We start from the raw sequence: 109,283 nt of genomic DNA on the forward strand, positions 1-109,283 counted from the left end.
GCAATAACAAATCAGTCCTCAACATCTACGTACAATCCAGTATAGGTACCCTACATGTACATATGTATACTTATTTACCGTGCATGGCTTTGAGGCTACTGCGTAAGGTGTTGCGGGGATATGACTTATTAAAGTGGAAAAAAGGGGGGAGAATTAGAAAAAGGGAGGCATATTGTCATTTGACAAGCTTGATTTTAAAACTGTTGTTTCCTGTATTTTCGCAGGGTCTACACAACAATTCCTTGCGTAATAAAAGTTTATTTTCTTTTGTCACAATTGATTATTCAGTCTCCGAAAGGGGCGTGCGAATAGAGATCTAACCGATCTTTCTTTGGGATTAGACTGTTTATACGAAAATATTGGAACAGAAACGTCTAATGCTTCGTGTTGGAGGTACTTTCACTTAGTATCATTCTCAGTTCCGAAAATGCATGCATAAATAATTAGAATTCACTTTTCGGAAGCACTGTACCAATATATTCGGCACGTTAATTCACATCCAAGAGTCAAAAAGGGGTAGGAACAGTAATGTATTGGAGAAAGAACTCCGAACAAACAGCTTGCTGAATAATCGCACAAAAAGGGGGGGGGGAGTAATTGTACAGTTCAAACAGGGCAAGTCGGAAACAGGATCAAAGAAATCTACAAACGTCCACTTTACCTTGAAGCAATCCTTCTGATGGTCCTTATCACAATCGCAAGCACATGGCATGGATCACTCAACTGCATTCGTGCGGCTCTTCACGACTCTAGAAATCGTGGCTTCCAAAGTTGTATTCCAATCTCACCATGGCAAATGCGTGGGCGAAGGAATTGCGTACAAGCTAAGCGGCCCTGCTCCGCTGCTAGCTGACTGTATGTGTCTGTTTCGAAGACCGGATACGAACTGTGTTACTGACGATCGAGAATCATGCAAGAAAAAAAGGGGGAGGGGAGGAGAGTATAGTTTAGCGTATCTACGACAGATGGCAACACCATCTAAATGTCGTAGCGCTATCGTATTTTGCGGTGGAGATTATTTTCTCCGAAAATAAACTCTATAAACGTACAAAAGTACGAGTAATATTCCCAAATTAAATATATAATATTTGGAATGTTACAAATCCTTCCATGCTTTCTTTTTCTCTTTCACTTTCCTCTTTACTTCATCCGTCCACCAATTAGTTCTTTTCCTTTTTGTATTCACCCTAACTTTGCCACATACTTCAATTGCTGCATACATACCTCCGGGCCGGCTCTCTATATTTTAACCCCTAGAGAGAGGGTGGCCAAGTATTAAGTCCCCAGGCACTGGGCTCCCAGTTGGTCCACGGGTCCTTATTCTATATTCGGACCACCCCACCATATCTGGTGGGATCCCTCATCCGCCACCCGAGGGACGAGCCTGGTAGAGGTCAGGGTCCCCATGCCAGGTATAGGACAAATATTAAAAGCAAAACGTTAGTAATATGAAACAGAATGTATATTTATTTAATGTTGAGAAAATATAATGTAACTTAATTTCTGCATGAATATAGCTTGAACGTATCTGCACGAGGATGTAAAATTTTGGGTTATGCATAATCCAGATATTTTTCGTGTTAGGATTCTTACTAGAGCAAGAAATATGCCTCTAATATGGACTACACTGATTACATATGTTATTATTAAATCGGTATTGCGCGAAATGCTCCATCACCACATGAAAGACTTAGCTTACAAGACACCGGTAAACTCGCAAGAAGAGCTCAGGGAGAGGATCTTAACAACTTGTCAATACATCAAGGACACCATCACATCACGAGTTACGAGACCAAATGTCCGTAAAAACCTCCGTGCCTGCATTCGTAACGGAGGTGCCCACTTTGAGCAACACGTGTAATGTTCTTTAATTGTAATGTTCATTGATTCCATTCACATGAAAATGAATCAAGTGTTATTTCTTTTACACAAATGTGAATGTTAGCAACATTTGTACCTTGTTGGATAGCTGATGACTCAAGGAAGTTATTTAAGTAATTTGTACGCTTCGTGTCATACCATTTTTGTTAATAATACGTTGCCTATTAAACTAAGAGTGTATTTTTTTAACACCACTTGGAAGTTTAGACCCACCCGTTACTTACATGTGATTGTTATTTGGGAAAACTTTTTTTTTTCAACGAACCACTTATTTGTTAGCTATCAGAAAACGTTGAAATATGTGCCATACAATGAGCAGTTCTTTCTCAATTCATCTTTTTATGTGGAAAATTGTCATTTAAAAAAAAACACAATAGAAATTCGTTTATCTCGAAAACTACTAATTTTCGGACAGGGTATCATATAGTCAAATTTATTGCAAATTGCCTCTACTTTAACCCCTTTCAGGATATACATCTAATTACAAGTCACCCTGTATATATATATATATATATATATATATATATATATATATATATATACACACACTTACAAGGGAGGTTATCTAAGTGTCCCCTCCGATTTCCATGAAACTTGGCAGGTGCATAGAGGGGCCCTTATTTTGTTTCGGCTAAAAAAACTGTTTTAGGGGTCAGCTCCCCTCAAATGTCAAGATGAAGATAAATTGACGCGGAAATCTGACCCCTGTGTACCACTCCGATTTCCAAGAAATTTGGCAGGTGTATAGAGGGGCCGAAAGGATGAAGTACGTGTTTTGTGTTTCAGCTAAAAATCTGTTTTAGGGAGCAACCTCCCCGCTCAAATGTCAAGATGAGGAGAAATTGAAGTGGGAATCTGACCCCGAAACCACGTAAATATGGCATAGGAAGAAACAGGGGGCATAAGGCCCTTCTATACACCTGCCAAGTTTCATGAAAATCGATGGGGGGACACAGGGGTCAGATCTTCACTTCAATTTGTCTTCATCTTGACATTTGAGGGGGGATTTGCCCCCTAAAACAGTTTTTTAGCTGAAACAAAGGAACACGTATTTCTTCCTTTGGGCTCCTCTATACATCTGTCAAGTTTCATGGAAAGCGGAGGGGGACACAGGGGTCAGATCCCCACTTCAATTTGTTTTCATCTTGACATTTGAGGGGGGTTGCCCCCTAGAACAGTTTTTTAGATGAAACAAAAAAAACACCTATTTCTTCTTTTGGGCTCCTCTATACACCTGCCAAATTTCATGGAAATCGGAGAGGGACATTTTGATAACCTCCCTTGTTAGTCTTACACTTTATAATTATATAACGCTGCATATATTATAATGTTTTATTTTAATTTTTAAAACTTTAACTGTAGAACAATTGTATAATTTTTGTATAACATTTCTATCTTGTTAAATGTGTTAAAGGTTTCATCCTGGAATGGAATGTCTCACATTTATGTGTGTTTCCATTTCTAGTACATTCGAATGAATACATATTCGTTTCAATGGCATTTTCAAAATCACCTCTGACATTTTATGTTAAACAAGTAAGATTATTTTTCTGCACGAGAGTGTTAGCCGATACGTAGCAAAGTATTTTAGGAACAACACTTGAAAAAAAATCTTGAAGGACTAACTAATGAAAAATTTCTTTGTAATCGAAGATCATAATACCTTTTAAGTGTGTGTGTGGTAATACAGGGTGTCCCACGAACGGCGCAACTGGGAATTAAGAGTGACCTTACTTTGTAACCGAAACATGTAGTACATACATAAGTCATACACCAAATGTTAGGCCTGTCCAAGTAGATATTTTTAAACATAGAAACAACAAACGGGGTGCAGTGTTGCCAAATGTAAGTGAAAGTGTAAATTTATTTTTCCACGAAGCATGGAAAATTGCATGTCAAACATTCGTACGGAAATTTGGACGTGAAGTTCCACCTTGGGTAGGTGGACTATTTCGCCATCTATAGTTCAGAGAAGAAAACCGATCGTTTTCGCGTATAGCCAATCCTGAAATGCCTCGTAAAGGCGTACCGGTCAAAATGGGTGTTTTAAAAAAATTATGAGGTACAGTGGCAACACTGTTGATGTTTGAAGGCAACAAAAGGTGTGTTTAGTGATGGTCTATGACATGGAAATACTGGAAACAGGAAAAAAAGAAAATGAAAATTATGGTGAAAAAAGTGTTACTTACCTACTCCTGGCAACCATACAATGAGCGTAAGAGGCAGTGTAGCTTTACAAAAGATGTTGAAAATGACAACCATTTTCCCTGAGGCATTCATCAACACGTTTTATCATCTTGGAAGCAACTTTATGCAAGGTTGATTGGTTTATATTGTTAATGGCTGCGCAAATGTTTATTTTTAGATCATCAAGTGTTCTTGGGTTATTAATGCAAACTGTTTGTTTCAAATAACCCCACATAAAAAAATCTGGAGACGTCAGATCCGGGGAGCGACTGGGCCATAAGTTTTTGCTTATAATGTGATCGCCGAAAAACGCTGCTAACATGTCTAAAGATTCATTAGACTTGTGACATGTTGCGGAGTCTTGTTGAAACTACAGCGCCTAGAATAACGTAGTGTGGAAAACGGCATGCTTCTGCGCTCTCTGGATGGTTCCACTCGAAAATGATCCGCTAGAGGCGCTGGTGTTGACCCCGGTGCTTGGTGTTCGACTGCTTATAATGGAAGTAAATGGAGTTTTCGCTGCAACGTCTGATTCTTTTACATGAAGCATTTCTATGAATGTGATAATTGCTATGATATTTGGTACAGTGGTCGCGAAGATATTAACGAACATTCTAGACAGTCGACCACGTTCTGTTATCGTCATACTTTCGTTAATATACGGGAGAAAAAATACGCGAGGAATGCTCTTGGCAACTAAATTTTTTTGTATGAATTAGGTTCGTTATTATTATCATCATCATTTCTTTTAACCTTTTGAGTCCCAAGGCCTTTTTCACAAGTAAGCCTCTCGGTCCCGAGCCGATTTTGAGCAAAATGCAGAGTTTCAATTAAATGAGTGTAGATCGGAGACTAATTGCCCTAGAGAGATGAGTGATATACCGTTGTACGCGGAATGAACCAGAGATTCAGACTATATGAAATTTATGCAAATTCGGCGTATATATGGAGGGGGAAAGGGGGGAAATCCCCTGAAAATACTTTTTTTTTAAAAAATGGGGTTTCGCCCTCCCCCCCGCCCCCCCCCCCGAAAAAAAAGGATTTGAAAAGTTCAAAATGCACATAGAAATTATCGCTGGCATGTAAGGAACACAAAAATATTTGCATTATTATCATATGACTAATGTAACTTGAGTTGTACATCCCAAAATGGAATGGTCGGCACGCTACTGATTCAAGCTTCAAAATGCAGCGGTACCTTGAAATGACTTTAGCTCAGAGACTATTTTCCCTGGAGATATGAACTATATACCGTTGTACGCAGAATGAATCACAGATTCAGACGATATATAATTTATGCACCTGCGGCGTATATATGGAGGGCGAAAGGGGGAAATCCCCTGAAAATACTTTTTTTTAAAAAAAATGAGGTTTCGCCCCCCCCCCCGCACCCCCGAAAAAAGGATATGAAAAGTTCAAAATGCACATAGAAATTATCGCTGGCATGTAAGGAACACAAAAATATTTGCATCATTGTCGTATGACCAATGTAACTTGAGTTGTACCCCCCAAAAGGAATGGTGGGCACGCCACTGATTCAAGCTTCGAAATGCAGCGGTACCTTGAAACGACTATAGCTCAGAAACTAAATGCCCTAGAAATATGAAAGATATACCGTTGTACGCAGAATGAATCACAGATTCAGACGATATATAATTTATGCACATTCGGCGTACATATGGAGGGGGAAAGGGGGGAAATCCCCTCAAAAATACTTTTCTTAAAAAAATGGCGTTTCCCCCCGCCCCCCCAAATTTTTTTTTCAAAATGCACAAAATGCAAAATTTATGCAAATTTGACGTATATATGGAGGGGGAAGGGAGAAAACCCACAAAAAATTATTTTTAAAAATTGTTGAAATGTTTGAAATTTATATTTTCCCTTGAAAAGAGAAGTCCCTTTTCCCGCCTTTTCACCTCCATTTTCATGAAGAAAAAAAAAGGTGCAAGAAACATTTCTGTTAAATACATGTGTTAGGAACAATATAAAAGAAAAAAAATCGAAATTCTAGCAAAAAATAGAAAAGTTATAACGTAAAAACTACGACCTTGACACAGCGTCTCGATCGAGACGCTTGGGACCGTGAGGGTTACAGTTGGGTATCTCGTTCGAGACGCTTGGGATCCAAAAGGTTAAAGATATACACACTGAAGCATTTGTATTTTTGATATTTACTGTCTCTTTTCTTCTGCTTTAAACTAATCGCGGCGATGATGATAATGATGATTGCATGAAACGACAAGGGGAACCCCACAAAACTTTCTTAGTGCCATCGACATGGTTGTAAGGCAACTTTCAAACCAATGGGACAAGCGACACGGGATGTTCACACTGTCACACTAGTGACACACACTTCCAGACTGTAAAATAGCATTCATTGCACATGAGGGTCCAAACAGCAAACGACACGTTTATATGGCGTATTAGCGTGCTACTTGTTACTTCGGTCGGAAAGGGGTGCTGAGACCGAAGCGACGCGCTACAGGGGGAGTTCCCAACTAAGTGACAAGCGACATTTTGCCTTCAGTGTATTAGCAAGCGTTGCTTGCGAACAACAGATAGGCGACACGATGAACCGCACATTACAACTACAGATCTAGGCGACACGATAAGCCACACGTGTCGCTTTGTCGCTTCTGCGTCGCTCAAACTGGCCCATTTCTTCAATAGCTTGCAACATGTTGCCGTGGTTTGTTGTTCGCGCATACGCGATGCAATGAGTGTCTTGCTTTAGTGAGATTGCGCACCAAAGCGACAAGCGGCACGCGACACTTATCGCTTGAGGATTTCGCCAACCGAACGCTGGCCTGTGCTTCCCGTCATGCCGCTACGATGTGAAATGTTGCTCTTGATTGGCTCGTTTCCAAGCAACATGTGTCGCTTCGGTGTGAAAGTTGCCTTGGACCGAAGGACCCGTGTCGCTTTGGTGTGAAATCCTCGTATCGTTTGTTGCGTGTCGCTTTGGTGTAAAATCTCCTTGAGGAAACGGTGCAGTCAGAGCTTGTGTTCCTACGGTTCGAAAGGCTGCATTGATTTCCGACTGCTCGCTTTCATTTGTGGTTTGTCGCCTCGGTATGAAATATCTCTCAGGATACTATTTATATTCTAATAACATAGAAAAATAAACTCTAATACACAGTCCAAAACCTGACGTCCGGAATCACATTGCGATGTTTCTTCTTGTGTTACGCATGTTATTTATTTATTAATTTTATTTTACTTTTGTTTCCAAATTAATGCCAATTCGTGACTGCAAATCACTCCACAAATATAACTGTTTCCATCAATTCACTTACCGGCTTTCTAGAGAAACAAATCTACACAATATATTCCAAAAACTAACTAAGCCTCATTACTTTCATAACAAAATTAGCACCTGGGTCGATCGCACTGCCATCTACTTGTCATCGTCTCGGGGAACCAGTTTCTTGGGTCGTTTTCCACACTACGTTATTCAAGGCGCTGTAGTTGAAACCAACAATCACGTTCCAACAGAGAAATAAACTGTGTGATAAGTAGAGCTAGGAATTTTAGGTGCTGCACCTTAAATTTTTTTGTGTGAAAATGGGTAAAAAAGTGGCTCATCCCCAAAATAAGCACGTATTGAACTTTACTCATGGTATTTCGGTTGCACCTTTTTGCACCTTTTTCACAATCTCAGAACCTTTTGCACCTTCTCGCCCTTTTTGCATCTGTATCATTTTTTTTAATACAACTCGCGTGCTGTTTAACCCCACCCACATTTGAGGCACGGCTTCTTGGCACGCGATTCTTGTGTACCGCACAACAATGAATCGGCTTTCTTCAGTTCTTGGACGTTAATGTAGTAAGCGCGCGGACTTTAAACAGTGCCAACAATGACGCGTTACAATTGCTAGAAGTTGTGCTCTTTTTGTCCTATGCTGTATTGTTTACGACTTGTTGTAGGAAAGCTGTTTTGTTTTCGTTTCCTTCTCCCGTATCAGCGCGCAAGGTAACTGCAGTCTGTGATCGACTGATCGATGCATCGGATTTGCTTGTTCACCATGCCAGGACATTGTTAAACAGTTTAGCGGTGACGGCATTCAGAGTGATGGATCTGTTCTGAGGTGTGATGTGTGTGATATTTCTATTGCTCTTGATGACAAACACCAACGCACTCGGGTTGTGCAGCATATACAAAGTGGGAAGCACATCAGGAATAAAGAACTACGAGATGGTAAAGGTGGGAAGCGATAGCAATTCATTGGTGAGGCGCTTGCATATTCGAGTTCCAGAAATACAAATTAATTTTTCAGTTGGACAGCAGGGACATTTTTAGCGTGTGGAATGCCTCTTTCGAAACTTAACAATTATGTCATGAAATCATATTTGCAAAAATATACTGGGAAGTCAGTTCCAGATGAGAGCACCTTAAGGAAATCTTCAACCTCTTTATGAAGCTAAAACCTCGCAGATCAGGCAAGTAGTAGCTGACCATCCAGTCTATTTCATACTAGATGAAACCACAGATAGGCAAAACAGGTACGTTTTGAACATTTTAGTAGCACCTCTCAATGGACATCAAGTGAAACCCATGCTTTTAAAAACTTATTTTCTCGGCAAGACAGATAATGCAAGTGTAATGCAAAGTTTCAATGATGCATGTTTTGTATTGTGGCCGGAGGGTGTAAAATATGATAGAGTGTGGTTAGTTCTTACAGACCAAGCATCTTACATGTTAGCTGCATTTTCTAATCTGAAGAATATGTATCCTAACTTAAAACATGTGACCTGCTTTGTTCATGCTTTGCATCGAGTTTGTGAAGCTCTTAAAGATGAATATACATATGTGAACGAATTTGTTTCTAGCATTAAGAAAATACCGAAAAAGGCTCCTTCTAGAATACAGAAGTACGTAGAAATTACGAAACTTCCACTACCACCCTCTCCCATCCTCACTAGGTGGGGTACATGGTTAAAAGCTGTAGTGTTTATTTGCAATCATTTCTATACAATATCGAAATTTTTAGATGCTTTGACTAGTGATTCCTCAGCTGTAGAAAAAGCGAAAAAACTTGCACTTAAACAGGAATTGCAAGATGAACTCTATATTGTACATGGCTTCTCTTTCCTTACTACTGCAATCACAAAACTGGAGTAGCAGTGTCCTGAAAAGGAAGCACAGTGGGTTGTTTTGATGGATGTGCAACGAGAGCTGCAAGGGGTCGGGAAAGAGAAGTTAGAACAAAGTTTAGCCAAAAAGATGTTCAAGAAGTCGCAACCAACAAGGATGTGGATTACCGGTTGAAAACAAAATACGCACCACTTGTCTGTTGACGTTGAACGTTCTTTTTCAACTTACAAGTATATGCTTAGTGACCGCAGATGTAGCCTCACTCAGAAGAACATAGAAATTTTGAATGTAATCTATTTTAACAGTTTTCGAGATGACTGATTCTAAGCAAGTAAGAAGAAACATGTTTTCCTTTATGTTGCTTTCTAATGTATCAGAGAATTTTCTTTGCTTAGTTATATTAAACGATTTAAAACCGAGAATACTCTATGTGTTTATCCAGACAAGTTGAATCATATATGTATGGACTGCTCACAATAAATTCGAAATCGCGCACCACACACCGATCTTTTGTGGATGAAGTAATTGTTCATGTAACAAATGGGGATTGTTACTTGACCAGTGTCGAGAATTTGGACTGTTGACATATCCATTTAGCCATGCTTCATCCGTGAAAAAACCTTATCCAAAATATTCACACCATTGTCTCTAATAAAATTTCTAAACCACTGGCAGTATCTTGCACGTGCACCTTTGTCTGCTTCCTTCAGTTCTTGCACAGCCTGTACCTTATATGCACGTAGGTGCAATTGTTTTAACGCTCGGTGAGTTGTTGTTTTTGATACACCTGACTGTGCAGCAAGTTTAAGAACAGATTTCCTGGGAGATTGTGATATTCTCTGCTCCACATCCTGCAGCACACCTTGTGTCAAAACTGGTGGTTGTCTGTGGTAGGGTTTGTCATTAAGGCTCCTTCATACATTTGACGAAAGTCGAATCTGAGGAAGAAGAAGAAAAAAGGAGGGTCATATGGGTTGGTTTTTGCGTGGCTTACTCTGTACGTATCTCTGACGTAACAGAGTACGTCACGAGATTGGCAGTCTTCACAGTTCTCTTGGGTCTCAGCTTCTACTGCCTCGTAGAGCTCCGACGCAGTAAATAGTCCCTAACGAACCTACACAAGTTATGTTAAAGAAACAGCGAAATGATTTTAACACATTGACTGCCGTGTGTATGATATGTCATACACATGGCTTCTTGCTTCTGGGCCACGTGTATGCTACTCCATACACAAACAAGAACCTGATTCTTGGCCGCGTGTATGGAAACGCATACACAGTTCAAGCAAAACTATATGACTGTTAAATAGCCGTGGCGTACAGCTAAGATGGGGCAGTAATAATTTTAATTTCTGTAGTGTCTTACAAGAGTAAAAAAATCTTCAAAACTTTATTTACGCTTACGTATTCTTTTCACTGGTACAAATGTATTGACAACTAAAAAAGAAGGGTAAATGTGTAAATACATTTTTTTTCTGGTTGGAATTCACAGCAAACGATTATACATTATGGAATACATTGCTAGTACATCATAATTCTTACAAAACGATTCGTTATACAATATTTGTTTGTAAACTTATGTTCCTTGTAGATATATAGATAGATATAAGGATGACATATTTTATACCGAACACTTTGGAAGTTCAATGATTTTTGTTGAAACACTCCCGGAACATAAAATGATTTTTGGGACATTTGTCAAATACTGTCTTCACCCACCTGGCAAACTTCCTCCCTGTCGAGTCAGAATTTCCACTTCTGCCATAGATTTTGTAGCAATGTTCACAGCGTCCTTGCTTCTTTCTTCCTTTATCCCCTACTTTGTTTATCAAGTGATGAGTTTGAGTTTTTCTGCCTTGTTGCACAGGTAAAGTGAGATTGCTGTCCAGGAGGTAATTGTTCAGAAATAATATTTAGGATTACAAATTTCCTGAATTCATTTATGTGTATGTTACTGGACTGGATGCAGTCACTGTAGAGAATGTAGGCATTCACGAGAGCCGTTCCCCATATAAAATCAATAATAACTTTCTTGTACCATTTTGTAGTCTTTGGCAGAGCATTCCCATATGAAGCGAATTGATCACTTACGTCAATGAAGGACTTGCTAGTAGTGTAATCAATAATTGCGGTAGGCTTCATAATTTCTGAACCACGTCTTTCTGTTACAGTTACCTCTTCAGCAGAGTGAGCTGTAGATAGAACTAACACATCTCTCTTATCTTTCCACTTCAGAATAGTCACACCTTCCTGAGTTTCCATTCCTACAATATCACCTTTCCTCAATTTATCTTGAACAACATCTGCTGGCAAATATTTACGGTTAGACCTAATTGTACCGATCAGATGGGTATTATTGTCAATGGCAAGGTAAGCAAGAGGAACGCTGGTGTAATAATTATCTGTGTAAAGACGCCGGCCTTCACCGAGAAGATCTCTTACAAGCTGTAACACAACAGTTTCAGGAACTGACATGTTACCGGCGGTTTATATTTCCAACATAAAGAATAATGTTCCATGTATAGCCCCTGCTGGCACACAACCTGAAAACTTTCACTCCGTATTTTTTCTTTTTGGAAGGGATGTACTGCCGAAATGAAAGTCTTCCCAGCCATGGTATCATACTTTCGTCGACACAATTTTTTTCCCCTGGTGTGTATATTTCCTGGAATTGTGATATGAGTTTGTTGGTGATGTTCGTAATTTTATGTAATCTATCATTAGGGACAGCACGTGAATTGTCTGCAAAATGCCACATTCGTAGAAGCAGTTCAAATCTGTTTCTACTCATTATACTTCGGGGAAGAGGAAAATCAAACAAAGCACTAGTGCTCCAGTAGTCTGATAATTTTGGTACTTTGATCACCACAAAATTTTAAAACAGCGTGATATTCGGAAAGAACAAGACAAAATGTGGTAACACAAAGCGAATAATTACGTGTATGAAATCATATACACGTGGCATACAACGTCAAATTGAAAACCTACGCCGCGTGTATAGAAATGCATACACACCACAAAAACCTCAACAATGGGCTTAATTTCAATTGTATTGAGATATCATGCATACACATTTCATTCACAGTCGGTCAGTAACAAGAAAATCGGATTGGCCCAGAAGAGATACATTTTCAGTTACACGGTGGCAGTCAATGTGTTAAAAAAGTATAAAAGATTACCTACACATGGAAACAGATCTTCATATGAGATCGTTGAAGGTAGTCATTCGTTGTTTACTGTTCGCGGCTGACGGGAGAGCAGTTGGGGTGGGGTGGGGTACCTGAGGGGAAACTTACACAATCGCTTGCAAGGGTGGAAGGAGGAGAATTTGTTTGTTGTGAAGCAGTTGACAATCTGGCGGGCAGGCGAGCGAAGAAAGCACATGAATTATCGTTCTTTTAACACGTAACGAATTTTTCATGGATAGTAAAACCGTAATTTGATGACAAAAGATTCTTAAAACATTTATGAAATGGAAGATAGTAATCACAGCCGCGCTTTCATGTCTTGAATCTTGGCTATATCATTATGTGGCAGAGGCAGGAAGGGGAATATGCACTTTCTCTCTCTCTCTCTCTCTCTCTCTCTCTCTCTCTCTCTTTCTCTTTCTCTTTTTAATCTTCCATAAAGAGCAATGAAAGGAAAACCGAAAACTGTTCCTAAATAGAAATTACAATTTTTGTAACTATAATTGGCTTACGCAGAATTTTGTCGCGAGGTGTTTCAAGTTTGTTTAGATTTTAGTATTTATAGTAATAAAAACAATACATTGTTTTTTGATTGATTGATTGATTTGCTTCGCCTTTTGTTCCACTTTTGGCTAATTTGCGAAGATGGTGATGAGTGGTGATATGATGAAATTGATGAATGAACACTCACATACAACCATGCCCAGGCCAGGATTCCAACCCGGGACCCCTGGCGTCGTAGCGCGATGTGCTAACCACTCCGCCACGGGGACCGGCAATACATTATTTTTATTATAACATTTATTAACAATAGTAATCTAGTAATATGAACTGTTTATATTTTCGCTGGATGTGACACTAATTAGTTTAAAACAGAGCACGAATTAAACATTTCTTCAGCTTGCCCAGTCAGTGATCACAACAGGTTCATTGACCAGACCAGACCAAACATACTCTTTTTAAGAGTATTATACTCTTTTAGAGGTTCATATACTCTATACTCTTTTCAATTTGCAAAAATCCCCAAATATACTCTTTTCCTTGCTATTTAATTTCATTCGTTATTTTACGCGTAAAAATACCTTAAAATCCACAGAACGGAAAACGTCAAGATGTCAACAAACTGAAGTATTTACTCCTTGACTCAAGACTTTCCTATGAACAATTTCAAGAATCATTTTCATATTCCATCAACAAGCAAAACATATTTCAAATTCATTGGAATTTAATGATAATGATTAGGGCTGAGCCGATACCATTTTGAACCGATTCTCTTATCAATTCCCACCGATAGTGTAAAATAAAAAGGAAGTTTTAATTTTGCATAATTTTCAGGATAAGTAAGACTGTCAAGAAGTCGCACGGGATTTTTGCGGACCCCGTGAAAGACCAAAATGCCGGAAAGTATCGGCTGGTATCGGTAGCTGAATCCCAACCGATACTTTCCGATACCGATACATCGGCATCGGTATCGGCTCAGCCCTAATAATGATATTTTTGAAACTTACTGTGTAATTTCAAAAGCCGTTGAAAAACATCTTGAAGATTGGGGGGAAAGAAAAGAATCAATGATGTGGAGGTGGAGGTCAGTGTGCAAAGATTTAGTACAGGCTGGGTCAAATTTAAAAGTGATTGTGCCTCTTATAAAATTCTTGTTTACTCTGCCTGGTACAGATGTTGGTTGTGAAAGACTCTTCAGTGTTATTAAAACTTATTGGCGAGAGGAAAAAAGTACACTCCTGGTGTCAACACTCGAACAAGTAATGGAAGTGAAATTCAATGTGGACATGACCTGTGAAGAGTTTGGACTGGCAATAAAGGACGACTTAAACATACTCAAGAAAGCAAAATCATCCCAGAAGTATGAACGATGGTGTCATTGGTGAGAAAGTATTTGAAATTAGCTAATTACATTGGACCCATAAAATTTAAATCTGTAGAATGTAGGCCTATTTTATAGGGGCTATAATAGAAGCAATAACAAATAGCCACCCTTATTTTAGTTTTCTTTTTGTTTTGTGCATGCACACCTTCAACCTATAGACTATACTCTTTTTGGTCAACAAATATCTGGTCATCGAATGCTGTGATATTTCATCTGGGTGCGTTTGTTTGTGTAGTTTTATTTTCGCTCGCTGTGTTGTGTTCGTGATAGCTCTTACACCTCGTAATAAACCGTTTCGAAGTGGAACAAAGAAAATTCTGCATAATCAGTGGCATATCCAGAAATGTTTCGGGGGGGGTATGAACGAAATGTCTACAAATAATAATAATAATAATATTTTAATTGAATTAAAGTAATACTAATTTTAATGTATAAATTAATATATTATTATTACGTGACTAGGTAAAGAGGCAAACAGTGTATATTCATTCTGTAGTTTACCTGTAGTTAAAAGTAGAAACATTTACATAAGAACAAGTGCCTCGCAATTAAATTAATGTAAAATAGAAGAAGAATTGAATACTATTGCATAACGAAATAAATGTTAGATACAGTGAAGTTTCTGATTAATATTGTATACATATTGTTATGAGTTGCAGTATGCATAAACCTTCTTTCTAATATCATTCAAAGCCGTACGATCCCAATATAATCCTTGCCATCCAATAAATTCACTAATGCTAAACGAGTATTGTTATTATTTTATTACTTGGTAATCTTTTCGTTTGCCCTAAATAAATACTTTATGTCTTTCAAAGCCGTATGATGTCAATCCTAATCATTGCCTTCCAATATATTCAGAGTAAAAATAGTAGTACTTGATAAGTATTTCAGGTGCTATACTTCAAAGCCGTATTATATTTATAGCTATAATCCTTCCATTCCAATACGCGTTCAGAGGAAATTATCCATCGAATATGAAAAAATTGCTAAAGGAGTATATTTACATTATTTAATTTTAGTACTGCATAGTCCTTTCGCGGAGGGTCCGGACCCCCAGCAAACTTGTTCTACGTATTATAGCGTAATATTTGCCAAGGAGACAGATTTAATTGAATTACTCAAAATAACGTTACTGGTTTACGTACGTACAATGTAAACGTCTAATGGAAAGCGATAAATAAACGGATAGGTATTATTCATTCTGAACCCTTCCACAATACGTGAACGTCTGTGTAGTTATTTTGCCGGCGATTTTGTAGCGCTTGAAACTTCATTGTTGTTTCTGCAGCAGACGATTTTCTCGGAGCCCACTTCTTGCACCAAACCTCTTTGCTTGCTGCCGTCACCCATATTTTGCAATTGAACACGTCCAGTTGACGCATGCACACTTCCCTGCCACTTGCGATCGTGTTTTGTCTTCACGAGCTATTTTGTTGTATCCCTCCGCGTTCTACTGTGGGTGGGGTTTAGATCGCTTCTAACTATCTGCACGAGGTGTCGCCACAGTGCAGGGACACTTTTACGTATTGCAAGGGTTTCGTTTTCCTCAAACAGTCTCAAAATAGGAAAACTGACTTCTACAGTGATGATGTTAATGTCAAGTACAATGAACATTGCACAAACAAAACAGTTTTCCATAAGCTTGTGTGGTTAACGAGATAATTGCATGGGAAAATTACGGTTTTTCCCATTTTTATGCCCAATTTACTTATTAAGCAGGGTCATTTTTAAAATTTCTGCTTTGTAGGAATCACGCAGCCATATTTTCTGAAGGATAGAAAACAAACCCCGAGATCCTATCTTTGCTCGTAACTGAAAAATCTGTTTAAAACGGAACGTCTGCACTGCGCGTTTTCGTCAATGTATGAAGGAGCCTTAACTGATCCTGTTTCACGAAATCTGGAAACAAGTCGATATATCGTCGAATTTTCTGGAACACTGTTATTCGGATATTTCTCGCGAAACACAGTTTTTACACTAGCGTACGATTTTGAACAAAAATAATGTTCCACAATGAACACCCTCTCTTCCAAAGAGTACTTTATTTCACAGAACAATTCTAATCTTTCCCTACGAACAATGCGAAATGCACGGTTCAAACAGTTCTGAGTACACAACTCACTGATTCTTTTGTTCTCGTTCGGTGGGCGCTCTTATCGCATTGTATGGTTGCCAGGAGTAGGTAAGTAACACTTTTTTCACCATAATTTTCATTTTCTTTTTTTCCTGTTTCCAGTATTTCCATGTCATAGACCATCACTAAACACACCTTTTGTTGCCTTAAAACATCAACAGTGTTGCCACTGTACCTCATAATATTTTTAAAACACCCATTTTGACCGGTACGCCTTTACGAGGCATTTCAGGATTGGCTATACGCGAAAACGATCGGTTTTCTTCTCTGAACTATAGATGGCGAAATAGTCCACCTACCCAAGGTGGAACTTCACGTCCAAATTTCCGTACGAATGTTTGACATGCAATTTTCCATGCTTTGTGGAAAAATAAATTTACACTTTCACTTACATTTGGCAACACTGCACCCCGTTTGTTGTTTCTATGTTTAAAAATATCTACTTGGACAGGCCTAACATTTGGTGTATGACTTATGTATGTACTACATGTTTCGGTTACAAAGTAACGCCACTCTTAATTCCCAGTTGCGCCGTTCGTGGGACACCCTGTATTATAATGGGATTGAGATACGAAACTCTCGGAATCGGATCCGGATCCGAGAGTTTCGTATCTCAATCCCATTATAATGTTACCACATTGAATCGAAATCGAATATCTGCTTGGCAATACCGTTTAATTGTTAAAAACAATGCCACATAGAGTAAGCAACAATGTTGCGATGCATTGTTTTCAAATGTTCCGTTTCCTATACACCCATTAAGATGACACGTAATAATTGGCGGAACTGTTAGTCTAGTAGGCTACTGCAGGTGTTAAAAAGTCTCCTCAAATGGGTAAGTGATATACGAATACCATTTCAACAATCTGAAGAGATAGATCAACCAGCGAGTGAGGTCAGGAACAAAGGTAGATACGTAAAAAAGGTAAACTACACCGTTCTCATTCTATTGTAGCATACCCGATGGCGTAGTGGTATCGTTGTCACCTTCTAATCAAGGTGTCCCGGGAGAGATAACCGGTGGAAGCACACGGTAATTCGGATCACACATTAAACTATAGGTCCAGTCCCGATTAGTCTACCTGTGCACAAAGTGAACTTAAGACAAAAACTCAAAAACATCATTGCAGTATAATATCAAAGTCCACTTTATGCTCGGATGAACCCAGGTACGGTGCCAAAAATGAACGCCGGTTGGCAACCGTCCACCCCAAAATTTGTCTGCCCACACAAACATATTCGTAAAGAAATATACACGTAAGCTTCAATAAATGAATGGCTTATTGCAGAAAGGGACCTGAGTCACATTTTTGAGGTATCGGAGTTACAACCTTTTCATCTCCACTGTCGCTAGCAGCATACTGCAGGGGGGCGCATTGAGGGTTGCAAAATTAACTATTCATTATGCTGAAAATGTGAGCCAACAACGGCACATTTCTTTCTTACACTATCAATATTATACGATTTTTCTTGTTTTTTTTCTCAGAATTGTGCAAAAGTGACTCAGGTCCCTTTCTGCAATAAGCCATTCAAATGTATTATGACTGTTTGATTGATTGAGTTGGTATTTTAAGTCCACTTTATGCACAGTAAGGCTAATCGGGACTGGACCTACAGTTTAAAGTGGGATCCGAACTATTATGTGCCTCCACCGGGCCGGCTATCAAAACCGGGATCCCTTGATTACAATGCAACGACGCTACCACTGCGCCATCCTTGCTGCACCTATGCACTTGTGTATTGATTTTACGATCAAAGTTACCTTGTCAAGTGGCTTGATGACTGTCAATAGCTAAAATTAAGACCTGTTTCTTTTTGCACTAATTTTACAGATTTTAATTCCTTACAAAGTTTTCCGAGTACAGTTTCAGTACCCCAATGTAGTGCAATAAGTTCATGTGGTTATGACTCCTGTGAATAGGGAGAAAATGTAGACAAAATAAATGTTTTAGCTACTAAAAGTAAGTATTTTTGAACGGCAGCATCTCATGTTTATCAAATGATTTGAGGAGGGTACAAGGGGTAAAATTCCTATCAAAGGATTTTTAGCTCACTGCATCCCCTCCTAAAAAATTGCGGGTGTACAATGGACACTCCACCGAGGAGGTGGACTATGTGGAGGAGGGTCAAGAAATTCTCTTAGCAGCTAGATTGGTCTGGCCTGGCATTACAGTTGAAAGGACTCTTTGTTTTTTTTTAAGTCCACTCTATGTACAGAGAGGCTAATCAGGACTCACGGGATATCAGGGGGGACTTTGTAAACCAATTCCATTTTTCAAAAATTTAACAGTATTAAATGAAGGTTTGGCTTGGTTTGAGTTGCGTTTTAAGTCCACTTTATGCACAGTAAGGCTAATCGGGACTGGACCTACAGTTTAAAGTGGGATCCGAACCACTTGTGCCTCCACCGGGTATCGGACCCGGGACCCCTTGATTACAAGGCAATGACGCTATCACTGCGCCATGGGGGAGGCTTAAATGAAGGTAAATATGAAGGTAAATATGTGTGTGGGGGAGGGGTCATTACGTTACATAAAATTTATAAATATATATCACACAAATACTACATTTTTTTTACGTCTTTAAAAATATATCTTGAAGTGTTAATTGACTGGTACTGAAATCATCCCTTACACACTCCATACTGCTTTACATGATACAGATTTGCATGATGACAGTCAGATTTCTGTCTAAATGGAGGCCGCAACAGGGACAGTGAAGGTACAGATAAAGAAGCCCCCTATGAAAGAACTTATAAAGTCTAGCTTCAGATAATCTTCTAAATACTTGCAGCTACTTAGACTTCTGCTCATAAACAAGATGAGCGAATGTAATAGCTGCTGTTCATGTTCTGTGGATTTATCCTTAAAGTTGTGAGCTGTCTACATTTTCACTCTTCACTGCAAACAAATTATTCAAAATAGTTTTACCTAATGTCAAGGGGGGGGGGGGGCGGGAAGCTTGAAAGGACTGGTAAATCAGTTTCAATCATAAATGTGATGGACTTTACCTTACAGTAAGAAATCTTATCGCGTTTGATGTGCAGACGAGGCATTATGTAAGTCAACCAGTGATGCATTTTTTAATTTTTTTTTTTGCTTGGACGAAATTTCTGCAGGATGGACCCCATTATACACCTGTAAATATGCCACTGTGTATTCCAGAGTCCGAAATCTGAACAGCCTGAAGGAAAGAGCGTTTGGTTACGAGAGCATCCCAATGCAACAATGATAATGATGTTACAATTTGACATATTTATAAAATCGATTTTATATCAACCATAGCTTTGATTCACTGCACAGAAAAGTTCTTGCTACACATATGCACTTGTGTATTGATTTTACGATCAAAATTACAGTCCATACCTTGTCAAGTGGCTTGACTGTCAATAGCTAATAGGTATATGACTCTAATAAGTGCTGAAGGTCAGAGCGACTTTCTTAACAAAAAGGAATGACTGACAAGCGAATGACTAACGCTCGAGAACAGTTTGTTCTGTTACGGTTTTACACTGCATGTCTCCTCGCTGAGTACTGATTGAAAAAAAGGCAAGAGATAAGAACGCACTGTTCTTCACCGCAGTTTCAACTGATTAGCTTTTCTAATCCTTGAATCTGAATGATCTCCTTTTGCATTGTTTGATCTCTCGAGTACTCCAGGTGAATGTTGTTTGGTACAGGGTCAACGAATTTAGTAATACTTTGTCACTTATACAACGAAATGTTGACACTCTCATTTTCACCCTTAGTAAACTCATTAGAAAATTTGCCACTTTCACTTAAGGAGAATAAAAGACATCTTACATGAAATGAAAGAGAATTAAGCTTGAAAGCACATTGCTCTCATTTGGGCATTTGCGCGTGCCCCGTTTTGCGGCTGGAACTACTCCGCTTGCCTGCGAGATCGGATGTGTGTCCCCCCTCAGCTCAAGTGCATAGATTTATTATAATTAAAATATTTCACAATTACAAGTAATTCACAAGTACAAATAATACTACGAGTAATATCGACCGAATTTCATTCTTTACAAATGTGCTGTGTAAGGGAGAAATAACACATTATTAGGCGAGTGTGCCTTAAACGAAGGCTTCCGTGGCATAGTTGTGAACGTAACGTGTCATGACCAACCTTGGATAAGTCGTGGATATATCATTGTGTTAGCCCCATCATCCATGTTGTACGTTCATAATGAATCTTTGTCACGATTAACCCAAGTTGAAAAACGACATAACCGAAGTAGAAAGGGGGGGAAGAAAGCTTCTTTCCACTGTTCTATCCTCTATCTTCTACATATCCGTTGCAAATATCTTAATTGTAGATATAAGCGACGGTGTGGGCACATTGAATTTCAAAATGCCACATTAATTTTTAAGTCCAGCATCCTAATTAAACAATGTGTGCAGAAAGTGTAATTGAACAAAGCTCTATTTTGCATTACCTATGTATAGTAACTTCCAACCACATGTGCCGGTTCCCGTGGCGGAGTGGTTAACATATCGCGCTACGTCGCCAGGGGTCCCGGGTTCGAATCCCGGCTTGGGCATGGATGTTTGAGAGCGTGACTTCATCAATTTCATCATATCATTCCTCATCCCCCATCTTCGCAAATTAGCCAAAAGTGGCACCAAAAGCAAATTAATCAATCCAATCATATGTGCCCCGTGTTTCCTTGTAAGTGGCATGAATTACAAATTTGTTCAAATATCCATATACTGTGCACAGTTTCCTATTCATAGCTATACTATCTTCCTATCCAAGGTTCTGGGTTCGAATTTATTTATTTATTGAAATTTCCAGTACAGCAGAAGCCATTTTACACCGGAAAGAAACAACAGTAAAACAGTACACTATTTATTTATTTATTTATTTATTTATTTACTAGTGTTAAAATGAACACACGAAACAAGATAAAATAAAATAAACATAATATAAATATAAACATAAACAAGTTAAGATAGTTCCAAGGTAAACAGATGTGTTTCACAAAAGCATTACTTATATACAATTTTTTCTATGTTGGTGATAAAAAATGGATATCAACTGAATATATCGGTTTGGTTTGATATGACATTGAACTGATTTGGTAGCCTATGAAATCGTGAACGTTGAATGAGTGAGAGTCTTGGAGTGTCAGTGTGGAAAGTTTCCTTGATCCGTGTTTTGTGTCTGGGCACTCTGAGGGAGAGTTCGTGGAATGGGATGCTGAATTTCGAGAACTTTAAATAAAATCAAGACCATTATATACCTTTTATTGAAGTATCCATATTTTCGTAAATATTTATTTATTAAATTGTTCGTTATGGTATAGGAATTTTTGGGCGGGCCGTTGCCCACCCGCGTCCACCCTTGCCGATGTCCCTGACGTCATACCTGGCGAAAGAACCATACTGACTCAACACCAATTTGCCGATGCTGTGATCATTCCAGAAAGCAGACGACACACTCTGTGGTCAGGTCAGGTGCTCTGTGTCGTATTCTTATTCTCAAATTCGAATTCGGGAATTTTTGCTGTTAGCACAGAGTTGCTTGTGTGTATGTGATTCGAATCTTGAACTAAAGTGTGAAAGCAAGGCCTACTCTTTGGATTAAAACAAACAGAGGTAATTATTTCGTGTTAGCGCCATAGAAAAAAATGTATGCGTTGTAAGCTATTGCATTCTGCGTGGAGTGAACATCTTTAGATTATGTTCCGTTTTTATTTTATGACACATTCCTGTGAACGTATTTCTTACGTTTATCACGTCCTTCAAATGCTATGTTTAATTTTACTATGTAATTGTATGCGACATCGCCCACATATGTTACGCAATGTTATGATGCAGTCATCAGGGACAAATTTGAGTGCTAGAAATCCCATTTTCTTCGAACATATTTTTATTTCAACTTTCCAAACTTTTGATTATCATAATAGTGCACATAAGACATATGTGACTTATGAGTATTTGTCGAACATACCTAAATTGTTGCGGATCTTTGAAAATTTTCGGGCAACCATCCTCGGCGAAATAAAATTTTTAACAAAATAGTAAATAAAAATGAAACTTCCTATTTCGTATATTAAACTTAAGATTGCATGCCAGTTGTAGCCCAATTGCAACATCATAGACATAAAATGGGATAAAATTATTAAATAAAAGAATAACCAGCGACAGGGGTTTATCCAGGATTTTTCCCTTGGGGGGGGGTGTTGGAAAATTTTGGGGGGGTGTAAGTTTCGGGAAGTTAAGTGCATATTTTGGACAGTTTTAAAAATGTTCGCTCTAATTCAATTTGTTCATGGATGTTTCTAGAGATTAACCCTCCCCCCTCCCTTCCCTTCACGTAACATTTCAGAAGAAAAAAGATGTCAAATACAGGAAAAGATGGAAAATAGATGAATGTTAACATTTCAGTTTAACGTTTCGAGTATTGCTTTCCTTCCGATAATGTTCAGTACTTGATTTAATCAATCATTAGACAAAACACGAAATTTTAACATATTATTACCAGGAATCATTTCATGCAATTCTTAAGCTAATTATAAAGAAATTAGAAACACTTGCGCAATATTTTAACTGTATTTGTATCGTTCTTGCCGTAGGTGTAACTCGGAGTTCAACTTGGGGGTGTCCAATTGAAATATCAGTGAGAATGCATTGCATGGGTGTGCGCGCACTTGCCTGTCTGAAGTAGTAATAATAAATACAGATATGATATGACTTAAATAAATTATGACACTGCCAGCGAAGCGAGCAAAAAAAGTTTTAGAACAATTTCTTTGCAAACTGATTATGCATATTATTAGTTAAACATAGCGACAGTATCCCATGATGTTTATTTACTCTTTACAATCTTGCTTTGCTCGTTCGTTGCAGACTTCAATATGAAATTCCTTGACCGATTTCGTTAAAAAGCAATATCAGGTATCTATCAAACGTGCATCCAAACTTCCCACTATATTTTAAAGTCTTCATGGCCATGCTCTAAATATATCGAGTTTCATTACTTTATTTCAGTTTGTGAATCATCGTTTAAACAGAGATTAGAAAACACCAGCAACATTTGGAACTCACTCGCTACATAGAACTATTAAAATTATACATGCATATTTTCTAACTGTTAGAACAGGAGGGGGCAGGGGGCATGTGGTGAGGTAAAGAGGACGCCTAACGAGCAAGGCAAGATTGTAAAGAGTAAACATCATGGGATACTGTCGCCATGTTTAATTATTAATATGCATATGCATTATACCCTTACAAAACTTTGGAAAATACGCTTGGCGCTTTTGAGAGTTTATCTTTCAAACACTAAATGAGAGACTCCAGGGAATTAGGAATCACGTGCCTCTTTGCCTTAAAAGAAAACGAAATAACATGTGCAAATAAACGCATGGCATGTTAACTGCAAAATGAAGGCAAGGAATTTTCATTTCTAAATTGAGGCAATGCTTTATTTTCAATTATTTAAAAATTGAATAGCATTTATTTCACTATCCAACACAAAGAGCACAATGAACCAAACAAATTTTCTCTCTCCACGTTTTCCAGCAGGCAGTGGCAAGCGCCGTCGTGCCCTCACTGGTGCGCCTGTGGTCAAATATAAATTTGGGACTTAATGTAAATTAAATTTATTTTATGTTTAATTCCTTACACTCAGGCCCTTAGCCAGGAATTCTTTGTAGGGGGGACAAAGGCAATCCTAGAGGGGGCAAATTTTTAATATATTGTGTCGCACTGGCAGATATAGCAGGGCACTTGACACCTCCCCCAAAAGAGATAAGTAACAGAAAAGGGATGATATCTTGAAACGGCAACGGACCAAAGAAAAAAAATCGAGCAACATCAAATGACATTTTTTCGATAATGACCTTTCCAGATTTGCCAAAGAATATAAAGTTTAACATAAATAGGCTAATAGGGACTGTATCTACTTGATATTTACAGGTTTTATAATGTTAATAGACGATTAATGGGCCTCTCTGCAGAACTGATTAAGGGAGCCCTTTATAAATCATGCTTCAGGGCCTCCCCGATGGCGCAGTGGTAGCATCCTCGTCTTGTAACCAAGTGGTCCCGGGTTCGATACCCGGTGGAGCCACATAGTGGTTTGGATCCCACTTTAAACTGTAGGTCCAGTCCCGATTAGCCTAGTGTGCATAAAGTGGACTTAAAACACCAATTCAATCAATCAATCAATAAATCATGCTTCATAATGATTCTTTCTAGTTTCCAGTATGCAAGATTTTTCCGCACAAAGGAATCTAACGAGAATCCAACAACAGCAAGAAGTTATGCAAGAAAAATCGAATTAATGAAATAATAATGATTACATATTATCTACACTTTGATGAACTGTGTAAAAATTTGTAATACATTTTTTTTGTACTTGCTAAAACATGGGTCCCTTAGTCCACCACGGACTCTATTTCCTTCAAAGGGGAGACTCTTGCATCACTACACTTTAACCATTTTGCAAAATATTGTGTGAATTGTATTATATTATAGTTGAAATACATGTTTTGACACCTGACAAACAAATAGGAATACCTTGATTTATCAATGAATTCTTGGATTACAGTGTCATCATTAATATTTCATATTCAGTTTCATAGTAAGAAATTGTTTTAATAGAGCGCAAATAATTTTACGGAGCGCCATGGCATTCTCTTTACCATTTTTATTTTCTCATATAGATCGTTTGGCTCGCAGAGCCGACTCTCACCGCCCCATAACTATGGCTTTGAACTTGGACTGCGAGCGAAGCGAGCAAGAAAATTTTACGAAATTTATTTTTATTTGTATAAAATTTGAAATCGAGAGGGGGGCAATTGCTCCTTGGAAGTGCCCTTGGGCGTCTCGAAGAAAAATGCAAGGAACTCGTAAAAACTAATTCCATCAAGAGTATCCAATTGTCCTGCTATTCTTAGATTCTCTTTCAATGTTCGCTTCCCCTAGAATGGACTCCCGTCCAAGGTCGGGAGGGTGGTGGTGGAGGGGGAACAATTCCCCTGCCGCCCTGTGGTTGCGGCACTGTTTATGAGTCTCTCTTCATCAATTTCACGCCATCATTCATTGTTGCGATTAGCTATAAGTTGCAGAAAAGCAACGCTAAGTAACAAAAATCAAATATCCACTGCCTCTCTCTACCACATGAATCACTATTACCAAAAAGGGAATTTCACCCCCCCCCCAATCCTGATACGAAATTATACTGAATCCCACACACCTTCATAAATCACAAAATCAATAAGTGTCTTTGTTATGTTGCTAGAGTAATTGTAAAGATTAGTGAGAATTCCAGGTGTTCTGTATTTTTCACAGGGGGCAAAGCAGGCTCTCTGGGGGGCAGTTGCCCCCTGCCCCCCTCTAGCTACGAGCCGCTTACACTTCCTTTGCTTCCTGTGAAAAGTTGAATAAAATTAAACATGTCATTATGTCAGGGAACCGACTAGATACAAAGTGAAAGACAATTTTTACTAAATCTATATCTTTGCAAACTGACAATAACTTTAATTTAATAGGGTGCCAGTAATTTCACAGGGCACCACGACGTTAAAGCTTTTCTATTTTTATCTGTTTTGCTTGTTCGGCACCCCATTTGTACTTAGCGCCCAGGCAAGCACCCCAATTGGACCCTCCTCCTTTTACAACTCTCTTTCTAATAGTATATAATTTATTTTACAAAGGTAAGAACTCTTGGAGCCACAAAAATGGTCATCAACTATAGACGTGAATGAATCACTTAGGTTCTTCATGAAATACTTGCCATTTTATATCGAATACTCGGTCAGTAAATTTTATATTGGTACTTTATGAATATCGGTTGGAAGAAATTATACCTACATATAGCGTCACTGATTTTCTACTCACCACTTTCGGTTTCTTTCTGTCTGGTTTTTCATTTTCTCTATCTTCTTCAGACAGTTTTGCAGTCAAGTTTCAGACATTGTTATACACTAAACAGAACGACAACACACGAACGGAGATGCTACACTGAGACTGACCTAAGGCATTTGACTGTTCTTTTCTCTACCACTCCAAAATCATTCATCTCGCCAAGTTACAGAAAATAGTGTTGCTAACCATAGTAACAGAATTCACTACAAGGAGTCAAACCTGTATCTTTGAATTTCTTCCCTTACTTTTATCGTACATTTTTCACATGGATGAATCGAAAGGAAAATGCAACAAAAAGTAAATTGCATTCACTCAGGGGTTGAATAATTGAATTTACGAATCTGTAACGTATTTCAGAAATATATAAGGTATTCAAACGCTGAACTGTCAACACTGTGCGCGGAATGTGCTCCCTCGAAGGAGGGCGAGAGGTCAGTTTGACATTTTCCAGATGGCAGTGTCCCTTCCCTACCCTTTAGAGCTGACCGAAGCCTTGTCAAGGGAGCTAGTGTTTCCAGGAAATGACCATGCTGCACATTCCACCCTCCTTCGTTTTAGTTGATCGAAAGGTCCATTGGACTACGCTTCTTCAGCTACAAATGATTCCTTTCTGTTAATGTTGAAGTATTGTCATTCTATTGTTGATATAAACATCCATATTTACACCCCCCCTGTAGGGGGGTGTTCCACTTTTCTGCTTGGGGGGGTGTTCACCAAAATTTGGGAGGGTGTTGGGGGGGTGTTAGGGGGGTGTGGATAAATCACTGACCAGCAAGAAGGAACCATATATTTTCAGTTGATACAGAGTGTTATAATAAAGCTGTCCCAGAAAATAATGTATGCAATGTGGAAGTATTGAGTACATGATACATCACTCCATTCTATATTTTATAATACTTTGAGTTGTTTGTTGATAATGGGTGCTTAGAAAATTCTATATACGGGGTACAAGTTAATGAGGTGGAAAATTGTATAGAATAACAAATTCAGAGAAAAGAAGGGGAAATTTTGCCATTTGGGATCAGTTCATTACTTTTTTTGGTAACAGTTATAGATCGGAGACACATTAAAATCGGATATTTTGTGTTTCTCATGGTTCGTACTTACCAATTGTGTATTGCGGAACATAGTTCAAGATGCCATTATGCTTTTTACACGAAAACGAACTCAATTTTTCACATTCTGAGTGCTTTCGGGTCGGGTACCCTATTCTACACCCTCGAATTTTGAATTTTTTTTTCTTTCATTATGAAGGTTATGTGATCCTATTTCTGAATAAAAAAACATTGGAGCGCGGAAAGAAGTATTTACGACTCTACAGCCGTTTGAAGTGGCGATTTTGTCGTTTGCAATAGTTCGGACGTATTTTTAACTATGTTCGCCGCGCTTTCTTTTTTCGATGAATTTAGGGGTGAATTGAGTGCTAATGGAACCTAACCTAACAGGCCTAACCTAACCTTGTGTGAATGGTTTGTGGGGCTACGAGTGAAAGGTTTCCGGGCGTTATCGCACATTTACCAAGGCATTAAAAATTAGCCGGTGTCACCTGCCCCGAACACTATTTCTCACTTTTGTCGCATTGACTCATGAAGAAACAAAAATTAGCCAAATTTAATGCTGAAAGTAAAGCTGAGAAGTTAACTTACCTCTTTTCCCCAAGGCCAGGCATTGCAGGTGGAAGTTGAAACTAAAAGTCGTTAAGTGCAGTCAGTCGTATGCAATAAGTCATCTTTTTTGTCCTTTTCCACAGAATATTGCCCTACCCCGTCGTTCCATGATAAAAATAAGAAGTCGCAAATTATCCCAGCCCACAAGTCATTCAGAAAACGGCCTACAGTTGCCGAAAAGAAATGTGCACGATGTTCCACAAGATAACGTATAACGTTAGCCAATGGTTCGTGGGGCTAGCTCCAATGGTTTGTGGGGCTAGCACCAATGGTTCGTGGGGCTAGCGCCAATGGTTCGTGGGGCTATCTTTTTAACTATTGAAACTTTTGCATGGCCCTACTAACCTATCCACGTGCCAATGGTTCGTGGGGGCTAGCGCCAATGGTTCGTGGGGCTAGCGCCAGTGGTTCGTGGGGCTATCTTTTTCACTATTGAAACTTTTGCGTGGCCCTACTAACCTATCCACGTGCCAATGGTTCGTGGGGGCTAGCGCCAATGGTTCGTGGGGCTAGCGCCAGTGGTTCGTGGGGCTATTTTTTTCACTATTGAAACCTTTGCGTGGCCCTACTAACCTATCCACGCGCCAATGGTTCGTGGGGCTATCTTTTTCACTATTGAAACCTTTGCGTGGCCCTACTAACCTATCCACGCGCCAATGGTTCGTGGGGCTATCTTTTTCACTATTGAAACCTTTGCGTGGCCCTACTAACCTATCCACGTGCCAATGGTTCGTGGGGCTAGCGCCAATGGTTCGTGGGGCAGCAGACCATCTCCCTGTAAGTCAAGTACAATGTCCCGTATGTCTCGTCGAACAAAGTCCTCTATGTCCTTCATCCGTTGAACGTGTGTCAATCTCATATTTAGTCCTTTTGTATTAATTCAATGTCACACAAATCAATTCCAATGTCTAAAGTCGCACAAAACAATGTCAATGTCTCAAATATCCAATCCGCCAATAAATTACATAAATAATATATTGAAATCGCAAATTATCCCATTGCACAAGTCATTCATAACAAGAAAAAATTGCAAATTATCCCATTGCACAAGTCAAAGATAAGAAGAAAAAGAAAATGTTCAGACGTGCGCCTGTGACATGAATCTAAGAGACGCCATGATTATATCCCTGCAAAACCGTTTCGACGTTACATAAGGAATTTAAATATTGAAAAACGTAAGTTTCCTAGCACGTAGATCTAAAAAAATTACTTTCCGCGCTGTTTAGAAACATCGTTTCTTATGAAGAACTAATTTTCGTAACGAGAATATTTGAAATGTGCGAAAAATCGAGGGTGTAGAAAAGGGTACCCGAGCCGTGCTTTCTTTTATTCCTTTCTTCACTTCCGGAATACACAATATGGCGGGCACATCTTAACTCACGTTATGGGTATGCAGTGTTTCAACCTTCTTCACCGAAAAATACCTACTATCGTGTTCGTCACCGGTGGATGCATGGGTAGCTGACAGATAACCCCCACGAACCATTATGCACGGTAGCTGACCGACGAACCATTTCCAATAAGGTTAGGTTAGGTTTGGTTACGTTGGGCAAGCATAGTAAAAAAAAAAAAGGGGGTTGAAACACTGACAAGGGCTTACGTCATCAAACATACGCAGCATCAGGTTGTCGTAGGGCAGGCAAATGAAAGCAATGGCAATTGTGCATCGGTGAGATATTTCTCTCGAGAAATTCACGATTTCCCGGTCAAATATATTCCACAATGAAAGAAAATACCTTGATGAACGTTCGTTAATTATGTCATTCATTTTCGTTCACTACAGGGCGCAGCACAGATCATTCAAAACATATATACGTAATTCACGCACTCAATACACTTAAGAAAATCCACACAGTAAGAAACCTAATTTTTATAAACTCCCTTCAACGCGATTTCCACTCACAAAATGCCCTTGGTCATCTCCAGCCAGTCAGTCTACCCCAGCCAGTCATAAACAAAGCAGCAGAGGGGTTAAAAACATTATAAAGCGTGGTTTGTTGGTTGAAGGTCAGCGGCCTGTGAGTTCTGCATGTGTTCGATGGGACGGTGTTGTTTTGGCCTAGAGAACAAAATCCCTATCACATGCCAGCCTCCCTTTTCCCGTTCCTGTAATATTAGTTTAGTTTCAAAATTTCCCTTACCTGGGAAAAATCCCACGCTGGTTATCACATTGGCATTGCTGTAAGGTTTTACTGCCGTTGTAAAACAAAGAGATCCCTGTCTAAGAAGCCACTACAAATACGTCACCGACCACCTCCAGGTGCAGGTCGGGGAAGAATTAACCGCTGAAGCCTGGTGGTAGTTTTAAAAGAAAGGAGTCCATCTCCATGTATAAGAGCGAGCACAAGGAAAACGAAAAATCCCCTCCCAGCCTTTTCTTCCCCTTGAGCTCGGGCCATAAGGAAGCATGGTCCACTCTCCCCCTCCTCTCCTCGTGGGAGTAGGGTGCACAGGAGTCCGCGGTCGTGGTTTGAGAGTAAAGCATCAGTCGCATTTGATAGTCGATTATTTTCTGTATTTAATCTAGGCTTCGGCGATAGCCTAGAATATACGTGCCTGCATGGATCACACATCACCCAATGAAAATAGGATCGGAAGTAGTTTGCCCTCAAAATGTTGTTGCCACAGTGATATGGTATTTTAATGTTGTAGAGTGACCACAAACAAAGGAACCCTCGGCTAAAATTCTTCGTGCACCTTCTCCTTGATCCATTCAGGTCGGGCCATAAGTAAGCATGCTCCACTGTACCCCTCCCCTCCTCGTCGGAGTACAGTTCACAAGTCTCTGGTCTGCACATTTTTTTTTTTTTGCTGGTGGTTCCACTATAGTGGTCCTCACTTTAATTATTAATAATTTCAAGAATGACATTTCTTTTCGATGTACCCTGAACATATATTTCTTAGACTTTTTCATGAATCAAGACTTTTAATTTTTGTTTAAATAGATCATAATCAGAGCACTTCTAAACATAGGAAAATTGGTTTGACAGAAATGTGCACACAAGAGAAATGAAATTCCCAGAATACCCCCAAAATAATAGTGGCATTTAACTCGTTTATGGCATCCTTTGTGATAGAAGGGATATAAAATACACAACTTATTATCAAGGAACATTGGCCTTTAAGCAAAGGTTTATCCCGAATTTTCCATGTAGGGGAGTTTAGGTCCAAATTTAGGCTGTGTAAGGGTAAAATTTAGCTAGTAATAATAAACACAGAGTTGTGAAATTCTTTGTGGTGCCCTTTGGCTCATACAGTAGAGCTAACTGTTTGTTGATGCATCTTCTAAGTTCTTGGACAGTAAACAGTGTTTTGACTCTTAGGGCCGGTTTTTCAATATGCGATTAAAGTTTGGGTATGGCAAATAACTAGGGGTTACAGCAATATTGGGTTTTTCCATCTACTTGATCTGTGCTTCATCTGGTGGTCAGCGAGATGACTGGTAGTTGCTAACAAACATGGCTGCCTCATCGGAAGATCGATCTTCACCAGACGATTTCTCAGGCACGTTGCTCGGGAAATAATTCAATAAATAGTTACATTGGTGTAAAATAAACTTGTTGTGCTTGGCAAAGTTCAAATGAAGGTCGAAGTAACAGGTAAAACAAAAGAAATGGTCACGAAACTTTGATTTGTGTACATGAACGGGACACATCTCTCCCATCATAAAGCAATATGGCAGGTGGTAAGTTGTAATGGATAAGGGCGGCAGCTTGCAAAGCGCATTTCGTTTGATGTTGTGAGTGTGAGTCCTGCTGCTGACTTTTTTTTGTTGTTGTTATTGTTCATTTACCAAGATTTGGACATTGATTGTATGTTTTCTTTCACACTATCATAAAATACATAATAAAAATTGTTACTTTTAAATATTGTCGGGTAGAGATACTGTGTAAAAGTTACCTAGAAAACATAAAGGTTCAATGAAAATATTTAATTTCTGTGTGATGTGACGTACTCCCAGGTGAGAAAAAACATGTACAAACCGGGAATAAACTTTTAGTCAAGATATAAGTGCAAAATGTCGACTTATTTTCTCTTATTATATAGCTACATGCAACATGTAGCACGTTAGGTTCTCTATTTGCAATGTAAACAATTAATTTCAACAACCGCATGTGGTTTATTGTAGTTCTCCCTTTTCGCACCAGGCAAACTTTGATTTTAAACTTAGACATCTAGGTGGCAGGGAGATCGAAATTCTCGCTCAGCATTGCAACTCTCAATCGTTATGTGCCCAACCTATGGTCAGCGAACCTTTGGTTATTTTTGTATTGATAAACCCAGTGTTGGTTAAGACTGAAGGTTAACCAACTGGTGGTTGGCTGACCAAAAAGTTGACCAGACAACATTGATAACATGGATTTCCAGTTTGAATTGTGTCATTTTTTTTACCAAGACATACATTTCTTAATTTGAATTTTTTCTGGGATTATTCAAAATTTCAAGAGCATCTTTAAATGAAGGGATGTGACACCTCCTCCGACTCTACATTGGTGGGGGGGGGGGAGTTGCAGGGGCAGCTGCTATGTCACCCTACTAAGATTGTTAGGTTTAGTTGCCTTTGTATTTTCATGCTTTCATTTATCTACTGCGTGTATATACACAGAGTTTTGCATGTGCAAAATAGAGAAGGTTCAAACTACAGTGACTTATGAACATTGCCACTTGTGCAATCTAATTTTCACTACATAATTTCTGAAAAAAAGTCCCGCTTGCCGTATCTTTAAACACACATTAGCTTCTCTGTGATTCGAGCCTACTTCCACAATTGTTACACAATCATAACTGTGACCGTTCAAGGTCGTTCCATGTCAAATCATCCAAAATTTTGTAAAAATGTCACCCACCATCTCAGATTTTGATGAAATTCGGTATACTAATAGAACTTTTGATGCTGATTACAAAAATGACAACTTTTTTGAGATTGGTCAAGGGGTTCAGAAATTACACATTTTTAAAAATCTCCGTGTACGCCACATGCGGCTCCACTTTGAATGACACGCATTAGGTTATAAATGATAGTATCTTCTCTCAGGTTTGCTGTAGAAACTTCAAGTTTGATTTCTTTTGCTCAGGATAGTGTAAGCTTTCATTTAAATAAGGTTTCAGATCAGTGTATCAATAATCATGTAGCTATTTTATGTATAGTTTCATGTATTTTTTTAGAAAAATAAATGACTAATTTCAAGAACGAATTTCGTGCAATTTCCCCCAAATTTTATATACAGGTAGTTCAGAGTGGGTACTAATGCTTGATGGAAAAAATTGGGATGGGCTGTTCAGAGACAGGGTGATAAAAAAATCATTTGCATTAAAAGTTAATCTTATTAAAAATGCTTATGTATTTAACAAAGTCTGAAGTACAATATGTTTTGAGGTATAATATTCAAAATTTCTGTTCACTATGTGTGAAGGTAAGCATAGGCGTAACCTGGTTGAGGCAAAGGGAATCATTTGCCCCCTCCAAAATTTATAGATTAATTAATAATTACAAGTTAAATATATTTTGTGAACCTCCTGGCACTTAAGGAACAAACAAAAAAATAAAAAGAGTAATTATTGTGATTTTTCAAATGTATTTAGCAAATAATCTTGACACTATTTTTATGGGACGGAAAACTTTGATTCTCTCAACCCAAAGATAGTTCCCAAGTTACACCCATGAAGATAGTACCGAAAAATACTTACTCTATTGTATTCTATGCATTGCCAAAATTTCATGCACTATCAATTGTGCTGTTCACATTTTCTGTTCCCAACTGTAAAAAATATATATATATCTGTACCTTCTCTGGATGCTACGTAACAGGATTTTCTTGGAATTGCTGGCCTGGCAAGGAAGCTATGCTTTGTTGCATGCTAACTTCATCCACACTTTACTTCAATTCATATCTACTTGTATGTGAAAACTTCAGTGTTTTAGGTGAACTGTCGAGCTAGGAAAAGTCATTGTCGAAGGAGTGGATCTTGTTGAACTTGGAATGGAGGAGAAAGAAATAGGTGGAAGTGGAATCATTGACACCATATTCAAAATACCGTGGTCAGCATACAAATGATTTCTTAATTAAAATCGGACAAGCAAAGTTGACTCTGTGTTTCATCATTTATATGCAGTAGTAATGTAAGTAGTATATGAAGACATATTATGTACTAGAAACGCAATTTGTAATTTTTACACAAATCAATTATCATTAACTGTAAGTTTCTTTCACAGTAAATGTAAAGTAACTCACAGTTACTTTCAAAGTACCAGTAACTGTAACTGAGTTACTTTTTAAATGAGTAACTGAAACTCGGTTACTTGTAAAAAGTAACTTGCTGAACACTGTAAATAGCCTGTAGCCTAAGTTCAAACCAGTGCATATTTAATCTTCCTGGTGCAGTTGTATAGTACTTTGCAATCGCTGACACATTGTACTGCAGGTTGTTGTCATTTCACCTTATGTAATTAATAAGAAATTTATGCCTCTAATACTATTTCTACGGAATTGGTACTTCATTGCTGCATTTGTTACTTGATACTGTTGATGTCTATACAAGTCTTCTAGTGTTCCAACCACCCCCATCACAAGGAGATTTTCTGTGGTATGTGGCAAGAAAAGCTCCATTTGGAAATACTTCAATCAGCACAAATGTGTATTTTTAATTCTTACTTCATATTACGTATCTCCATGAAGAGTAGCCAAAAAAAAAAAAAAAATCCATATTGAGATCAAATGCACAAAAAGAAGAATGTTCTTGAAGAAAATTTACTAAACTTGGGAATGCTAATGATTATATTTTTTTAAAAAATTGAAGACAGTTGAAAGTAACTTAGATACAGTGGAACCTCGATTTTACGTTGTCCAGGGGACAAAGCTGAAAAAATCTTAAATGCAAGAAAATGTAAAACCGGAAAATTTCTTAGCAATTTGCTATGTTGGGACCACCAAGATTGAATGTAAAATGCAGGAAAATGTAAAATCGAGGAACTTGAAATCGGGGTTCCACTGCAATGGACATTTCCACTCAATTTTTTTTACAACAATTTTAAAAACTACGCCCTGGAAAAATGACCCCTGCAAGTTCTCGCGTTTCTCTGCGTCCAGTTTAAGGCAGAAACGAGACTTCCAAAGTTGCGAGGCTAGCGTTGCGCTGAAAACACGCCGCCGCCATGTTACTACGTCACTCCTTAGGGAGAGATCATTTGTCGTCTGCTTCGAGCATCCAGTTCCGGATGGGTAGCCCACGTCGAGCGAACACGTGCAGCAGTTTTACAAATCTGTACCGATTTAAATACTAGAAGGAGGAGCGATAGGAGAAAGGAAAGCTATGCTTTGTAATGATCATTCTTCTATGAAATATCCGTGCTGCTCACGTGCAAGGTAAATGGAAGGGTTCAGTTGCGTGTGTGTTCTCAGTCCATGCGATAAATATTGCTTATAAAATTGGTTGCTGACCAGACACTCAAAAATATTTTTTAAACTTATATTTATCGATATTTACCGTAACCTATGTAGTGCAAAATAGGAATTTTCACATTCTTCACTTTATTTATAAAGCCTATTTAACTTTCTTTTCCATAAAGCAATTTCAGTTTGTGTTCCATTTCTGTTGCGCAAATTATGATCAAATATTTTTGTGCAGATAAGAGAAAATACACTGAGAAGATTACATTAGTTGCACAGTACATATCTATACTTAGTTTATGTATAATTATTACAAGGAAATAATGTGTATAACCATGGGCGTATTTAAGGGGGATTCAACGGGTCCAACCCCCTCTTTTTTTTGGTTCACTAAAATTACCAGTTTCCTTGTTCTATCCGCTTGTTCATAAAAAAATCCTTCGGACTTATTTCACGTATAGGACGGGATACGGATGGGAAGGAAATTTCGTAATTCCACACACCAGATGGGACTGCAGGCCAATATCTGCAATTTCCTGATAGTTTCGGAATTTCTGCGATAAGAAACTGCATTGAGACTGTCAAATCAGTTATTTTTTCCCCCTCGAATCATATTAAAGAAATTTGGTTCTTAAAAACCTAGTGACACAAGATGAACAGAAAAGTATCAATACTAAGTAGCGTGACTTCATGACTAAATAAAGCAACCCTAATCATACCAAAAGTTGATCCACCTCCCCCCCCCCCGTGAACTATATATACGCCCATGTGTATAACAATATCCCATACTGAAATAGTACGATATAATTATTATGAATTTTGTACTGCGAAAAAAGCCACCTCATCTCGTTACCCCGAACGCATTAATTGGTTGGTTCACAACTTCACCACTAAGGATCCTATCGAAACGAGACATGGCAGCCTTGGTCTCGTTCTCGTTGAGAGTTGTAAATGTCTGTCTCGTGTTTATTTGTAAATGTCTCATTGACAGTCTCGTCTCAATTTATAAACATCCGTCTCGGTTTGGGAGGGCAATTCTCGTTCTCGTCTCAAGTCTAGAAAAATATAGAATTAATAACGTATGCAAAGGCTTATCATTATAAATACAAAAAAACCTTTCTTAATATTTTTTTTATTATTTTTATTTTGACTACTCGTTTCAACGGTACAGCCCTCGAAAACTAAATATTATCCTGCTTATATATGCAAACCAAACTGCAGATTCAGAATTACCAGGAATTTACTGGCGTTGTAATTATTATACTCAAAATTCATGATTTATCTGAGGAAGTCGCATGTTCCAGGTTTGACTCTCGACCTGGGCATGACTGTTTCCTTGTGAGTGACATTTCATTGAACTCGAAATTGTTACATGGGAGGATGTTTGCTCGAGACTTTGGGAACAGCTAGGGAGATGCTTCTATTGTTAATGTTAGTGTTAGTGTTGCTCACGAGATGAGGCATGTTCCATCTCGTCTCATAAAAGGAGATGGGACAAGTGAATGTTTTCGAAATGAGATGGGACAGAAGAAAAAGTTCGTCTCTTATCATGGCAGGTTGGGTGATACTTAGATTGTGCAGTTGGTGGTAGTGTGTGGGTGTGTGTGTGTGTGGGGGGGGGGGGGTGTACTCCTGCACCCCGACTTCGAATATTGCTTGTAGTTATTCATCTTCATTGAAGCGATTAGTCAAAAGTGGGAAGAAATGTGATGTTAGAGATGATACATAATAAATTAACCATGCGTTCTCATCGTTGCGGTTAAACAAAGTGAACGGAAAGGCGACGTAAAAGTAGGCTAAATACAAAAATTTGCAATATATATTAACTGAAGAAAACTGTCATTTATTGCAGGAAATTTAAAAACTCACCGTACCTTTTTATACCGTATCACCTCTTATATTGCAGAAATTGGCGTGTAAACCAGTGTGTTCTAAAAGTATTCATCTTAAAATTTGTGAAGAAAATATTATGACAAAAATAATTGTAATTCCAGAAAAGGCATTCCTATAACATTAAGTTCTTGCCAGTCAGAACTAACCTATGTATTCGCAATGAACAAGGCTGTTCACGTGTTCAGCCATTGACTGTTACAAGGTTTGCTTTGCCACCCTAATGGGAAAACCCTCTACCGAGTGGCTGAATTATAGTAAATACTGCTAGGGCATAATTCATTTCCAAGAAATGAAGCATAGATTTTTGCACTGGAAGTTACAAGAAACTTGTTTTACACAGTAACAAGTCGCTGTCGCTTCCGCAACTCATGCTAAGTTGACGGAACGAGCAGAAGCCCCGCCTGCTTGCATTTCTAAGTGATGACGTCAGAAAACCTCCTGTCTGTGGAGAGGACGTTTTCAAATCCGTGACGTAGGAGGTGAATTTCAGCGGTGTTTGAAGGCATGTTTCTAGAGAACCGAAACAAATATCGCTGAGATATTTTGCACATCTCATGTTTGTGTCATTATCTGTAAAATGAATGGATTTAAAACGTTTTTCATGTCAAAGGGGAAATGTCCATTATTATTTGTAAGTTTTAATTAATCTATAAATTTTGGAGGGGGTAAATGATTCCCTTTGCCACCGCCAGGCTACGCCTATGCTTACCTTCACACATAGTGAACAGAAATTTTGAATATTATACCTCAAAACATATTGTACTTCAGACTTTGTGCTAAATACATAAGCATTTTTAATAAGATTAACTTTTAATGCAAATGATTTTTTTATCACCCTGTCTCTGCTAGGGATGGCCAAACAGATCCGGATCCATCCAAAAGTTACGGATCTGGATCTGGATCCAAAAGTTACGGATCTGGATCCGGGTCCGAAAATTCCGGATTTTTTGGATCCGGATCTGAGAGTTTCGTATCTCAATCCCATTATAATATTACCACACCTTAAAAGGTATTATGATCTTCGATTACAAAGAAATTTTTCATTAGTTAGTCCTATAAGAATTTTTTTCAAGTGTTGTTCCTAAAACACTTTGCTACGCATCGGCTGACACACACGTGCACAAAAATAATCTTCCTTGTTTAACATAAAATGTCAGAGGTGATTTTGTAAATGCCATTGAAACGAATGTGTATTCATTCGAATGTATTGGAAATGGAAACACGCATAAATGTGAGACATTCCATTCCAGAATGAAACCTTTAACACATATAACAAAATAGAAATGTTATACAAAAATTATGCAATTGTTCTACACTTACAGTTTTACAAATTAAAATAAAACATTATAATATATGCAGTGTTATATAATTACAAAGTGTAAGACTAACAAGGGAGGTTATTTAAGTGTCCCCCTCCGATTTCCATGAAACTTGGCAGGCGTATAGTGGGGCCAATGGAAGAAATACGTTTTTTTTTTGTTTCAGCTAAAAAACGGTTTTAGCAAAACCCCCTCAAATGTCAAGATGAGGACAAATTGATGTGAGGATCTGACCCCTGTGTCCCCCCCCCCCGATTTCCATGAAACTTGGCAGGTGTGTGTATAAACGGACCCAAATGAAGAAATACGTGTTTTTTTTTTTTGTTCGGGCTAAAAATCTATTCTAGGGGGCAACCTCCCCTGAAATGTCAAGATGAGGACAAATTGAAGTGGGGATCTGACCCCTGTGTTCCCTTTCGATTTCCATGAAACGTGTCAGGTGTATAGAGGGGCCCAAAGGAAGAAATACGTGTTTTTTTGTTTCAGCTAAAACTGTTTTAGGGGGCAAAATCCCCTCAAATGAAAAGATGAGGACAAATTGAAGTAAGGATCTGACCCCTGTGTCCCCCTCCGATTTTCATGAAACTTTGCAGGTGTATAGAGGGGCCCGAAGGATGAAATACGTGTTTTTTTTTGTTTCGGCTAAAAGACTGTTTTAGGGGGCAAAATCCTCCTCAAATATCAAGATGAGTACAAATTGACATGTGGATCGATCATCTGACCCCTGTGTGCCCCTCCGATTTCCATGGAATTTGACAGGTGTAGAGAGAGGCCCTATGCCCCCTGTTTCTTCCTATGCCATATTTACGTGGTTTCGGGGTCAGATCCCCACTTCAATTTCTCCTCATCTTGACATTTGAGGGGGGGGGGGGCTGTATATACCTGCCAAGTTTCATGGAAATCGGAGGGGGAGACTTAGACCTCCCTTGTAAGTGTGTTAATTAATTACAAATCGTGCACGCGCGTACGCACACTATATATATGTGTATGTATGTATACAATATGTTATAAGCACATTCTTACTTTCCAAAGAAGTGCATGTGGGATGGCAAAACTGATCCAAATCCGAAAATTCCGGATCCGGATTTCGGATCTGGCCATCCCTAGTCTCTGCACTGCTCATCCCAATTTTTCCATCAAGCATTAGTACCCACTCTGAGCAATTGTACCTGTATATAAAATTTGGGGGAAATTGAAGGGGGGGCATTGCACGAAATTCACTCTTGAAATTAGTCATTTATTTTTCTAAAAAAATACATGAAAATATACATAAAATACATGATTATTGATACACTGATCTGAAACCTTATTTAAATGAAAGCTTACACTATCCTGAACAAAAGAAATCAAACTTGAAGTTTCTACGGCAAACCTGAGAGAAGATACTATCATTTATAACCTAATGCGTGTCATTCAAAGTGGAGCCGCATGTGGCGTACACAGAGATTTTTAAAAATGTGTAATTTTGAACCCCTTGGCCAAACTCAAAAAAGTTGTCATTTTTGTAATTATCATCAAGAGTTCTATAAGTATACCGAATTTCATCAAAATCGGAGATGGTGGGCGACATGGCCTGGATGATTTGACGTGGAAAGATCCTACATCCTTTCCTGGTAATTAAATGAGCAATACTTCACATGTCAAGGGTGGTTGATATTATCATGTGGTGTCATATAGGGTTCTTAATTAAAATATTTATTATTTCCATGTGTAGTATTGATGGTAATTCTTTACATTAAGAAAAATATTCTCAAATAATATGTTTTAACTGAAGTTTTAATACCTAATCGGATGTGTTACTGTAAATATTATGTATGTTTTCAGCAACATTTTTATTACAAGAGTAAGGCCATGCACATAATTTTTTTCAGGAAGGGAGGGGAGGTGTGTTCCCCTCAAACAATGCTTGAGTTTGAAGCCTGGTATGTCCTGTACTTGTCTTTCTTGTATAAAGTATACAATTAACCCAAGTTACTGTGACAAATGAAATGATGCATGTGAAATATCTTCCCTCCTCCACCCAACTCCTTGTGCACCAATATGTAACCAAATATTGACCTTACCTTACTCAGAAAGAAAGATAAGAAATGCTAATAATTACGTATCAGATGATTAATCGAAAAGGTGGATACTAATAAATAGAGCCCGGAAGTTTGGCAAAATGCCTCTCTTTATCTACTGGATATATTGATAAAATTTTTCCGGATATACATTTTTTATGTTGTTTCGAATGTTTTAGAAGCCTTTTCATTTTGCCTATTTGGGACCCCACTGCCTATTTTTAATTATAATGCCTTTTTTTTGCCTTTTTCAATGAAATTGGACCATTTTTTTTAAAAAAAAGTGTGTATATAAATTATTTTTCTCACAAAAAACGTTGTTGGCATTTATTTTTCTTCCGTTTATTATGTGAATAATTTTCGCTTTATTTAATATTGAACTCACGCATGTTTGAACATTGCTGAAGGAGAAAAGTGTGAGAGAAAAGTATTTCATGCTGAGTTAGGATATTGGCTTTCGGTTAACATTTCCTTGTGCATGATTGACTGCTGAAAACCTGTTGCAGAACATCTGCACAATTACGTCATCACGTCCGTGTGAGGATGTTATTGACAAGAAACAGCACTAATGCCCAAGGGTCTTTGCATGCATTCCAAAATCAAGTTCTCTGTCTTTAGTTTAGTTCTGCACTTTGGAGGGACACGATCGTGTATTTGTCATCATGCCGAAATTTAGTGTGCCATTAAGTGGTAAGTTACATGGTCACGTGCGTGAATTTGGTGAAAATTGAAATGATCTTCCCAATGTAGATTTTAACATTTTGCCAGAAATTATAGGTATAAGTAAGCGACTTTCAAATGTGCCTTTTTTGTTTATTTTGCCTTTTTTCATTTTTAGTGCCTATTTTCCACATTATAAATGCCTTTTTGCCTGCCTATTTTAACGAAAATAAATGCCTGAACTTCCGGGCTCTGCTAATAAAAGTAAGTTAATGGTATTATGGGTCGTTATTTCTTTTCAAATTTCTTAATACTCTTCCAGGTGATGAAAGTCAAAACTTCATGCTTGTACACAGTGGCATGCCCAGGATTTTTGAAAGGAGGGGAGGGGGTTACATGTACTTTTCTAGTAGTCAGTCCACATTTTACCACCTTTTATTGCCTTTGATGTTCTTTTTTTTTTATAAATGCTGGGCCAAAGGCTAAACTGCTTGTATAGAACAAGAAGGTGATGAGCAATTTTTTATTTGGTCGAAAGGGGTTAAATGTGAATTATTTACTTCAGTGGCTTACCATTGTGAGATTTGAAATGTTTGAGTTGATTATTTTTCTTGTAGCTTGCATTCAGTGCCATGACTACTTGGAAGGAGGGTGCACCACCTCCAATGGGGTTCCACGTTGGACCACAAGGTTTATATTCTTGTATCTCTACACGTATTCATCTGTAGAGCATGTTCTCTCTAGCACATTTTAACTTACATGCATGGCTTCCTTAAATATTAAGAGCTGTAGGATAACTTATCTAATGACACTAACCGCAAAAATTAATAAACTAATAAATATTCAGAAATTTATGGTAGGTTCGGTTTGCATGACATTGGTAGTTGTAAGTCACTACAGCATTTATAGTGATCTATTGGGTACCCAGTCTTGTGTAATTTCAGGTGATAAGCCAATGAGCATCTTTATTTAGGATTCATTCGTCCCTCTGAATTTGTTTTATGTATTTTCCACACTTGTGCAGTGGGAATGAATAAGATGTTTGAGGGTGTTGCATGTTTTTCTTCTCTGGTGTGTTCTCTTGGATATTTCTTCTTCTAGTTTGGAAGATATTTTAACCACGATGCAATACATTAGGTAGCTATGCTCACCACAAACAGTGAAATATGCAACAACAATCTTCTGTAAATGATCATTAAAAAATGAAAATACTCATTCCATATCACATCAGCGTAACTTTAAACAAATTTTGCTTCACTGGTACTGATTTTGTTTTTTGAAGAATTTTTATGATGGTATTCAATCCATAGTAGTATGCGATGAAAAAACTTGGGTTAAAATGTAAACTTATGCACTTACATGAAATATATAAATAGGGTTTGTGATATAAAAAAAATATTTCCAAAATAAGATTTTTATTATGGATTATTTTGTTGCATATCATGTGAAAATCCATAAAAGGGGATTTAAATTGAGAGATTTAACAGATCTCTATGAATTTGATGAGCTTCATATACAATTTTAGTAAGTCATTTGCTCATTTGATATCCGTAAGGTTCATTAACTTCAAAACTAATTAGCATTAGTTAGGAGGTTTCATTTAAATTCATGAAAGCAATCATTCGCTGTAGTAATTTCATTAGGATGTGAAACAGGATGTTGCATGGCCACCATCTTGACTTTACCAATGTAGGTACAGCTGCCTTGTTGACGGTGCAGGTTGAATGGTTGACTCACGATCTCAGTACCTGAGATTTTGGCTTTTGAGTCATGAACCCAAACAAATCCTGTATCGTGAACAGCCCAAGGTGGATAAAAAAACATGATTTTTATTTTAAAAAAACATTTTTGATGTTTTTTTAATTTAAATCTATTTACGCTTAAAATTGCTTGTATGGTTTTTGGCACCACACATATATGTTATTTATAGGAAATGCTTTTTGTAGTAAACGGCCTTGTAAAATGAACAGTTTGATTAAAGCAAATGAAAAAATATATATGTAAATAGGCTACACATTTTTCTGTTTCTGATACTGTGTATATGAACCTACTATGGAATTGTTTGTTGAAAGTGTTAATGAAACTATAGTAATTTCAGTAACTTTTCTTTCAGGGGAAATAAAACATTCCAACTTGAAAATATTTTTTATTGTCTTTGTAGCTGAATTTTGGCAATTTTTTAATGGTAGTTTGCAAAATATCAGTTGCCATGTTTATTTAGAGTTTAATGATAATGAAACTATTTATGGTTTAACATGGCTAGTATTTTGTATATTTTTCTACACAAAATGTTTGCTATATTTGCTTATGATTTGCTATTTTTGCCTATGAAAATTATTAATTTTAAATCAAGAGAAATTTAAATGTGTTTACAGTTTACATTTCCTTTCATATGAGCTTCACCCTATCAGTACATATATTTTTTTTTCCTTTCTTAAGAGTCAAATATACACCATTAAATGGTTACGAGATTAATGTACTTTCACCAAAAGTGAATCTGATATTTACAAAATCCTTGTATACATTATTCTATAAATTATTTTTATTTAAAGTGATATCAGTGATAAAAAAAAAATATCACATGATTTAAATCGCAATTTAAATAATATATCTTGGAACAGCCCCTTGAGAGCCAAGGGATGCCAAGCAGATTTCTGTAGGTTGATGCATGGTCAGTACATTGGGAGTCCCACATCTGTTTTCTTGCTTTATAGAACGGGATCTGTGACTATTGCTTTCTAGTAGCTCCTGAATTGTCTCCTCAGTGTTGGGTGAACACTGAAATTTTTGGGGAGCGCCCACCAGGAAAATCAAACCCAGTTCTGCTCACAGCAAAGGCAAGAGTTCTAACCATATGGTTGTGCCTGGACATTTCTTTGAATATAATCCCAACATCATCGTCATTCGTCTTCTGATTAGCTGAAGAGCAGGAAAGCTATGTAAAATGAGAAAAATATCAAACACATTAACACTAATTGCCTTGTTGTCCTCTAGTTTGAATTTGTTTTAAGTCCACTTTTATGCACAGAAAGGCTAATCGGGACTGGATCTACAGTTTAAAGTGGGATCCAGACCACTATGTGCATCCACCGGGTATCGAGCCCAGGAACCCTTGATTATAAGACAACAATGTTACCACTACCCCATTGTGGAGGCCTCCTCTAGTTCTTTAGGGGGTTAAATACCAAAGTTGCAAAAGTAAGTGTATGCCCATGTCAAATTTTTCCATTGTGTTGCTATGGAGACAACATTTGGTGACTTCGTAGTGCTTAAAAAATATTAATGTAATGTAACATGAATTACGTCAATCTATTGTTCTTTCTACCTGTAAGAGAGAGGTATTTACATGACATAATCTCATAATTTCATAATAATTTATACATTAAATATTAATACAGGTGTGTACCATGAATATTTTAGGCTTGACCAGGACTTGAACCTGGGTTTGGCATACCAAATCCTTGCTTTACCAAGTAAGCTACTGTTCTGCCTGATTTTTAGCTGCCACTGTTTTACTTGTGTTGAATTGTGCCTGTCAGTGCTACCACAATGGGATCTGTTTCTAATGCTGATGATGTCTACAGTTGTCTAGTTTCTCCCTATGATGAGCTGTATGTTATTTTATGTTTTGGCATGCACAATAGTTGTATGAGTGAAAATCAAAAAGTAAGTTAGACTGGACCCATGTTCCTGTACTAAAAGAGATAAAGTAATTACGCTTGGTGGCAACACTGTTCGGAATATTATCTCCACACACCCAAAGTAGCAGTGTTGCAGCTGATTTAGTATGCGAGTAGTCACTGTGTGAGTATGGCTTGTTGTATTGAAGTGGCTTCCAACATAGAAGTCCACTCCGTCGTCCCAATTTTTGTGGACACAAAGGCATAATTGGAGAGAAATTAATCACCAAATTGTCAGGTGTATGATGAGAATGCGATGTCATGTCTGATGATCACGAAATGGTGCCAGATGTTCGATGAGGGAAGAACAAATGTGAATGACGAACTGCGTGTCAGGCAGCCTGCAACTGTGAACACTATCAACAACGCAGAGCATGTGAATGCAATCATTCTTACCAACTGCTGTGTGAAAATTAGAGAGATTGCAAGTGAACTGAACATATCGTACGCTAGTGTGTATATGCTGATTCACAATCAGCTGGATTATCGTAAACTGTGCTCTTGCTGGGTGCCACGCTTGTTAACCAACAAGCACAAAAATAAACGTTTTGTGGCTGCACTGTCATTTCATTTGCATTTTTCCACAGATGGTTCGTAGTTTCTGTGCAAAATCATCACAGTCCTGGGTGCACCAATACACTCCCGAGACAAGAAGGGCATCAAAGGAATGGAGACACGAGGATTCACCACCACCAAAAGATGCCAAAATTTGTTCAATAGGTTATGCTGACTGCCTTCTTCGATTCTGAAGGCATTGTTAACAGTGAGTTTGTGCCCTGAGGAACAACAGTCAATGCCGCATTGTAGTGTGAGACATTAAAGAAGCTGAGAAAAGCCATTAAAGATCGAAGGCCCGAAAGATTGAGTGATTGGGTTTTCTCTTCATAATAATGGTGCCTTCCATACAGGTTGGTGTCACACAGGGTCTTACCCCCCTCCCTCCTCTAGCCTCGATCCACCTTTTTGATCCTCTCAAACAAGTCCTAGGGGGTGAAACTTTTTGCATCAGATGAGGAAGTGCAGGAAGCAGTCTCAAAGTGGTTGGAAGAAATTGGACAAAATTTTTACGCACAAGGAATCTAAAAACTGGTCACTCAATACGAAAAGTGCTTGGAATACCTTGGTGACTATGTCGAAAAAAGTTAAATGGTCATACGTTTTTGTCCAATATTTTTTTCTTTTTGCATTTTGTTTGTGTTATACAGGGGGTGTAACTTACTTTTTGATTTACTCTCGTAATACGTAGAAATTTCAGTTGCAGAAAAGCATCATAAAATAACCTAATTCATTCAATCCATCAATCTTTCACTCATCTTCTAGGTCAAGAAGGTTATCCTCAACAAGGCTACCCCCAGCAAGGTTACCCATACGGAGGGCAAGGATACCCTTCAGCACAAGATCCACCACCACCATACCCTGGAAACATACCCCCAACAGCACCTTACCCACCTGCTGGAGTTCCCTACACAACCCCACCGCCGCAAGCCATGTATGGCTCATCGTACTCTGAAGATCTGGGTGGAGGGGAGGGCTTTGATTTCTCAGACAAAACCATCCGGCATGCTTTTATCAGGTAAATTTATGGCTAATTTGCATGCATTAATTTTTTTTTAATGTACTAATGTAACACTTTCCTTTATAGTAAAATTCTGTTACGCAGTATAGTCCTGATAATTCGAGATGCACTGGACAGAGATTACCTCACTGGCATATTCTGAAAATTTGACTTCATTTACCACAACAATTCTAATTTATTGCACATAGAAATAACACAAGTTTTTGTAGATTTTAAACAAGCATATGATTCCACTGATAGAACTAAAATTGGAAACATATTGAGAACATTCAGAATACATGCAAAAAATATGTGGGATATGTGAAAAGGAAACTACACTGGTTGACAATTGCTAGGGAAAAAACAAATTTTCAGCCATAACTTTTGAGAATGTGGCTCCTTGGCTGTGTAGCGGCATAAATATAGTCAGTAGAGGGCACTAGTGAGGAATTGCATCCAAGAGAAGAGGCAACGAAGCTATGCGAGGTTCCTGATAAGAGGACAAACGCCGGACTGAGTAAGAAGATTGCACCCAAGAGCCACGGTCAAGCACGATAGCTGCTGCTGTGAGTGCAAACTGATTAGTCAGTTGGAAAATCATGCAAAGGGTTCATCTCGGTGATTGTGATCGCGGAAGAGCTGTCAGTCGTCTTGAGGCAGGTCAAAATGTCGCAGAGGTTACATATGTGATGGGAGTAGCAAAAGGCGTTATTTCCCAACTGAGAAAGCCACCATTACCAGAGGAACATGTGCATGGTGGAGTTCATGGTAGGAGTACACGATCGCTACATTGGCCAGAAGGAATAGACATGCCACTCCTGCGCAATTTGCTGGTGAGTTTGCCAGGGCGTCAGGTGTTCGTGTCCCCCCCCCCCCCAGACAATTTACGACGACTCAGTAGTGTCGGGTTGTATGCTCAGAAGCCCATTAAGTGTGTTCCACTATCCCCCATCCACCCCCCGTTCCAGAATACAGTGGTGTATGGCACGTCGTGACTGGGACGAACGGAACTGGTCCAATGTCATGTTCTCAGATGAGTCAGGGTTCTGTGTATCCAGTGATTCTGGTCATCAATTGGAGGGGCGAGAACGAGGAACATGTTACCATTCACCGAACATCCGTACATGTGCCAGGTATGGTGGTCCTGGTGTTATGGTATGCGCGGGCATCATGAAACATGGACAAACACCACTGCACATCTTTGCAACCGGATCCGTCACCGGAGAATGGTATTACAACGAGATCCTGATGGGATATGTTCGCTTTTACTATGGTGCAGTGGGACCTGACTTTGTGTTCATGGATGACAACGCAAGTCCACACAGAACCGCCCAACTTGAAGAGACACTGGAGCGTGAGAATATCTACCGCATGGACTGGCCACCATATTCCCCGGATCTGAATCCGATCGAGCATGCCTGGGATGTTCTCGAATGACGAGTTGCACAGAGAAATTCACCACCTCTGACCCTTCAGGACCTGAAAAGTGCCCTTAGGGAAGAATGGGAGAACATACCCATGGAACTCATGAACTCTCTCGTGGACAGGATGGCAGACAGATGTGCAGCATGCATTGGTGCCCGAGGTGGTCATACACCTTACTGATTTGCTCAGAACTCTCTGTATTAATGACAACTGACATTTCATGTCTTCACTCCATATTGCTCTCCATGTGTTTCTTTTGTTTTTCACGTACTGTTTCTTTCCATGATGGCGAATTCCTGCCATATTTTGTCGATAAAGCTGGCATAATATCTGTACTCTGTATATTGGTCACTTACTGTACGCTGACTGTGTTCAAGAAACTTATGGCTGAAAATGTGTTTGTTCCCTAACAATTGTCAACCAGTGTAATAATAGATACCAGAAGAACATTAGAATATAAGTCGACCCAAATAGTTGTGTATGCAGATGACATCAATATCATAGGAAGATCAATTAAAGAAGTGGTGGAAACACTAGATGGGAAAGGGAAGAAAATTGGATTACAAATTAACACAAATAAATGTACTGGTAATGTGCTGATTGCTCACAACTACATACAAACTAAAGGTTAAAAGTTTAAAAATCAGTAACTTACATGTGTGAGCATGTGAGATTTATCAAACTACGTTCCGGGTTATGGTCTAGCTAAAGAAATGATTAAGAGGATGGGGAAAATTAATATGGACACTCAGTTTAGTACCAAAAACTCCCTTATGGTCAAAGAAACCGTTGAGAAGCTTACCATAGAAGAACGAGACGCAATCTGTAGTTTTGATGTTATTAACCTGTATCCCAGTGTCCCCCGGGACAAAGCCGGAGATTGCTTGCATAGATGGCTATAAGACCAAAATGTTGAAATCTTGGTCGCCTGGGAATATGTCCGGCGGTTTTTTCTCATTACAGGGTACAATTACTACGTTAACGATAAAATCTTCCGACAAAAAGAAGGGTTGGCCGTGGGTAACCCCATTTCTGGCCTCGTGGCCAACATCTTCATGCACTATGTCGAAAAAGCTGCCATGAAGCATGTGGGGGAGGGGTAAAATATTATGGGAGATACGTAGATGACATCCTCATCATAGGGAATGAAACCAAACTTGATAGCATTTTCAACCAATTGGGCAAGCAAGATCCCAGAATTGGTTTTACCAGAGAAGATCTGGCCAATGGAAAGATTCACTTTCTAGACCTGTGCCTTACTAAAAAAGGACAACGGATTGTAACCGGGGTCTTTCATAAACCATTGGCAGGCGAGCTGTATCTCCATAAGAGATCCCAACATTCCAATAGAACTAAGTTTAATGTTTTTCTTAACTTTTACATTCACGCCGAAAGGCTGTGCAATGACGAAAAAGAGAAAGAAAAAGAAGAAGAATGGATAAAGAAGGTGGGTATAAAGAATGGGTATACTATCCGCGACATGGAAAAAGTAGCTAGGAAAGCAAAAAAGATTGTTAGACAAGAAATATCACAAAATGATAAAGATGAAGATAAAACGGAGAAAGGAAACGGTGAAAAGAACACGTATTTTGTCGGGATTCCATATTTTAAAGGTGTTTCCGAGAAAATTGAAAAATTCGTAAGGGGATACAGGATAAAATGTGGGGTGAGAGCACCTCAGAGCATTGAAAAACACTTCACGTCTTATAAGAAAGGGAGGGGAGATAGGTGGGATAACGCTGAAGAGCAAAAGGGAGTGTACAGGATAGTATGTGAATGCGGAAAGGAATACGTGGGACAGACCGGGAGGAGTATGCAAATTAGGTGGGGCGAGCACGATAAAGATGTAAAGGAGGGTATACCCAAGACAGGATTATCTGAACACGTATTGGTTAACCAGCATAAGATCGCCAAAAGAGAAGTCTTTAGGAAGATTAACAATAAATTGGACAGGAATGTGTGTGAGGCAGCCTATATATACGCGGATAATAGGAATAAACTCAATAGGGATGATGGGAATTTGGAAGATGCCTGGATAAACTTTTTTAAAAAATGGGATAAAGCCACCGGGAGTAGAGACGAGATGGGCTTCCATGTTACCCCTGAGGTTAGGAAAGCCGCCGAGGTGGAAATTGAATTCTCCTTGGATTGGTGACTCACGAGCCCCGGTTGAGGATAGAAAGGAGGGGGGGGGGGGAGTTTTCCTTCTCCATGTATGATCTGACACCATGCATTCGCCTACCCCGAGCACCAATCGGCAGTTCGCCGTCATCAGCTTTGAACGTTCTTGTGTTTTTTTAGAGTATTGCACGGTTTTAGTATGTGTATTTTACATTCTTTTCTTTTTAGAAAGTGTCTTTCCTATACCATTTTAACCTAAATCCTCAACTATCACTTTCTCGACGAGGCACCATGTCGGGTGTCTGAAAACATCGTTTCAACCTGAAGAAGGAGGTAGTATAACCTTCGAAACGTAGTTTGATAAATCTCATGCTCACACACGTAAGTTACTGATTTTTAATCTTTTAACCTTTAGTTTGTAACACAAATAAAACAAAAATATTAGTTTAAACAAAGAAAGCAAAGTCAAAGGAAAATCATATAAAGATTAGAGAACAAATTGGGAGTGGTATCAAGTTTCCCTTATCTAGGAGTATTCATCACAGACAAAGGTGATGAGATAATAGAAGTAAGAAATAGAATACAAAGAGCGAATAAAGCATATTTCTCATTACTACCATTGATTAAATATCATGGAGTAAACCATAGAGCCAAATTTACTTTGTATAAATCCCTAATTCGCAGCATAATGATATATGGGAGTGAAACATGAAATTTGTAAGCAAATAAATTTTGTAATTTTGAAAGCAAAGTTATGTTGAAAATGTGTCAGAAAAAATTCTTGTAGGTTATCTTTATGTTAATGTAGTAGAACCAATAGTACATATGAAAACAGTGTGAATTCTGAAATTATGATGTAATATGGTACCTAAATAGGATATTGCAAATTTGCACCATATTCTTTATGAGCTTAATAGTTAATTTCTTATAGGAGAAGCAAATGTTGTCAGATTTATTGACCAGATTCACAGTTCTAATTCTTTAAAATTTGAAGAATGGAACTTCAATGTATATGATGTGTAAAGAATATTCTGCACATGGAAAGGCACTTCAATTCTTTTCTTTTCTTCTCGTTTGTAGGAAGGTGTATGGAATTCTTATGTGCCAGCTTCTGATTACGTTTGGGCTGATCTCGGTTTGTGTTTTCCACGAACCTACAAAGCGTTACATTCAGGCAAATTCAGCATTATTTTGGGTTGCTTTCGTTATCACGATCGTGTGTATTATTGCCATGTCATGCTTCAACAGCTTGCGACGCAAGTTTCCGACGAATTTCATTTTCTTGTTCGTCTTCACCCTGGCAGAAGCTTTCATGTTAGGCACAGCATGCTCGCACTATGGAGTAATGGAGATCCTAATTGCGGTGGGGATATGTGCAGCTGTGTGTCTCTCACTTACACTGTTTGCTTTCCAAACCAAGTGGGACTTTACAACAATGGGAGGCATTCTCCTTGTGTGTACAGTAGTGTTTCTGATATTTGGGATTGTTGCTATATTTATTCCAGGCAAGATTATAACCTTAGTGTATGCTTCGATTGGAGCGGTACTCTTTTCCGTTTACCTAGTTTACGACACTCAGTTGATGATGGGAGGAAAACATAAATTTTCCATTTCGCCCGAGGAATACATTTTTGCAGCATTGAACTTATATCTGGATATTGTTAACATATTCCTTTACCTACTTACTATAATTGGGGCTATTAGAGATTAGAAAAGCCTGTGTAGATAGCAGCTACCATCAAATTATTATGAGTAAAGAACCATTGTTGTAGCATGTTCTTTCACAAAAATAAAGGCATTACAAAACTAAGTTCATAGTCCTCGTCAGCAGGACAGTTACGAGATAAGGATCTTGCAGTACATAAAATATTTCCAATTATATGACTTCTTAAGCTTTCGTTTTTGCTTGAATTAAAAAAAGGTACAACATAGAAAGATAAAACACTTGGCAAAAATAATTTTCAATTTTCATTCACTTGTTGATAAAGAAGAAACTAAAGTACATATTTCTTGATAACAGCAATTCCATTACATGCCTAATTCTATTTATCTTCATAATATTGACAAGTATATCACTATGGTGTGCAATTTATCACTTCTGATAATATGGATACATGCTGTCCCTAACATGAAGCACTATTCAGATTGGTGAAGAAGGTTGTGAAGATATCTGTGTCATAAGGGTGACAATAAACTAATTTTTACATGCATTATATATTTACACACATAAATGTAATTTTTTATCTTTTTGTTTCTCCTCATAATGTGTGTAAATAATAACAATTTTTAGTCCAATATGGAGAAGAGAGTGTAAAATAAGTTTTGTTTTTTTGTTCAAATTTGATTTTTGATCTGCTTGTTTATTTCATCCTTATATTTTCTTTGTGTGTTTTGTTGATTTTTTGTTAAATATAAAAGAAAAATATACATTTGTATTTATTTACTATTGTTCACATAACTTAAACATTCCATGGAATTTGAAAATGATGGTAATATAAAATATTATGTAAGAACATTGAGGTTTACTGTTCCTTTGCATATCAATTAACAATTTCAAATCTTGCAGAAGTATTTCCCTTGTATTTCTTCTGTTATGATATCATACACGAAGATAACCAGCTAATGTGCATATCCATTAATCAAAGTTTTAAAGAATCACAGTTCTTCATTGATTTTCAGTAGGGTTGAGTCTGTACCAATATCATTAAGGCTTGTACTGATACAAGTGCTCTTACTTTGAAATTGAGACAGTTAAAATATTTAGAAGTTTTAACATATAAGTTTTCCATTGGCACTATACAATATCAAGCTACCAGAGTTTTATATTTATAATTTCTCATTAGATAATCATTATGACAAAATTTATTTCTCCCCACAATGTTGTTGTGAATAATTATTATTGTGCATTTTGCATTATTTCCAGGATATTTATACTCTGCCAAAGTGACATATGTCAATCGGTATCGTTGATAAAATTTCAACTGATACAATACCTATAACACTGCTATCGGTTGATTCTGATACATCGGTATTGGTTCAGCCCTACTTTTCAGTTTATGTACAAAAATAATATTGTGTTTGTAATATACAAGATGGCCCATTTATAATGAAAAGTATAAATACAGTCCATCACAAAAAAAAAAGAGCACCACTCTTAAAAATTGCATGTTTAGTGTGATTCAATAAAATATCATGATTTTTATTCACCCTGTATGCAACCATGACTCCACCCTTGCTCTTGTCCGGTTCATAGGCTCGGAATAAAAAAAAAAATCTATATTGTCCAGTTGCTGGAAGATCATATAATTCATAGCGGAGCACAAATGCAGTGGTTCTATTTTTTTGTGTTTGACTGTATTTCGAAAAATGTGCATTGCATGAAAACCTGTTGCTGGAAGGGAGCTGTAAAATGGTGTTACTGTTAGTGAAACACCACGCAAACCTATTTTTTTTTCCAAATGGGAACTCCCCTTTTTTGTTGGCAGCTTGAAATTGAACACTCAAAAGTGTAAAACTTTGTCATTACTTACAAGCAATGAAGATAGAAGCTGTATCACTGTTTGCTCCCCTGGCATAAAATATATTTTTTTTATCATTGTTATTTGATAAAGCCTCATTGACGAATTGTGGTGAGATAAACTGATTTGAAAACTCCACATTCAGTGCTCAAGTATAATTTATATATTATATAAATTATATATAAATTTATATATGTCAGATATGCTCAGGTATGTGGTAGGAATATCATGACAGCATTTTTCTTTGAGTAATGTTCCAGAGACAAAACTCTGGGTATGTAAGGTCTGGCGAGCGAGTGGGCCAAACAACAGATCCTCCACTCCCAATCCGTCAGTTTAGAAAAACATTGTAAAATGTATTGAAGTTAATGATGACCACTGTGAACTAATTTAATGAAAATGATTCATTATGGTGCCATTTCATTTTGATTTGTCAGAAAACAAATATTTCAGCATTTATTTTCACTTATGTTACATGCAACACTTATTTTCTTTTTTGTTTCTTATAAAATGTAATCATTGTAAAACCATGCAATTGATTGATTCATGATATTCACAAGCCTCAAGATTAATTTTACTGATTTATGCACTTTAAAAAAGAAAATGTTCCAACTATATTTCTTTGTGTAGAATTTGATTCTGTACTAAAACTGGGTTTCCAGTTGAAAAAATGAAGTTTGTGTGAGTTTCACTTACAATGACAATGACGTCATTTATGACATAACCAATAGGACCATCTGACATCACCTTTCCAGCACTATACAGGGTGTTTCAGTGACCTTCTTCCAAACTTGCAGGGTGGATGGAGACTGGCTCAAGTACCAATATGAGATAAGGAACCTCGGCCCGGAAATGCACCATTAAAAAGTTACGAGTCAAAACTATTTGTGGGCTTCCTATGTCAGTGGTATAAGACAAGTGATAGATTCTGCTTGGAGATTTAATACGGATGTTACTACAGTGTATCGTAGCACTCGACAAAAATGTTACAGTAGGTATTCAAAATGGCAGCCCCCGCTAGAAAGAAGCTCCGTCGTATCTGCTCTGAAGTTGTTCTGACGATATAGCAAGGTTTATTGCCAACAGGTCCTCCTCACTCAAATGATTGGGTTCTGAGCCGAGGGACACCATTTGCATCCACTCCTGCCAACTATCCTTGGTGCCTGTCATATCGTCAGAATGACTCTGGGATGTTCCAGCAGATGCGACAACATCATGCGATGCTATCGTGCCTGCATCGATGCTTGGGGGCTGCCATTTTGAACACGTTTTCGTCATAAAGTGCTACGGTACACTGTAGTAACATCCATATTAAAATGTACAAGCTGCATCTTTCAGTTGTCTTATTTCACTGACATAGGAAGTCTCCAAATAGTTTTGTCTCATAACTTTTTAATGGTGCATTTTCGGACCGAGGTCCCTTATCTCATATTAGTACTTGAGCCAGTCTCCATCCACCCTGCAAGTTTGGAACAAGGTCACTGAAACACCCTGTATTTTTTGCATAGATGTGTATTTTTAGATATATTTATATTTTTAATTATAAATGACGACCTTGTATAAAACACACACATGTCTGTAATACAGATTCCAGTTGATGTGATGCCTTTCGTAATTTCAATATAGGAAGATATTTACTGTTTATCCTTTTTGGTGATGGTAACTAGTAAAATATTGTATCTTGTTAAATGTTTTTTTTGGGGGGGGGTATATTTTCATATTTTGAATAATGTGTCAGCAAATTTTGTTGCTATGGGTGTATTAATCCTGCCTTGTGTGCAATTTTTTGTAGCCAGTATAGTAGTGGCGTATTCTAAAAATTTGACCTGGTTTACAGGAACAATACTTATTTGTTGTGTATTCATTAGATATAATATGAATAAAACACAAATGCAGACATGCCAGTAAAACAAACAAAAGTCCGACAACTTCAAATTTTCTGTGGTGAGTTGGTTTACCAGCAGTAAACCAGGTAACATGGGGGAATACGCCACAACAGTATAGATACAAAAATGTGATATATTGTAATATTTGCTGAGGAAAGAAGGGTTATTTTTTCATGGAAGTTTTTCCTTTAATAGTAAAAACCTTTCAAATGCATTCCAAAACATTTTAAATGTGACAATGCAAGTTTTGTTCTTACACAGTTGGGCATTGCGAAGGGAGAGGTATACTTCAATAATCCAGAAATATACGTATATATTTATTTGTGTATTGTACACTGTACGTTCCAAAGCAAAGCAAAGCAAAGATGATGAAATGTGGTTTTACACATGATTAGAATAAACTGTAAGAAGATGTAAAGATTTATCAGAATCTTAGGGCAGTATTTCCATTTCTGCATTCACATTTAACCATGAAAGAATGTACATTGAAGTCTGGTATATAGCCTACATCATATCTGCAAATATGTTTTGTAAATTAGTACGTCATTACTTTGTCATAAATAGTTATATATAGAGAGAATTTGTTATCCTTAAAGTAATAGTACATAAAAATAACTACAGAATGCTTTATTATTATTACTATATTTCTTGTTCAGGTTTAGTTAACACCACTGCACAGTGGGGATTTCCAGTGAAATAGTAATTTTTGAGAATAATTTTTTGCTCTTTCTATGTTAAACAGAATTATAAATGAGTAAAAAAAACAAAAAAAACATATAAGACTGCTACTTTGTGATGAACTTTCTGTGTGTGTGTTGAAATGTAAGTTTCAACCGAATGCAATGTTTTCAAAAAATGAGTCAGTCTTCCTCCCTACCTATGTAAAATAATGTAAATATTTTTTTGTATTTTGTTGGCAGGCAACTACTTTACATATTACTACTGGTCAAATATAGGATAGCCTGTCTTTATTTCTTTTGGAAGACATATATGGTAGTTTTATGTGTAATAACAAACATTCCATACTATATGTGAAATACAGTCGATGTCTGTGCGTGCAAAAAGAAAATGGATTATTTGTGACAAAAAGTATATTGTAAAGTTTTCAATGTGTGGTTGGGAGTTCTATTCAATATCACCAGTAATAATTTTGTAATAAAAAGTATTGATATTCCAAAGAGGTTTTGTACCCAACTATTGAGAAATCTAATACAAAATAATAATGAACAATCCTCCAAAAAGTGCAACATCAGTTGGACAAAAACATGAGTACGTATATTATAAGTTAGTTACAATTATCATTAAACAACATTGTAATTTATATTCTTTATGAAATCATAGTGGAACAAACTTTCAGTGTACAACAGAAGATCGAAAGTTGAGGTTCAGACAAAGAAAATAGTAATATTTAATAGTGGTGAGAATATAATTATAATAATACATTCCAGAATGTGTTTATTCTGTATGCAGACACACCAAGTAAATTATTCACAAGAATGAAGTTAATGATTTTCCATCAGTGTATTTTCATTATTAAATACTTTCGTAAGGAGTCTGTACTATGTTTTTGAAATTCTGCTCTATTCCTAAAACATACAGCATCAAATTGACATTGTTGTTATGTTATGTGTTATCACATATCTGTGATTTTATTACTCAAATTGCTTTTTGTACATCACATAATGATGTGCGGCGTACATTTCAGTGCATATGTGAGGAGTATTATTCCAAAAATGTGTTCATATTTTGGACCATTTGGTATTTCATGTCATTTACCTGATGGTTAAGGCACCAAATGTTTTATTATTATTATTTATTCAATCTTGCATCTGCTGAAATGGACAGACTAGCATACATGCTCCCCTAAATATCAGCAATCCAGTAATGTATTATTTGTATGAAGACGTATGAAATAATTCTGACAGCTACACCACATAATCAGATGGATCATAATCCTCAGGAATAGCTAGACTTGGATATCATTGTTAAAAATTTGCACAAAAGCCACTTTAAAACTAAGATCTGTGGCATTATTTGTAATGACTAGACTTGGGTGTTATATCTGTAGTATGAAGTGTGTCCAGCTGTATGTATTTAAATATTTTCATAAAAAAACAGGTTTTGTGATATCTCCCAAAAACCATTAATGGACACATTATCATGCAGCGTCTTTCTTCATTTACTACTAAGAAATAATAATTTCATTGTCAAAATTGTAATACAATTAGAAATGCCTTCTGTACAAATACAAAAATTTTCAGGGTTCCTGTAGTGACATCTGATAAAAAAAAAACACCAGGGGATTTTGTATAAAACCTGGACGAGTCAGGTATATTGAATATTGTTTATTTAAAATTTGCCTTGAAACTTTGATCGTTATAAATTATTTCTGATTAATTATGTGAATTCTGGTGGAAAAGTTTTAGAACCCACATCACTCACCATATCGAGAATTCAGCACTTTGGGGGGGGGGGGGGGGGGGGGGGAAGGTTCCTTTCCAATATTAGAGAATATAAATGCATTTCACATTTTTCTAGCTAGCTCCTTGGTTGTGTGTGTGTGTATATATATATATTTCATGCAAAGATGTTTTTATGTTTCCTCAAAACAATTGGGCACCCTGTTTTTGTTTTATTCAGTTGGAAAAATCATCAGACCGTTTGGCAGAATAAATAGATAAGAATGTGAGTAGCAATGAATAAGCATTCATCAGGTGAATAAAGTTTAAAAATATTGTAGTGTAAAAGAAACCTTTTTATTCTGTTACACCCCAAGCTGTATGCATACCCTCCCTCTCCATATTTTCCTTTGTGTGCAATTCATTATGTGGCAAATGCCAATCTAGGGATTTTCAAGTATTTATGGTGGAAATTTCTATGTAAACCTTAAAGTTCACAGATCCTCTTATCACCATACGAGCTAATGATTTAAATGATTATATTTTGCTTGAAATGTGCAAGAACTACAACTTTAGATATGGTATTTTCACATAATGATTACCGTATATGCATTGTATCTATAGTACAGTGGCAGAAATTAAGTCTGTGATATCATCATGTTGCTGCTTGATCTCAAGAAATAGACAAGATTGAAACATTAGTGCTTTGATGAATGGACTAGCTTTTGTTAGCAACAGCCAAATAGTAATTTCTTTTAAAGGGTTAAAACTTGTATTCACACATTACACTTTTGTTGCAATACTTCTCAGGATTTGAAATTTATTCCCAAGTTACCGAGCCCAGATATGGAATTTTTTCATTAAGAACTGTGATCGTATTTTACATAGTAAGTGTATGTATTGCGTATTTAGTAATATTTGTCTGTAAACTAGCAGCATCAAGTTATGTTTACCATTAATGTGACATTTTGGTGGAAGCATGCTGCCTTTATCATGTAGATGTTAACATTGTAAATAATATTTCGTATATATGTACATGAACGTATGTCATAGTTTCTAATTTAGTGAGTGTACAATAGAATTCATCTTTGTTGTTTGTCACTTAATGAAAATAAAACATTTCTATGATATATTAGTGATATAAAATAATACCACATCCACTGGACAATGATATAATACGAACGAAGTGTTAATAATGAATTGGTATCTATTCTTTTTATGTCAACAGTCAAAACTGTAAATCTTTGATTGTACCCATTCACCTATTTCATAATTAGGCACAAAAGAAGTTATTTATTTTAATATTTTTCAGCTTGTGTCATGAAGTTCCCAGTTTTTTTAATGTTTACCCTTTCAGGACACACTACAATGAAACAAGTAATTGACCTGTATTGGGTTTTTTCCAGTATTTTGCAACACTTGTAAATTGTGCTGCTCCTTTTTTGTGTGTTGTTCAGTGTTTGTTATATTTATTAAATACTTATTCTGTTTTGAATTCTGCCTGTTAATTAATCCTATAAACCAAGTGGAGCTTTGCAATGTAAGGTTGGTCTTATACCACCTTTCCACAAGATATCCAGTGATTTCAGCCCAGTGGGAGCCACAATGGTCTAGTGAGTAGGGCATGTGACTGCCATGAGGGAAACCCAGGTTTGATTCTCAGGGTGGATAATCTAAGGTCGGAATTTATTCTGGCCTTGTCTCCCTGCTAAAGCAGCTCTGGGGTTTACCCCGCTTCAAATCAATAGGTACTTGCAGGGAAAAGGTGGCCAGAGCATGGTGTTGACCACATCACCTCCAAACTGGCAGAGATCGAAAATGTCTGGGGCTCTACTCCCACATCCCCTAAATGTGCCTTCATGGCACAGTGCTATATACCCAGGGAACTTTACTTTACCCAGTGGAACTACATGCTGAAATCAAAAAACAATATATCCATTGTTACTATTATTAACAAATGGAGTTTCTAAATGGGCTATTTACTCTGCTTTTTGCTGATATATTTTACCTTTGATTCTAATAATGAAAACAAAGAGAACATGTTTGCAGCATGTGACAATTATGTGTCCAGCGTGAAACATCCAATTTTCAAAAATTCCCTTTAAATTATAGTTTTTTGAAAATTTTGCATATTTTCCCCTTCAGAATTGGGGGCCGGGCACTACATGTCCTCAAAGAGTGGTCTTTTGTTGTGCTTCCCTGCAAATTTGATCCATCCAGCATCCTTAGGGCAGACACTAGAAGTGATATTTCCAGAATTTTTTTCTGTAAGCTGGCAACACTGCTTTCCTTATACATTTTTATCCCCCCCCCCCCAGAAGTATCAGCCTATTTTCAACACAACTTGCCATGGTTGTAGGAATGTAAAAGGGGCAACTTGGAACTATCTTTATTTAAGTACACTTTATGCACAGATAGCCTAGCTGGGATGACCTACAGTTTAAAGTGCAAAACAAAACACTATGGTCCTTCACAAGGTATCAAACTTGGAACCCTTTGATCATAAGGTGACAATCATACATTTACACAAAATTCTTTCTTTACCAAGACAAATTGAACAGACTGCAATACCTCTGGAGCCCAGTACTACAGTGTGAGGCAAAAGTCCAACACCACCTTGGCATGACGGAGGACGATGGAACTTTGGATATGGGTAATGGGGCTAGTATGCATTGTGGAGTTACTTCAAGATTTTCAAATAGAAAGGTGGTCATGTGGCACATGAATTAAGATGTATGTTTTCTCAGAAGTAAGAACATGCAGTTATTTTCCCCCTAACTTTATTTGGTGAGGATATTTTGACATTTGAAGTTCACATTTGGCATCCTACAAGATGTGCTCTGTGTTGCCCATTCTGTGCCACACAAAATAAAATACATTCCCACAAGTCCGCATGAACACGCAATAACACTGGAGATGTCGAAGATCATTGATTTTGTCTTGATAAACCATGGCTTTAAAATGGACCCAAAGGTAAAAGTCTAGGGGCGTAAGTTCCAGAGAATCTTAGTGGGTTCTCTCTGACTAATTCAGTGACCCGGTAACTGCTCATCCAACCACTGTCTGACACACAAAGCGTAGTGTGGAGGCGTGCCGTTCTGTTGGAAATAGGCTGGGAATTCACCTTCTGGGTTCAGCAGTGAAACAAACTCTTCCTGAAGAATGTTCAGATATCTCTTCCCCATTCAAGTTTCCATGCATGAAGACTGGTCTGACAATTCAGGTGTTCGGGGACCTCTGACTGACTCCGATACTGATGCCAAACGTCAGGTACTGGATTTCAGGCTCTTGACCATGGATGCCACAATTGCCATTGCTGTTTCCTCATTGGTAGCGGTCCTCGGTCGTTCACGGATCCAGTCTCTTTAATTTTTGCAACACTGTAGTATGTGAGATGTCATCTTTCTCTGGATGCCAGGTGTTGAAATCCTCTGTGACGACCCTGGTTTTTGCACTCCTCACTTATCACAATATTTTCAATCTATTCTTGGAGGGTTGCAGCCATGTTATATCACCTGGAATAAATAAACAACCACCTATTACGTCAATTGTGAACTTCAACTGTCAAAATATCGTCACCAAATAAAGTTAGGGGAGAAATAACTGCATATTATTTCTGAGAAAAAACACATCTTAAATGAGCCCCTTCCCATTTGAAAATTTGGAGGTAATTCCAAAATGGCCATTAATCATATCCAAAGTTTCATCGTCCTCTGTCAAGCCATTTTCAAATTAAGAGGGTAGTGCTGGACTTTGCCTCACCCTGTAGTTTACTTCTCATGTATAATAATTACCTCTTTTAGTGATTTGTAAACTGTTTTAAACAATTTTTTTTGCTCATTTGGAAGAAAATTTCTTACTTACGCCTTTCCAATGACTAAAACAAAGGTGTTAGGCATCATAATTTTCCCCCATTAAAGCGTAATTTACAGATTTTTATGTAGTGAAAACATGATTGCAAGCCCATTGGATTTAAGCAAGTTATTTTTCTTAAAATCCTGCATATTGTCACGAATTAAGGAACATTCACACACAATCGCTACCCACAAAGTTATTTTCTTTAGTGTAAATCAAAGTGTGCACCATTTACAGAGCCTAACAGACATCAAGCCAATACTCCACTTCAGTCCACACTTGGGTAAGCATATGTATAGAAGTTTCATTTGTGGTTATCTTTTGGCGCAGGTGGTTAAGTGACTGGATTATTATTTATTTATTTATTATCGTGCACACAACAGGCATCTGCCCTTTTACAGTGCACAGTAAATGTCTTACATAAAATTTATACACATAAAAATAATATTTATACACATTTCAGATATAAAAAAAATACATATAGAGGTTATATATACAGGGTGACAAGAAATAACCCGTACTAATGTTTGTGATCATAAAGTTATTAAACCGAAACAATTGAGCAAAACAACACTGAAGAACAATGACATGGGACCTTAGGAACAAGATATTTCAGCCGGTTTCGAAGTGGCCTCCCTGGGCAGCGATACAGAGGTCCAAACGTGCTTTGAAATTTTGGGCGATGGACCGCAGGTCCTCGGGCGACAATCGGTTCCACTTATGACGCAGCGATTGCTTCAGCGACTCCAAACTGTGGTGGCGTTTAGCACATACCCTGGCCTCCAAAATCGACCAGACACTGTAGTCCATTGGGTTGAGGTCCAGCAAGTAGGGCGACCATTCCGTCGATGCGATGAAGTCCGGAAAATGGGTTCTGCACCATGCTTGCGTCATTTTCGCCCTGTGGGCCAGAGTGGAGTCTTGCTGGGATGTCCATTGCGTATCGCCGAAGTGCTGCTGGGCCCACGGAAGGATGACGTTTTCGAGAATGTCGCAGCAGTACACTTCTTGGTTGATTTTGACCCCTTGATCCACGAAAACCAGGGGCGTCTTGCCGCTTGCTTTCGTCCGTGAGAAGCTGAACTGTTTGGAGCTTATATGCCTTGAGGTTGAGGTTCTTTTTCGCCATTTGCCGCACCGATTCGAGGTTGATCCCGATCTCAGGGGCGACTTTTCTCATGGAGTCCCTCGGATTACGCTGCACTTACTTTTTGATGATCTTGCGGTTCTGGGACATGTTGACGGTAGGCTTTCTTCCTCTTCCGGGACGGTCACCTTCATGGCCGAGCTCCTTGAATCGCTGAACTGCATCTGAGACTGTCATTTTTGGAACACCCAGCAAACGAACAATTTCACATTAACGCTTTCCTTGATGCCACAGTTCCAAAATTGCCGTGCGTTTAGTTGACAGTCTGAAACACAAAGACTGTAATCGTTATGAAGCCGAAACAAAAGGTACAGTTACAAAAGACTATGGAGAATCCAATAACACAACAATTATTTGGCTACGGTACACTACATTCTTGGCAGGATACGCCAAACTTTGTACAGGTTATTTCTTGTCACCCTGTATATCGTCCTTAAACATTACCGTGGATAAAAATGAATCAAACCTTACACAATTACATTCATATATGTATGGGTATATATATACACACATAAAGAAGGTAACAATAATAATAATAAAAAAAATAAGTAAGAATGTTGTGCATTAAATAGCATTTATACTCGGAAAATTTAGCAAATATGTCCAAGTGTATGCCCCTCTCTAACCATTCATTATGCAAGCTACACATTCTTTGCTCGGGAGCCATTTCTGCGGATTTTGTATGGGTGCGGGAAATTGCAAAGATCGCAACTTTGGATGGGGGACATAGAAAGCTATTTTTGAAAGCAGAGATGAAGAATCCAATTTGTCATTAAGAAGTTTGAAAAGAAAAAGGAGCTGATGTATGGTTCTTCTGTTTGCAAGGGAGGTAATGTGTAATTTAATTAGTAATTCGTTATAAGGTGTCATCTTTGGATATGCACCATCTATTCTAAAAACTATATAGCGAGTGAACTTATTTTGAACTTTTTCAATAAGATCTATTTGTTTACTGGTTTGTGGACTCCACACTATAGATGCGTACTCTAATTTGGGCCTAACATATAGGTTAAATAATGATAACGCTTTATTTTCATTGAATTCTTTTGCAGTTCTCATAATGAACCCCAGCTTTCTATGCGTGTCATTAACAGTCTTTGTGATATGTAACTGAAACGATAATTTATCATCGAACACTACACCAAGATATGTTATTGAGTTTGCCCTGTCTATCTGTGTGTGTGCTATCTCATAGATATAGTGTATTGGGGATTTCAATCGGGTAAATGTTACGGCCCTGCATTTCTTATGGTTTAGATTAACTTTATTTGCTTTACACCATGCGTTGAGATTTTCGATATCCTCTTGTAATTTAATGCAATCACCTTCATTGTGAATGCTCCTACAGAATTTTAAATCGTCAGCGAATAAGATGCTTACAGGCTGAAACCAAATGTTAAGTAATAATCAAAATTTAATTATTTGAATCAGTTTCCAAATTCAACTACTTAGGAGTAATACTAATGAATGAAAATTATATTACAGGAAATAAAAAGCAGAATTCATTCATGAAATGCATGTTACTTTTCTCTTCTTTTATAATATCTAAGAAAATGAAAGTTAAAATATACAAAACTGTAATTTTGCCTGTAATATATGATATGAAACTTGGTCCATTCCATTAAAAGAGGAACATAAATTAAGAGTATCCAAAAATAAATCCTGAGAAAAATATCTGGACCTAAAAGGGATGAGACAGGTGAGTGGAGATGATTACATAATTTATAATATGTATTTTATGCCCAGATATTATCAGAATAATTAAATCAAGACTTCTTAGGAAAGAAGAGTTTACAGGATTCTTGGGTAAGAGACCAGCAGGAATGCCGAGACGAAGGTGGAGGGATAATGAGATGAACCGAAAGGCAATCTGTAAGGTTGGGATAGATGGAAGGCTTGTGTTGCTGCAGCCATAAACCTTTGGGCTTTAGTAAGCTAGAGAGTTAGTTATTATAGTTAGCAATGAATTTAAGAATGTTATGTCTGGCGTGGAAGAAGCATAATCAAAGGAACATACGAGGAATTTAATAGGTAGGTAGAATGTCAAGCATGCAAAAATCCAGCAAACCACAGTCAAACACTGTTGTGAATTCTTCACCCCTGTTCATTGAGAAAGGAGTGGGCAGAAAGCCCGAAAAGCTAAACCTCCTGATCTCATGTCATTACATACATACCTGTATGCAGCTACAATGTAACCAAAAAAGTTCTTGCCGTTCTAGAGCAGTGATAAACAAAGAGCATACAGGGGACGGTACGTATCTTTTGGTTTCGAAGTAATCTCCATCAGCATCCAACCCCTTTTGCCAACGTTCCTGCAGCTGCACAATACCCTGGTGATAAAACTCGGCGGACTTGGATGCAAAGAAGTCCGCGAGTGCGTTCCGCAGGTCTCCCTCATTTGCGAAGGATCTCCCACGGAGGTGGTTGTCGAGGGAATTAAACAGGTGGTAATCTGTTGGTGCAAGGTCCGGTGAATATGGTGGATGGCACAGTGTCTCCCAGCCGAGTTGCTGAAGGGTCTCCCGGGTCCTCTTTGCCACATGTGAATTGGCATTATCATGCAGGAACAGCACACCCTTGATATTAACCAATGCCGGCTCCTTCTGCCGCAATGCACAGTGCACCCTTTGCAGCTGCTGAGAGCAGAGGTCAGCAGTGATGGTTTGACCGGGTGGAAGGAGCTCGTAATGCACCACTGCCGACAATTCCACCATAGAGAGAGCATAACCTTTCATGGGTGTAGAGGTGGTCTTGAGGTGTGAGGAACAGTGTCACGTGGCGACAACCAATGTCTGGTATGCTTGGAAGTGTCATAGAGGACCCACTTTTCGTCACCAGTGAGCAAGCGCTCAAATATGGGTATGTTCAAGTGCCGAGTGAGCAAGGACAAACAGGCTGTCACTCGTTGTTCCATGTTGGCTTCCGACAATGTTTGGGTACCCACTTGTATGACTTCCCTATTCCATGCAGGTGCAGCCTGACTGTTTCAGCGGAAACTTGGAACCTTTCTTCATATTCATCGCACGTTAGAACACTGTCCTCCTCGATGGCTGCTTTCAGGGCCTCGTCATCCAGCACATGTGGTCGTCCACTGCGAGTTCATCCGAAAGGCTCACATCTCCCGAACGGAATTTCTGGAACCAATGCCTGGCAGTGCATTCGTGCACGGCATTCTCCCCAAATGCCTGACAAATGCGGCGACTTGATGCGGCAACTGACAGGCCCACTTTAAGTCATACAACAAATACACGCGCACAAGCTGCTTCGACACTGGACGAGCTATGACTGCTGTGTGTGCGCAACGTGCCTGTATTACTGACAGTCGATGGTCAAAGTAACTCCCGATCGCTTGGCAGGCACGTGCGTCATTTCGTTTCCCCTCTTTGAGCGCATGATTAATGGGACGTCAAAAACGGCAAGAACTTTTTTGGTTACCTTGTATAATGGAACTGTGAGGCATGTTTGGCACCTTCACACACACATCCCACTGATTTCATAATTGTATATATTTATATACATAATGTATACTGTAATTTGAGTATTCAGACTGCAGCTACCCATGTAAGCCAGAAGATAAGTTGCAGGAAGAAGTAAAAATAATCAGTAGTAAGGGCAAGACTTGAGGTTACACATGAGGTGGACATTAACTTCAATTCTGCCAAATACACTTGAATATTAAAAAAACCTTAAGATGTACTCTAGAGCAGGGGTCTTCAACTCGTGCGACAGTGCAGGGCACATTAACAATGTAAGTGATGTTTGTGGGCCATGAAGTTACGCTACGGTGTTGAAAACTATATGATACTGCCATCTACCATTTATTTCATCCGGTTTTTATGTTAAGTACTTAATTTTTCAAAAGGGCCATGGAGTATTATTTCAGTTCATATGACAGATGCAATCACTTTCTTATGTTGATTATTAAACTATATACGAGGGACATTCCGAAGGTAAGTTTAGTCATTTTTTTTTTCACAGGGAAGCTTTATTACAAACAGAAGAATACAATGTCATAACAAAATACAATCTTTTGGCTATTTTTCCACATAGTCACCACCGACGATACATTTGTCGTACCGTGAAATTAATTTCAAGAAACTCTCCTGGTAAAAATCGGTGCCCATCGATTTAAGGAAGTTCTTCACAGCCTGTTGCTTCCGAACTGACGTCCCGATAGTGCTGACTTCAACACAGAAAAGTGGAAGTTTGATGGGGCAAGATCGGGGCTGTAGGCCGGATGATTCAATCTCTCCCATCCCAGACGACGAATGTGTTCTGGAGTGACCCTTGCTGTGTGGGGTCTTGCATTGTCGTCAAAGAACAAAACCCCTCGACTCAAGAGCCCTGGTTTTTTGCGTCAAATGGTGGACTTCAGTTTGCTTAGTGTGTGGCGATAGCGTGCCGCATTGACGGTCCCTGTAGTGAGGTAATCAAACAAAATTACACCCTCCGCTTGTACCGGATTAAGTATTTCTGCCATACTGGTTTGCACTCGAATGAGCTCGGGCACGTCGGGCTGCTGGTTATCTCTATTCTTACACACATTGCGCATGTGCCATCGCTCCTCCGGTCATGAATTCAGGAAAGATTGTCTTTTGTTATGGCAATGTGTTTTCTCACTTTGTAATATAGCTTTCCTGTGAAAAAAAAAAATGACGAAACTTACTTTCGGAATGTCCCACGTAATGGCTATTGAAAATAACACTAACAAATGTGCTTAGACTACCGTGTACTTCTTGTCCCACATTCTCTCTATGTGTGTGGAACATTTGTTAAGGCTCGACTCAACCTTTGACCAACACCAGTGAAGCTACTTTTGAAACTGTTCCCACTTTCGAAAAAATACTTTATCATCCCAAATTCAGAAAAAATAATTCCTTCAAGAATGTTCACATGAATCTTGTGGACCAGGACCATCGGTGACTGTGCAAACTGACTGAGATTGTACGCAAGGATCGTTGTGTATCTGCAAGGTTCATCGAGAATCTCACTGAAATTCCGAAGTCCACAATCCATGTCATTCTAACTGGAAATTTGGGCAAACAGAAGATCTGTGCGCAGTTTGTGCCACACTGAAAAGACATGAAACAAGCAGCTGATGTGGATCCAGGATTCATGTCAAGCATTGTAACAGGTGATGAAACATGGTGCTTTCAGAACTAACCACTCACAAAGTGTCAGAGCCCGGAATGAAAGGGTCCAGGCTCTCCAAAACCAAAGAAAGTGTGCATGCAGAAGAGCCGAATCAAAACCCTGCTCACTGTTTTCTACGCTGAGTATTACGTGTGTGTTTTGCATCATCTATTGGCTAGGATTCGTAGAGTTTGTCCTGAATATCGGGAGCAAAGCTCTCTGTTGCACAACAAGGCACCCGTGCACAAGAGCAGGTTGGTACACCAGTTTTTGGCCAAAAAAGGGATAGTGGATCACCCCTCATATTCTCCAGATTTAGCTCCATGCAACTTCTGGCTATCTTCAAAACTGAAATTGGCGTTGAAAGGAAGGCATTTCGACACTATTCCAGACATCCAAAAGGCTTCGACCGCGATTTTGGAGGCAATTCCGAAACAGGTGTACTAAGACTGCTTCACAAAGTTCTACAACCACTGCAGTGCATGTATTGACTCAGGTGTCTTATTTTGAATAAACATTATTGTAAACTACCAATCCACAATGTCTTGTCTTTCATTTCTCATTAGTCACCTTACCCACGACGGACTGTGTATAACTTAAGCCAACAATTTCTCAAACTTTTTCATTTTAATGGCACCCTTAGTGTTTCAAGACTTTCCTGTGGCACCAAAGTCAGAATGTAGGCCTATCTAATACTTGCAATGCTCAGGTAGCATGGTTAGGTTGCTTGTATTTAGTTAAAAAATAAACACATATTTCAAATTCAGGAACATTTTATATGTAAAAGTACTAAATGAGCATAAATTTGGAACAATCATATCATTGACTAACAAGTGTCATTTCAGTGAAAATATTGGAACATTTCGCAGCACCCTGGCACACACTTTGGGAACCACTGCCTTAAGCTGTTTGTAAAAAGTGCTCCCCTGTGCATAGCACCACGCCATGAAGGCGTATAGGGGTGTGGGGGTAACACCCCACACTTTCTTGATCCAGTCGTGAGTGGGGGTGACGTGATCAGCATCATGCCCCTGACCGCCTTTACCCCCCAGGGTTGCCCCCAAGTATCCATGTTATTCGACACTGGGGCCGCTCCCATCGTTAGAAAAGTTCCCGGATTTGAACCGGCCGGGGATTGAACCCGGGACCTTTAGCATGGTAGTCAGACGCGTTACCGACTTAGCCACCGTGGCCAGTTGTTTGTACATGATCAAATAAATCACAAACAAGTAGTTGAATTCTTAAAATCGTCAATTCAAAGTCGTTGAACAGGAAATCTTGAACGGTCTGAAATTGCACATGTACACGATCAAAGAAAAATTGGACAGGTTTACATTTTACCAAAACGTGGCACTATGTACGGCATGAAAAGAAATAAATAGACTAGCAATTCTTCCAAGGGAAGAAGTAGGGCATATTAGAAACTCAAGAAGTGTGATGTTAATGTATTTTCTTGGTATTACTAGTATAAATGTAATCAGAGACCAGAAAAACAATGTAAACAACAAAACAATTTTATAAGAATCTCATTTCCACAGATATACAGATAATTATTTTTCATTGTGTTTATCTAAACTTCAACTTAAGATCAACACAAAATATTATGTTTTGCGGTTGGTAGCTGTCTTGTCGAATATATTTCATTATCACATTACTCACTGTTGTAGAAATATTCATTTCTCTTTTTTGTATAATTGCGATTAAATAAATACAGACGAGAATGTTCCACCACTACACCCACAGACATTCTTTCTTTTTCGCAAGTCACAAACATGTGTTGCACTTTCCACGTAGTTTTCTCATTACTACAGAATAGAAATAAATAGCATTCTTTACCTTGATGCTTCCTTTCGATAATTGATTTCACCAGCACGTGCTCTGATTGGTTGACAGTAAGGCTTGGATGGTGCTATGTAGAACCGGTCCTAATCAGAAATTCTTTGACCTAACCTTGGATCCAATAAGAAAAATGATGCCTCTGACGCCATTTTCTTTTAAGAGTTCAATTCAACGACTTGTTCATGATTTATTTGATTATGTACAGGGCAACAAAGTTAGTAATAAGTTGTGTTTTAAGTGCATATTGATACACCTGTAGATTGGATTGTATCTTCTGCAAATATGCTGTATAAAGAAACAAACTGCCAGAGTACTTGTTGAGGCCAGTGAAGAAGGCACTTAAGGCACACCGAAGCTATTTTTCCTCAAAGTTGTTCTCGATTCTTACATCATTTTATCCACACACAATACATAATAAATATTTGCTATCATGATTATGTCCACACAATGAAAGATGGAAGTTACATAATAAATAAGAATGTTACGGTACGTCAATGCACTTACCTTAACATCATCTTATGGCACTCTAGTCCGTAATTTTCTCACAAGCAGAAGCCGATCAACAGCACGTAGAAAAAAATTCTTTAAAAGCTGAATTAACCAAACTGCACTTGAAGTGAAAACAATAGACACATCTTTTATTTTTAACAAGAGATTTGGACAAATCTTGGGTACAATACAATTTTCTTTGATAAAGCAAAATCATTTTACATTTTCACAGGTGATTAGCTATTCTATTGGCTTTTTATTAGCGACATAGGGAAAGATAATCTGAACAGTAGTTCCATTTTAGTTGAGAAAAATATTAGATGCATGAATCAAATTTTCAAAATATTTTGAAGAAATTCAATAAATCCACAAAGCAAATGTAATAAAAGATCTGGTATGAAATATCATATGTTCATTTTCATATTATTATTAACTTGATGTGTTACTGTTCTCTGGTTCTATGTAGATATTGTTAGCCTAAACTTACAAAGAGCACTACAATAGAGAAAATAGTCAATGTTCTACTGAAAATTCTAAGCATTTGTTTTGCACTTCACAAAAATGTTATCCAGTTGAATAACATCACAGCCAGAATTCCATTGGTCAACCTATTCCTTGATATAAAAATGACTAGATGAACAAACTTGTGTAGTCTTTACTAAATGGAATATATTTTTGATAACTTTATAGCTATTCACACGAAGTATCTTTCACAAAAAAAGAAATGAAAATATAAAACCTCCATTGTAACAATGCATCGTTGAAAATAGTGAAAAATTTTCTCGAAACAAACAAACAAAAAAAAAATGTTCAAGAATATTCGTAAATTATGTTCATCACTTGGTGCACACCCAGAACAGACTGGTAAAAACAACGGAAGGAGCTTCGCCATTATCGCGGAAATGGTAAAAGTTCAACACACAAAAGTCATCAGACACACACACACATACATGTATAATGTGGATTTTTATTATCACTTTCACTATCCACTGTTGCCACTTTATATACAAAAATAAAGCACTTTTTATCACAGGTTGAATCACAGAAAGAAAGTACAAATATTGAATGATATTTTATTTGTCCTGTCCTGCAACTAAAACAAACCAGTTCTCAATGAGCTTACATGAATTTACAGAACACTTCCACTGCCAGGAACATGTACAACCTGACAGCCACAGAAAATACAGAGAACACGTTTTTGTTTTCTCCTTCCGCTTCAAATGTTCACCACTTTTCTGAAAGCAAAACATGTGCAGTACAAACGGTGAGTTGTCAACTGCCACAACACTAAGCACTTATACCATAAAATGTAAGTATACTTTGTTTTTCCCCAAATTAAACATTAAAAAAAAAGAAAGAAAAAAAAATAAATCCTCAGAGTAACATTGCTGAAGATGAAAGTAATGATTACAAGCACTGGGAAACAACAGAACTTTCTTCTCAAATTCTACAACCAATTGTGAATCTCTTCCATCAAATTCTACAATACATAACTGAAAAGAAGCATTACATAAATACTGACTTAAACCACAGAAAAAATGTACCTTTCCTGTTGGATTACAGGCAACAGCAGTAAACAATGCCCATGTTATTGTCTCCCCCTCCCTAAAAAAAAGGAGCTGTGTGGATTAATGCCTATCCCGATAATGGTCACAATCCCTAGAACGTCGCTCACTTGTACGCCACAGAAATTCATCTACGGAACGATCATACGAACGCTTGTCTGAATGACTGCTAGATCTCGGGGAAAAATTCGACAATCGTAACCCATCGTAGTATCGGGGTGGTGGGGGCATTGAATTGTGAGGCGTCTGCGTGAAGTAAACAGGCGGATAAGGCATGGGGCCAAGTTGGTGAGGTCTCGTCTGAAGGTTTCTGAAGTAATCTGTGTATGAGCCTGCGACTGGCCTTTCCCTAGAGCCTGAAATCCACACAGACATCCTGTCTCTCCTCATGGTACCCCTCTTACGTTTCGAAACAAATCCCTTCCTTCTTACTCTCATAGGACCTCTTCTGGAGTAAGATCTGGGTGATGAAGACAAGGGTGCACGGTTATACCTGCGAGAGGACAAAGGCCTGACTATCTTCGAAGCTTCTTTTGCTTTTCTTAATATTGGGGTCATGTCAATTCCTTCATCCTCGGGAAACAATTTGCACAGTTCTTCAGCTACTTTTGGTTCAACTTCTTGCCCATCCCTTCCGATCTTTACAGGTTTCCCATCATTCCATGGGTTATACAAGTGAAGTGTGTCTGTAAAAGGTAGCTCCTTGCGACAAATCCAATCCACCTTAAACACGCCACCCAAAGCTTTGGCGGACAGGCCAGGCGGAAGGACCCAAGATATGGGAGGGACGTTTCTCCGAGACTCACTCCCCAGCCTAGCAAAACCAGCAAATTTCCCACTTTCCTTTACAGAGTAAACCAACAGAACATTTCTAGACTCTCGGAAAGCCTGATTCAACTTAAACTCATTCTGAGGAAGTGTGGACCACACTCCTTTAGCTTTCGACAAAGTTACATTTTCGGCATTGTTACTCTTTATAACAAAAAAACGTGCATCCCTGAACAAGTACTTCAATTTAGTCATGTAATCGTAAGTTTTAGCACTAGATTTCGACTTCTTGGCTGAACGACCTGGCGAATGACTCCGGTCTCGTGACTTCCTCTTCCTCTTCACCTCCTTCGACTTCCTTTCGTCGTGATCCGAACCAGACTTCGAGCGAGCGGAACTCATGGTATGCTGACTCGATCCACTGACCGATTTGTTCGATGATGATGATGAGCTGACTTCACTGCGTGTATCGTACTCTGGCATGTCATCCAACTTCAATTCATCACCCATGCTGATATCTTCGCTGAAGCTGATGTTGAGATTATCCCCATCTCCAGCTGCATCTGTGTCTCCTTCTTTATTCTCCATTTTTCTTCACTTCACATGCGGATCTATTAGGCCTATGGAAGATATTTTTCATGTAACTTCCGAATCTGAAACAAAAATAATAATATTTTTACTTACTGTTGATACAACTAATTAACACTATACTGCTTTTAACATAAAAATGTTCCTATGGATTCCAAGGATATTTTAACACTGGGTCCAGTGAAGTATTTATTTCATGTATCAACACACCAATGTAGCAATCCAATCAGAATTTCTCTTGATGTGAATTTTTCTCATGTGTTTATAAGTTCATTAAGAAACTCGAATAACTCAGAGGCAAGTTTTTAGAAATATCCCATTGGCAAAATTGACAGAAAATGTGCCTGTTGCAATTGTGAAGTAAGCTCACCGGACAAAAAATTAGTCACCCCAGCGCAAAAAGCAAGGTGGTTTCCTGATGTCCCCTGTTGACATCTTTTTCTATTCCATCAGAAGTTTTATATTCCCAAGAGAATGAATCAAATCATACTCCCATATGATCAATGCTTTTCTCCTTGCCTCCTGGCAGTGTTGCCAAACCTGATGCGCATAAAAGAACTAAATTTTACCTTAAATGGAGTGAAAACTGACTTTCATGGAGCTAGATTTACGAAGACTGGATAAGTGCCTTATAGAGTAATGTTAGTTGTCAAAAGGGTGGGGGCACTGCTATTATCGTTAACTCTAAATTGATGACAATTTATTCTTACTTTTCAACATCTAGATCCGGCGGCATCGACAATTTCAATAATCCACCGATGGTGGTATGAAATTGAAAATAAAGAATTCCCTGATAACAATATTATGTCAATTTCACATCAAATATTTCGTTATAAAAAAGTAGCTGGGGGGATAAGAGGGAGTGGGGCGACGCAGCCAATATAACAATATCATGTCACGTGCAAAATGTATAATTATGACAAAAGTTGGTCTATGTGAGCCGGAACCAGTGAAGACATCATAGTGGGGCATGGGGGTGGGCATCCCAGTTCACAGCCGAACGAGTGCACGAAAGAGCCAGATCTGGCACCAAGAGATCTAAGTTGGCACACTGCCACGGACGGAAGGGCTTGGGAAGACTCCCGTGGAAACTGTATCGCATGCCCCTAACCCAGAGGCACTGGAGACGAGTGTTACATCTTGTGAATGACAATCGGTTTCAAATCAGACAGGAATTGTTGCAGTCAGTGAATGAAGGTCTGTTTCAACCAATTTCCGAGCGAATATTGCGACGAGAACTTCATGCCATGGACATATGGAATTGGGTACCTCGAAAGAGGCCTTTGCTCACAGCGACACATAAAGTTGCACGTCTGACATTGGCCAGACAACACCGAACTTGGACAGTAGCAGACTGGAGGCATGTAACGTGGTCTGATGAATCGCGATTTTGCCTCTTTTCAAATGACGGAAGGCGTCGAGTGCACCGACGGTCAAATGAGGCATATCATCTGCAGTGTGTGGAGGGTGTAGTTCAGGCATGGTGTGGTTCTGTGATGTTCTGGGGGTGTTATTCTTACTATGCACTGGGCCCAATCATTCAGGCAACCGTGAACATGAACCAGTATGTTTACTTGAACATTCTCAGTGATCATGTGCTTCCCTTCAGTCACCATCTTCATGATGAGCATGCTGTGGAAACTCCCATTTACCAAGATGACAACTGCCGTGTTCACAGGGCAGCATGTGTATGTGAGTGGTTTGATGAACACTCGAGCACCCTATCGCACCTCGCCTAGCCTGCTAAATCACCTGATCTTAACCCCATAGAACATTTGTGGAACAGCGGGTGAAATGCCGAAATCAGCATCCCGGCAATTTGGAGTCCTTACGTGATCTGATCAGCGAGTAGTGTCAACTGGATGTGGAATACCTGCAGTGGACGCCTTACCTCACTGAATCAAGGCGGTTATCAGGGCCAGAGGTGGTGTTACTCGGTATTAGAGTGATGTCTCCAGGAGGTGACCAATTTTTTGTCCGGTGAGCTTATCTTGTAATGAAATATTTGAGTTACATTGAAAATAACAAAACCATAACAAAATCGTACCTCATGACTTAATATGAAACTGGCCAACAACCATTTCACAATAGACATTAGCTTTTTAGCTACACTATCTTACAAATTTTGAATAAATGCTATGTTGGACTGTTACAGTTTATAACAAACTTGAACCTACAATTTTAATAAATCCAAATATAATTTAATGTAAATATGTAGTGATCTATTTGTACACTTGAAATAAAGAGACCTTGCAGAAAGAATTAAATACAATAAATGCACTAGAGTAAAGTTAAATTCCCATGCAATCAAGGCACATAGGAGGATGTGAAGACAGGGTCACACTTTTCGACTGGTTTGAATTTTGGTGGTGATGTGATCAAGGTCATGCTCCAGCCACTTTTGTCCCCCGGGGTACCCATTTTTTTAGTTCCTATATGCAGTGACAAGGCTGGAAAAATTCTGACCTCAGATCACCAACCTGGGATGGAATCCAGGTGTCCCACATGGCAGTTACATGTCCTACTGATAGACCAGCTTGGCTCCAGTAGAGGAGTAGTGAAGGTAATATGAAAATACATGTACTGTGAAGTTTTAGCGATTACTTACTGCGTGTTTCCTTGACACTGGTTTTCTTACTTCCCAAACCCAAAATGCTTTCCTGTTTAGGTTAGGTAGGTCAGCATTAAAATAAGATCCGTAAATGTTTTTTACTAATGATCATGGCCAAAAGGTTTGAATTCTACCTTTGATCAACAGAGAATGCCTTGTCCGTGGGGAGCACACATGCTTGCGTAAGGTATTTTTTTCCTCCAACATAAAAAACTTTTTTCGAAATCCAAACAGTGCTCATTACTTAAAGGAAGGTTCAAATTTGGTGTGAGAATCATTGCCAAAATTCTACGACAATTAATCTTTCTGTCAGGAGAATTTGAAACATAAAACAATCGGAACCCTTTATTTTTCTAGTATGTGGGTTAAAATATTGGAATAAGATCAGATTGTTTCTAGAACCATGTTTTGTAGCTTCCCACTCAAAGTATTGGTGCTATAGACCAAGATTGTGAATTTGTGGGGTTCAACTCTACACCCTTGCACCCCCCTCTAATGATCCTACATGACATGGTGCAAATGGCCTCAGGGTAACTTTACTTTAACTTACTGGTGTTTTGGTAATGTGAATGTTACGTAAGAACTGTAAAATGTGAATTTTTTTAAAACAATTTTCGTGCTGAACAACATTTACCCACTTCTGTGTATCACCTTAGACAAACTTGTCTAAAGCCAAATGTAAACATGAGTTTGCAACAAACTTGCTGCATCAAAATCCTGTGCACACGATGCTTATACATGAAGCATACTTTACTTTGTACTTAAAGATATTTCTCATTTCAAATGAATAATACATTTGCATTTCATCAAGGACTCCTGGGCTTGATACCTGGTGACATTGCACAGTGGTTTGGAACCTACTTTAAGCTCTAGCTCCAGTCCCGTTTAGCCTATCTGTGCATAAAGTTGACTTGAAACAATTCCAACAAACATTTGCATTTCTTAATTACTACTGCTTCGGAAAAATCAATACCGGTGTTATAAGAAAAAACATTCTATAACAACAGCTGTAATTGATAGTTTCATTGACTTATTTTTCTTCTTTCTATTGTTCCAATACAATTTTCACTCCTTCCCCTTTCCCATGTAAATCGTGATGAAATGTAAGGCATTTGCCCTGTCTGAATATTAATATGAGTCTGTAATTAACATTGCTTGAAGTTTATATTTTTGTTTTTGTCCCACATTTATCTTGTACTCCAGTCAGGAGGTAACACAGGAACTTCGGACAGCTCGGATAACCAGGAAGTAATACATGTTGTTCTTATCCTGCAACCTAACAAAATGGTAGGGTGCTATGTAAAAGGAACAGAAAGCAAATAGCAGTGTGTCTGAAAATTAAAATGGCCTGTTTTATGACACCCAAGCTCATAGATGTTTAATACATCAAATTTGGTTTGAGATTCACACTTTAAACACTGAATATAACTTTAAAAGATATGTAAAAATATTTCACCTCTGTTTACATTTCTTTTGAAATATCAGAAAAAATGCAAAAAATGTGTTGTGCCAAATATTAATGTGAGCCACTGCACGTGGAAGAATATTTAGTTTACATCTTTGGTAAAACTTCGATAGCGTCCCAACGGATTTCTTCATTTTTACACAAGAAACTACTTACCAAAATGAGTTTCTGTAGCATTTAAAAGTTCTTGTTGGTATTTTCTTTCATCGAGAAAAAACAATTTTGTCCGTATATGCTAAATTGAACGAAATGAGTGCTAATGGAACCAAACAGGCCTAACCTAACCTCATCCCCATGACGGTTCATGGGGCTATCGTGAATTTTGGAAGCTAACGTCAATGGTTTTTGGGGCCAACGTCAATGGTTTTTGGGGCCAACGTCAATGGTTTTTGGGGCCAACGTCAATGGTTTGTGGGGCTAACGTCAATGGTTTAATAATTACTCTTTATGTCAAAAATTGAAATTTTTTCTTGAAAAAAAGCAAAATAGCACCTTGAAGAATCTTTCGCAATGCAGAATAGGTAAGTATGAATGTTAAAAATGACAAAATAAACGAGTGAGAGGTGTTGGCACGCTATTGAAGTTTTACCATATTTTCTCCTACAATGTTTGAGCAATGATTAATTGTAAACGAAACTCAACATTTTTCATACTCATAATGTGAATGAAAAAGAGTACAGCGTGTCTATTGCTCATCATTATGTATGATATTCTGGTACTAATCTGATATTCCCCGGACAGATTTCTTCATTTTTACGAAAGAAACTACTTACGGTAATAAGTTCCTCTAGCATTGTCTAACATCTGGAAGATGTTTTGTGTGATGTAACGGATTTCTTCAAATTTAAAAGTTTGGGGCTCATTTTGGGGGCACGTGACTCCGGCCAATTTCTAACATGCCTTTAACAGGGTATCTATAGATAAAGCCAGGGAGCCGGAGCGGAGGTGGGGCCACGTTAGTGGTTGGGGGCGGTACGTCAATTACCCCAGGGGCGGAGCCCGGAATCGGTGGGAAATTTGGACTCAAAAATTTGAAACAAAAAATATTTTTTTAGTTTAAATTTCCCACCGATTCCGGGACGAAAAACGTGAATACACCTTAAAGAATGTTCCGCGAAGCAGATAGGTGTAGTATTATAGTATGGGGGAGACACCTATAAATCATATATTTCATACTTTTTTACATTGCGAACGTACTATTTTGGAATGCGGAACATTCCCTAAGGTGAAATAATGCATTTCTAACTAAGATAATGTCTATTTCTTACATTTACGAGTACTTACTGTTACTTTGTTATTTCGATTCTGTAACACATTATGGCGGGCGATAGCGTACTGGTTCAGGGAACGTTGTGCGAGTGTTTTGTCGATTTATGCAGAGTTGCAACCTCGTTCACTGGAAACTACCTACTTTCGTGCCCCGATTTGAAATTATGCTAATACCTCACCAACCATTGACGTTAGCCCCACAAACCATTCACGTTAGCCCCAAAAAAACATTTTCCATAAGGTTAGGTTAGGTTAAGTTAGGCAAAACTACATTCACGAACTTCTACAATGCTACAGAAAATTATTTCCGTAAGTACTTTCTCCTGTAAATTTGAAGAAATCCGTCACCCCTATACTATAATGTTACCGCAGATAGGTAAGTACAAATGTCAAAAATTGACAAAACGAAGAAGTTATAGGTGTCCAGGGAATATCAGATTTTTACCGATATTCTTACTCTTGGACAATTGAAATAGGTCACAAACACCAGGACATTTTCAGTTAAGCCACCATATTCACTTTTCTGTACACATCAATGGCAGGATGACTACAGATGAAAAAGCATACAATCTAGCCAGAGATGATAACATTTGTAACTATCTACATGAGATTTTAACATCTCCCAGTTATTTGACTTACTTACCCTGACCACTCCTGATCATCAGACGATATTTTTTAAGAAAACATTTATTTTCAAACTTCTCAAATATAGTCATATTAAGGATTATATTCTCTTACAAAAATAACCATACATCATAATCCAATGTGGTGGACGTTAAGGCACTTTGGGATGTACGGGAACAGGAAGTACGAATCACAATTAATAACATACATGATGATCTGAAATTCTTAAAAGTTTCTTTCTACTCTGTTACTTATATAAGTACCTTCAGAAATAAAACATAGGTACAGCAAGAATTCCGACACAAACCACAAATTCTTCTGTGGAATTAAAGTTACTCTTATGTGCATAGGCCACTTAGTCACAATTTTTGACCGACGTTTGGCAATTAGTTCAACTCTTTTTTAATTTAACACTAACTCCCTCAAAGTTCTCTTTGAATTCTTGTGTCATAAATGCATAGTAAATCGCAGTTGGTAACTTGTCACTCTCACCGAGGGTTCTTAACCTGTTAGGTCCTTGCAATTAAAGCTGCGAAACTCACCTCTGATTTATTTCGCCTTACTCGATAACGATATAAACTATAACACAAACACTTGCTAATTTTTTGTCTATATATTTAGTGTCACAATAGTTTTTCACCATAAGTGCACTAAACGCCACCACCACAGTGCACTCGCCAATTTCTTGCATAGACAGAAATTCCCTACGAGAAAATTCCCAACTGAATGCCAAAATATCCCTTTCCCACTTCAAAATTTCGTGGCCGAGTCTGATGCCACGCATGTGTCAGCAGTAAGAATAAGCTTCAAATTTGCTCCTGCCACGTAATAATTCTGTTATGAGGATGTTACCATAGTTCTATGATGTTACAAGTCTTAAGAACAGATTCAGACGAGAGAAATGCAACTTTATGATTAGTGGGAATGAATGTACAGGTAATTTAGAACCTTTTCCTTTAGAAAACATATAGCGATATTGTTTTAATGCTAACAGAACCTAACCTAACTACGAGAGCATTTAGGTATATTATTAGAATAATGCGAAGGGACCTAATCTTAAAACTTTTTTGTGTATGTAATAGCTAAAACTTCACAGTATGTGTTACAGACGTAATTGCATACATAGCATAATGAAATCCGATAAAACAAAGACCGAGTCTGCTCCCACGCGCATCTTTCTTGAGGTTCCAGCAGAAAAAGAGGGCTATTACCCCCAACCAGTAGAGGTGTGCGGGATCCCGAAAAGTCGGAACCGGGATCTGGAAATCAAATCGAGATTTCAAGAGCTTTGCGAAATTTCGAACATATCCCGTCCCGAATGTCGGGATTTAAAGAATTTCCCGTCCCAACCGAAAAAATTCTGTCCCGCAACCACCCACCCTGCAGCATGGTGGAATGACAAACAGGTGGATGCAGGCGCATGGCTCTCAGCCCTACGTCAGAGCTCTGACGTCAACATAGTGGCTACAGCCAGTAGAGGGGGTGCTTTTCAGAGGGTGACAAATGGAGTTTCCGGGTTTGTTCTTTTCTGTAGACCATTGAACTGAGTGTTTCTTTTTTTGTTGTCTTCGTTTCACTTCTAGTGAGAAGAATCTAAGTGCATTGCGAAAGAAAATATGCCTAACTGTGCTATTTACGGCTGTAGCAATCATTACAAAAAGACGAAAGGAACGAATATCAAGTATTTTGGGTTTCCTGTTAAAGAAGAAGAATTTTCTTACGAATGGGTATTGGCTTGCAGGCGAAAGGACAAAATAAACAATTTTTTATATCTCTCTCTCTTTATATATATATATATATATATATATATATATATATACACATACATATAATATATATGTGCTTTCACGTATCATATTTTACGTTGCTTTTCTGCCTACTTGGCTGATTGCCCAACACAAATACTCTTACCCAGTTCAGGATTCGAACCCGGTAACTTCCGTGGCAAAATCGCGAGTCAAGAACCCGGCGCCCTCAGTCACCGAAGCGACTCACGTATATGTATATATGCAGTCTTAGGTGTGTGTATATTTACGTATATGTAGGTATGTATACGTACTATACATATGTATATATATAGGGTTATTAATGCAGTCTGTGTTATTATGCTCTTTCGTGCCTCAAATTTATTTCTAAGTACCCCGTGCATATCGTACCGTACCATGAAGGCACATTTTACAGGTTTTAGGTGTAGGGACCCACACATTCTAGATCTCGGCCATTTAGGAGGTGATGTAATCTGTACCACGCTCCGGCCGCCTTCCCCCTCCCTCCCCCGTGGAAGGAAGTCTTCTATAGAATACAGCTGGATCGCGAAACAATTATTGCACAGTGAAAACCCTTCCGTTCCCAACACATCTAATGTTTCTTCTCCCAATATGATCAAATGCTTACTCATTTAGGTATCTCCAGTGACGTGCCCAAGGGAGGGTTGGGGGGGTCACTACCCCATTTGAGGACTGACCACCCCTCTCCCTGCCGAAAATCGTTGGCACGCCACTCTTTATCTCGGGCACATTCTTAAAACAACTCACCAGAAATTTTTTATAATTTCGTATTACAGACTTAAGTAAAGCACCTTTAACACGATCAAATGAATCATGAACAAGTCCTTGAATTGAACGCTTAAAAGGAAATGATGTTAGAGTTTTTTTTTGTTTTGAGTTGGTGTTTTAAGTCCACTTTATGCACAGTAAGGCTAATCGGGACTGGACCTACGGTTTAAAGTGGGATCCGAACCACTGTGCCATGTGCCTCCACCGGGTATCGAACCCGGGACCCCTTGACTACAAGACGATGACGCTACCACTGCGCCATCGGGGAGGCCCTGTAATGATGTCAGAGACAACGCCATTTTTCTCTTGGATCCAAGGTTCGGTCAAAGAATTTCTATTTAGAAATGGTTCCAATTAACGCGCATTTATATCCTCAGTATATTCTAGAACGTTACGCAGATAAATGATTTATAAATATTGCCAGTAGTTCGACTCCACTTATTGAAGAACATTCCCTCTCGCGCCTTCCAGAGATTAAAAATTACAACGAATCGCTCTACGTGTGGCGATACCTTTGCTGTGCAGCTTCCAAATGCTGACATGTCTCTACATAGTGCTCAAGTTTGCTGCGACAATACTGAAAGCTCAAGAAAAGTTTACGTGCAATATTATCAACAACAGGGTTATAGAACATTCTCCGTCTTGCCTCGATAATTGTATCTCTTTAAATTATCATCACATTATTCAAGAAGACAAGAACCTAATTTTATCTAGTGTAAACTGAAAAATTTCCTTTCCTGGGGAGGGGGGCTCGAGCCACCTGATTCCCACCTTGGCAGGGGCGCCGACTTGTCAAAATTATTGGGGGGGGGCTCTGATCACTGAAATAAATTAATGAATGACTCACTCCCTCCCTTTTTTAAAAATAAAAATTACGTCTTCGTATAGCAGTTTTTAAGCATCTATTATATTCCTCATGCAAATGAAATGTAACATGAAAAACGTTTAGAAAATGTTTCAGTCTCTTTATGTCTTTTGTGTCTGTTCATTTGTTTTTTAGATAATTAACATTTTTATTGAAAAGTATGTATTTACATTAAGAGACCAACCTAACAGTTTTATGCCGGCCTCGGTAGGCGAGCGTGTTGGGTGGTCGACTCAACTAGCTTTGATCCAGAGGTCTCGGGTTCGAGTCCCGGCGAGGGCATGGGTGTGTTTTAATGTCCGCAACATACATGTAATGGGTTGCAAATAACCTAGTGTTGACGTACCCATAAAATAACGAATATTTACAATATTTAACAGTTTTATTTAATTATTTACATAAATGCTAATACAAATCGCAGGAAAATAGTTTCACCTTTTTGTTCTTGCTATAATATTTAACTTTATAAATTTAATTTTGCAATAATAAAAAATAGCATGTACACTAAGATATAAAGTGACATACACAACAAAAACATGTGAACACGATTTAAAATTAAGCAAAAGTTGCTCTATGCAGTGGGTTATTTTTTTATGAACTCATTAACGAGCGGTCTCAGGTCCAAATTATCAAGCCCAGTTTGATGTATGTGGAGTACCGCTAAGCTGCTTAGTCTCTTCTGCCCCATTGCAGATCTCAAATATGTCTTTAGTCGGCGAATAGCACTGAATGACCTTTCGGCTGTGGCTGTCCTCACTATCGTGAGACCATTATGAATTTGGCAACTTCAACCAGAAGCTCCTGGAGGGTGCTGTCTTCCAAAAGAAACTTCCTTATGTCACGTCACGCATGGTACCACTTTCTTCTGTTTGGCGATATCACCAAGCATGGACATGTGTAAGGAGGGCCTATCGGCATCCAAATCTTGGCGAAAGAATTCTCGAATTTGCTGAAAGTTTGTTGTGCAACTGTTCACAGCTGAGATGCATTCTTTCTCTACGGCTGTTATTTTTTGTAGTCCTGTAGATTCATGTCCTTGTTTAACACATGATTTTGCTGTGTCGCAGACGTCAGTGTATATTGATTTATAATACTATTTTGGAGTGTAGAACTTGTAATGTTTGACAGCATCAGGATTTTCAAGTCTCTTAGGGACGCGACGTTGCCGGGGCAATTCTGGCTCATCAACTAGGCTCGGTTTGTCCTCTGTGCATTTCAGCCAGAACTGCTCAAAACACATTCGCTTTTCATGAAAGATGTCAGTCAAGTATTTTAGTTTTGATTCTACTTCTGTAGAACCAATGCGTTGAGACTGAATCTTACAGTTTACGTCTTCTATTGAACCCATCACATGGCAGTAGAGGGAGAGAAAGAAAAATGTCTTGAAGTGAAGCATTGTCTCCAGGTATACAGCACATTTTGATGCTGCGTCAGTAGAATCTTCTTCAGAAAATTTCTCAAAAAAATTGAGAAGGTTTTCATAGTTCCTTAAGATCTGTTGCACACTGGAGGCTCTCAACGTCCATCGACGAGGGCAAAGTGGTCGCAGTCCAGTATGGCCAGCTTTCTCATTCACATCAAAACTATTCCTAAATATTTGCATTCTTTTAGGGGATTCCCAAACAGTCTTTAACAAGTCGTTGGCTAAATTAATTATTTTGTCTCTGATTAATATATGTATAATAGTAAATAATAATTATATACTTAGTATATAGTAATAAGTCATGTGTTTTGCTGTCTCCGGTCATAGCTCCCCCTCCCCAAAGTTGATGGTTTAGCAGTCTCAGCCCCCCCAAAGTTGATGGTCTAGAACATTTTAAATGTGTATTTAAAGTTAAGTTCATGTGGCACAATTCAGAGAACTTTACAAGAGAAGAAAAATAATACATTAGATCCTCTTAAGCAAAATTTTGGGGGGGGCTCTGCCCCACATCATTAACATTGGGGGGGCTCGAGCCCCCATAAGCCCCATGGAGTCGGCGCCTATGCACCTTGGAGACGTGCTAGTAACAATAACAGGGTTATAGAACATTCTCCGTCTTTTCTTGATAATTATTTCTCTCAAATTATCATCACATTATTCAAGAAGCTTAAATCCTAATTTTATGTAGTATAAACAGAAAAAAATCCTAAAGGGGGGCTTGAGCCCCCTGATTCCCACCTTGGATACGCGATATTAATAATAAGAGGGTTATAGAACATTCTTCGTCTTGCCTCGACAATAATTTCTCCTTAAATTATCATCATATTATTCAAGAAGACAAATACCTAATTTTATCTAGTGTAAACTGAAACATTTCCTGGGGGGGGGGTCGAGCCACCTGATCCCCACCTTGGATACGCGCTAGTAACAATAACAGGGTTATAGAACATTCTCCGTCTTTTCTCGATAATTATTTCTCTCAAATTATCATCACATTATTCAAGAAGCCTAAATCCTAATTTTATGTAGTATAAACAGAAAAAAATCCTAAAGGGGGGCTTGAGCCCCTTGATCCACCTTGGATACGCACTATTAACAATAACAAGGATACAGAACATTCTCCGTATTGCCTCGATAATTATTTCTCTCTTTAAATTACCGTCACATTATCTTATTTCACACCACAAGAAACCAAAAACCTCATTTTATCTACTGTAAACCGAAAACTTTCGGTGGGGAGCTCGAGCCCACTAAGCCCCCTCCTTGGATACTTGCCTGTCTCAGTACATCATGGTTATGGTTATTCCGCGTGTTTTGAAGTTATAGGGGCTATCCACCGGAAGGAAGTGCCTTCGCGCGGACGCCATACTTGTAGCACAACAACTTCCGGTTCGTAGGCTCATAACATGCCGCTAAAGGGAGCTGAGATTGTGTCATGTATGAAAGGAACGAATGAGTGTGTACAAGGAGGATGTAAACTACGATCAGGGCTAAATAACCTTTCACGGATCTCTCTTCATCCATTTCCTCGAGATCTAGGCGCCAATATTATTGCATTCAAGCTGTCAGGCGTGATAATTGGAAGCCCATTAGCAGGAGTAGACTCCGCAGTAATGACAACGGATGTGCAGGAACCCACAAAGTCGGAACCTGAAAAAAAAAAAAAAAAATCCTGTTCCTATCCAGACTTCGGAAGAAAAATTATAGAGTTTAAAAGTAGTTTATTCCCTACATATTTTTTTTTTTATACTAAATGTCCGAAGTTTATTGAAATTAGCAGTTTTTATTCCAGAAATGCAAAATAAATCATCACCCAAAGGTGAAATTGTGTGTATAATTAACATTTTTTTAGTATCGGGTAATGTTGAATATTTTCCGCTCCAATAATCTCCCAATTTAGTCCGGAAATATCATTATTTTTCCCGTTCTGAACGTCAGAACTTTAAAAATACCCCGTCCTGTTTCCTTCCCAACCAAAAATTTTGCGTCCCGCACCCCTTGCACTTCATTAAAGGTAGACGAGAAATCATTCAAATCTCGATTTTCTCTATATGAGCAAAAATATTACTTTTCCTTTGAAAAGATGCTCGGTCATAGTCAGATAGGTTACACGTTACGTTCTTGAAGTACACACGAGCTGTACTAAATTTTTGTGTAACCAGATTTTTTTTGTGTGTGTAACCAGAGGAAATAAATTTTTGTGCAACCAGAGGAAATATTTTTTTGTAACCAGAAAATTAAGTGCGGGTACTATTATTAATTTTCGTCTTTTGCAATGGAAATCTTTTCAACATTGATAGAGAAGAGGTCCTAGGTTTGAACACCATGGCCAGGCAATGTTGTGTCATTCTGTTTGTCCCATTAGTAATTTTTCCAGTTTATTATTTATCTTCATCGTCATGTTTAACACAAATAGCAGAAAATTGACTTAAAATAACAATGAGCGTTTTGTATTTCTGCGTTCAAACGGGAACAAAACCAGCAAGTGTGCATTACCGCATCCCTCTGACTCGCCCTGGCTGAAGAAAGAAGAAAAAAGCTCCTTTTTCCGTTTTTTATATGTCCGTACATCTCGCATTTTTCACTTAAAACATAAATGTATGCATCCAAAGATTTACATGCTTTAAGTGCTCTCGCTCTGTAGGAAAAATTACTTCCTATTAAATATGTAGGCTACAAATATCGCCAAATGCAACGACGATCAGCAAATGGATATCATCCTGGAATAATGCCGTATTACTTCCTATTTGCTCATCCAATTGATATGGAAAGGCCTTTACTTTGTCCTGATATCTCTTATTCTCCTCGTCGTCAAGTGCTTTTATATGATCCATTTCATCCAGTATACAAAACGAGAAGAAAGGCCACAAGTACGCGCTTGAATTACCCGGCCGCCGTGAACCGGAAGTTGTTGTGCTACAGTTCCACAATCGATTGTGCCGTTCGATATGTTTTTGTTTACTCGTAGATAGCCCCTATATTGAGTCTGTAGTTGAAATTTGTTTCACGAAGAACGCTCCGAAAGTCGCACGAGTTTAACGCGTTAAACGAGTTATGGTAACTGACCGTTCCATAAGTGCTTCCGTGCGTTTCGTGAGTTTCATTATGCTGTCCCAAAAGTCGCATTCCGTGCGTTTCGTGCAAGAACGAGATTCACCAAACGCACGGGCCAGGATGCTGGTTTGTTCCGTGAAAATCGTCTGCTCCTTGCAGACAAAGCGCGGCTGATGGATTCAAACTGCACTAGTTCGGAAAATGTATTATAATTTTAACAGATAGCGATATGAAGCAACATGCACAAGATGAGTATGCCTTGACCGTTCTTAGAATGTGATTAAAGTGAGTAACAGTGGCCATAATAGAGTTTATTTTTGCCATAAGGACATTCCTTCCGCTGACGCCATGCGGAAACTTTCTCTAAACAAAACGCTGCGCCTGCGCTTTCGCCTAGAGTGTCCCATAAGTCCGTAAAATAACTGGTTTCACCAGATTCACGAGCCCAGTTCTTTTCGTTGAATGCGTTCGTTTCGTTAAGACTTTCGGAACGCACCCAATGTAAAGCGAACGGACTCCCTGTAGTCCTCTTCTGCAACGATGATGACGTCATGCGCCGGAAGAGAGAGTTTTCAGGATCGGCTTGCATCCACCTCTTTAGTCTTTACACCATGACCCTGCAGTATCGTAAACCTTATCTCCAAAAGGTAAATAAACTGTCCTTGCCTCCACTGCAGGCCCGTAACTAGAGGGGGCAGGGGGGCAACTGCCCCCCCCCTGAGAGCCTGCACTGCCCCCTTGTGAAAAATACAGAACACATTCCTACCTGGAATTCTCACTAATGTCTAGCAACATTAGAAAGACACTTATTGATTTTGTGATTTAAGGGTGTATGGGATTCCGTATAATGTCGTATCAGATTGGGGGAAAAAATTCTCTTCCAGATTAGACTTCGGGAAATTATTCAACAATTTACACTATCTAGAACAGTTGTGACATTTTATTGTATTAAAGGTGCCTAATGTGTTTGGATGTTTTTCTTGGATGTGTTGCTATGAACTTTGAATTGCTTAAATTTTTGTTTCCCCAAGTCTATCTTTTGGTAATAGTGTGGTAGAGAGAGGGAGTGGATATTTGATTTTTGTTACTTTGCGTTGCTTTTCTGCCACTTCTATCTAAATGGCAACAATGAAGGATGACGTGAAATTGATGAAGACACACTCATAAACAGTGCCGCAACTACAGGGGGGCAGGGGGCATTGTCCCCTCCCTCTGACCTTGGACAGAAGTTTATTCTAGGGGAAGCAAACATTTAAATACAAAAGCAAGACTAGGAGAATCTAAGAATAGCAGGACAATTGGATACTCATGATGGAATTAGTTTTTACGTGTTCCTTGCATTTTTCTACCAGACGGCCAAGGGCACTTGTAAGGGGCACAGAGGGGCAATTGCCCTCCTTCGATTTCAAATTTTATACAAATTTTAAAAAATCGTAAAATTTTCTTGCTCGCTTCGCTCGCAATTTCCGCTGTTCTTAGGGTCCAATTTCAGAGCCATAGCTATGGGGCGGCAGGAGTCGGCCCTGGGAGCCAGACGATCTATATGAAAAAAAATGGTAAAGAGAATGCCGTGGTGTCCCGTAAAATTATTGCACCCTATTAAAGCAATTTCTTTCTATGAAACTTAATATGAAATATTAATGATGACACTCTAATCCAAGAAGTCATTGATCAATCAAGGGATTCCTATTTCTTTGTCACGTGTCAAAACATGTATTTCAACTATAATATAATACAATTCACACAATATTTTGCACAATGGTTAACGTAACCAGTAGGCAAACGTTGTCTGTAGTGATGCAAGAGTCTCCCCTTTGAAAGAAATAGAGTCCGTGGTAGACTAAGGGACCCATGTTTAAATGTTTTAGCAAGTACAAAAAAATGTATTAGCTACAAATTTTTACACAATTCATCAAAGTGTAGGTAATATGTAGAGCCCGGAAGTTCAGGCATTTATTTTCGTTAAAATAGGCAGGCAAAAAGGCATTTATAATGTGGAAAATAGGCACTAAAAATGGAAAAAAAGGCAAAATAAACTGAAAAAGACACATTGAAAGTCATTTACTTTTATCTATAATTTCTGGCAAAATGTTAATGAAGCATACATAAAACAAGCAAATGTAGCTGGACTCATTTCGATAACAGCATTTTCACCTTTTAGAATATCACAAATTGTTTTCAATTGTTTCAAGTCATCATTTGCACTCACTACCCATTTGCACTTTTCCACAACAGCTGACCCCTTTTCTCCTGACATTTCCATCATCTGCTGCATAGTTTCCTCGAAGATTTTCATGGATGCTACAAGAGTCTCACCTCTTTTTTCTAGCTTTGTAATTGTCTCTGGCAATGCACCATAATGTGCAAAAATAAACGACAATTCATTCTTCAGTTCTGAATAGCACAGGAGTTTTTTCACTTCACGAATTGAAGCCGCTTCATTTTCTGGAAGAGCATCGATCACCTCACTGATTTTTTCAAGGTGGTTAGCATAATATATAGCTGCTGATATCAAGGTTCCCCATCTCGTCAAGACTGGTTGCGGAGGTAAACTCAGCTCAGGTGCAACTTCCTCAAATGTTCGGGTTCGAGAGGGAGATTTCAGAAATATATTCTTTGTGTTCGAAATCAACCTGTCCACTTCTGGGTGCAACACTAACTTTTTCGGCGAATCTGTGCATTGCGTGGGCTACATATGTGATATGAAGCATGTTCGGGAAGAGAATTTTCAATGCTATGGCAGCCTTCTTTATATAGGGAGCTGCATCACTGATAAAAGTAGCATGTCATCATGATGTACACCATCTGGCCAGAGAAGAAGTAGGGAATTTGAGAATAACTGAGCTATTGACGAACCATTGGCTCTCTCTAGTTGTTCTGACGTGAGAAAAAAATGACGAGGATTCTCCGCATGTTGGTTCCATAGTTCATATGATGACGTTGGCTATTCAGCGTCCCATAGCGTCAGTACTTTCACCTGATTAAATCCAAACCTTCTTTCCACCAACTTCAGCACGAATTCTTTGCAGAGCTTCTTCGTAGCAGATGCTTAAATATGTTTTCCGCAGCGTAGATTCCGACGGCACCGTTTCTTTAGTGTATTTCTCCAGGAATTTCCTCAGTGACTTGTTTTCCACTTTCCAGAAAGGTATCCCTGCTTCCATGAAAGCTTTGCACAGTTCAAGAGAAAACTGACATTGCCTGTTGGATGAAGTGCCCACTGTTGAAATTAGGGATATCTTCTTCTGTCCAACCTTTTTGGCAACTGCAGATTTATGTTTTGCTGTTGACACATGCTGAGATATAAAGTATTTTTTCTCATGGTTGATTGTTTTCTCACATATTTTGCAGAGAAGAATAGTACTGTCTGTCGAAAATGTGCTTTCACCAAATTCACGCACGTAACCATGTAACTTACCACTTTTAATGGCACACTAAATTTCGGTATGATGACAACTTCACGATCATTTCCCTCCAAAGTGCAGAACTAAACTAAAGATAGAGAACTTGATTTTGGAATCCATGCAAAGGCCCTTGCGCATTAGTGCTGTTTATTGTCAATATCCTCCTGACACGGACGCTGGACGTGATGACGTAATTGTGCAGGTGTTCTGCAACAGGTTTTCAGCAGTCAATCATTCACAAGGACATGTTAACGGAAAGGCAATATCTTAACTCAGCATGAAATACTATTTTTTTTAAACACACTTTTCTCCTTCAGCAATGTTGAAACATACGTGAGTTCAATATTCCTTAAATAAGGCGAAAATTATTCACATAATAAACGGAAGAAAAATAAATGCCAACAACGTTTTTTGGGAGAAAAATAATTTATTTACACATTTTTTTAAAAAAATGTTCAAATTTAATTGAAAAAGGCAAAAAAAGGCATTATAATTAAAAATAGGCAGTGGGGTCCCAAATAGGCAAAATAGACAAAATGAAAAGGCTTCTAAAACATTCGAAACAACATAAAAAAAACTTATATCCGGAAAATTTTTATCAATATATGCAGTAGATAAAAAGAGGCATTTTGCTAAACTTCCGGGCTCTAGTAATATGTAACCATTATTATTTAATTAATTCTATTTTTCTTGCATAACACAACACAATGGTGTTGTTGGATTCTCGTTAGATTCCTTTGTGCGTAAAAATCTTGCATACTGGAAACTAAGAGGGAATCATATCATTATGAAGCATAATTTATAAAGGACACCCTGCAGAGAGGCCCAAAGTTGTTGGTGCATATTAATCATCTATTAACATTATCGACCTGTAAATATCAAGTAGATACAGTCCCTATTAGTCTACCTAGGTATCTATGTTAAACTTCATATTCTTTGGCAATCTGGAAAGGTCATTATCGAAATATTACGATTTGATGTTGCTCGAAGTTCTTTTGTTCGTTGCAGTTTCAAGATATCATCCCTTTTCTGTTACTTATATGTTGAGAGTATAGCCTGTGGTTGATGGAAACTGAGCTGTTTGTGTAATATTGTGGTAATATTAATAGTTGTTAATTAAGTGAGTACTGTTTATAAAGAGAGAATTTTGTGACTAGAATTGAGTTAAACCCATATACTTATTTAAGTTGAAGTTTAAAACTACGGTAAAAGGAAATATACTCATTAATGTGATTTGCGTAAGGCAGTTCTTGTTAACATCATGGCGGATGCCATAGGTTATATGGAACTTAATAATCAAGTAGAAATTATAACGAACTTGGTAGAAGACAATTAAATTGTTATAGAAGATAACATTATAGAAGAAACATCTAGAAAACAAGCTAAAAGAGTCAGATCTTCTGAAGATGATCAAGTTCCAGTAAAAGCGGTAAGGATAGACAGGTTAGATAATAGAGATAAAGTAATCACGTTTGGAGAAGGTCGAAGAGAAAATAATGTAGACAAGTGTAAAATGTATTATGATACACATAATGGGCCATATTTAGTAATAATGACTAGTACAAAAGGTGCAGAAAAGAAATTTAACTCTATGAAAATAGGCAATGAATTGCGAAAGAAAGATGTAAGGGTCAGATATATCCAACCAAGTGGTTTATATAGAGCAAAGATTTATTTTTACACCAGGAATGAAGCTAACAATTTCATGAAAAATATGCATTTTCATAAAGAAAATAATATTGATGTGTTCATCCCAGAATCCTTATTGGTGAAGGAAGGATTGATATATGGTGTACCCACTGAATTTGAAGAGGAGGAAATTAAGGAAAGTATTGAAGACCCGACAGTAATATCAGTGGAAAGAATGAAAAAGAGAATTCGAAAAGATGATGGTTCATATTATTTTGTTCCTACTAAGCTAATATCAATCACGTTTAGATCTCAAGAAATGCCTAAACAGATTATAGTGGTTAGTCACATTTTCGATGTTACTCCTAAAGTTAGAAATGTGATGCAATGTAAGAAATGTTACAAATTCGCACATTCAGCAGCCATATGCAAGGATAAAGCTAAGTGTGCTAGATGTGGAAGAGAGGAACATGAAAATTGTAATGAAACTCCGAAGTGTTTAAATTGCGGAGGAGAACATGTTGCTACTGATAAGTCATGTGTAAAATGGGAAATGGAAAGAGAAATCATGAGAGTTATGGCATATGATAATTTATCCCGGCAAGATGCAAGAGAGAAAGTAATAACAGGTAATGTTCCAAGCAATTATGTTGTTCAAGGCAACTCATATGCTGATCAAATAAAAAACCATATAAACAAAAGTCAAATAAGTGAAATTAACACAAGAAAGACTGGTGTTGTAGGAAATAGCATAACAATACAAAACAGATTTGAAGCCTTAAGTGATTGGGGTGAAAGAAAATCAGATACATACTTGGAAAATGTTTCATGGAAAAGAGTTCCTCCAGAACATCATAGAGACTATTCCAAATTTGAAAATAAATATGGAAAAAATTTCAGACTAAATTCCTATTCACAAACAAAGAATTATAATGGAAATTCTGAAGGAGAATCAAGTAAAGGTTCTCTAAAGAAATTACAAAGTAATCAAAAACAATTAAATGGAAAGTCTACAGGAACTGTTATTAAGACAAGGAATAATGAGGAAGACGTGGATAGTACAAATAGAAGCATGCAGGAGGTGAACATCGGAATCTACAACAATGAAGAACAGAAAAAAATCGTGTACTTTCCTCACATAACATCTCAGAAGGATCTTATGTATAATTTGTTACAATTAATGGCGAAACTTATGGCGACATTAAATAAAAATTCCGACTTATTAAGCATAAAAGAAATACTAACAGAATGCTCACAAATAAATGGCCAGGTGCAGAAAATTATTGAGGATTTGGAAATTTTTGGAGAGACACTTTAGGGTGTGGAAGGAAAAATAATGGAAAACATTCGTGGGGGTACACTGGAATGTAAGATCACTGAAAGCAAGAAAGCAAAATCTGGTGAAATTAATAGATGAATATAGACCTGAACTTTTATGTTTATCGGAAATCTCTGTGAATCCATCAAACATAAATTATTTTAAAGTAAATCATTATCACATAATTTATGAAAAGATTAAAGATGATAGTAAAGGAGTTGCAATTATGATTCATGAAAGCATTCCATTTGAACCTATATCTTTTGATTATACATTGTCTATATACGACACATACAAAATTGAAGTCGTAGGAATTAAAATTGCTTTTATGAATCAAAAAGTTAGTATTATATCTATATATATTCCTACAGGTGCAGAGTCACAGAAATTAACGACAAATACATTATCGCAAATGTTTCAATGCATAGAAAAGCCTTTTATTATAGCAGGGGATTTCAATTGCCATCACACAATATGGGGAGATCAGGATGAAGATAAGTTGGGGAAAGTGTTAGTAGAATGTATGGATTTGTACAACTTTACTGTAATTAATGACGGGTCTGCTACGTATATAGGAAGATTAGGTACTCGGCCAACAGCTATAGATTTAACGTTAATGTCAGATGATATATGTGGTCAATTTCTGTGGGAAACAAACAGTGATCAAAGAACCAGTGACCATTATCCATGTTTCTTTTATACTGATACTAATTCAGAGAGATCTTTCACTATTCCGCTCAGAAAATGGAAAGTTAACGAAGCTGATTGGAATAAATATTCTAAATTACTTACAATCTTATTTAAAAATACAGATTTAAATAATATTGATAAGAGTACATATGATTATTTTGTAGATTCTGTTAGTATTGTTATGGACAGATCATGTACAAGGGCAAAAGAGGAAGTTGTAAAAAGTATCCAATAGTACACTGGTGGAATAAAGATTGCCAAAATTTTAAAATACAGAGAATTCAAGCTACTAAAATTTATAAAACAATACCAAATCAGGAAACTTGGATTCATTATAAGAAAGCAATTGCGCAGGCCAAGAAAAGTTATATCAGTGCAAAAAGACAATCGTGGGCAAAGTATTGTGAAGACATAAATAACAAAGAGAGTATCAGTACCGTGTGGGCTAAATTTAAATCAATCCGAAAACCACATACCCCTCGATTAATACCACTCAAAGAAACCTGGAAAGATGAATTTATTATGAAGGTAACATGTAATAATAAACACGAACCTGCAGATGCCCCTGATGAAATTTTCTCTATCAGTCCTAAAGATAGACATTCACAAGGATTATACACCAATATCATGATCGAAAAAATAAGAGACATAATAATTAGAGCCAAGGACACAACTCCAGGAAAAGATGGAATAACATACTCGATGATTCAAAATTTACCGGAATGTGGTATAATATATCTTTGTAACATCTACAATTATATAATGAATTCAGGAAATGTACCGCAATCGTGGTACACTCAAATGATTTTACCAATATTGAAACCTGGCAAAAGTCCACATAAAGGAGAATCTTATAGACCGATAGCTTTGTCTTCAGTACTGGGGAAAATTTTTGAAAAATTAATTCTAAAGAGAATAAGTTGGCATATAGAGGGACAGGAATTATTTTCAAGGCTTCAAGTTGGATTTAGGAAGCGTATGGGGTGTACAGATCCCTTGGCAATGTTATCATCAAAAATTTATGATACAATGAAAAGGAAAAGTAGTCTTATTGCTGCTTTCTTAGATATGAAAGGGGCATATGATAATGTAAATATAAATAAATTATTAAACATTCTACAAAATCTGAAAATACCTTATATGCATCTAAAAATAATTTGGAATCTATTAAAAAATCGTTGTTTATATTTTTACTTTCACAATAAAGTTGAGGGTCCTAGATGGATAACAAGGGGACTTCCACAGGGAAGCCCTTTAAGTCCTTAGAATAAGTTGGCATATAGAGGGACAGGAATTATTTTCAAGGCTTCAAGTTGGATTTAGGAAGGGTATGGGGTGTACAGATCCCTTGGCAATGTTATCATCAAAAATTTATGATACAATGAAAAGGAAAAGTAGTCTTATTGCTGCTTTCTTAGATATGAAAGGGGCATATGATAATGTAAATATAAATAAATTATTAAACATTCTACAAAATCTGAAAATACCTTATATGCATCTAAAAATAATTTGGAATCTATTAAAAAATCGTTGTTTATATTTTTACTTTCACAATAAAGTTGAGGGTCCTAGATGGATAACAAGGGGACTTCCACAGGGAAGCCCTTTAAGTCCTTTACTTTTTAATATATATTTAATGGAAGTTCAAAGAATATGTCCTGAGCCATTTGGATTTATACAATATGCAGATGATTTATGTATATATGAGAGTGTCAAGCAAGTATATAAAAAAGTCACCAACATGGAAGCGAAAATAATAGAGATAAAGAAATTTCTTGAGAATAGGTCTATGAATATATCGTCAGAAAAATCAAAGTTGATTATATTTAGTAAAAAAGGATCTCCGAAAAATGTGAATCAATACACAAAAAAGTTACACATTCCCATAGAAAATTCAGTGAAATATTAAGGCGTTATATTTGATAGTAAATTAACATGGAAACCTCATGTAAAAATGTTAGTGAAAAAGGCAGAAGTAATTTACAATGTATTTCGTTCTATGGCTACAACAAAATGGGGAAGTCATCCTAGTACCATGATGAATTTTTACAAAAACTATTACAAACCAACAATAGAATACGGGATTATAGTCTTTAATACAATTTCGGAACGTGTACTTCGACCTTTGGAAGTAATGCAGAGGAAAGTTCTACGAAAGTGTCTAGGACTGATGAAGAGTACTTCCAATGTTGCTGTATACATGGAAGCATGCGAATGGAACTTAAGTTATAGGAAAAGAGAAATGTCTATTAAATATCTGTTAAAAACAATGTCAGAAATTAATCATCCGTTTAACGACATTCTATTCGACTTGGTTGAATTATGTGATACAGGCAAAATTAATAACTGCGAAGATATAGGATGGGTGCAATTATATAATGAGTACTATGAGGATCATCAAAAATTATTGAAAGTAAGGAGTAAGCCCATATATACTCTAGATTTTCCTGAACAATATACAAAATATGATTACATGGAAAGATGGAAAGATTATTACTTTATATATACAGACGGTTCAAAAAGTAGTCAAAATGTAGGATGTGCTGTTTATGATGTACAGAAGAAGGAATCAATTATGATACATTTACCGGAAGATTTTTCCATTTTTACAGCTGAAGCTTATGCAATTTACCAAGCACTAATTTATACATATAAATTGCAAGAAAAAATATATTAATATTAACGGATTCCAAAAGTGTATTATATTCAATTCAGTCCAATTATGATTTATTATTTAAATGCTCCCCATACATTATAAACTGTGTAAAAACTTTACAAAATTTAAGGAGCAGGGGAAAGATAATTCATTTAACCTGGGTTAAAGCACATTGTCAAAATTTAGGAAATGATATGGCAGATTTGTATGCAAAACAAGCTAGGGTAATTCAACCTGTACTGGAGCTGAAAACCTGGTACACAGATCTTCTACCGAGGGTGAAGAAAAAGTTGAAGGAAAACTGGACGGAATGGTGCAAATGTGAATTTCAAAATGCAGGCAGCTTTTATCAGAGGATAGCTAATTTCAATAGAATGAGGCCTTGGTTTACAAAAGTTCAAGGTTCACGGAATGTGATAGTATTACTAAATCGTATTAGGTCAGGACATACAACTACTAAAAGTCATTTACAAAAGATCCGGATTGTACAAAACCCAAACTGTACATGTGGCAACAAGGAAGATATACACCATATCCTATTTGAGTGTAATAGATACACACAAGAAAGAGAGACATTCTATAAAACTCTTATAAACTGTGAAATTCCTTTTCCTCAGTGTTTGGAATCTTTGATTTGTGAACCTAACCTTACAGTTGGATATATATTGTTATCTTTTTTTAGAAAATGTGGCTTAACTATTTAATAGAAAAAAAAATGTTCATAGTATCTTTTAATAATAATGTACTAAAAAATGTAAGTTTATGTACAGTACATATATAGATATGGGAAAAACTGCTCAGCGGTAATCCCAAGTAAAATGTAAATAAATAAATAAATCTGTTACTTATCTCTTTTGGTGGGAGGCGGCAAGTATCTCGGTGTACTCTGTTATATCTGCCAATGCGACACAATATATTAAAAATTTGCCCTCTCTAGGAATCACTTCGCCCCCCCCCCTTACAAAGGATTTCTGGCTACGGGCCTGCTCCACTGTACTCATAAAAATTAGTATTTCTTTTCTTTAACGACTTGAACTATAATTTACTGGGAAAAGGGTTACTTTCTTTTGTTTAAAACATGTTTTTAAACTCATGTTTAAAACAAAAAATGTTTGTTTTGTTCTTTTTAAAAAACACAAATTTTGCCAACCCTGGTTACAGACGTAATTGCATACATAGCATGATGAAATCACGATAAGACAAAGACCGAGCCTTTTACTTGCATCCAGAGGTGTTAACTTAAGATACATTTTGGAGGGCAAGATCTGCATAAATATACATAAAATGTGCCATTCCACGTGAATATTGGGTCCGTCCCCCCAAAATTGGCGGCTATGCCTGCATCTCCTAAGCACAGTCTCACAGACTCAACCCACAGATGTGGGATGTGGCTACCAGTGGCTACTCAACGCCCGATTGCAGTGACATCTATTTCCGCTTCAGATGATACGCCAGATGTGACGTCATTCAATGTATAATTGCAAGTTGGTAAAATGGCGAAGAAAACATACGATCTTTTATTTAAGTTACTACTTATTGGGGACTCTGGTGTAGGAAAAACATGTATACTATTTAGATTTTCAGACGACGCGTTCACGACAACGTTCATATCAACTATAGGTAAGAAATCTAGCGGGAATATGGTGCGTTGATTTTACGTACAACCAAAATTTTCTTCATGTTTGAAAATTAGATGTTGACGGCAAAATCTTGAATTTCGTGTCTAAGTACAGTGATATTGGTGGCTGTATGTTTAAGTACAGTTATAAACAATAAGGCATGAACGATGTCATGTCTATAACAGGCTTGTAAATGTGTTTTTTTAATGTGAAGAAGAGAGTCTCCTTGGAATCTCGCCGGCTGGATCTTCTAGGTGGAGGAGTCCCACCTAGTTTATATAAAAGAAATGAATGCTATTTTCGTTTTAATTATTCCGTAAACGTGTCATTGTTTTAGAACATTACCCTACCGTGATGTGAACATAGTTTGTAAGAAGTTGTATTTCCTGTGAGTGTGAATTTGCGTTTTTATTTCGTCTAATAGAAGTATACAGTATGTAACATTGTTATTCGTACACATCGTATTTTCGAGAAAAAAATGTCATCTACTAGTAAATATAATAATTTTCATATGTACCTGGAAATTAATGTTAATGAAGGTTTCGCCAACAAATGTCAATAAATGTTCGTGGGGCTACCTGTGGATGGTTTTTGAGGCTAACGTCAATGGTTTGTGGGGCTACCTGTGGATGGTTTTTGGGGCTAACGTCAATGGTTTTTGGGGCTAATGAACGATGTTTCATCAAAATTTACAATTTCCAGACGTGACCCCCAGGTTTTTACAACAGATTCGTGATTAGGAGGCTAAAATTAATTAGTATACCGAAAATTAACAAAATTGGAGACTTTCTCTATATTGTAAATTCTTACCGCATATAATTTGTGTGAAAAGAGAAAAACACGCTGTTTCATGCAACATTGTTATTCGTACAGGCAAGAATTTCAATCTTCCTCGCATACAACACCACCTCTATTCGGGCGATTTCGTGCAGTTTTCAACTTCGTAACAAGTTTGAACATGCAGGCACGCTCCCTGTCAATCGGAATGCTGGCGTAGGTATTGTTGTAGGCCTATCGTCTATCTATCAGCATGTTCGAAATGGGCAAGGTGAGGGAACTTTGTTCTGATCTGAAAGATGTTATTATAAATTTTGCCTTCAGAGGTTCGTTAAGAAAAATTGGAGGGTAACATTATAGTATGTTGGCCCCGGTGCCAACCCAGCGTCGAATAACATGGGTACCTGGGGGAAACCCTGGGGGGTAAAGGCGGTCAGGGGCGTGATGCTGATCACATCACCCCCACTCACGACCGGATCAAGAAAGTGTGGGGCGTTACCCCCACACCCCCTATACGCCTTCATGGCGTGGTGCTATGCACAGGGGAGCACTTTTTTTAACATTATAGTATAGGGGTGACAAATTTCTTCAAATTTACAGGAGAAAGTACTTACGGAAATCGTTTTCTGTAGCGTTGTGGAAGTTCGTGAATGTAGTTTTGATTCATTTTAATGAGAATACATGTTGTTTTCTACGAAAATCTCTGTCCGACATGCTGTTTCTGCTACCGCCATTTGCTTTCTGCACGAGAGCACAATAGATGACATAATCCCGTAGTCAGTGTTTCAAACTCGCCGTGTTTTCACTAGAACATGACGTGTCGAGTATTTTTTTAATTTTTTTTTTTTAACTATGCTTGCCTAACCCAACCTTCCGGAAAATGGTTTTTGGGGCTAACGTCAATGGTTTTTGGGGTTAACGTGAATGGTTTGTGAGGCTAACGTCAATGGTTTGCGAGGTATTAGCATAATTTCAAATCCGGGCACGAAACAATTTGAAAAGAGTGGATTTCCTTTCAGATATTAAAGCATTTTCTTTGAAAATCCATGTGTACGATTAGGAATGTTACATACTGTACATTATTTTGATATATATTAAGAATATATTAATGAATGTGTACACAAAAAACTCGTTCATACAATACATTTGCATATACATGTGTTGAGATGGACCTAAAGGAAATCGGTAGGGATGGAAAAGAGTATATAGATCTTGCTCAAGATAGGGACAGATGGAAGGCCTGTGTTGCTGCAGCCATGAACCTTCGGGTTTAAGAAGGCTAGAGAGTTAGTTAGTTAGTTAGTTATACATGTGTTGTGGTTTTGCACACTTGAAGTTTCATAACATGTTGAAAAGAACGAAGCACCTAAAATTAAATGAAACTGGATGAGTGAGGGTTGTACGCAACAAAGTGTACATCTTTAGTAATATAAACGGTTTTGCCCTTTAGATGTGCATGATGAAGATCCTTTAGCAGTATTATTAAAATTTTAGTATCTGCCAAATATCTGAAATTCCTTTATTTTCTTGTTTTTCACATTGGTACTTACATATTCTGCATTGTTAAGGATTGTTGAAAGTGGGATTTTGTTTTTTTCACAACAATAATTTCAATTTTCCACATATCGAGTAATTATTGTTCATTGGTTTTTCGGTTGCGTTACACACAATATGGCGGGCAAATCTTGACTAGCGTTGTATGATCAGTGGTTCGAAAACCCCACGAACAATGCACGGCAATGTTAGGTTAGGATAGGCAAACATAGTTAAAATTGTCATGTTCTTGCAAAACAATGGCATGGTTGGAAACACTGATCAGGGGTTACATCATCGAACCCATGCAACATTTGGTTCACGTAGTAGAAGGACATAGAGGCAACATCTTTTGTGCATTGGGGAGACATTAATGTTCAAAAATTCATGATTTACTGGCGAAATAAATTAAGCGATGGGTAAAAACACGTCCACAACCTTTCAAAAGTGTATGGAAAGTCAGTTCGGTAAGTACTTTCTCCTGTAAAATTGAAGAAATACGTTTTGCGGATACTAAAATTTTACCGCAGTATTTGTTCTGAGTATCTAAATACTCACATTCAGTATCACGATTTGTTTGCATTTATCCTAAACACTTCTCATTCCTTTTGGTCAAGAACTGTACTGCAGTTTTCTTATTTTCCATTTACAAGAAGAGGAAATATCAAAATACTTGCATTGTTTTTTTAGTAACAAGTAATTATTTCTCCACTACAATGGCATGGCGTAATCTTTTCAAAAGTGTTACCGGCCATCAGTACGACAATTATGCCTGCTAAAAGTTATCTCCCCCGGGAAAACAAAACATGTCTTCGATCTAGATTTTTGTTTATTTCATTATTTTTTTTGCAATCCGCACAGTGATTAGCCACAAACAGTCCTAGAAAGAACTGCCACTCGACAAACTGTTACCACGAAAATCCAATGAATAGTGGTCGATCCTTGTCAATTCTTCATCTAGCTCTGTTTCTTTGCAATGAGTTGCAAGGAGGAAGATGAAGATCCACACTTTTCTCTGGTCATTTTGATGTTTGTGTGGTGAGCAGACAACAGAACTATGCTCCTCCAGCGACATTCAATGTGGAAGGGAAGCCCAGCTGTATGTATTTCTGATGTCAACTTAGTATTGTCCTTATTTGCACTAAGGAACTACCTTTCGTCTATTACCTAACTGGTCTCAGTTGTAGTTAAATCCACCATTGGTTTTGCAGTCTACCTTTAGTTGCTTCCCAGAAAAAGTATCCCCATTTTAGGTGGCGTTTAGCTATTTTCTGCCAATCCAATGTAAAGTGGGGCGTTACCCCCACACCCCCTACATGCCTTCATGGCATGGTGCTATGCACAGGGGAGCACTTTACCTTTTTTTAGAGACCGGTAACTGGGCCTCTAAACAGGCATATGAATAACACCGTAGTACATTTTGCCCCAAAGTCTTCCCCGGCTCGTCCCTTGCCCTCTTCTCTTTTGTTACCTCTTCAGGGTAGTTATACCGGCCTCCCTCTGTGCTTCTGTTGGCAACAGAATATATGTCCTACACAATATCTACTTGATGGCAATACTGTTGGTTAGTGTATTTAACAGTGTTGTCATTTTATTGACACAACTTTTTAATTCTTTAGATTTTGCTGCGGTAACACCGGTTACACGCCTCTGCACCACTATGAGAAACTTGGGTTTGTTTATTTACGGTGTTAACAAGACTCAATTTCCATTTTTATTTCAAATGTATACAAGAAAATGAGTTTATCAAAGGTAAAGATTTTTATAAACTGGCTTCAATTATGTACATCTGATAAAGAGATTTGCAGGTGTTCATTTGGATTTATTTATTATTCTTTCTACTGTTGTAAATGCCTTATTTGTTTTGAGTTATTTTTTTTTTTTGTGATATGTGATTGAAATAATATTTGTTTTATTTTTAGGAATCGACTTCAAGATTAAGACTGTGGAATTAAGAGGGAAAAAAATTAAGCTTCAGATATGGTAAGTATGTTAGTAAAGTGGCAAGTAGAAGCTACTCTGATACTTGTGAAAATCTGCAATTTAGTCTGTTTAAATGCTTTGTACTACACAGCATTTCTATTTTAACATATTGGTAATGTATATAATTCTTTTTTCATTTCGAATACCATATCTCAGGTCTTTTTATTATTCTAGAGCAGTGTTCATTTATAGAACCATCAGTTGAAATAAATTTATTCTGTACCAAAATATACAATAGCTAGTTTCTATGGCTTATGATTTCAGAAGCGTATTCATTCACATGTACAGTAAAAGAAGTAGTGAATAAATTATGACCTCGTTGTAGAGAACTCTGTAGATTGTTACTTCATGAATCCTTCCAGTTGAAGCATTGTTTTCATGATTAAATATGGTAGTTATGCATTCATTAATTTTTATTATATTGTTTCAAACTTCATCACTTTTCATAATGCGTTTTGAGTAAAAAGTATGATTTTTTCAGGGACACAGCCGGTCAGGAAAGATTTCACACCATTACAACGTCCTATTACAGAGGTGCAATGGGTATAATGCTAGTATATGATATAACAAATGAGAGAAGTTTTGAAAATATTGTTAAGTGGCTACGGAACATCGATGAAGTAAGTGAAAACCCTTTGTTGATATATATGTCTGTAATTTTGAAATTAGTATATAAGCACAATGTACACAAACGGAGGATTATTTTGTTTTATATTTAGAAATATTCACTTCCTGAGTGTTCCAGACAGTGTTAATATTAAAGTTGAAGGCAGAAACTTGTGCAGTACAATAAAATTAGTAAGTTCATTGATATTTTGATGCAGTATGTAATTAATTTATTTATTTTCAGCATGCAAATGAGGATGTTGTAAAGATGATTTTGGGTAACAAAAATGACATGGAGGACAAACGAGTTGTTAGTAATGACAGAGGAGATGCCGTAAGTTTTATTTTTCTTATTATTCAATTATTTTCACCCCATTTTTACATCAGTTTCTTGGGTCATATTTAAACTTGGATTCCATGTGTGCATGATTTACAGGAACAGGCATTTCTGGATCAAAACATCCCACACCATTGTTTATCAGTGGGATCATTACAACAGAAGTTTTTTTTTTTATTCATTCATATTTGCAATGGTCCTTGCACTTGTTGCCACCAACGACGTGGGCACACTCTTGCAACTTACCTTAGCAGCTCAGTAGAAACATGATTGATATCTCAGGGTTACAGGTAGAGATACTTGGTTCCTTCCATTTTTCTCCCTCTGTGAAGGCCGTTGAGGTCCACTTGTGAGGTTTCGGTAGTCCCGACTCGTATTACAACTTTTAAATGAAAAACCAGGATACATTCGGACTACAATTTATTAGAATGATGCACGTGCGTCTATAGCTTCAGACAAGATAAAACACAGTTTTGTCCAGTTACACCGAGAGATGCGCAAGCCTAATTTTTGGTTACATGAATGCACCTCTTTACTCTGAACGTCTTACCAAAAACTGCCAACCGCTCTGTCAGGAAGCCGTTAATTCTCTTCACTGTCTCAGTGGTACCAGCTCCTACTAGAAAGGTGATAAAAATGATTTATATACTTGAACAGTAACATATTAAAACGTGCATTCATCTGGCACAGTGAATTTTGGTAAGTGACGGCAACACGTAATCTTCCTCACTCCACAAAAATTTAAACAAGTAAACAATGGCTTTCAAAATAATGAGAGGAAAGGATGCCATCTGCCAAAAACAAATAACTAACAATAAATATGAATTTCACTTAAAAAGAAATAACATTGGCCTCACTACACTGATTGAAATAAAATTATGCCATTCTTTACCATGTTTGGTGTATTGGTGTTGTATATTATGAAAATGGCTTAAACTTGCTGTTATTTATACATGTAAATATATAGGTATATAAAGTTAACAATCATTTATAAATTTAGCTGAAGACTTGAATATAATATTTATGATCTTATATCTGTAATTATTAACTGCAAAATAAGTGAAACTATGTCTAGTAATAATAAAATTACATATAATAAACATGATAGAATATACTATCCACGATATGATATTTGTTAAATAATAATAAAACAATGCAGTAATGGCCAACACGAGGTCATTACATATTTTTAATTTTGATAACATATGTTATGATGCATTTGCATAAATATTGTGAGTTTTTTCCTTAAACATATTAATTTTATCATCACAGTTTTTGTGTGAATTATGTGGCATATTCTAAAAATTTGACCTGGTTTACCACAACTATTCTTATTTATTATATATTGCGAGCTGCAGTGGTGTAGTCAGTAGGGTGTCTAACTGCCACGTGGAAGAGGTTCGATTCGGTGTGGGTGATCTAAGTTCCTTGTCCCCACATAAAGCGACTCCAGTGCTCACCCAGCCTCAAATCAATGGGTACCTATGGCCAATCCCAGATGGTAAAGGCAGCAGGAGCATGGTGCTGATCACATCGCCTCCAAAAATGCCGAGATCAAGAATATGTGGGGACCTCCCCCCTACATCCCCCAAATGTGCCTTCATGGCTTGGTGCTGTATTCACATGAACTTTACCTTTGTGTACTATATATTAATTTCTAGAGCCCGGAAGTTTGGCAAAATGCCTCTTTTTATCTACTGCATATATTGATAAATTTTTTCCGGATATACGTTTCTTATGTTGTTTCGAATGTTTTAGAAGCCTTTTCATTTTGCCTATTTGGGACCCCACTGCCTATTTTTAATTATAATGCCCTTTTTTGCCTTTTTCAATGAAATTTGACCATTTTTTTAAAAAAAAATGTGTGTATAAATTATTTTTCTCCGAAAAAACGTTGTTGGCATTTATTTTTCTTCCGTTTATTATGTGAGTAATTTTCGTCTTATTTAAGTAATATTGAACTCATGCATGTTTCAATATTGCTGAAGGAGAAAAGTGTGAGAAAAATGTATTTCATGCTCAGTTAGGATATTGCCTTTTGGTTAACATTTCCTTGTGAATGATTGACTGTTGAAGTGGACAGGTTGATTTCGAACACAAAGAAGATATTTCTGAAATCTCCCTCTCGAACCCGAAAATTTAAGGAAGTTGCATCTGAGCTTAGTTTACCTCCGCAACCAGTCTTGACCAGATGGGGAACCTGGATATCAGCAGCTATAATTGCTAACAACCTTGAAAAAATCAGTGAGGTGATAGATGCTCTTCCAGAAAATGAAGCGGCTTCAGTGGAAAAACTCCTGTGGTATTCAAGTTTATTTTTGCACATTATGGTGCATTGCCAGAGACAATTACAATTATAGCATCCATGAAAATCTACGAGGAATCTATGCAGTAGATGATGGAAGTGCCAGGAGAAAAGGGGTCAGCTGTTGCGGAAAAGTGCAAACGGGTAGTGAGTGCAAATGAGGACTTGAAACAATTGAAAACAATTTGTGATATTCTAAAAGGTGAAAATGCTGTTACCAAAATGAGTCCAGCTACATTAGCTTGTTTTATGTATGCTCCAATAACTTCTATTATGAAAAACATTCTCTCTGACAGACGACTATCAATGAATGTTGAGAACTTAAAAAAAACACCTTGCAGTTATGTGCAATCAAGACGGAGAAAATTGAAATGCTCTTCCCAATGTAGATTTTAACATTTTGCCAGAAATTATAGATAAAAGTAAGTGACTTCCAAATGTGTCTTTTTTCGGTTTATTTTGCCTTTTTTTCATTTTTAGTGCCTATTTTCCACATTATAAATGCCTTTTTGCCTGCCTATTTTAACGAAAATAAATGCCTCAACTTCCGGGCTCTATTAATTACATACAAGCGAGAGTGAAATTAAAACCTTAAAAGTGTAGGCTGTATAATAATTCAAATTTATATAAGACATCAACTATTATTTACAAAATAACCTCGATGCTGCAACACTGATCACTTAAACTTCAGAATGGCATTTTTGTGATTTTAAAGAAGGTGCCTCCTCCACACACTTGCACCAGTGCAGAGCGGTGGTTTCTTTCCCTCTGGAAGCCTCAAACTTATAAAAATTCTTCCGTAAATGAAAGTTCACTATCTCTATTTATGCTTACCACACCAGCAAGTTCACGAACGAAGGTGGAAGTTTGACAATGCCCTTAATTCGCTGGCAGATGGGTGGAAACTCCTTCACAGTTGCTTGAAAGTGACTGCACGTACATCCCAAAGATTATTGTTCTTGAAGTATAGAGGCAGTAACTCATGCTTGAAATTATATTTAGTTCAGCAGTGGGCCTATGCTAAAATGCAGGAAACTTATGCAACCCTACATGAAGAAATCTACTAGATAACAAACATAAATTAAGGTTTTCGTTAGACTCTCCCTTGTATAATAGGAATAAAACACCAATGCAATCATGCAAATATAACGAAAACAGAAGTCTGACCAATTCAAATTTTCCGGTACCTTCTATAGTTTGTAAAACCACATAACATGGGAGAATACGCCACTGGTATGTCCGTTGTCTTTTTAGTAGAGGAAATATACGGTTTCACCCGGAAATATTTGCAACACAAATGTTGTTTGTGCCAGATTGTGCGGAATGGTATAATAAATATTAAAAATCCGCCATGAAAATGGCAGCAAAAATTCAACTTAAAAATTAAAAATAAAATATCATCTCAACGGTGCATTGTACACAAAAAGTGAAGATAACCAATATGAAAGAACAAAAATATTTCTAAATTATGGATTTTGTTTGATAGAGCTACCATAAATCTTAATTGAATTAGAAAGATTCAAATATTTTCCTTAATTTTTAGAATTAGTGTAAAAGTTTGTTTCTGACACAAAAAACAGCAAATATATAAGACTCCTAGCGCGATTATGATATTGGTGAGAACGTGATACATTGTTTTATGCAGTGTTTCGTTCTGGTGGCGTTTGTTTCTAACATGTTTTTCTTTTTTAACAAAATGTATGCACACAGTGGCGACGATTAGGTGTCTGAACTGGGCAGGGCATGGTGGTGGGGGGGGGATGATAGTTTACTTTCTACTGACTGCAATTAGAGAGAAGCGTATTGAAAATGGAATTTGGGCAGATTATTTTGGGTAAAATACACTGGTAGACAAGGCTTAGCATTAAGAGACTTTAGTATGGGGATGAAAAGTGTGTATAGGTGGGGGACTGCCCCTCATCTGTAATCGCTGCCACTAATACATTGAACTAATATGATATAAACCAGTCACTTTGACATTGGAGAATTTTTCGTAGATACCTGGTGCTAACATGTTAAATTGCATCATTTCCACTACATACAGATGTGCACTTGTAGCAAAGGTGTTGCCCCTGTTGCAGAAAAAGGAGAACATTTGTGTAACTGATTGAAGATTTAAACCAGACTTCCCAATATGCAATATTGTAATAATGGTAATGAAAAAGAGGATTAAAAATGTAGGTCAGAGGAATTGATATAATATCCGAGGATTAGATAAGATGGCTAGGAAAGCGAGAAAGATTATCGTGAACAAAAATAATAATCAAGAAGAAAGAGATTATAATGAAGAATGCAATGAAGGACATTTCGTCGGAATCCCCTATTACAAGGGTTTTTTCGAAAAGATCGCAAAAACAATGAGAAAATACAGCGTAAAATGCGGGATGAAGGCCCCTAGAAATATTGACCAGGTTCAAAAAAAGAGTGGGAAGAAGGATAACCTGGAAGAACAAAAGGGGTATACGGGATCGAATGTGAATGCTGGAGTGAATATATAGGACAGACGGGGAGAAACATGCACACTAGATGGGATGAACATGATAAGGATATTAAGGAAGGGGTACCAAAAACAGGCCTATGTGAACATATCATAATGAGTGGACATAGGATTATAAAATGGGAAGTAATTAGGAAAGAGGAGAATAAATGAAAAAGGAACAAGCTTAACAGAGATGATGGTAATCTGGATAAAGGGTGGATCGCTTTTCTCAAAGTGGGATAAAGCAGTAAATACCGACACTAAAATGGGTTTTCATGTCACTTCATATCACCTTCAACGCAGGATAGGAGCTCTCACTGTCCATGTGTTCTACCCAACACTGATGGAAGTCACTAGGGGACAGTAATACGTCTTCGATTTTTATTTGTTTTAGTTGTGGTTTTTGTTTTTAACATAGGGAATTTTTAACCAGCAAAGATTTCCATCGGAGTTTTTATGCCCTCACTGTAAGTTTTTTACCTTTTTTATCCTCAACTTACGATTTGACAACGTGGTACCATATTTGGCACCTAAAGTTTTTTATTTTATTACCTGATGAAGGAAGTAGTACAGACTTCCGAAACGTCGTCCTGAAACATTCCTACTCACTCACAGCAAGTTATTTATATATTTTTATTTGAATTGATAGTGAGTAAAACGCATTATTGTAATATGTTCTTGAACCCTTATTAGCGTCTACTTCTGAATTGAGCTGGCCAACTATTTATTGAATGTATCTCGGAAATATGCTCATTTGCAATGCACTTTGCTTCTTTAAGTAGCGTGAAGAGTGCTGCATAAACTATGAAATGGCCCCTTGTGCCTCTGGCTATGGCTTTTTCGGATTGATTGTATTCATTTTAATTTATATTAGGTCTT

The 109,283-nt window shown here is 37.7% G+C and overlaps 3 protein-coding genes across 7 annotated transcripts in view; 2 read left to right on the top strand and 1 right to left on the bottom strand.

Annotated features, from left to right (window-relative positions):
• The first annotated feature begins 21,805 nt into the window (after positions 1 to 21,805).
• Lfg (Glutamate NMDA receptor-associated protein 1 lifeguard) lies at positions 21,806 to 53,541 on the top strand. Of its 3 annotated transcripts, none has more exons than XM_083129819.1 (4): positions 21,806 to 21,972; positions 41,852 to 41,924; positions 46,235 to 46,487; positions 51,096 to 53,541. In XM_083129819.1, exons 2-4 carry the CDS (start codon positions 41,867 to 41,869, stop codon positions 51,724 to 51,726), a joined length of 942 nt encoding a protein of 313 aa, XP_082985945.1. In that variant the 5' UTR covers positions 21,806 to 21,972; positions 41,852 to 41,866; the 3' UTR covers positions 51,727 to 53,541. The 3 variants fall into 3 exon arrangements, with proteins under 3 accessions (XP_082985945.1, XP_082985960.1, XP_082985951.1); XM_083129825.1 differs by lacking the exon at positions 21,806 to 21,972 and adding an exon at positions 40,409 to 40,436; XM_083129834.1 differs by lacking the exon at positions 41,852 to 41,924.
• Positions 53,542 to 70,414: 16,873 nt separating this feature from the next.
• On the bottom strand, positions 70,415 to 79,850 carry LOC145993919 (YTH domain-containing protein 1-like). 3 transcript variants are annotated; one of them, XM_083129848.1, is made up of 2 exons: positions 79,714 to 79,850; positions 70,415 to 73,267 (listed from the first exon to the last, which is right to left on the bottom strand). In XM_083129848.1, exon 2 carries the CDS (start codon positions 73,200 to 73,202, stop codon positions 71,910 to 71,912), a length of 1,293 nt encoding a protein of 430 aa, XP_082985974.1. In that variant the 5' UTR covers positions 73,203 to 73,267; positions 79,714 to 79,850; the 3' UTR covers positions 70,415 to 71,909. The 3 variants fall into 3 exon arrangements, with proteins under 3 accessions (XP_082985974.1, XP_082985994.1, XP_082985984.1); XM_083129868.1 differs by having other exon boundaries at positions 79,435 to 79,850; XM_083129858.1 differs by having other exon boundaries at positions 79,191 to 79,850.
• Positions 79,851 to 98,193: 18,343 nt separating this feature from the next.
• Positions 98,194 to 109,283, top strand: part of Rab10 (RAS oncogene family member Rab10) — an 18,441-nt gene continuing 7,351 nt past the window's right edge. The window contains exons 1-4 of the mRNA XM_083129881.1: positions 98,194 to 98,385; positions 102,617 to 102,677; positions 103,159 to 103,297; positions 103,528 to 103,617. Coding sequence (XP_082986007.1) covers positions 98,259 to 98,385; positions 102,617 to 102,677; positions 103,159 to 103,297; positions 103,528 to 103,617 — 417 coding nt within the window. The 5' untranslated portion in view covers positions 98,194 to 98,258. The remainder of the gene's footprint in view (positions 98,386 to 102,616; positions 102,678 to 103,158; positions 103,298 to 103,527; positions 103,618 to 109,283) is intronic.

This window comes from Lepisma saccharinum, chromosome 1 (assembly GCF_977018435.1).
Source record: "Lepisma saccharinum chromosome 1, izLepSacc3.1, whole genome shotgun sequence".
Classification (NCBI taxonomy): Eukaryota; Metazoa; Arthropoda; class Insecta; order Zygentoma; family Lepismatidae; genus Lepisma; species Lepisma saccharinum.

Bases quoted from the DNA above. Each gene is read 5' to 3' on its own strand.
- LOC145993919 (XM_083129848.1), bottom strand. From the start codon at position 73,202: ATGGAGAATAAAGAAGGAGACACAGATGCAGCTGGAGATGGGGATAAT.
- Lfg (XM_083129819.1), top strand. From the start codon at position 41,867: ATGACTACTTGGAAGGAGGGTGCACCACCTCCAATGGGGTTCCACGTT. The intron at 41,925-46,234 runs GTTTATATTCTT...CTCATCTTCTAG, and splicing joins GTTCCACGTTGGACCACAAG to GTCAAGAAGGTTATCCTCAA. The intron at 46,488-51,095 runs GTAAATTTATGG...TCTCGTTTGTAG, and splicing joins ATCCGGCATGCTTTTATCAG to GAAGGTGTATGGAATTCTTA.